The 102658-nt window shown below is 62.4% G+C and overlaps 3 protein-coding genes across 6 annotated transcripts; 1 reads left to right on the forward strand and 2 right to left on the reverse strand.

Annotated features, from left to right (window-relative positions):
* Positions 1-324: 324 nt before the first annotated feature.
* Positions 325-19296, forward strand: RAB17 (RAB17, member RAS oncogene family). 2 transcript variants are annotated; one of them, XM_070069999.1, is made up of 6 exons: positions 325-695; positions 8766-8944; positions 12615-12766; positions 13870-13995; positions 17729-17822; positions 18653-19296. In XM_070069999.1, exons 1-6 carry the CDS (start codon positions 421-423, stop codon positions 18763-18765), a joined length of 939 nt encoding a protein of 312 aa, XP_069926100.1. In that variant the 5' UTR covers positions 325-420; the 3' UTR covers positions 18766-19296. The 2 variants fall into 2 exon arrangements, with proteins under 2 accessions (XP_069926100.1, XP_051694135.2); XM_051838175.2 differs by having other exon boundaries at positions 328-695; positions 8785-8944.
* Positions 19297-25609: 6313 nt separating this feature from the next.
* On the reverse strand, positions 25610-27631 carry PRLH (prolactin releasing hormone). The gene is made up of 3 exons (XM_017338847.3): positions 27609-27631; positions 26174-26342; positions 25610-25796 (listed from the first exon to the last, which is right to left on the reverse strand). The coding sequence occupies exons 2-3, from the start codon at positions 26271-26273 to the stop codon at positions 25633-25635; spliced, it is 264 nt and encodes an 87-aa protein (XP_017194336.3). The 5' UTR covers positions 26274-26342; positions 27609-27631; the 3' UTR covers positions 25610-25632.
* Positions 27632-32570: 4939 nt separating this feature from the next.
* Positions 32571-69653, reverse strand: MLPH (melanophilin). 3 transcript variants are annotated; one of them, XM_070069867.1, is made up of 15 exons: positions 63447-63560; positions 61618-62167; positions 57253-57474; positions 57046-57158; positions 52387-52490; positions 51293-51412; positions 49733-49934; positions 48217-48356; positions 41133-41303; positions 40806-40961; positions 39350-39442; positions 38018-38095; positions 37474-37525; positions 35362-35462; positions 32571-32947 (listed from the first exon to the last, which is right to left on the reverse strand). In XM_070069867.1, exons 2-15 carry the CDS (start codon positions 61680-61682, stop codon positions 32921-32923), a joined length of 1644 nt encoding a protein of 547 aa, XP_069925968.1. In that variant the 5' UTR covers positions 61683-62167; positions 63447-63560; the 3' UTR covers positions 32571-32920.
* Positions 69654-102658: the final 33005 nt, after the last annotated feature.

Below are 102658 nucleotides of genomic sequence, written 5' to 3' on the forward strand. Positions count from 1 at the left end.
AGGTGCCCGTCTGGCATCAAACCCCACACCCCACAGCACAGAGGACGTGGGGACCACTGAGCCTGATCCCCGGTGTCACGAGAACCCGCTGAGACCCAGCTTCCTGTGTCCTGGTTCCTCCTTCATCAGCCTCCATCTCTCTCTGCTGTGGGCCAAACCCCACCACCCAGAGCTGCAGGGAAGAGAGGATTCCTGGGAATTCCAGGACTGGAGGCTGGTGAGGAATTCGGGAGGACCAGGAGGAGGGGCCTTCCCTCTCTTCTGCCTGGCCCCGCCCACTGCAGGGAGGCCACGCCCCTGCCCCGATCCTGCCCAGCTGGTGGGAGCCCCCAGCAAAGCTGGCAAACTGGCTCTGGAGGGGGAGACTGACAGCCAGCGCCTCAGGAGCTGTGACTTCCGGTCTGGCACCCAGGGGACCACATGACCGCAGCGGACTTTGCCTCAGGGCCTTCCAGGAAGGGAAGAGGCCTGACTTTGGGCCGGTTGGAGCTGCCTCTGCCCCAGGCTGCCGCTCTGGTTTGCTCTCTATTGTCCACTGGAGCGGAGCCTTCTCTTGGCCACTGCCCAGCCGCCGGCCGTGGAGGGACGCACCCCCGCCTCCACTCCCCAGGCCAGGAGAAGACAGGCAGGGGCCCTGCAGGACCCGCTGATGAGCCGTTGTCCCACTCCCTGGCAGTGACCAGCCCGGAGAGCAGGTGAGTCACTGTTGAAACCCCTGTGCGCCCTGCAGAGGGCCCGTGCGTGTGCACCTGCTGGTGTGGCTCCGGGTGAGACAGGGCCCCATTTGGGTCCGTGGCTGCTCTCTGGGCCAGCTCCCAGACAAAGGTTTCCATCTGAATTTTACTCTGGGGAAGTTTCAGCCACAGGCCTTGAGCACAAACTGCTGTGGGGACAAGGTGCCCGCCATGGATGCCACTTCAGACGCACTTGAATGCCTGGCTAAGGTGACCAGTGCTGTCTGGCAGGCTAGTCTCGCTGTTTCATGACACGTCCTTTTAGAATCTGCATCTCGTTGCCTTGTTTTCTGTATTCCTGCCACACTGTTCCAGAAAGCCAGGACTCTGCAGGTGTCCTAGGGTCCTCCCGGGGGTGGGAGTGGACGCCCCGCTCCGCCCCACCCCTTGTGGCAGCGCCCCTCCCCCCAGGTGAAGATGTGGCTGGGTTTTCTCTTCTTTCTGTCTTTCTGTTTTCTTTGGATGGGAGAGAGGTGATCCTGGAGGACTGGAGAAGCCCCGGTCAGGGTTAGAAGGGACACCCTCAGACCTCCCATCCCCTCTCCCCATCAAGCCCCCCCAGAAGCCAGGGTCCCCCTGAACAGATGATTCTAACTTGTCATGGTCCAAGGCTTACAACAGAGAACCACGGAAAAATTATGTGCAGAAGTGTTTACTGTGGTTTTGTTTATTAGAGAAAAAAATTGAAACCAAGTAAAACAACCCAGAAACAGGGAATTGGATCAATATTGGGATAGTCGTGGGCGTGGTGTGTGGCCGTGGATCAACATTGGAGCAGTCGTGGGCGTGGTGTGTGGCCGTGGATGTAGTGGTTTTGGAGCGTGACAGCTGCTAGGTTTGTCAAGTTGTGTGGGTGTTTGAGAGAAGACATAGCTTTATGCGAAACTATGGCTCAGGATTTTTTGAAGATTCACAGTAAAAAAAAAAAAAAAGAGAAAAAACTAGGCAAAAATATCATTCATGGTTATAATCATGGTTATATCAAGGGTACAGAATTAGAGGAATTTCTTTTATTATTTTGACAATGAGATGTATTATTCATAGTAAAATCATGTTTAAAAGGTTTATTTATTTTATTTGAAAAGCAGAGAAAGGGAGAGAGAGACAGAGAAAGGCAGAGAGAGAATCTTCTATCCACTGGTTCACTCCCCAAATGGCTACAAGTGGCCAGGGCTTGGCCAAACCACAGCCAGGAACCAGCAGCCTCTGGGTCTCCTGTATGAGTGGCAGGGGCCCAAGCACTTGGGTCATTTCCACTGCTTTCCCAGGCTCATTAGCAGGGAGCTGGATCAGAAGTGGAGCAGCCAGGAATTGAACCGTGCCTATATGGGATGCCGGTGCAGCAGGTGGTGGCTTAACCTGCTGTGCCACAATGCCAGCCCCTAAAATGAGGTTTTTAAACACAGAGAGGTATCCTTACTGAAGGAATAAGATCCTGGCAGCCGACATCTTAGTGCCAGCACGGTGGTTCGTATTCTGTCCATCCAGGGTAATTCGGGGATGCTTCGTGCCCAACACTTTCCCGAAGTGGCAGAGCAAGCTTGAAGGGGAGTCTTTGGACACTGATCTCGCTCTGCTGCAGGCGTGTGCGGACGTTCTAGGTAAAAGCACAGTGCAGATCAATGGGGATGTGTTCTCCCGGGCATGTCCATCAAGACACAGCTTTAACTGTGGAAAGATGAAAACTCCATTCTTCACCGAGGCTTTGGTCATCGGAGGCGCCAGTGGCTCCCCAGTGAAGCTCATTGCGCCGAAAAGCATGTCCTGCCGGCCGGGCAAGTGGCCGGGGCACTGCTAGGCCCCAGGAAATCCTGGCGGGCCTGGAGGCCACTGCCTGGGCTTCGAGTTCCACGTCCGACTTGCAGAGCTGCCTGCGAGGTGTTCAAACCCCCGGCCGGGGGGTCCTGCCCAGCTGCACGAGGAAGCTCTGTGCAGCCCAGGCAGGGCTCAGGGAGCGAGCCCACCTTTCCTCTCCGTGCAGGTGCTGGCCAGCTCCACCTCTCGGCCGTCTGAGCTCCGTGTGCAGGGCGAGGCCCCTCCAATGCCTGCTCAGGGCTTCCGCCTCCCCCCTGCAGCTGCCCCAGGCACTCCCTGGCAGCAGCTGCCCAGGGTGGGACTGGCGTGGGAGCGTGGGATCAGCTCGGCTGCCCAGCACTGGCTGCGTCTGGCTGAGCCGCTTGCTTCCTTGTGCATGCACCCAGCTCATCCTCACCACCAGCACAGTCCCAGCTCTTGTTCTCGGTGACATCTCGGTGACGGCTCAGGGAGAGACAGACGTCCCCAACAAGAGGAGCTTTTGAATTCACCGGGAGTTGGGAGAGGTCATTTCAATCAAGAAGAGGCAGGGGGGAGGCGCAGGCTCCCAGCCGGCAGGACTCCGTCCGCGTGGCTGCCGGCTGTGTGTGGGTGGGGGTGGACACGTGCAGGGCCCTGGCTGGCAGGAGGGGCGTGCACTGGCCTGAGCAGATCCCAAGGGATCCACTGACCGGCGAAATCCTGCTGTGACAGCACAGCTCCTCCTGCGATCTCTCTGGTGCCTCCTCGGATGTCTGGACTCAATGTGGCTCGCGGGGCAGTTCCGACCTCGGGGCCCTGCTCACCCTGCAAGGTGCCTTCCCCTGGGCTCACTGTGCACTTGGACCGTCAAGGTCAATCTGCTGCCGGTGGGCCAGACATCTGGGGCAGGAACTGCTCTGAGTTCTTGCGTTGGTGGGGAAGTGCTGGCCAGGGGGCGGGGCCTCTCCAGAACCTTTGCTGAGCTGTGGGTTGGTGGAAGGCAGGCATTCCAGGGCCCCAGGCGGGGCGGGGCGGGGCGGGCCTGCCACCTGCTGACTGCGCAGAGCCTCAGTTTGAGCCCTTCCCTCTGAGCCGCTTGTTCTGCCTTGGGCCCTTCTCTGCAGTTTGATGCAGGCAGCAGGGAGGCAGGGAGGGACAAAGTCCCCACGTCACGTGTGCCTTCCGAGTCCCCACGTCACGTGTGCCTTCCGAGTCCCCACGTCACGTGTGCCTTCCGAGTCCCCACGTCACGTGTGCCTTCCGAGTCCCCATCCGCGTGGGGCTGGTTCAGCACGTTGAGGACTCGACACCTGCTCCTCCTCGTGCAGCTCGGCCTCCGTCTCGGTGACCACTCCAGACGCCGCGCCGCCTTCCTGGAGACCCCACAGGCACCGCAGCTCCGCCCCCGCTCCCACCAGCCTCGCCTCCTCTGGGCCTTCCAGCAGGCCCTGCCCAGGCACCACCCCCACGCTGTGGAAAGCAGGCCCCGGCCGGCCGGGGTGGGAGGCACGTGTGTCTCTCCTGAGGCTCCCCCGCTCACGTCTGAGTGTGCACGATCCTTTGCCTGCTCTTTAGCTACGGGCTCAGTGCAGCTGGGGGTCTCTCTGGGCCCAGCCTGGGCTCTCCATCCCCGCGACCCCATTTGGGGCTCCCATCCCCCACCACAGTTCAGGCAAATATTTCAAAAAATAGGCGCTGTGGTATAGCAGGTAAAGCCACCGGCTGCAGTGCCAGCATCCCACATGGATGTCCTGGCTGCTGTACTTCTGATCCAGCTCTCTGCTGTGGCCTGGGAAAGCAGCAGAACACGGCCCAAGTCCTTGGCCCTGCACCCATGTGGGAGACCTGGAAGAAGCTCCTGGCTCCTGCCTTTGGATCAGCTCATCTCTGGCTGTTGCAGCCATCTGGGAGGTGAACCAGCGGATGGAAGGAAGACCTCCCTCTGTCTCTCTCTCTGCCTCTGCCGCTGCCTGTCTGTAACTCTGTCTGTCAAATAAATAATCTAAAAAACAACAACAACAACAACAAAAATCTGGCACTGGGTACCCTTCCCATGTTCACGTCCTCCCTCCGGGGGTGACTGAGCGCCTACTGTGTGCTGGGAGCCGGGGGTGACTGAGCGCCTACTGTGTGCTGGGAGCTGTTCCCCTGGCATTGTCTCAGCCTGGGCTGTCGCAGGGGAGCTCGGGAGCTGAACTTGAAGCCGTTTCACGTCCCCCGCCTGACCTGAAGCCAATGCCCCCTGGACGCTGACGCTCAAGGAGAGGACCCTGCCTCGGGCTCTGGCCGTGGCCGTGGCTGCCTCAGGGGCTGGGCACCTGGGCCGCTGCTTCTCGTCTCCTTCACAAATCTCCCCTCTGCCTCCATTCACACCTGGCCCTGGGGGGTGGGGAGATCCTGCTCACAGGACTGCCCCCCCTGCCATGGGTGGGTGTGGCTTTTCCCAGGGTGGCACACACCAGAGCAGAGAGAGCAGCAGATGACACCGTCTGCACCCCTGGGTGACACAGCACCTAGCAACACGCCCCACACAGGAACACGCCCCACACGGGAACACGCCCCACACGGGAACACCCTCCACACAGGAACACCCTCCACACGGGAATATCCTCCACATGAGAACACGCCCCACACGGGAACATGCCCCACATGGGAACACGCCCCACACGGGAACACGCCCCACACGAGAACACACCCCACACGGGAACACGCCCCACAAGGGGACACCCTCCACACAGGAACACCCTCCACACAGGAACACGCCCCACACGGGAACACGCCCCACACGAGAACACGCCCCACATGGGAACACCCTCCACACGGGAACACGCCCCACACGGGAACACCCTCCACACGGGAACACCCTCCACATGGGAACACGCCCCACACGGGAACACCCTCCACACGGGAACATGCCCCACACGGGAACACCCTCCACACGGGAACACCCTCCACACGGGAACACCCTCCACACAGGAACACGCCCCACACGGGAACACCCTCCACAAGGGAACACGCCCCACACGGAAACACGCCCCACACGGGAACACGCCCCACACGGGAACACGCCCCACACGGGGACACGCCCCACACGGGAACACCCTCCACACGGGAACACCCTCCACACGGGAACACGTCCCACACGGGAACACGCCCCACACGGGAACACGCCCCACACGGGAACACCCTCCACAGGGGAACACGCCCCACAGGGGAACACGCCCCACACGGGAACACGCCCCACACGGGAACACGCCCCACACGGGAACACCCTCCACAGGGGAACACGCCCCACAGGGGAACACCCTCCACACGGGAACATGCCCCACAGGGGAACACGCTCCACACGGGAACACCCTCCACACGGGAACACGCCCCACAGGGGAACACGCCCCACGCGGGAACACCCTCCACATGGGAACACGCCCCACACGGGAAACCCTCCACACGGGAACACCCTCCACACGGGGACACGCCCCACACGGGGACACCCTCCACATGGGAACACGCCCCACACGGGAACACAGCCCACACGGGAACACACCCCACACAGGAACACCCTCCATACGGGAACACGCCCCACACGGGAACACGCCCCACATGGGAACACGCCCCACACGGGAATACCCCTCACACGGGAACACAGCCCACACGGGAACACGCCCCACAGGGGAACACGCCCCACACGGGAACACGCCCCACACGGGAACACCCTCCACACGGGGACACGCCCCACACGGGAACACGCCCCACACGGGGACACGCCCCACACGGGAACACCCTCCACACGGGAACACCCTCCACACGGGGACACCCTCCACACGGGAACACGCCCCACACGGGAACACCCTCCACACGGGAACACGCCCCATACGGGAACACGCCCCACACGGGAACACCCCTCACACGGGGACACCCTCCACACGGGAACACGCCCCACACGGGAACACGCCCCACACGGGAACACCCCTCACACGGAACACACCCCACATGGGAACACGCCCCACACGGGAACACACTCCACATGGGAACACGCCCCACACAGGAACACGCCCCACACGGGTACATGCCCCACACGGGAACACCCTCCACACGGGAACATGTCCTACACGGGAACACACCCCACACGGGAACACCCTCCACACGGGAACACGCCCCACACGGGAGCACGCCCCACACGGGAACACCCTCCACATGGGAACACCCTCCACACAGGGACACCCTCCACACAGGAACACGCCCCACACGGGAACACCCTCCACACGGGGACACGCCCCACACGGGAACACGCCCCACACGGGGACACGCCCCACACGGGAACACCCTCCACACGGGAACACCCTCCACACGGGAACACGCCCCACACGGGAACACGCCCCACACGGGGACACCCTCCACACGGGAACACGCCCCACACGGGAACACCGCTCACACGGAACACACCCCACATGGGAACACGCCCCACACAGGAACACGCCCCACACGGGAACACGCCCCACACGGGAACACGCCCCACACGGGAACACCCTCCACACGGGAACACCCTCCACATAGGAATATCCTCCACATGGGAACACGCCCCACACGGGGACACGCCCCACACGGGAACATGCCCCACATGCACACAGTTAGCAATCCCAGACAGCCTGACGTGCTGACACGGTGCTGCACATCTTCGCTGAGGATGAGGGGTCTGTGGGGGCCTGTGAACCTTGCTGATGGCGGGAGGCTTGGGAGGCTGCAGGTGATACAAGACCGGTCTGAGCTGGTTGAAGTGGGGGTGGCGGGGGTGGTGATGGTGGCTCAGGCCCTGGGAGCTGTGTTCCACTGTGTGTGTAGGGACATTTCTGTGTTGAAAAACCTGCAGGCTTCACACACATTGGTTTTTTTAAATTAATTTGTTTGAGAGGCAGGGAGAGGGAGGGGGAGATGGAGAAGGAGAGGAAGTAGGAGAGGGAGAGGAAGTGGGAGAGAGAGGGAGAGGGGAGGGGGAGAGGGGAGGGGGAGAGAGAGGGAGAGGGGAGGGGAAGAGGGGAGGTGGAGAGGGAGAGGGAGAGGGGAGAGGGAGAGGGGAGGTGGAGAGGGAGAGGGAGAGGGGAGAGGGAGAGGGGAGGTGGAGAGGGGAGGTGGAGGGGGAGAGGGAGAGGGGAGAGGGAGATGGGAGAGGGAGAGGGGAGGTGGAGTGGGGAGGTGGAGAGGGGAGGAGAAGAGGGAGAGGGAGAGGGGAGAGGGAGAGGGAGAAGGGAGGAGGAGAGGGAGAGGGAGAGGGAGGAGAGGGAGAGGGAGAGGCAGAGGCGGAGGGGGAGGTGGAGGGGGAGGGGGAGGGAGAGGGGGAGGGGAAGGGGGAGGGGGAGGGAGAGTCAAATGTCTGTGCCTCCAGCAGCTGGGAGCCTGGATCTCAATGCAGGTGTTGCAGGTGGGTGACGGGACCCAATCCCTTAGGGCATCGCTGCGGCCGCCTGGGTGACTTAGCAGGAAGCTGGAGTCTGGAGCCAGAGCGGGGGATCGAACCAGGTGCCCTAGGCCAAACGCCCACTCCACTCACGCTTAATTTGGTCACCGATCCGTCTTTATCCAGGGCGTGGCGCTAAGGCTTTGAGATCCTTGAAACACTGACTTCTGATTTTTTAAAAGTGTTTGGATATATTTTATTTATTGGAAAGGCAGAGAGCCAGACGGACAGCGATTCCCCCTACACTGATCCACACCCCGGCCCCTGCCTTAGAATGCCTGCAGCAGCTGGGGCTGGGCCAGGCTGAGGCCAGCAGGCGGGAGCCCAGTCCAGGTCTCCCACGTGGGTGGCAGGGCCCGAGCACTCGAGCCTTCGCCTGCGGCCTGCACAGTGGCTGGAAGCCGGGTTGGGAGCAGAGCCAGGACCCCAGCAGGCGCTGTGACGTGGGTGCGTGCTCCAAGCACTGCCCTTCACCCCCTTTGAGGTAGGTTTTTTTGAAGCTCTGACTTTAATTCATGAATGACCAAGAGGTCCACGGAGACTGCGCCTGTCGGGTTTTGGGGGAGATGACAGACGCGTGAAGGGGGAGAATAACGGGACGAGGACACGGTGGGGCGGTGGGCGCGGCTGCAGGCTTTACGGGGCTGGCCAAGCGCCCCTCCACAGGGGTGCAGTGGAGGGAACAGTGCCTGCTCACCCCGCTGGGGATGGGTGGAGGGGTCTGGGTGCCCACAGTGGCTCTGATTGGCGCTCTGCTCCAGGCGCCCGGGGCGATCGGGCGACAGGAACACCCCCGGCCTCAGGGCCTGTGCCTCTCCGCAGGGCATGGCGCAGGCGGGGACGACGGCGCCGCCCGGGGAGGCCCCGCGCCCGCCGCCGGTTTTCAAGCTGGTTCTGTGGGGCAGCGGCTCGGTGGGCAAGTCCAGCCTGGCCCTTCGCTACGTGAAGAATGACTTCAGGAGCGTCCTGCCGACCGTGGGCTGTAAGTGACCTCTGCTGACCCTCGCGTGGGAGGGTCCCCCGGGGATCCCCAGCTGGCCCAGCGCACGCTGGTCTGTGGCGGTGGGGCCAGTGGGGGGGAATCCAGAGGACAGGCTGCAGAGGCGCAGGGTCAGGATGGGGGCCCTGCGTGTGACAGGGGTGGGGTCTCCCAGGCTGAGACCCCCAGAGCCAGTGGCGAGAAGGCAGAGGTGGTGGGACCAGCGGGGGCTCCAAGCCCCTCACCAGGACGCTGGAGTCAGCTCCTTTACAAAATACAGCAGGGCACTGGGTCTGGCCTGCGGTGGACTTCGGTGGACAGCAAAGGCCAGCGTGGGCCTGGCCAAGCCCGGGGTGGAGGGCCTCGTGCCCAGGGTGGGGGCTTAGGCTGGGGAGAGGCAGAGTACCAGCCCCAGGAAGGAGCTCCCCCGGGAGACCCCGGGTGCGTCCCAGAGCTGCCAGCGTTTCCTAGTGACATCTCCTGGTGCGACGGTGGCACCTCGTGCTCGTGTGCACATCCGCGGGGAAGCCGGCGGGTCCCCGAGCAGCGGGCTGTGCGCAGGGGAGGGTGGGAGGGGACGCTGAGGCCACGCCCACACGACCAGCGGGCTGTGCGCGCAGGGGAAGGTGGGAGGGGACGCCGAGGCCACGCCCACAGGAGCAGGGGGCTGTGCGCAGGGGAGGGTGGGAGAGGACGCTGGGGCCACGCCCACAGGAGCAGGGGGCTGTGTGCGCAGGGGAAGGTGGGAGAGGACGCCGACGCCACGCCCACAGGAGCAGCGGGCTGTGTGCGCAGAGGGGAAGGTGGGAGGGGACGCTGAGGCCACGCCCACAGGAGCAGGGGGCTGTGCGCAGGGGAAGGTGGGAGAGGACGCTGAGGCCACGCCCACAGGACAGGGGGCTGTGCGCGCAGGGGAAGGTGGGAGGGGACGCTGAGGCCACGCCCACAGGACAGGGGGCTGTGCGCGCAGGGGAAGGTGGGAGAGGACGCTGAGGCCACGCCCACAGGACAGGGGGCTGTGCGCGCAGGGGAAGGTGGGAGGGGACGCCGACGCCACGCCCAGTGCCTTCGGCTGCGCCGCCCGCTCACTCCCCGGCTGAGCGCTCAGCTTTGCGCATGTCCCGAAGCCCCTGGAAACGTGCCCATTTCTGTTCCTTCAACCTGGGCTGTTGCTCAGCTGGGCAGACTCAGCTGGTGGCTGAAATGGAAAGAAGGAACCGAGGCGCTTGGCCGTGGTCTGCAGTGCCGGCAACCCGTGTGGGCGCTGGTTCAAGTCCCGGCTGCTCCACTTCCGATCTAGCTCCCTGCTCATGCACCTGGGAGAGCAGTGGAGGATGGTCCAAGTCCTTGGGCCCCTGCACCCGCGTGGGAGACCCTGATGAAGCTCCTGGCTCCTGGCTTCAGCCTGGCCCAGCCTCAGCCATTGCAGCCATTTGGGGAGTGAAGCAGCAGGTGGAAGACCTCTCTCTCTGTCTCTCTCCCCTTCTCTCTCTAACTTTGCCTTTCAAATAAATAAAATAAATCTTTAAAAAAGGCAAAGCCACTTTGTTATGTTCAGATTTAGTGCAGACACTTTAATGCGGGGAAATGAGATGCTAGTTAGAGACCAATCCCTCATTAATGCACACTCGCTGGGTTTTGTTCTTTGAAGATTTTTAAAATTTATTTGAAAGACATTTACAGAGAGAGGTAGAGACAGAGAGAGATCTTCCATCTGATGGTTTACCCCCCAGACGGTGGCAATGGCCAGGGCTGGGCCAGTTTGAAACCAGGAGCCAGGAGTTTTACCCAGGTCTCCACGTGGGTGCAGGGGCCCGAGGACCTGGGCCATCGTCCTCTGCTTTCCCAGGAGCATTAGCAGGGAGCTGGGTTGGAAGTGGAGCAGTCGGGACTTGAACCAGCGTCCGTATGGGAGCAGCACTGGATCCTTTTCAAAGTGGAACAGGAATAGTGAGAAGTCAGGATCAGCAGGAGTGTGAGGTCTGTCTGCCACCTGCTGGTGACAACTTGAAATACAAGCACATCGGGGCCTAGAGGCTTGGCTGGAAAGGACGGGGGTGGCAGGGGGAGGGGCAGGGCGGCCAGTCCTGGGCAGCGGAGGAAGAAGAGGGCGGGGACGCACGTGCAGGCCTCTGCAGTCCTCTCTTCTCCGGGATCTGAGCATCACCCTGGGAACAGGTGCCGCACAGGGCCGTGTGGGAAAAGAGAAGACGGATTTAGGAAGCTCGGTGTGAGCACTGAGTCCCGGCAGCCGACGGAGCCAGGCCCGAGGCTGGGCAGCCTGGGCAGCCTTCCCCTGCATCCGCCGCGTGTGGTGGCTTAGAACCTGTCCAGCCTCGACCGCCACCCCTCGGAGCTGGGGGCCGTTGGTCCGAGTGTCCAGACCGCCGCTTTGTTGGACCTGGGAGCTTGTCCTCCAGGCCTCGGGGCTGGGCTGGCAGCAGAGCCTGGCCCTGGCCCTGCCGAGAGCCGCCCTGACCTCAGCTCTCACCCTGGCCCTCACAGCGAGTGGAATTGTGTCCCCCAAAGGAGCGGTCAAGCCCCCAGCCTCAGAACCCGTGTGCTTTGGAGGAAGGGGGTTTGCAGGGCGGGAGGAGTTCGGGGACGGAGAGGAGGCGGCCCTGGATTGGGGTGGTCTCTCAGTGCAGTGGCGAGGTCGTTTAGGAAGAGGGGAGGGGAGACCCAGGGGAGGGGAGGCGGAGGCTGGGCGAGGCGAGCACCAGCCAAGCAGTGCCGAGGGTTGCCGGGAACCCGGAAGCCAGAGGGAGACCGGCGGTGGATTCAAAGCCGCCCTGAGCCCTGCCCTCCAGAGCGGAGAGTGCAGCTGCTTCGTGGAGCCGTGCGGCTGTGGTCACGCTCCGTGGCAGCCGCCGGACGCCCATGCGCTGTCCTTGGAGTGAACGTTTCCGTGTCACACACGAGCTCTGACTGTCGGAGTCACCCGGTGGTCTGCAGCCTCCCCCTGGGGTCTGGGCAGGCGCCCCCTTGTCTGTGTGGACTCAGGCCGGGCACTAGGACCTCCTGCAGCCCCTGTCCCCTCTGCTGTGGTGACAACCCCAGACAGGTCACACGGCACTGGCAGAGACCTCGACGCTGTGAAACAAGCGTTGCGAAACCACACGGCCCTGCCCCGGATGTCGTCGAAGGGTTTGGGGGTGCATCTTTGTGTGATGGTTAAGCAGGTGCACAGGTGAGGGGCACCGAGCCCCTGCCCCCCGGGGAGACAGGGAGAGAGCCTGGAGAGTTCCGTGTGCAGGGTCCAGGGAGGCTGTGGTAGACACCCCTTAGTGGAGAGTGAGGAGCCCACAGCCAGCCCGAGAGGAGGGCACACAGCCACCAGCGCAGAGTCGCGGTGGGGATCAGTGGGAGGTGAGGGCGGATGGGGGTGGGTGCTGGGGTGGCCCTGGGGCCTGTTTGCAGGACGGGGCTGATGGCCGAGAGGCCAGCGGTGCCGAGGGTCTGGGGTCCCCGAGTGGTGGGGCTCCTCTGTCCCTGGAGACCTCACCGCCGGCCCTGTGGTCCGGAGTTTCTTGGAGAATCTATCTCTCCCGCCACAGCGCCCTTGACTGCCCATGCCCTGCCCTAGGTGGGGCCCCCAGCTTCCGGAGGGCGTGGGTCTGTCTGTCTGTCCATCCGACACGGTCTGCCTGAGGCTCTCTGGCCCCTGCTCCAGGCGCGTTCTTCACCAAGGTGGTGGACCTGGGGGCGACCTCGGTGAAGCTGGAGATATGGGACACGGCCGGCCAGGAGAAGTACCACAGCGTCTCCCACCTCTACTTCCGGGGTGCCAGCGCCGCCCTGCTGGTGTATGACATCACCTGCAAGGTAGGCCTCGCCTGGGGCGCCCCCCCAGCTCCTGCCAGCCCCCATGTCTTTGCTGTGCGGTGACCACGTGAGTTGGTGCCACTTGCCGCCCCCTGGAAGCCCACCTGACAGCCCCTCCTCCTCCTCTGCTCCTCCCTGGTGCCTCCCAGAATGCACACACACACACACACACACATACTCGCCACTCACAAGCAGGTCCTGGGGGCTCCAGGCCCAGCCTCGGGGCAGGTAGTGGTCGTGGGCACCTGAGGAAGGGGAGAGGGTCCGTCCAGGAACGTGGACAGGCCCCTGTTACTGGGGGCAGAGAGGGGCTCAGGGACCAGGTCTCTGGGTACTCGGGTCAGGTCTCTCCCCTCCTCGTGGTGAAGAGGGCCTCTTGAGCATGTCCAGGGTGCAGGCCTCGGGGCTCAGCGTGACCCCGAACGCCCCCATGCCCCTGGTCTCTAGGGCCCTGTGCCGGGGGTGGTGACAACGTCCCATAGTGCACGCCCTGCTGGGGGCCCTGTGCCGGGGGTGCTGACGTCCCCAGTGCACGCCCTGCTGGGGGCCCTGTGCCGGGGGTGCTGACGTCCCCAGTGCACGCCCTGCGGGGGGCCCTGTGCTGGGGGTGCTGATGTCCCCAGTGCACGCCCTGCGGGGGCCCTGTGCCGGGGGTGCTGACGTCCCCAGTGCACGCCCTGCGGGGGCCCTGTGCTGGGGGTGCTGACGTCCCCAGTGCACGCCCTGCGGGGGCCCTGTGCCGGGGTGCTGACATCCCCAGTGCACGCCCTGAGGGGGCCCTGTGTCGGGGGTGGTGACAACGTCCCATAGTGCACGCCCTGCTGGGGGCCCTGTGTCAGGGGTGGTGCTGAGTCCCTAGTGCACGCCCTGCTGGGGGCCCTGTGCCGGGGGTGGTGACAACGTCCCAGTGCACGCCCTGCTGGGGGCCCTGTGCCGGGGTGCTGACATCCCCAGTGCACGCCCGGCTGCACAAAGCACCCAGAAGGGAACAGGCTGTGGTCCTGTTCAGCACCAGCCACAGTGTCACCGGCTGGTTCCTTCTGGAGTGGCCACAGAAGAGCACCGCGAGGTTCCCCTGACGCCCAGCTGTCTGTCTGTCTCAGGACTCCTTCCACAAGGCCCGGCAGTGGCTGGAGGACCTGGAGCAGGAGGTGCACCTGGGAGAGGTGGTGGTGATGCTGGTGGGTAACAAGACGGACCTCAGCCAGCAGCGGGAGGTGGCCTTCCAGGTACGCTGGCGCCTCGCCCACCCTCACAAGTGTGCGCTCACACCCACAGGCGTGCACACATGCGCGTACACACGGCTGCCACACACACACACACACTCCTGAACACAGATCCACCCACACTCACGTGTGGACCACACTGCACAGTCACACACGTCTGCACACATACACATGACAGACACACACACACTCCTGAACGCAGATCCACCCACACTCACTTGTGGACCACACTGCACACACACACGTGTGCACACATACACATGACACACACACACACTCCTGAACAGAGATCCACCCACACTCACGTGTGGCCCACACTGCACAGTCACACACACGTGTGCACACATACACGTGACAGACACACACACACTCCTGAACGCAGGTCCACCCACACTCACGTGTGGACCACACTGCACAGTCACACACACGTGTGCACACATACACATGACAGACACTCTTACACACACACACACTCCTGAACGCAGATCTACCCACACTCACGTGTGGACCACACTGCACAGTCACACATGTGTGCACACATACACATGACACACACACACACACTCCTGAACGCAGATCCACCCACACTCACATGTGGACCACACTGCACAGTCACACACGTGTGCACACATACACATGACACACACACACACACTCCTGAACGCAGATCCACCCACACTCACGTGTGGACCACACTGCACAGTCACACACGTGTGCACACATACACATGACACACACACACACACTCCTGAACACAGATCCACCCACACTCACGTGTGGACCACACTGCACAGTCACACACGTCTGCACACATACACATGACACACACACACACTCCTGAACGCAGATCCACCCACACTCACGTGTGGACCACACTGCACACACACACGTGTGCACACATACACATGACACACACACACTCTCTTACACACACACACTCCTGAACGCAGATCCACCCACACTCACATGTGGACCACACTGCATAGCCACACACGTGTGCACACATACACATGACAGACACACACTTGCACACACACTCCTGAACACAGATCCACCCACACTCACGTGTGGACCACACTGCACAGTCACACACATGTGCACACATACACATACACATGACACACACACACACACTCCTGAACGCAGATCCACCCACACTCACATGTGGACCACACTGCACAGTCACACACACGTGTGCACACATACACGTGACAGTCACACATACTCTTACACACACACAGACTCCTGAACACAGATTCACCCACACTCACGTGTGGACCACACTGCACACACACACGTGTACACACACACACATGACAGACACACACACTCTTACACACACACACACTCCTGAACACAGGTCCACCCACACTCACGTGTGGCCCACACTTTGCATCACATACATGTGAACATGCAGGCACACAATACTTCTTGGAGAGCTCAGACTCAGAGGGTGACGCTCACGTGTGGGGAGGCCATGACCCCCCCCCGGACCCTCCTGAGAGCCGGCTGCAGGCTTGGGCATGCATGCTGCACGGGGAGCGGGGTCTCTCACTGCCAGCCCCCAAGGGCCCTGCCCCGGCCACCTGGTTTACAAGGAAACCACGGCCCTTCCTTCCCGTCCACTCTCGTGGACTTGTGCGGGCTTTCAGCTCTTTTTCTTCGGCTTCACTCGCTTGTTGAACAACAGGCGCGTGAACTCATCCGGACTTTGCTGGGAGCTGAGTGAGCGAGGGCTAGAAAGTCAGGTGGCCGTGGGTCTGCAGAATCACCCGGCAGCCTCCTGCTGCAGGGGACCACCCTGGAGGGGCTGCGGGACCCTGAGCGGGCAGCAAGGGCCTCTGCGGGCTCTGTCCGGGAGGCGGGTTGGGCAGAGTCGGGGTGGAGATCGGCGGGAGGTGAGGGTGTGTATCTCTATGTGTATCACATGTGTATCTCTGTGTTTGTCACATGTGTATCTCCATGTGTGTCACATGTGTATCTCCATGTGTGTCAGTCTGTGCACATGGATCTGTGAGAGGTGCATGTAAGAGGGCATGCGTGTGTGTGTGTAGGGCACGTGTGTGCACATGTGCCTGAGGGAAGTGTGTGTCTCAGTGTTTATCTGGGTGACGCATGTGTGTGTGCACACCTCTGCATGCTGGAGGCGTGTGTGTCTAGGTGTGTAAGTGTGTGTAGGGGGTGTGCATGTGCAATAGGTGGGGTGTGTGGGTGCATACATGTGCCAAGGGATGCGGGGCTGGGTTTGCAGGACGATGGCTCATGGAGGCCAAGTGGGTGCCCTGGGTGCTGGGCTGAGGGGGGTCACACTGAGGACGCAGGTGGGGCAGAGACCCCTGCAGCTGGCACTGAGTGTGGGGGTCAGGAGCGGGTGTGTGATCTGGGGACAGTTCTTGCAGGCAGTCTGGGATGGTGGAGAGGGCACTGCATGGGTGAGGAGACCCTGGAGGCTGCAGGCCCAGCTTGGCCACGGAGGGGGCTTTGGCGGCACCTGCTGCCTGTCCTGGGCCGGCCGGGCTGGTGCTTGCTGGGAGAGCCTGTGGGTTAGACCCCGCCGGGGTGGCCACCCTGGGGCTTGGGCCACCGACTATCCTGGGGACTTCCCTGGCTGCCGCCCTGCCTCTTGCTCCTCTGAGCACTGACTGAGCTGGGCCAGGCCTGGGAGTAGGGTGCAGAGCGTGGGGGACAGCACGCTCGCCTGCGCCCTCCTCCCGCTTCCCCGTGACAGCGTCTTAGGAAGCACGGGCCAATCAGAGTCAGGAGCTCAGGCTCCTGTGGCCGTAAGCCCGGGCCCCGTCCAGGTTGTACCAGTGTCCCCACGCACGACCTGCTCCCCCCGGGGTCCCCCCGGGCTCCTGAGCCCTTCCGCCTGCCCCGCGGTTCCGTGGGCCGCTCCGCACCTGTTCCCTGCCCCAGCCAGAGTCGGCCATTCCCCCACAGGGTTCTGGGTTCCTTTTGTGGGAGAATGAACTCACTTTTTAGAAAAAGATGTGTTTATTTGGAAGGCAGAGCAGAGAGAGGAGAGATTTATTTGCTTATTTGAAAGGCAGAATGAAAGAGAGAGAGAGGGGAGGGATGGACAGAGGCACACATGGCTGCTGGGAGGGGGTGGGGTGGTGGACTGGCCAATTAAGAGCTGCCTTGGGGGTGGGTGGGGTCAGGGAGAGGGAAGGCCGTGTGGGCACGGCTGAGAAGCCAGGCAGGGCCCAGGCTGGTGTGGACGCAGCGGGCAGGGCTGGCTGGGCCCTGGGCTCCTAGGTCGATGTGGGCAGGACTGGTGGGAGCGGGGCTGGACCCTCCGTGGCCGCCAGGAGCTTCTTGGCCTCGGGAGAGTTGGAGGCTGAGGGAGGCGCTCGTTCCCCCGGGACCCCCAGTCCTGCGCCTGCACCCCTACTCCCGGGCACGGCCTGATTTTCTGTCTGGCTCCTCACAGCGAGGGCCTGGGTGGGCTCCCAGCAGGGCCTCTCCCCCTCCCTTCTCCTGCTCCTGGGTTCTCCCCCCCCCCCCCCCGCCAGACCCTGGGGCAGGGGGAGGGCCTTCCCTGCCATTTCCATGCAGAACCCGCCTGTCCCTCTCTGGTCCTGGCCTGGCCCTCCTGCAGGGCCAGGACCCCGGCTTGCGATGCCGAGAGCTGGTGAGGCAGTGGGGGCAGCCAGGGGCCATCGCCGCTCCTGGGTCCCCCTCCCGGTGTCACGGGGACCCCTCGTCACAGACTGTGTTCCGGCTGTTTCCGCAGGAAGGGAAGGAGTTCGCGGAAAGCAGACGGCTGCTGTTCCTGGAAGCCTCAGCCAAGCTCAACTACCAGGTGTCAGAGATCTTCAGCACCGTGGGTGAGCACGGGCCCCCGCCGGGCAGCGGGGCAGGGGGCAGGGGCTCACCCCCGCCGGGCAGGGGGCAGGGGACAGGGGCTCACCCCTGCTGGGCAGGGGGGCAGGGGGCAGGGGCTCACCCCCGCTGGGCAGGGGGGCAGGGGCTCACCCCTGCTGGGCAGGGGGGCAGGGGGCAGGGGCTCACCCCCTCCAGGCAGGGGGCAGGGGGCAGGGGCTCACCTCCGCTGGGCAGGGGGGCAGGGGGCAGGGGCTCACCTCCGCCGGGCAGGGGGCAGGGGGCAGGGGCTCACCTCCGCTGGGCAGGGGGGCAGGGGGCAGGGGCTCACCTCCGCGCCTCGCCCGCTTCCCTCCCTGTGTGCTGGTGTTAGTGCACATGGCTGCTGCGGGAAGCTTGTCTTTCCCAAGCGAGAGTCCAGACGCGAGGCAGTGCAGTGGGAAGGAGGAAGTGAAGTTGAGTGGAGAGTGCGCCTGGCAGCCCAGGCGGGCGTCCGGGGGAGGTTCAGACCGGGTTGCTGTGCACGTGCGAGCGTGTGCCCCGGATTCTCCTCCGCTCGTTCCTCTGCTGGGCAGTTACTGGGCAGGGGCTTTCTGGACGTGGCCCTTAAAAGTTCCCATTTTCCTCAGCGCCCCTTGCACACACAGGCTAATGTCTACCCGGCTGCCCTCACACCGGGCCCCCTAGCCTGGCTGCAGCAGGGAGACAAGGAGACTGGGGTTTGCAGCTGTGGGCGCATGTCGGGAGGGACATCTGAGGGCTGCCTGGCCTGCGGGGCTGAGTGGGGCTGGGGGCTCCCCTCCCCTTCTCCCCACCCCGCTTCTGTCTCTCACAGCCCGAGAACTATTGCAGAGAGAAGGCTCCAGGCAGGGCCAGGCCCAGCGGGGCCGTGCCACCGTGGTTCTCAACCAGGGGCCCACCAGGCCGGCCAAATGCTGCAGCCACTAGGGCGGCCACCCAGGAGGGCCGTGGGAGGATGCCCCCGCCCAGCCTCGGGGGTCCCTGGCCTGGACCGTGTGCAGAGCGAGCCGCCGCCATCACCATGGATGCCGCATTGCTGCTAAGCCCGGAAATCCTGGAAGTCGGCGTCTTACCCCAGAACCATGGCCAAGAGCTCCCCGAGACCCTGGGCCAGGTGCACCTGCGCCCTCCTGGGCTGCCACCTCTCGGCTGCCTCGCCCCGGACACAGGAAGGAGCTCACACCGGCAGGGCTCCCACAGACGCTCTGCTCACCGTCGTGGGTGGACGCGCACTCACCTGGTTTGGGTGGTGGCCCTGGGGCTGAGCCCACCTGCCTCTGGGAGGTCGGGGGGAGAGGTTCCACTGTGGGGGGTCTCAGTGAAGCTGTCCGGGGAGGCGGGGCCTGGCAGAGGGCAGCCGGGGCTGGGGGCGCCGGCCCCTCCCTCTGTCTTCTCCCACTGGGGTTCTGATGAAGCCTCAGGCCCCTGGGGCGAGACATAAATTGTAGCTTGGGTGCATTTCTTCTCTGAGCCCCGTTTGTGGGGATGCGGGAGGATCATGGCAGATCAGGACACTGGGGGCGTTTCTATGTGGGTTCCGGCGCCCAGGGTGGCACAGGCCATGTTGCCGGACAGGAGTTCCCTGTGGAGGGGTCGCTTCCTGGACACACGGTGAGTGCTCGCCTTGTAGGACCTCTGCCCTGTGGGAGGCATTTCTGTCGGGGCTCCTGGCCCCTGGCCTCGGCGAGTTGAGGGTGTTTGCTGGTTTTCAGCCTGCATCTGGGACCATCGTAAGAAGGGATGGCAGACACGGGGCACGCGGTTACATTGCCTCCGGGGAGACCAAGTGGAGGCACGGGCTGCAGTGCTGGCTCAAGTAGTTGGGTCCCTGCCGTCCACCCGGGAGACCTGGAGGGAGTTCCCTGCTCCTGGCCGTGGCCTGGCCCCGGTCTAGCTGTTGTGAGCATCTGGGGAGTGAACCAGAAGGTCACTCTCTCGCTCTCTGTCTCTCTGCCTTGCAAATAAAAAAAGGCCAACACGCAAGGCAGCACTAGCCAGCCCGTGAGGACCAGCTGTGGTTTTCGTTTCTCCTTGTCCGAAAGGGGCTCTGTGCCGGGAGCCTCCATCTGCATCCTCAGCTCCTCCGCTCGTGTACCTGTGCGTGGAGGACGACAGCCGTGGCCCTGGGGTGGGGGTGCTCTGTCCGGGGAGCCCTGGCCGGGGACTGAGAAGAGGACACTGGCTCTGTCCGGCTCTGGGAGGCCACTTGGGGTGGCTGTGTCGCTGCAGCCCCTCCGGGAGCTGCTCCCTCCTCCGGGCTCCAGCAGGGACTCCCCCCCACCCCAGCCCAGCTGCATTCCTGGGGTCTCTGCCTTCCAGCCGCCCCTGGCGCTGCTCCCCCGTGTGCCCACTGGCAGATCCGGCTTCTCCTGGGAGATGCGAACAGCTCAGGTCTCCTGGGATTCAGGCTTTGTTGGTGCATTAGGACCTAAAAGCAACAGACGGACAACACTGCCTGGGAGAGGGAGGCAAAGACAAAGCAGCAGCTTCCTGTGCCTGCTTCCTCCTCCGCCAGCGATCCCGGTCTCTGCAGATCATTCTCTGCCTTGCGTTCTGCAGACGGTGGCCAGCGACCACTAGGGGGCGCCCCGGACCCACGCAAGGCAGCCCTTCCAGCAGGCCTGGGGGTCTGAGGCCGCTCTTGCCCAGGGCCCAGGGCCCAGTTGACACCCACGGGTCTGACGTCTGTGTCCCTGTCCATGTCCTATGGGGCTCTCCCGTCCCCCCAACTCCAGGCAGATGGGGCCGCGCCTGGGCTCACCCGGAAGGGCACAGCCACATCCCAGCCAGGGCTCTGATGAAGTCAGCCGACTCTGGCAGATTCGGACCCTCCCAGAGGGTGTCCAGGCAGGGTGGAGACCTCGGTCTGTACTTCCATGGGGTCCCCGGGCCCGGGACATCTGACGCAGGCCAGCGGCTGCGCTTCCAGCAGAAAGGTGGAGTCCCCCAGGGTCGCCTCGCCACCCCTGCACCTGCCCTGGGCCCACGACCCCCCCTCCCCTCCCCATCCTCAGCCGCAGGACGCCAGGGGAGAGTAAGTGAGGTCCGTTTCTGCCAGCACAGGGGAGGTGACCCTGGGGGGCTGCTGACCGAGGTGGTGCAGGTCCCAGGCCCCCTGCCCAGGTCCCAAATGCAGCCTAGGGGCTGCACCTGCCCTTCCCAGGTGGGATTTGGCCTGGGGCTGTCCTGAGCTGTTGTGTCAGGGAGTGGGGGGTGACGCTGACGAGCCCTCTGCATCCCGACCTGCGCCTCCAGCCCTCCCCTTCCCCCTCGTCCTCTGACCCTGTTCTCATCTCCTATTCCCAGACAGAGCCACTTTCTCTTACAATTATTCCCCTCCCGGGGCTCCCGTTGGCTGATTCGGGACAATTAGAGCAGCAGCAATCAGGACAAGGTGCTGAACAAGGAGAAAAGAGCAGGAGGAGAAATGCCTTCGTTGGAGGGATCACTGCTGGGTGGGGACGGGGTTACAGTGCGGCCACCGGGTGACGTCAGCAGCGAAGGGGCCAGGACAGGAGGGGCTGTGGGCTGCGGTCAGGCTCAGCGCCTACCCAGTGGGACCCAGGACGCCGGCTCGGGCGGGAGGAGGCACCCAGGACATTTGTGCCGCGGTGAAGAGCTCAGATCGAGGAAGCCCGCAGACCTGCCTCTCGGATGACGGGAAGCAGGTGGGGTGACGTCAGCAAGTCCTCGAAAGTCCTCGTGGGACACAGTGAAGAACCAAGGGACCAAGGGGGGTACCGCACGGCAGCTGCGAGTTTACACCGGAGCCTGCTGCTTCTTTCTTTATAAAAGCTTTATTTTTTACTTATTTGAAGGCAGAGTTGGAGAGATAGGGAAAGACAGAGATCTCCCACTGCTGGTTCACTCTCCAAGTGGCTGCAATGGCCGGAGCCGGGTCAGGCAGAAGCCAGGAGCCAGGAGCTTCTTCCGGGTCTCCCATGTAGGTAGGTGCAGAGACCAAGAACTAGGGCCGTCTTCCACTGCTTCCCCTGGCCATTAGCAGGGAGCTGGATCGGAGTGGAGCAGCCGTTTCCGGACCAGTGGCCGTAGGGGATGCAGACGGAGACTTAAGCCGCTACTCCACAATGCCGGCCCTGGAGCCTGCGTACAAATGAGACCAAGACCTTGGTGCTGTGCTTGGGTGTCTGAGTGGGGACTACATGCCAGATGACGTTACTACTTCTCCATCTTTTGTGATGGCTGCGTGGATATGTGGGGCATTGTCCCTGTTCGTGGGAGAAGCTGAACTACTCAGGGAAATGCTATGATGTCTAAAGCTCGGTTACAAGTGGGAGAGAGAGAGGAGGGTGGGAGGGGACAGAGATAAAGAAAATAGAATCACAATTGTTGCTTTCTGGGGAGAATGGGTTCTACTTTTAAAAAATTTCAGTTCATTTATTTGTGTTCATTTGAAAGGCAGAGAGAGACAGAGAGATGCCTTCCATTCACGGACAACAGCCAGGGCTGGGCCAGGAGCCCAGAACTCCTCTGTACTTCCTACGTGGGCGGCAGGACCCAGGCGCTTGCTGCCTCCCAGGGCGTGCGTCAGCAGGAAGCTGGCTCAGCAGTGGAGCGGGGACGGGAGCCCAGGCTCCGCTGTGGGACGCAGGAGTCCTGTGGCATCTTGGCCTCCGTGCCGCTGTCTGCTCCGGCACAGCAGTGTAGCAGAGGCTCTGAAGCCAGCTGGAGACTGTGGGTGCTGTTTATGATTTTTAAAAAATATTCTAATTATTTATTTAAAAGGCAGAGAGAGAGAGAGAGAGAGAGAGAGGTCTCCATTGATGGTTTTCTCCCAAAATGACCACAATGGCCAGGGCCGGGTCAGGCCAAAGCCAGGAGCCTGGAACTCCAACCGAATCTCCCATGTGGGTGCAGAGGCCAAAGTAGTCGGGCTGTCTCCCTCCACTGCCCTCCTGGCACATTAGCAGGGAGCTGCATTGGAAGTGGAGCAGCCAGACTTGGGCCAGTGCCACATGTGCTGCCGCTGTCGCGGGTCAAGGTGGTGGCTTTACCTGCTCTGCCGCAGTGCCGGTCCCTGCGATAACATGGGAGCTTCGCGGCGCGGTTGGGAACTGTCACAGCAGGAAGTTGTAGGGGACATCAAGTCTCGCCCCCTCTCTCTTTTTATTTTATTTATTTATTTATTTTGACAGGCAGAGTGGACAGTGAGAGAGAGAGACAGAGAGAAAGGTCTTCCTTTTCCGTTGGTTCACCCCCCAATGGCCGCTGCAGCTGGCGTACCTCGCTGATCTGAAGCCAGGAGCCAGGTGTTTCCTCCTGGTCTCCCATGTGGGTGCAGGGCCCAAGCACTTGGGCCATCCTCCACTGCCCTCCTGGGCCACAGCAGAGAGCTGGCCTGGAAGAGGAGCAACCGGGACAGAATCTGGCGCCCCGACCAGGACTAGAACCCGGGGTGCCGGCACTGCAGGCGGAGGATTAGCCTATTGAGCTGCGGTGCTGGCCTCGCCCTCTCTCTCTATGAACCACATGATGCCGCCTGCCGGGTACCCCAGGCAGCAGAGGGGCACGGCCTGGGGCCGGGGCCGGGAGTGGGACGCAGGCCGCTTTGCTAAGGACGCTGGTGTGGAAGGCCAGAGTCTGCCTTCCCCCGGGGGAGCTCAGCCTGACCACTCCCACCTCCGACAGCCTTGCCTCCAGGCTGCAGTAAAGCCACAGATAAGGTCGTGTTCTAGGGTCAGGGCTTCTCCTGGTGAATTCTGGGCTTGGAACAAGGTCATAGTTAGCCAGTGACAGCAGATGAGTGAGGAGCACCTTGGCGATTGCTGGTCTCCAGCCCTCTGGGCCCACTGGGGCTCAGTGCTGCCCCCTCCTGGCTGGCAGGGGCAGAGTCCCTTCCCGAAGGCCCATGGGTGGCAGCCCCCAGGGTCCCCAAAGTCCAATGTGATGGTGCCGGGTGGAGCCTTGGAGAGATTAGGTCACAAAGGTGGAGCCCGTCCAAGGAGAGACATCGGGGAGTTCTCTGTACCACAGGGGACGCCAGGAGAGACGGCCGCCTGCCAGCCATTCTGCCCAGCTCGCAGGAGCCACGACCGTGGGCTTCCAACCTCCAGAAATCAGTGCTCGGTGCTGGCGCAGGCTGGGCAGGCTGGGGCGGCTGCCCCTGCCGGCTGCTGCGAGCACTCGTTTTTAGCCCTCTGGGGCGTGACCCGGGAGTGGCATTGTCTGATCCGGTGTGGAGCAGCCAAGGTGCTTTCCTGGGCTGCTTGGAGGCCTGGCCGGGCCCCTCTTGGCCTGGGAGCAGGTCTGACATCCCTGCGTGGAGGGGCCCAGGGCTGGGAGGTGGCATCACTGTAGCGCAGCCTCAGGTGGGAGGTCCTGGCCAGGGACGGGGGCCCTGGTCCTGCCCCAGACCGATGGAGTGAGTGGCCCTGAGACTGACATCTGCAAACAGGGTCCATGCAGAGCCCTGGGTGGCGGGAGGGGAGGCGGGCCTCGAGCTTGGGGTGGGCCGCAGCTGGTTAAACCTTCACCCGTGCTGGGCTGGGCCTCGAGGGAGGACCCCCGGGTGTTGGCTGGTGTGTGGAGGCTGCACCTGCTGAGCGTGGGAGTGAGGTGGGGGCTGCTGCCCTGTGGGGTCCAGATGTGGAAACTGAGGCCCAGGCCAAGGCGTGAGTCCTCGGGCCCTGGGCAGAGCCACGGCTGCGCGGTGTGGACGGGTCACGAGCCGGGTGGGAGCAGGCTCTGGTGGTTAGAAGCAGACATCCCATGATTCTTTCCCCTGAGCCAAAGGGAGCTGGAGGGGGCGAGAGGGGCAGGCGGAGCACCGAGGACCCTCCTCCCCGTGGCTGCGAGGTTGGGGGGACTCATCCCCACGCACTGTCTACGCCCACAGGACGGGCACCAAGGGGGTGAGCCGTGGCCCTGTCCACCTGGCGGCTGCGATGAACAAGCCCTCTGCCAGGGACGTTAGTCATGGGGAGGCTGGGCCTGGGCGGGGGCTGGGGACACCAGGCGGTCTCTGCACGTCTGCTCCGTCCTGTGGCCCTCCAGCTGCTCTCAAAACTAAGGTCTAGGGGCCGGCGCTGTGGCGTAGCAGGTGAAGCCGCCACCTACAGTGCCGGCAGCCCATATGGGCACCAGTCCCGGCTGCTCCACTTCCCACCCAGCTCTCTGCTGTGGCCTGGGAAAGCAGTAGACGATGGTCAAGTCCTTGGGCCCCTGCACCCACGTGGGAGACCCAGAAGAAGCTCCTGGCTCCTGGCTTTGGACTGGCACAGCTCTAGCCATTATGGCCAACTGGGAAGTGAACCAGCAGATGGAAGACTCTCGCTCTCTCTGCCTCTCCTTCTTTCTCTGTGTAACCCTGCCTTTCAGATAAATAAAGAAATCTTTTAAAATAATAAAGCCTAAAAAAGGGGATAGTGGGGGTGCTGAGAGAGGACAGGGCTCCGGCCAACACTGAGCCGCCTTCCTCAGGGACTTCGTTCTGCTCCATGTGGTGTGGGGCCCTCCCCAGCCTCGTTCAGTGCACAGCCTGGGCAGCCATCCAGGACAGCCCCAGTGGGTGGGGCACTGTGTCCTGCAGGTAACGGAGGAGGATGGATCCAGCTCCCTCTCAGGACCAGCGACCTCTGCGGGTCACAGAGCCCTACTCGACCAATCCTTCCCGGCTGACCTCCTGGGAGGGTGGCGCCTTCTGACTTGTCACCACACAGTCACAGGCGTGCGATCAACAGGGCCGGCATGTTTATTAGGGCTGAAGGGGAATGTGCAGGAGAGGGCGGGGCAGGGCGGGGAAGGCGCCCGGAGTTGGTGTCCTGAGCCGGGCGGTCAGCGGTGCTGGGAGGACTCAGGGCTGCCCTCCCCGGGGAAGTGCACTGGCTGGTGTCGCCGGCCGGCCTTGGCGATGGCCCCCAGGGCAGCCCTCCTCCTGCCGAAGCGGCCCACGGGCCTGATCCCACGGCCGGTGTACCAGGCGGGGTTGATGTCAGGGGCTGGGGAGAAAAGAGAGAGAGAGCAGGGAGTGGGTTGCCCTCAGCTGGCTGCTGCACTGGGACCCTCCCACTCCACCCCCACCCTGTGGGTGCCCCGAGGGTCTGGCGAGGACAGCTCTGGGCAGTGGGTGTGGCTCTCAGGAACTGAGGCACCAGGATCAAGTTCTTCCTCCCAGCGGCCAAGCCGCGCCAGCAGGGAGAAGTGAGCCCCTTTCTGGTGGTGGGTGGGAACCCGGGGCCAGGACTCCAGGCTGCTCTGGGTGGGGAGAGGCCTGGAGACAGATCCCTGGCTGAGGAGGTGGACGGGCCCCACCCAGATGCTGGGCGCTGGGGTGGGGAGGGCAGGGGGAGGCACCGCCCAGGGTCTGGGCACTCACTGCGGATCTCCATGGAGTGCTGGTGGGCTTGGCTTGCAGCCCCCCGCAGGGCAAGGCTCAGCAGCAGCAGGCACAGGAGCCAGGCCCTCAGCGCCTTCATCTCCCTGGCTCCTCCTCCTCCTCCTCCGAGGCTCTGTTGCAGGTGGGATCCCGCAGGGGGAGGCTCAGCCTAGTGGCAGAGGGGCAGGGGTGGCGTCACCCATGGGTGTGTGGGGTGTGTGTAGAGCTGGAGCTCAGGTCGTGTGTGCGTGTGTGTGAGAGACGAATGTGCACGAGGGTGCGGGTGCATGTGTGTGCATGCACACGCGTGTGTGTGAGCGTGTGTGTGAGCGTGCGTCCTCCTTTGCTCCGTGCTGGGGGGGGAGGACCACCTGGGCTCTCTGGACGTTGCTCACCTTCCCTGGGACCCCTCCTCTCCTCTCTCCCATGAAGACTGAGTGAGAGGCTCGGGCGTGTGACGGCCTCTGCTCGGTCCCCAGAGACTGAGAGGGTGCTGGAACTGTGGGGGGGGCCGCTCACGCCTGACCTGGGCAGGGGTGGCCGGGGCCAGCAGGTGCTGAGCTCGGGCCCAGACTCGGGGGCTGAGACCTGCGTGTGTGGTTCTTTCCTGCATTTGGCCCAGGGCCCGCTGACCCCCAGTTCTAGCCTTGCCGGGCAGACGCCCCTCAGCCAACAGTTCTATCCGCTGTCCCTACAGGCTCACATTTCTCCCGCAGGCCCCGGCTGCCGTCTGCTGAGGCTGCCGGAGAAGCCTGCCGTGCCGGTGCCCGGGACCTCTCCTCACACGGCCAGGCCACCCCCTGAGATCACAGGGCAGGGGCCTGAAACCCGCCCTCTGCCTGTGGGAGCCGAGGTGCTGACCCGTGGGCAACCCCTGCCACAGGCGAGCCCTCCTCCCTGCTCCCCCCGTGGCACCTCGGCCACCATCAGAGCCCGGTTGTGGTTGGGGAGGGGTCCCTCTGTCAACCTGGACTCTCCAGACCTCCATCTGAGCCTCACACAGTTTGTTCTTGATCAAGACAATTAAAACACCCACCCCCACTTCCGAGAGACTTATCGGGGTGCCCCCAGCAGAGGAAATGGGGGTGCCACCTTGAAGACGCATCTACGTGGGCTGGCCTGCTTGTGCCCCAGGGCCAGGGCCCCGGCTGGACGCGTGCAGAGCGTCCCAGGAATGCCAGCGTCGCCTGGCTCCTGACCCCCAGGGCCCTGCTGCCCTCAGAGCTGGGGACCTCCTGGCCGCGCCCTGGGGCGGAGTGGGATGGGTCACCCTTGCCTGGGCCTCCGCCACAGATAGCGCTGGAGAGCCGAGGCTCCGAGGAGGGCAGCTGGCCCTGGACGCTGCTCATCCCGCTCGCCGGCAGGGTCCCACGCCCAGAGAGGGCAGAGTCGGGGCAGTGTCCACCCGCACTCTCCAGCCCCACGCGCTACTCACCGTGCTCTGAGCAGCGAGGCGGCCCTGGCTGCACCGGGAGGCCGAGGCTGGCGCCCGCTCCCTCCTTTATAGCCCGGGAGGGAGCGGTGACGCCCCCAGGTGCCCTCCCCTGCTCCAGCTCTGCCCCTCAGGGCGCCCGCCCCCTCCCCGGGCAGCCTCAGGAGTGGGCTTTTTCTTGGCTTTCTTTTTTCTTTTTTTTTTTAAACACTCCTGAGCAACGTGATTTGTTCCTTCCTGCATCACATAATTTCATTTGGGCCCAGTGGTTTTAAAATGCATTAAGCCCCTCTTCACTCTCGTCTCTGGGCAGGCGCTGGGGCTGCACAGAGGAAGCCCTCGCCCCTTCTCCGCGGGGCGGGTTTCGGCGGACGGCGGCAGGGCAGAGCTGCAGAGGGCTGACCCACTGCATCGCCCCCGGGGAGTCCGCGCCCCTGCGAACCGCTCTCCTCCTGGTTCCGAGGGTAAGATACGTTTCCCAGGCTCTCACAGTATCGCTGTTGGACACACACAAGATTATTTTTACTATAAAAGAGGTTATAGAAGTAAACAGGTGCATTTTTACTGGAAGAGCAATGCATATACATTTGGAGAAAATGTAGCATGCACACAAAAAATCTCCAATAAGGTCAAAGAAGTGGCTCATATGGGATGGGTTTCCATACGCGATGGGTTTCCTTCCAGTGAGTTTCCCACGGATTTTTCTGGGCAGATTCACCCTGAGACACATCACATCTCCTTTTCAGCCAACACCCTGACTGTCATGGTGTTAAGAGCTTGCACATTTGTGCCATTTGGAATAACCGTGCAATGTTGCGCCATCCAGCTTAGACCTGAGAACCTCGCTCCTCGCGCTCAGAATCGTTAGAGCTCCCCCGGCAGCCCATGCTGGGAGGGGACCTGCGCCCTGCTCCTGTCTCCCCCGCCCCGGGGGGAAGCCGCAGCACACCTGCGCCCTGCCAGAGCCTTCTCTCTCGCTCTCCGCTGACTACTGCTGCCGGTGGCTGTTCTGTTCTACTGTTTGGAGAAGAGGTTTGGCCAGGCTCAGGGTTGTGGGGTGCAAAGCCCCAGCAGCACGATGCAGGCATTGGTGAGGGTCCCTTCGTGACGCCCATCACGGCAGGAGCACGTGGGTCTCTGTGGAGATGCAGGTTTTCACCGGTGGGCTCCCTGGGGCATTTAGAGTCAGGGGCCTTGGCGGGGAGGGGACGCTGGCTTCCAGCCTGGGCTGCAGATCCACATCTCCAGAGCTAGGAACTGCCCCCGCCTGGGCTCGGCTGAGATGCACACCATGAGTCCTGGGGTGGTGTCGGCGCTGTGACGGTGACAGCTATGCCGGCGGCCCTGACGAGTGGTGGCCGCTGTGGGGTGCATTCCTGTCTTTGTCGCCCTGTGACTTTTGGGGCTCACCCTTGGGAGGCGGCCCAGATGCTCTAGCCTCACCCCATCCCCATGGCGCCTGATGGTGGCCGTTCGAGCACCTGGGACGGTTGAGGCCACTTTGGATGCTGGTGGTGGGGAACGGCGTGAGGTGTGGCTGGCGCTGCTCCTGCTGCAGCCCCATAGACGCAGGACTGTGGCTGGGTGGGTGGGGCATCTCCCTCCGGCTGCACCTGGCTTCCATGTTCTTTGAGAATGGATCCCCCAGGGCTCTTAACCACAACCTCCACACACGCAGTGCTGGCTGCAGTGCCGTGACACCTCAGCTGCTTGTCTGCTACCACGTGGTTCCCCATGGTGGACGTGGTTCCACACGTGCTGGACATGGTTCCCCCATGGTGGACGTGGCTCCACATGTGCTGGACATGGTTCCCCACAGTGGGCGTGGTTCCCCACGTAGTGGGAGTGGCTCCCATGGTTCCCCCATGGTGGACGTGGTTCCCCCATGATGGGCATGGGTCCCACAGTGGACATGGTTCCCCCATGGTGGACGTGGTTCCCCACAGTGGACGTGGTTCCCCATGCAGTGGCAGTGGCTCCCATGGTTTCTTCACGGTGGATGTGGTTACCATGGCTTTCCACACTGTGCACTGGACCACAACAGCAGAGTCTTTAACAGTGAGAGCTGGCACGAGCCAGGATGCATTAGGTTTTAAATACGTTCCTGGGTTGATTTTGACTCAGGTTTGAGTCAGGAGAAGGCACGATGACGCGCACAGCCGTCGCCCTCAGTGTCCCTTCTCCCCTCTCCTTTGTTCCGTTTCCACCTGGACGTCTCCCTGACCTGACCCAGAATCCCAGCGCTTCCTGCTCTCTGAAAACTGGGAGGAAAGCCCAGGATGGCAGAGCCATGAAGGAGACACACAGGGTGACGCCTGGGGGTGAGGAGAGGGGGTGGGGGACTCAGGACTGAGATCCAGGTGGGCTGAGGGGGAGCCTGGGGTGGGGGAACCATGAGTCCTGACATGGTCAGGTGTTGAGAGCCGGAAGCACAGCCACATGGCCACTCTGGGGTGCTGGGGCACAGCCACGTGGCTGCTCTGGGGTGCTGGCGCACAGCCATGTGACCACTCTGGGGTGCTGGGGGGCAGCCAGGTGGCCGCTCTGGGGTGCTGGGGCACAGCCACGTGGCCGCTCTGGGCTGCTGGCGCACAGCCATGTGACCATTCTGGGGTGCTGGCGCACAGCCACGTGGCTGCTCTGGGGTGCTGAGGCACAGTCATGTGACCACTCTGGGGTGCTGGGGGGCAGCCAGGTGGCCACTCTGCGGTGCTGGTGCACAGCCACGTGACCACTGTGGGGTGCTGGGGCATAGCCACATGACCGCTCTGGGGTGCTGGGGCACAGCCACGTGGCTGCTCTGGGGTGCTGGGGCACAGTCACGTGACTGCTCTGGGGTGCTGAGACAGCCACGTGACTGCTCTGTGGGTCTGTAGCTGCTCACTGGAGCCTTGGCCGTGACTCGAACAGAGTCCAGGTGGCTGGGAAGAGCCTGGGAGAAGGGAGAACAGGCGGGCAGGTGGGCAGTGAAGGAACTGGAGACAGAGCAGGGTCTCAGGAATGGGAGTCCGTGGGGGGAGCCCCACGAGGCCAGGAGGGCCCCTGCGGGGAAGCCCAGCACCCCAGGCAGGGGCTGTGCCACAGCGCCCCCTGCAGGCCTTTTTGCCGGTCGGCCTGCGGGCGTCACCTGGCCCCTCCTTGAGCACACTCCGTTTCCCTCTGGACGGGGCTCCCACGCCCAGCTAGGTGGGCCGGAGGGGCCTGGTGCAGCTGGTCAGGGTCAGTCCTGCCCTAGTGGCCCCGAGGCTGTCCCAGCCTGGGCACAGTGAGTGGGAGTGGCGGGGACGCCTGTGGGCTGGTTGTGGCCCACCGACCACCCTTGGCAGCCCCTGGTCTGTCTCCAACAGGCACCTTACTCAGAGCAGGTGCCCGCACGGCTGGTGGAACCCCTGTGAAGGGGCCACTTCCTGCCCCACAGGAGACCTCCCTCTCTTGGGCATCTGCAGGGATGAGCTGGGGCTCCTGGACGGGTCGGTCCCGGGGCCGGGGCTGAGGCTGAGGTCCTGGAGCCTTCACACGGTCGGTGTGGACACCCAGCAGGCTCTGGAGCAGGTGGCGGCTTGCATCTTGGGCCGCGAGCTTGCTCTGCCAGGCGGTGAGCGGCGTCCCTGAGACGCACGCTCTCCGGGAAGCCCAGCAGTTCACGGTGAGGCCAGGGGTCCGCTGGCGACCGGGGCTCTGGATTGCAAGGCCATCCGAGCAGAGCAGGCACACGTGAAGCTCCATCCCCGCCTGGCAGTGTCCTCGGAGCTCTCTGTAAAGCATCTTCTCCCGTCCCTGGTGACGAAGACGGCTGCGGAGTAAAACGCTGGAGAAGCGGTCGTAGCCGCTGCCTCTGAGTGCACCTGCAGTCCTGACGGGCTCATTCCTGTGGATCTCTGGCATGTGCACGGGCTGTGTGGTCCCTGCCTGCCTTCAGCTGCCGGCGCCGCTGTCTGGGGAACAGCCGTCTCCTACGGAAAGGCGCTCTGGGGAATTCTTTCAAAGACGATCATCCCTCTGTATCCACAGGGAACTGGTGTCTGGTCCTTCCCGGATAGCAACATCTGAAGATGTTCGAGCCATTTACATAGAGGGAAGTGATGTCTGCACGTCCTCCCGTGCACTCAGAGCCGTCTCTACATCGCCTGTACCCCTAACACAGGGCACACGCCGTGTGCCTATCAGTACTGCGTTATTCAGGGAATGTGTATGTGCGGCGCAGACTTTTTCTAAATATTTTCGGTCTGTGGGAGGCTGGCTCTGTGCAGGGGGCCAACGGGAATGAGACTGACACATAACGCTGGGGGTCTCCTTTGGTGCCACGGGGAGTTGCTGTGTGCTCTGCCCTCTCCTGGGGGCCTCCCAGCAAAGCCCTCCAGGATGGGACCCTTAGCTCCTCGAACCCCCTGTTCAGAGGGCGCACGAGACACGTAACAGGGTCAGCTCCTGGAGACACGAGGCTGGGCTGTCATCTCTGTCCCCTGCTTGATTTCAGTGGAAGCCACCACCCTGCTCCCGTGTGGCTTTGCCATGGGCAGCACAGCCCTCGGCCCTGGTGAGTGAGAAGCCACTGCCATGGTGATGTCCAAGGGCAGCTCTGTAGAGTCTGAACCAGAGATGAGCCACGTGGCCATCCAGAGACAGCTCTGCAGCCTGCTCTCTCGGGGGCAGACCGGAGGTCATCTGTGGAACCAACGGCAGGTGACAGGTGACTTCTGTCCCCTCATCTTGGGTGGCCACCGCTACCCAGTCCACGGGATTCCACAGTACTGCGTGTCAGGGCTGGGCTCAGCAGGTCCTGACCCCATGCTCCCCACTGCAGGTGCACGGGAGCCTGCAGAATGGGTAGGGGGTGGGCAGTGGGGGCACCTACCCCTCCCTCAATACCCACGCATCCTGGTGCCCAATTTCCAATCACCCCACGCAGAAATGCACGCACATCGGCCCGGCTCCAACAGAGACCGCCAAGAACAGACACACGGCTGGCGCCTCCACTGGGTTGTCTCTTCTCCGATCCATTCAGGAAAGCAACACAGAACAGCCGGGGGAGGGGCGGGGTGAAAGGTCACTTGGGGAAGGGCCACGTGCGTGTCTTCAGTGTCTACACTGTCCAGAGTCTCTTTGGCTCGGCTGATTCTTGGCCCAGAGGGGCTTGCATGGTAGCCTTGGAGGTCGTCAGAGAAGCTGGTGGGCAGCGAGGGGCCTGAGGCTCTGGCAGGCGGGGGCCACACGGGCGGATGCTTCTTACCGGGCCGCCGGCCACGGAGAGCAGACAGTGAGAGCCAGGGGAGGGAAGCCGGCGTGGGGCCAGGTCGCTGCTCTGCCTGCTCCCTTCAGGGCTGCTGGGCCATCACGGGCTTCTACAAGGCACAGACAGCACACGTGTGAGTGTGCATAGATGAGGCTCAGAGACACACGTGCCCCACACGTGCATACCAGCACAGCACACACAGGCACGCAGCATACACACCGGAGCACGCAGGGAGACCCAGACACACAGGTGTGTGCAGGTGTGTGCACATGTGCACCGACCGTGAGCACGCACACACATGGGCAGGTACATGTGTGGGACCTTTAAGAGGCGGGGCCTAGGTGGTGGGGGCACGGCCCTCGGAAGGGAGGAGGTGGCGCTGGCAGGGCCCCTGTTAGTTAGGTGGAGGTGAGCTGCTGGGGGCCCCTCAAGCCCTGTCTGGCGTTGCACTCTCGCCCACCTGAGGCCGCCGGCACCAGGCCCAGCCCCTCTGGCCTGTGCGCTAAATAAGCCCCTCCTGTTTGCAGAGTGGCCTGCCTCGCAGATTCGGGTATGGGAACGAGACAGGAGTGTTTGGGCCCTGACGGAGGTTGCTGGGCACGGAGTCGTCCTGTCCATCCCAGGACCCGACCGGGGCCCTGTGACCTGAGAGGCCACGGCACCTGTCGGGGAGCACTGGGGAGGCCGCCCAGCAATCACGCAGGGCCCCGTGGCCTTCTCCCTGCCAGAGGCCAGCCACATGTGCCCCGTCCGTGTGGCTGGAAACGGGGCCTCCTGTGTTCACTCCCCAAGGGCCTGCCCCAAGTCAGGAGCCGGAAACTCAGTCCGGGACTCCCAGGTGAGTGGCAGGGACGCAGATACTCAGCCATCACTGCTGCCTCTGTGGGTGCGCAGGTGGGAAGAAGCCGGATCAGCACCCACATGGGATGTGGGAAGAAGCCGGATCAGCACCCACGTGGGATGTGGGAAGAAGCCGGATCAGCACCCACATGGGATGCAGGAAGCCGGATCAGCACCCACGTGGGATGTGGGAAGCTGGATCAGCGCCCACGTGGGATGTGGGAAGCCGGATCAGCACCCACGTGGGATGTGGGAAGCCGGATCAGCATCCACATGGGATGCGGGAAGAAGCTGGATCAGCGCCCACGTGAGACGCGGGAAGAAGCCGGATCAGCACCCACGTGGGATGTGGGAAGAAGCTGGATCAGCGCCCACGTGAGACGCGGGAAGAAGCCAGATCAGCACCCACGTGGGATGTGGGAAGAAGCTGGATCAGCGCCCACATGGGATGTGGGAAGAAGCTGGATCAGCGCCCACGTGGGATGCAGGAAGCCGGATCAACACCCACGTGGGATGTGGGAAGAAGCCGGATCAGCACCCACGTGGGATGTGGGAAGAAGCCGGATCAGCACCCACGTGGGATGCAGGAAGAAGCCGGATCAGTACCCACATGGGATGTGGGAAGAAGCTGGATCAGCACCCACGTGGGATGTGGGAAGAAGCAGGATCAGCGCCCACGTGGGATGCGGGAAGAAGCCGGATCAGCACCCACGTGGGATGTGGGAAGAAGCCGGATCAGCACCCACGTGGGATGCGGGAAGAAGCCGGATCAGCACCCACATGGGATGCAGGAAGCCGGATCAGCACCCACGTGGGATGTGGGAAGCTGGATCAGCGCCCACGTGGGATGTGGGAAGAAGCCAGATCAGCGCCCACGTGGGATGTGGGAAGAAGCTGGATCAGCACCCACGTGGGATGTGGGAAGAAGCCAGATCAGCACCCACGTGGGATGTGGGAAGAAGCTGGATCAGCACCCACGTGGGATGCGGGAAGAAGCCAGATCAGCGCCCACGTGGGATGCAGGAAGCCGGATCAGCGCCCACGTGGGATGTGGGAAGCCGGACCAGCACCCACGTGGGATGTGGGAAGCCGGATCAGCACCCACGTGGGATGTGGGAAGCCAGATCAGCGCCCACGTCGGATGCGGGAAGCCGGATCAGCGCCCACGTGGGATGTGGGAAGCCGGATCAGTGCCCACGTGGGATGTGGGAAGCCGGATCAGCACCCACGTGGGATGTGGGAAGAAGCCGGATCAGCACCCACGTGGGATGCGGGAAGAAGCCGGATCAGCACTCACGTGGGATGCGGAAGTCCTCACCGCTGTCTGAACTGCTGAGCCCAACGCCCACCCTGGGGCAGCCTCTGAGCCCTGCACCCTCCCAGCCCAGTGGAGGGATGTCCACTGCTCCGGGTCCGGGGAGAGGTCCTCATTGGCCAGAGAGCCTGTCCTTCTTCCTGGAGCCCCACCCACTTCAGGGAGAGCAAGGCCAGGTCCTGACCGCCCTGATTTTGCTGTCGTCCTCAGTGGAGTCTCCCGGAGCCTTTAAGAAATGCTTTGCTTTCTATGAAGGCGACGCGAGCACGTTTTGCTGTAATTCCCAGGTTTCCTTCCGTATTCCTGAAGACCTGACGCCAGTCGTGAACCCCACTGGTTATGGACTTTTAGAGGGGAGCAAGCATTACCGTGAAGATGGCGCTGGCCGCTCCCCTCCTCCTGCTGGGGTTCCTCTGGGTCAGGGAGCCACGGTACGGGGACTTCCGGTCAAGAGAGACCTCATCTTTGCCTGGGAGAGGCAGGGAGAGGAGGGGCGTCAATCAGAAGCCTCCCCCAGGCAGGGGTGTGGCTGAAAGTAGCATTAAAGGGGACCTGGCCCCAGCCGAGGGGACCAGAGGACTACACGTGCAGATGGACATGTGCTTGCCGGCAGCTGGGTGCACGCTCAGCTCAGTCCCACCCTCCCCCGGCTCCCAGCAACCTCAGCAGCTTGTCCCCTCGGCCGCAGGGCTCCCGACGTGGGCAGAACCCAGAGGTCTGGCGTGCACATGGCCTCCCCTTTCCTTTCACTCTGTGACATGGGCTTGGGACTGACTCTCAGGACAGGTGCCTGTCAGCCTCCGTGGGTGGAGCTGGGGCTGGGCCTCAGGTCTGCATAGACACCAGCCGTTCTCATCTTGCCACAGGTGCCACAGGTGCCACAGGTGCCACAGGTCATGGCTCCCTGGAGCTGACCGTGCACCCCTGTCCTTGACTTGGGTCCAGGGATGCCAGCTGCTGGCCCAAAACCAGGCAGGTGTCAGAAGTGAGCATTCACAGGGCGGGAGCTACCGGACGCCAAGAGCCAAGTCTCTCCCGTCCCCTTCTGCTGTGAGCAGCCCTCTCCATTCTCGGCAGGTGCATCTTACCTAGGTGTCACCCATGTGTCCCTGCCCCTGAACAGCCTCAGGGAAGGGCCTGCCTGGGCCAGGGGACCCTCTGCCAGTGTGGGGCTGGCTCTGGTCGACTGGGGGACAAGCACTGAGGCCTCACCCACCAGGCTGGTGATGGAACGGGAGGGGCCATCCGACCCACTGCCCCTGAACACTGGCCTGAACGTGGGCGGCCTCTCGGCTGGACCAAACGCCCTTCACAAACCTGCCAGCACGAGGCCCACGTTCATGAACCCCCACAGCTCTCGGCCGTGGGGTGTGCTGTAATCGCCCTCGAGGTCAGCACGGGCACCCCAGGAGCCCCCGCTGGGAGCCAGCCCCCACGTGGGCCGTCTCTCTCTCCTGTGGTCCTGAGTCAGGGCCAGCTCTGTCCTGGATCGACCCAAATGTGTGCCGGGAGTTCAGCCAGCGACAGAGAGGCGGCTGGCACAGAGGAGGGGCGGGCAAGGGGACTGCCAAGATGTACTTAGTGCCGTGGGAGCTGGGGAGAAGCCCGGGTGGGCATGGACAGCTGTGCTCTGGAACCCACGTCTGCCGGAGCGTGGGTGTTGTCCCACAAGGCGCACCCAGCGTGTGCACAAGCGGTGCGGGTCCGCCAGCTGTGGCGAGATCCCACTTTCCTTTGCAGGCAGCTGGAAGCCAAGGGGGATGAGGGGCGGCTGCCTGTGAGGCCCACGGCTGTGGTGGAGTCTGACTGGGCTCAGGGGTGGTGCTGAGATCTGGGGGAAGGGGGGCGCCGAGGCGGCACAGCAGTGGAGGGCGGGGGCTGTGGTTGGGTTGCACACAAACGCCCCATGCCGGGCTCATGCCGGGGAGCCTGTGGGCCTCACATCCCACTTGTCCGGGACAAAGCTGCTGTCCCTGTCACCACCAAGACTTCATTCAAGGCTAAAGGACGAGCTGTACCCTCTAAGGACAGGGGCCTGTGCTGCCGCGGGACAACTTAGACTGGAAACCGCAGAGGACACTGTGGCTGCCATCACTGCCACCATCACCACGGCCACCATCACCACGGCCACCACCACGGCCACCATCACCACGGCCACCATCACCACAGCCACCATTACCGTGGCCACCATCACCACGGCCACCATCACCACAGCCACCACCACGGCCACCATCACCACGGCCACCATCACCACCACTGCAGCCGCCATCATTGCCACTGCCGCTACCACTGCCACTAGTAGCGCCCTTTGTGTGTTTATGGCAAAGGCCCATTAATGAGCTGCTCACGCTCACTGCTCTCGGGCCTGGGAGGGTTCTTGGGGGCTGGTGTCACCGTGTCCTTCAGGTGGCAGGGAAAGCCAGCCTTACCGAGTCCCCACCCCCAGGCCTGCATGGGGCCAGGGCGGCAGCTGGGCTCACCTTGACCTCTGGGGGAGTACTTTCTCCGCAGAAGGTAGGGCACGGTCTCGTCCTGGAAGGCAGAACCTGGGGTCACGGCTCAGTCGTGGCACTCATCAGCCCCCCCCCCACTCCGCTCCCCGGCTATTCCACCGCCCACCGTCCTTGCAGACCCAGAGACCCAGGGCAGCGGTGCCCTGTTCTCCGTCAGCAGCTGAATCAAGTCAGACCTCGGAATGTGAGACGCCCAGCATGGGGGAGTGGGGAGCGGGCGCAGGCTCGCCCACGATGGCGGGTGTGCAGGCATGAATGCCCCAGCTTCCTGGGCCCGAGCAGGAAGACCTGGAGACGTGAGCCCTGCTGGCCCCAGAGCTGCCTGGGGAGCGCATCCCAGTCTGCCTGATGTCAGAGGCTCACTCTCCCCACCCCCAACCCCTCCTGGGCTTTCCCAACACGCGCCCGGACACAGCCCTCGTCCCAGCATGTACATTCCAGCCCCGCCCCTCCCCGGCCTCGCCAGTCTGCAAAGCTCGGGCCCATCTTCCTCTCTTGGTCTGGACCACACCTTGGCTTCACCAGGAGGCTCTGTATCCGGGTCCTCTGGACGCTTGCTGGGGGTCCCGAGAAGCCGGGGCACAAAGATCTGGAGGACAAGGGAGAAGGTTCGTGTCGCGGCAGCCTTGTTCACCAGCCAGCTGCCGGCAGAGTCAGGGCACTGGACGTGGGACACACAGCCCTGCACCTCTTAGACGCCTGCTGGAGAGGGGGCTGGCGCGGCTGCCCCTGCTCTCTGCGCCCACACCCTGCCGGGGCTGCCAGAGCTCCAGTAACTCTGGGTCTCAGGTGCACGGTGATGGTTCGTGCGTGTGTCCCAGCCGCCGCACAGGCTGCACTGGGGCTAGAAGGCACTGCTGATGCTCTGAAAGCCAGGTTGGCCGGGCTTCCTGCATCTGCCGCCAGCCCTCTCCAGGCCCCCTCGGGAGGACCTGTGACTGCCCTGCCACGTTCCCCGCCGTGAGAGCTCTGATGGCTCCTCGCAAGGGTGGGAGAAGGGTGCTGGCCTCAGAGCACTGGGGCGGGGCCCTGGGAGGCCTCCTGTGCACGTGCTGTGGTCACGCCCCTCCCCAGGGCTGAGCTGGGAGCCCTCTGACAAGAGGCTGTCATTCAGGCTGCTGCTTTGGGTTTTTAAACCCTGTGAGTGTGTTGAGTGTGTGTGTGTGTCTGTGAGTGTGTACATGTGTGTGCACATAAGCATGTGTATGTTTGTTCATGCATTCGTGTGTCTCTGCATGTACATGTGTTTTGTGTGAATGCATTGTGTGCCGCTGTGTGTACAAACATGCATACACGCACATGTGTGTATTGCTTGCATGTGTATTCATATGTGCACACACATGCATGTATGTGTGCACATGTGTTCATGTGTACGTGTGTTTTGTGTGTGTAGGTATGTGTATGTGTGTATGGGTGTTTGTGTATGTATGAGTGAAGGTGTTTGTGTATGGCTGTTTGTATGTGTAGGTGTTTGTGTGTGTATATAGCTGTGTATGTGTGTAGCTGTATGTGTGTGTAGCTGTTTGTATGTGTGTGTAGGTGTATGTGTGTATAGCTGTTTGTGTGTATGAGTAGCTGTTTGTGTGTGTGTATAGCTGTTTGTGTGTATGTGTATCTGTGTAGGTGTGTGTGTGTATAGCTGTGTGTATATGTACCTGTGTGTATGAGTAGCTGTGTGTGTGTGTGTGTGTGTGTGTGTTTGTGTGCGTGGGCAGGGGCTGAGGGCACCTTCTTGGTGAGAAACACAGGCGGGAGAGATCCCAGCGGGGCAGAGCTCAGGAACAGCCCAGCGGGACCAGGCAGGCAGCTGGGGGCGCGAGGCCCCGGCACCCGCCCCACTCACCGGGAGGTTCGATTTCCTCCGGGGCTTTCCCGAGGGCTTCACCGTGAGCCCCGCAGCCCTCAAGGCAGCAATCCTGGACTCGATAGCGGACACCTGGGACGGACGGAAGGATGGACGGACAGACAGAGAGATGGCTGGAGTCAGCTGCCACCCAGACGTCCCACCCGGAGCCCGTGTACTCCACTCATGAGTCTCCCCGGGGGCATGCGCCCACTGCCCTGGCTCCCACGGCCGTCAGCAAGGGGGTGGGTATTCCTGCTGCCCCCACCCACCCCAGGCAGGAGCGGAGGAGTCCTGTGCACTTCTGGAGGCAGATCAGGGCTGGGGGAGGGGCAGCAGCAGCTCAGGGCTTCCCTGACCCAGCACCGCCCCCAATGCCATTGGCAACAACCTTGCCCTGTCTGTCCCCTCACCCTTAGGCCACGCTTTTCATGGTGGCCAGAGGAAGCTTCTGGAAGCAGAAGGCAAGCCTGTCTCTCCCCGTTCAGGTCTTCCTGTGGCCCCACAAATGTTCCTCGGGGGTCTCTGCCATCGGCCCCCTCCAGGACCGGCCTCCCACACTCTCCCCTCATCCCTGTGTTCCAGCCTTGGGTTGCTGCTGCTGATTCCCGGACACCCCAGGGCCTTGGCACACGCCACCCCTGGCCTCTTCTCATAGCTGCCTCTCATCACGTTCCCTCGGCAGCCCCGCCCCCATCTGCCCGCAGCATCATCTTCCCACGGATGCTGGCCATCCACCCTCTCCCACCGAACCCTCAGCTCCACGGCGGCAGGAGCGGGTCTGAGCTGCTCAGGTCTGCCCTCTGGCCCCCGATGCTGGATGCACCCCAGGGATTCACAGAGGATCTGCAAGCCAGGGAAGAGTAACGGAAAGCGAGGAGCTGAGCCGGAGTCGCCCCCGGGATGTGGGCAGCTCTGGGACTCGTGTTCCGAGTCGCCCCCGTGATGTGGGCAGCTCTGGGACCGTGTTCCGAGTCGCCCCCGTGATGTGGGCAGCTCTGGGACCGTGCTCTTCCTCCCTGGGAACTCAGGCTGCTGAGAACGGCCCGAGGCCGGGCAGGGGTCCTGCTGTCCCAGAAGTCACGGGGCGACCCTGGGAAACCAATGCTTTGGCTCTGACCTTTGACCTGTGCACTGCGGGCGCCCCTCACCCAAACTCAGACCCTGCGTCCACAGCGCAGGCCCATGGGGAGGCCCTGGCCAGAGCCTCCGGCTATCCAGGGTCTAAGCCCACTTCTGGCCTCTCTTTACGGGCTGCAAGCAGCCGTTTCAATCCTGAGAACTCTGCCTGCCTCCCACTCAGTGCAGCAGCGTGGAGACGCAGGGGCCTGGGAGGAGGCAGCCATCCTGGACCCCAGACGCTCTGTGCGAGCCCCACAGGCCGACTGTCACAGCCGGTGCACCCCGCACACCCGGTGGCTGGCACCCGTCTTGGTGACACCCGGGACTGGGCTACCTCGCTCTCTGCCTGCTGAACCTCGGAGGCCGCGGCCGCCACCCTGTCCTCCAGCGCCGACAGCTGCTCGTCTGTGCTCCTGCTGGGCTGGGCGGGGCCCCCGGCGCCCTGAGGGCTCTGTCCCCGGCCGGGCGTTGGGCCGGCGTCTGTGCACACCTGGGAAAGAGAGGGACAGCGGCTGACCCCCGGCGTGAGGGGCTGAGCCCCGGACTCGCCTCTGCTCCTCCCCCGGATGCCCCTCGCTGCCCCTCCAGGGCTGGGCTCCCCGTGAGGCCCCTGTCAAAGCCCCAGTGACCCCCGCAGTGGCTGCCTGCTTAGTGGCAGTACCTGTGCTGGGTCCTGCCGGGACCGCGGGGGGAGAGCCCCGGCGTGGTCCCCGCCGGCCGGCTCTCCCTCTTCCTCCTCCTGGTCGCTGACGTTGCTGGTCAGCTCCTCCAGCCTTCTCCTGAGGGCCTCCTCCTCCGTGTCTGCCGCTGAGTGCGGCCCGGCAGCTGGGGGCTGAGAGAGCGGGAGAACGGTTGTCCACGGAGCTCCGAGGCCGGCTCCGGAGGGGGCCGCCCAGAGGCCCTGCTGGAGCCCCGGCCTCCGCCCCTTTCTGTGTCCCACGTGTCCCAGGCCTGCAGAAAGCAGCTCTGAGGGGAGGGCTCCTGTGAGATGTTGGCTGCACCCACGGCATCCAAGACCCAAAACCGTTTATATTCTGTTTTGCCTTCCCCTGTTTAAGAGCGTTTTTACTGTGCTAAAATGCATGGATGGGGGCCGGTGCTGTGGCGTAGCAGGTGAAGGCGCTGCCTGCTGTGCCGGCATCCCATTTTGCCAGTTGGAGTCCCGGCTTCTCCACTTCCGCACGCTCCAGCTCTCTGCTATGGCCTGGGAAAGCAGCAGAAGGTGCCCAAGTCCTTGGGCCCCTGCACCTGCATGGGAGACCTAGAAGAAGCTCCTGGCTCCTGGCTCTGGGTTGGCACAGCCTTGCCCATTGCAGCCATTTGGGGAGTGAACCGGTGGTTGGAAGACCTCTCTCTCTCTGTCTCACCCTCTCTCTCCGCAACTCTATCAAATAGGCAAAATTAACCTTAAAAAAAAAAAATGCACCACCTCCAGCAGTATCGAGTGCACAGTTTCGCCCGCCCGCACTCACGGCATGGTGTGGCCTCCCCCCGCCAGCATGAAGCCCTCACCCTGCCTGACCCTCTCCCCTGCCCGGCCCCGCCCTCCTACTCCTCTGCAGACCGGCCCGAGCGCCGGGGTGGGGGGGAAGGGGGTAGAGGAAGGGAGCGACACCTGCAGTGTCTACAGGGGACCCGGGCCAGTCTCCAGTGAGAAGCCTGGGGTTCCGGCAGGCCGTGGGGTTCTGGCAGGCCGGGGGGCTCGTCTGGGGACCCCGTGACCCCTGCTCAGGTGACAGCGCTTCCTGGAGGAGGTGTCCTGGGCGAGAAGGCTCCCTTGAGCCCTCTCTGCTCTTGTCCTGGGCTCCCTGGCGAGTGATGGGCGCTAAGACCCCCTCAGGAGAGTGTGGGCCTCAGTTTTCAGATTTGTAACCTGGGGAGAGCAATGTCTATGTGACAGGCTTGGGGTCAGTCTGATCCTAAGACTCCCAGAGCAGAGGAAGGCGGCCTGCGGTCCCTGCTGGCCCTGGGCACGCGGCTGGCCCTCAGGCCTCCCTTGCCTGCCCCATCAGAGGTCTGAGCCCCGAGCAGGGGTGACCCTCACAGTCCAACCTAGGCCTCCTCCCCACGATGGGCCCCACCAACTCCTGCTCAAGTTCGCCAGACCTGCTTCTCCAGAGCCTGACGCCAAGACAGGTGTGCAGCTACAGACTCGGAGCACTCACAAGGCCTCCCAGGGGCCAGGTGTGCTGCTGTGGCTCTGCCGGAGTGGAGGGCTGAGCCCCAGTCTGCCTGCGCGCTCTCAGACAGACAGACAGACAGGTCCCGTCCTGGCATTAGGCCAGGGTCTGCTTCATTCTCTCCCCGCGAGGCTGTCCTGTTGGGCTGCTGTGGTGTGAACGTGTTCCCCAGAGCTCACGGCTTGGGAGCCTGTCTCCGGACCCAGCAGCGTGCAGACGGGAGGTGCTGACCTTCAAATGGGCGAGGCCGTTTGTGACAAAGCCCCTTGGCCCTCCCTCCCCCTTCATGCATGACCTCCTGCACGTCTGCCTTCGGCCACGGGATATTACAGCAAGAAGACCCTCACCAGCTGCGGCCCCTCAGTCTTGGACGTCCAGTTTCCAGAACCCTGGGCCAACCAAATGGCTGCTCACTACAAACTGCCCAGTCTGTCGGAGTCTGTGAAAGCGGCAGAGTATGGGCTACGACACCTGCCGATGACCGTTCTCGAAGCGGTGCAGACGGACCCCGGGGCGGAAGGACCCAGCAAGCCCCCGGGGCGGAAGGACCCAGTGAGCCCCCTCGGGTCCTCCTGCCCTGTGGAGGCTGTTACACCTGCTCCGAGCTCTCTCACACCCACGCTCAGGGCACTGTGGGAGGGTGGCTGGCATCCGGCCTGGGTGGGTGCAGATGACCTCAGGTGGGCTGTGGGGCCGGGGGGCCGCCCAGCTCTTTGGGCATCCCAACGCAGCCAGGCGTCTCCCGGGAGCCGTGCCGACACCGCAGCATCTTTGACAAAGGGGCTGGGGGAGCGTTCTCCTTGCCGGCCCGGCGGGGTTCCCTCGGCGCAGGGAGAGCTGCCGGTGCTCTCCAGGCGGGTGAGCTGGGTTCCACATCGCACATGCGCAGATCCAGCTCAGATCTGCAGCAGAGGGAGCGAGTCGGCGGCCCAAGGACCCCAGCCCTCCCCCCAGCAGGGCTTGGGGGCGCAGGATCCCCAAGAGCGGAAGGCAGGCTCAGGCTCCTCCTCCCGCACAACCTGGGAAGTTAGCTGTGCGACCCGTTTCTGACCTGGAAGGTTCTAGAACAGCAAGCAAAAGCTGAGAGGGGCCGGGAGAGGAGCAGGGGGAGCGGGAGGGAGGCATGAGTCCAGCGGGGGGATGACAGCTTCAGCCTGCCTGGGACGCTCGCTCTGGAGGGCCACGGTGGTGTCACCCCAGGGCCGCACTGCCCAGCACAGGAAGGCGAGACTTCGTCACGCCACGGGGCTCAGACTGAAGCCACCAGGCAGCAAGAGCCTTGGGCGCTCGCGGGCCAGGCGGCTCTGCAGGTGACCCTACAGCGGATCCACTTCCTCAGCCTTGAGTCACCCGACTCTTGAGTCACCGAAGCCTATTAGCTCCCAGACCGAGGAGCAGGAAAATCGATCCTCCCGGCGTCTGCGGCGTCTCTGCGGCCATTATCTCATTTGCGGCTCGCCTGGTGCTGAGAGGGGGAAGTGACGCCCACGTGGTTCTGCTCTGCATGGGAGGTAATTCGTTTGATCTCCAGAGCACCCGGGGTGTTGAGTGGGAGAAGAGCATAGGCTGGGACATTAGGGTTTCCGCTAGAGTCCAGCCCACACCGCGGCTCTGGCCGCACTGGACACCCACAGCGCAGCGATCAATACCCCGGGAAGGGCCAGGCCGGCCTCTGTTTCTGCCAGCTCCGTGCACCGGGTGAGGGCAGAGCCCCGGCCCCGGGAGAACTGGCAGGACTTCATCCCCGATGGAGACGACAGTGGGCAGACACTGCAGGGGCGGCCGGAGCAGGTCGCGGCTGAAAAGCCCACTCAGGGCACCCGGCGCTGCCCTACAGCCAGGCCCCGGCACTCAGCAAGGAGGCGGGGCCGCGGGGCCAGCGGGGACACAGCAAACACCCAGGGTCCTGGCTGCTGAACAGGGCCGCTGCGCCCCCTGCAGGCGGGCACGGGGCGTCTCCTCCCAGGCGCTCCCGGGACACCTCACTGTGGCTGCGGAAACAGCAGAAGAAGAGTGGAAGCAGAAGCAGGGCTAGGGAGAGCGGGAGGTGACCCAGAAGCTCGATGGCTCTGCTCCTGACCAGGCAGGATGCGGGCCGCCTCCACCCGTTCTTTCTGTACTTCCCACGTGTAGATGGTTGCAATGGCTAAAACTCAGGCGCCAACCTGCAGCAAGGCAAACACCACAGGGGACAGCGCCCCGGCCTCCCAGACCAGGGGAGGGCAGGAACTAGCCCTGCTCCAATTCGCAAACTGATCTCCTGTTGCAAAGACAGCAGGAGGCTGTGTTGGGATAGAACTGACATGGGCGGTCTCCCCGGACACATGATGTGTGACCAAAGCCCTTCCTTGGGGACCATCCCCTCTCATTGCGGGAGCATGGGGTGACCAGGCGTGTCTGCCCAGCACCCTCCTTTGTCTGCAGTCTCGTGGCTGTCGGCACTGGGCACATGACATTCTGGCTTATTGCTTATTCAATAATAAAACAGTTTTCTTTCTCTAGTATCTGCCTTTGTGGAGGGTGTTCCTGGGTCAGGAAATGATTTTAGCTTTTAAAAGAGTTCGATTCCCTCGCCGGCAGCACCCGCCGTGGCTGTGGCTGCGTCACGCAGCCCTGGCATCTGACCTGTGTGGGTTGCAGGGTCTGGAGTCCTGTGCTTTCAACCTACGTGCAGCAAAACCACACCTGGCAGCTCCCAAGTCCAGGGGTTCACGGGGACCACCCTGAGTGGTCCCTGCTGGCGCTTCTATGGGGGACTGAGTGAGCACCTGCAACCTGAGCCTGGCCCTGGTGGCCGTGGTGGCCCTGGTGGCCCCGGTGGCCCTGGGCCGGGCTCCTTTCTCCTACCTCTTCCGCCTCAGCCCTTCCCACCACCTGCTTGGCTTTCTCTGGGCGTGAGCGGCTCTCTCTGGAAAGTCTTTCCTGATGGTCCCTCTTCTGGAAGGTTCTACCCATGAACACCCACGCAAAGGCCAGCCGAGAGGGGCTGGGACTGCCCAGGTTATTTGTGATGAGCCGTGGGCATGGGCACGTCCGTGAGCCTGGGCTTGGAGTCTGTGCTGGGGGTGGGCAGGTTGAGAGGCTGGAACTCGGGGTCCAGCCCCGGCCTCCCGGTGAAGACCCCTGCGAGTCTGCCTGGGTTGTCACTGAAGTGCAGGACGCCACTGGGCCTGTGCACGCTGACTGCGGTCCAGCACCCACGGCTGCCTGGTACCATTGGCGTGGGACGGTGGCCGCAAACACAAGGAGACGGCCCACAGACAGGAAGCGCAGAGGCGATGCCAAGGGGCAGCGAGGATGCTGGGACAGCAATGGCGGCTGTGACAGCTTTTCACTGAGCCACTGGAGGTGCCCCATTATGGGCCTGATGCACACAGACGCCGGGATTCTAAACCGCTTCTTTGTAAGAGGCGAGAGACTCGAGCCAGATCCGCAGCCAGAGAGAGCGAGAGAGCAAGCGCCCATCGCTCGTCCTCTTCCCAAATGCCCACAGTGGCTGGGCTGGGCCAGGCCAAAGCTGGGAACTCAGCCCAGGTCTCCTGTGTGGGAGAATCCAGCCACTGCCTCCATGAACAGGAAGCTGGAGCCAGGAGTTGCACCCAGGTGCTCCGATGTGGGGTGCAGGCATCCTAGCCAGAATCTTACCCCTGGGCCAAGTGCCGACCCCTGGATTCCAATCTTTACCCCACTGCTGTCAGATGCGGGACCCGGGAGATTCTCAGCTAGCTGGGGGGCCTCCGCCCTGCCACACCGGCCCCTTGGTGGGCTTGGTTTCCTCTCCCTCTCCTGTAGCTCCCACAACGACTGTAGAATGTGCCCTAAAGGCACTGCCCGGGCCTCGATCCTGCGCTTCCTCGAACAGGAGGTTGGCAGTGCATCAGGCTGGTGACCCCCGTGCCCTGCGGCCGGCCGCTCAGCTCCCCGGGACACTGGGCCCATGCAGACAGGAATCTGTCGCCCTGGGCCACTCTCCTGAGCGACAGCCCGGCTCGCCCTGGCCAACGATGCCAGGATTCTGGGGTCCCTGCTGGAGAAGCGAGGGCCCTGGGGAGTAGCCCCTAGGGGGTGCTGGCCTCCTCGCCTGCCTGCTGGCCACGTCCTCCTACCTGCACCCTGTCTCCCCGGGTCTGTGTCCAGACTTTTCCTGAATGTCACAACCTCTGGTTACTCTTCCCACCTGATAGCCCAGGACCTGGCCTGGGGGCCCCCGAGGGAGGCCCCACAGACGCACCCCCGCCCCTCCTCTCCTTTCCCAGGGGGAGCTCTGCCTTGAGGTTTCTCGGTTACACACATTCGGGTGTTTCCTGCAGCAAAAGGCACTCGCTCAAATGGAACCAGGGTCACGGCTGGGAGGCGGGGGGGGGGGCACTTGTGGCACTGAAGGGAATCTTGTGATGAATTATTTCCCACACCAGTGTCTGCAATGTGACAGACTCTCGTGGATTCCACACGTGCTGAGGGTTCTACGTTGAATTTCCTTAGAGCCTCCGTTAAGCCTGCTTCAAGTCACAGGTCACTTCCTTTTGTCGTAGAAGACACAACCGTGGAAAGAGCATGAAGCATGTGTTTTCGTGAAAAGGGAAGAAGTGCGGGGCGCGCTGCGGGGACCAGCCTCGCAACACTGCCCCGTGAAAGAAGCCAGGCGAAGGCTGTGGTTCTGTTACAGAGATGGCTGTCGGGGAGGGGCTGGGGTGCACCTGCTGGGTGGGCACGGGGCTCTCCTATGGACGCTGCAGATGCCTTGGCGCCGGAGGTGGCGTAGCCAGGCCCTGGGAACACTCCAAGCATCACTGAATTGTGTGCTCCAAAACAGTTATTTTTTTAAACATGAAGGCTATTATATCCGGAATTCTGTAACACTTGCATTACGTTTTGTCTTTGTCCACATTGTTTTGTTGTAAAATGGACAACATAAAACAGCTGTTTCAACCACTGCCCGGTGGTGTCAAGTGCGTCCGTATCCCTGTGCAGCTGCCGGCCGTCTCCCAAACTCATCTCCCAGAACGGAAACTCCCTGGACGCTAATTCCTCACGTCCCCTCCCAGGGCCTGGCTCCCCCATTCTGCCGTCTCCATGGATTTGACTCTTAGAGGAATCACAGTGTTCGTCTTGTCTCTGCCTTACTCCCCAGCTCAGGGCCCTTGGGGTTCATCCACGCTGTAGCGTGGGTGCCAGGCCCTTCCTTTTCAAGGCTGAGCAGTATTCCCGCGTGCAGATGCTGCACCCATCTGTGGGGTGCCCTTGTGTTGCAGGCTGCTGTGAGCGTGGGTGCACCAACCTCTCTAGGTTCCCACTTCCTGTTGGGGTAGAGACGCGGTGTGCACCTGCTGGATTGCATGGTAACTATTTTCAGTTCTTTGCAGAGCCACCACACTAAGGTGGTTCATTTTATGTTACAATGATTCACTTTGGTTAAAAGAGACATATTTGGATGACGTGGTCTCTGTACACTACACAGCAGCAATTTGAGAGCTGAAAATCCCACCAGCTTTGACTTCTCTGTGGTGACTTGGGAGGGGGTGAAGGGGCTCCCCCGGGGGGGAGCAGAGAGGGCGCCAAGGTTACCTGACTGTCAGACGAGGTCCAGCTCCAGCGTCTGGGGTGGGGGCCAGCCGCCGAGGCTACCCCAGTGCCTCCTTCGTCAGAGGTGTCCACGTCGGCCTGGCACTGCGGGGGGAGCTGCCCACTGCTGCCAGAGGCCGTCCCTTTGGAGAAAGAGTGGGTCTGGGTGACTTGGGGACATGAGAACCACGGCTCATGTGCTGTCTGGCGAAGAGGAAGGGGGGCCCAGGAGAGTGGAGGGGGATGTGGGGTCCACTGGCGTCACAGTGAGAGGGGGCGGGGAACCCGGGCTCTGTCTTAGGGAATAAAGTGTCGCAGATTCCAGAAGCTAAAACAGAGCCCGATAAGATCTTCAGGAGAGGCGCATTCCCCCAGTCCCAATCTGTGCTCAGGGCAGGGCCGGGGAGCCAACACTCGGCAAAGCAGACGCCACGCGGTCCCCAAGAACTCCCGACTCCACGTGTGCGGATAGCGGGCAGCCGGGGGCATTTCTGCACGACTGTGAGGCCCTTGTTCCCAGGACACAGCACCGTCACCGCCTCCTCACCAAAAATGACCCCCACCCTCCCTGCAGCTGGCCCAGAAGGCACCACACAGGCCAAGGGCGCCGAGGTGGGGGAGGAGCGTCCTGCAGGCACCTGCTGTGCCCCGGGCCACACCTGCGCAGTGACTTCTACCGACAACCTGGATGGAGAAGCTCGGATCGGCACGGCAGCCCCGGCCACACTCTGGATTAGCCCTGGAGGCCCTGTGAAGCCGGTTAAGTTGTGGCGCTTTGTCTTGTAGCTACAGACAACCACGGGGTGGATTAGGTGTTATCAACCCGTTCCACATTGAGGAAACTGAGGCCAGAGAGGGGGCGGGGCCTGAGCACCAGCATTCCACACTGCAGTCTGTCTCAGACCGCAGCCTGGACGCTGGGCCCCGAGGGAGACAATGCTGACCGTGAGTCGGCACTAGGCAGGGTGAGATTGGCGACATGGGCTGGCCGGGGGTAGGGGTCCTGCCTCTCCTGCCCGTGTGCTGGGGTGACTTGAGATCACTGGACAGGGGCAGTATGCCCGTGTCTTACCCTAAGGTGGGGCAAGAGGTAGTAATTTTCTGATGGTGTGCGGGAAAGTGAAGCCCCCAGGACCCTGGCCAGCGTGAGGATCGCGGTCAGGAGCCTTTGGTCCCTACCGGGCCATGAGAGATGGGGATGGAGGCAGGACACCTCCTCAGCCTGGTTTCCCGCGGGTGCTGCTTCTGTGACCCCAACCGGACAGTCGGTGGGGGGCCTGTGGTCCTGGCCACTTTGGGGACAGCTGCGTGCCTCTGCCCAGCCATGCGGCCGCTCAGCTCCTGTGTGGGCGTCATGATGGAAGCTCCGGGTATCGGCAGCACTGCCCACACCGCAGGACACATTATGAAAGCGGCTTTTTAAAATCAGCCAAATGAGGGTGGTGGGTGGGTTTCTCAGCAGTCCCCCCCGCCCCGCCCCGCAAGGCCCCTCTGGAAGACCGTGGCCAAGGGCACCCACCTGGAGCGGCGGCAAGCCCCAGGCCCGTGCTGCTGGTGGTTCCGGGCTGGCAGGGCTCCTTGGGGGCCTCCCGTCTGGAGGGCGAGAGGCCGCCCAGTGGTTCTGCAGGGGGCTGGCACTCGGAGGCCCCTGGGTCAGCTTCCTCCAGGACGGCCGTCTCCTGGGAGGTGGTCTCCCAGGTGTGGGGCTCACCTGTGAGGGACTGAACACCCGGCGTCAGCTCTGGGGGTGCATCTGCCGCCACCCAGGGGAGCAGCCCCCACACACCCATCCCCTCAGGCTCTTGCACTCGGTTCTCCTCCACTTGAACACCACGCCTGCAGCATTCCTTGTGTACAACTGGGGCTCCCAGTGACAGGCGGGCCAGGGGCACCCCGGGGAGCAGACCCTCTGCAGCAGCCTCACTCGGGGAACAAGGCCTGGGAACTTCCTGCCCATGTATTGACCTGGGCTGGGGGAAGCACTGTCCCTACCATGCACACCGCTATCGCCTGCGGGGTCAGCGGTGTGAGAGTGGGTGGGGGCAGGGATCCCCGAAGCCCCTTGGCTGCCACCCCCACCTCTGGGGAGAGAGATCCTGTGCCATGGTCCCCAAGCAGACAGGGCTCCGAGGCTTCCATGGGCTGCGGGGGTGATGGTGGTGGTGGTGGTGGTGGTGGTTGTGGTGGTGGTGGTATGTGTGTGTGAGTCGGGGGGTGAGGGGGTGAGGGGGGATGCCATTGGTGAGGGAGCCCAGCCCTGAGGCTGCAGCAGGCAGGGTTTCGTCACTGGAAGCCCAGCCCCGCAGCTGACAAGTACCCCGGAGACTGCGGAAAAGGCAGACTCCAGACGGACCTGGGGCCCGGTGTGCCCTCCTCTGCTGGCTCTGGGGGCCTCTGCCCTCGTGTCCCTTCCTCCCCGGGGTCTTCAGGCCAGCCTGGGCAGCACGGCCTGAGCTCAGGGGACACTGGGGCCCACTGGGAGATGGGGCGCTGGTGCTGGTTCTTGGTGCCCCGTAGCTGCCTTTAGTGCCCAGGGTCTCCTGTGTGCCAGGCCCAGCCGCACAGCAGAGACTGGCACCCCTTCTCCAGCACAGGCCCCAGGCACCTGGGCCACACGGGGACCACAAGTCCCGGTGGCCCTGGCAGCCCCCGTGTGTGCCATGTGCCGGGGTCGTCACGCACAGCAGCCCGTCTCTCAGCACTGGCCCAGATGGGCAGCGAAGACTCAGTCCTGGCCAGTGAGGCGGAGGTGCAGGCACCAGGCCAGGCACCCTGCCTGACTCCACAGGGTGCTCTTCTCTCTTACAGGGGCTCTGCACCGACCCCTAAACCCCTGGTCCCTAACTCCCACTTGCCCCCCGCCCCCAGCTGTCTGCTTAGTGCCAGGCCTCACTGGCAGGAGGGTGTGAGGGCTCTGCATCCGGTGCCCCTACTTCCTGCCACCATCACCCCGCGCTGTCCCTGTCCTGAGAGCCGGAGATGACCACGTGCCATCCAGCACCACTCTGCACCCTGGTCTGAACGCCACTGCTGCTCGGGTTCCCGGGTGAGCGGGGCACAGACACGGGAGCCCACTGACCTGCAGGCTGCCCGTGGCCTCAGCCTCCGAGGACAAGTCCAGGAGCTGACCACAGGACCGTGTGGAGTGATCCGAGTCCGCCTCCAAGTCCAGGTCGTGGATGGAGAGGAGCCGCTTTTTCTTCACAGGTACACGATGCGCAAGACTCAGGTCAAGGCCAGCTCAAAGGACAGGACCAGACCCCCCTCCGCTCCCACCCCCGCCCCTGCCCCCAGCCCCCGGGCCAGCGGGCAGGCCCCTCTGTGGGCAAATCCACTCTTGTCTGAGACACAGCAGAGGTGGCACTGAGGGAGGCCCTGGGTGCCCATGCTCCCACCATGAGATCTTGGTCCCCAGAACCTTGGGGGGGTCCCCGAAGAGGGGGCACCAGGTGCCCTGGGGTGGGAGGTGCTTCCTGGGGCAGGTGGCTGCTCCAGTGGGCGGGGCCTCTCACCTCCCAAGGGGAGGCGTCTCTGGGCCTTAGGTAGCCAGGGGCTCGCTGGCTCCAAGGTCGGGGTGGGCAGGCCCTGGGGGCTCCACACTGCCTGCAGGAGCATCTGCTCACTTCTAAGCCCCTGCTGCTCTGATCACTGCCACCAGCTGACACTCCAGGTGCTGGGGCGTGTTCCGCGAGCTCAGGAACTGGCCTGAACCACACGCAAGAAACCGAGACCATGTTCCCCAGAGGACAACGGCACACCCTTCCCCCTCCCTTCCTGCCAGCTCCCACCCAGAGGCCTGGGGGTCACCTGGATGTCTCCACCCCCACGAGTAAGTGGGGAGAATGAGTGAACCCAGGAACAAGCCCCCGTCAAGACAAGGCTGCCAAGGCAGCCTGCAGTGGGACCCCCACATCCCCGGGACCCCATGCTCCTGACAGCTGTGGTTCCCAGGCCCTGGCTGGATGGGCCAGGCTTCTCCCGGTTGAGGTCTCCAATGGTGGTAGCTCTGTTCTGTCTGGGGCTGACTGTGTCAGACATGGTGGAGCCGTGGGAAGGGAGGCGGGTCCCCTGATGGGTAGGAGCTAGTGCAGCCCCCCGGACACTGAGCCATCAGGAAGTCAGAGCCCGGCAGTGGGGCTGGGGCAGGGGTGGGGAGGCTGGGGCAGGACTCACTTTGGTGCCGAGAGGTGGGGCCTGGGCCCCCGCGTCTGGCTCTCCATGCTCATCTGCCAGGTCGCTGTCTCCACTTCTCTCCTCAAGGCCTGGCTCGGGCCCACCTGCGAGAGACACTTGCATGGCTCCACCCAGGCCAGCCTGACAGCGGAGTGTCCATCTGCCCACTCACGCACCCACTGGCCACCTTCTACCTGCCTCCACCCCGCCTTCCATCTCCCATTCTAACTACCATGCACTCAAGTACCCACCCATCCATCCACTCATCCATTCACCCACCCATCCATCCATCCATCCATCATCCATCCATCCATCCACCCACCCATCCACTCATCCACCCACCCATCCATCCATCCATCATCCATCCACTCATCCATTCACCCACCCATCCATCCACCCATCATCCATCCACCCATCCATTCACCCATCCATCCATCCACCCATCCACTCATCCACCCACCCATCCATCCATCCATGCACCCATCCACCCATCCATCCATCCACCCACCAAGAAACAAGGGCAGGCCCTCTGCTGTCCATTTAGAGACCTATCTAAACATCAGTTGGAGTTCTTCTTCCTTCTTCTTTCCTTATTTATTTGAAAGCCAGAGTCAGAGAGAGAGCATGGGAGGGAAGGAGGGAGAGAGAGAGAGAGAGAGAGAGAGGTCTTCCATCTCCTGGTTCACTCCTAAGATGGCGGCCAACAGCTGGGGGTGAGCTAGGCTGAAGCCAGGAGCCAGGAGCTTCTTCTGGGTCTCCCACATGGGTGCAGGGCCCAAGCAGTTGGGCCACCCTCTGATGCTTCCGCAGGAGAATTTGCAGGGAGCTGGATTGGAAGCGGATCAGCTGGGACATGAACCAGCACCCACGTGGGATGCCGATGTTGCAGGTGGCAGCTTAAGCAGCTGGGCCACCGTGGGTCCCACAGGGATCTTAATTGCAGCAGAAACCTGGTGGTCTGCACTGATCTACCTACAGGGCCTGGCCACGTCTGTAGCCACCCACCCGCTATGCACTGTGCTAGGGCTTCTCCACGAGTCTGGGTGTCCCCTAGAGGCCCCCCAGTTAAAGGCTTGGTCCCCAGAGAGTGTGACAGGGAGAGGGTGGAGCCTGTAGGAGGTGGGCCCAGTGCGAGGTCCTTGGGTCACTGGAGGCCGCTCTCAAAAGACGGCTAGTGTTCAAGCCCGAGGTTGCACCAGTCTCTGCTCCCTGGCTTGGCACGTGGTCCTGCCTCTGCACACGGCCCACCCTCTGTACACGGCTCTCCCTCTGCACACGGCCCCCCATTGCCCTCCGCCACTCTCCCCAGACACCAAGCCGATAGGGCTGCCTGGTTTTGAGCTTTGAACCTCCAGCACTGTGAAACCCGTCCTCTCTACGAGGCTGGGTGGCCGCAGGCCTCCCCACGTAGCAAGGGGCAGCTACCCTGTGCCTCCTGCCTCCTGCTGGGTCATCTGAAGACACGGGATCGGTGGTGCAAAATGCCCAGAGCTGGTCGTGTTTCCCCAAACAAACCGCTTCACCCACAGCTCTGGCCTCCGCACAGTTCGGGGTGGAGGCCAGGCCTGGGTCCCCCTCCTCTCTGTTCCCGGGCCCTTGCTCACCCTGAGCCCGCAGGCCTGGCCGCCCCAGCACAGCCCCCATGTCCTCCTCTTTCCTGCATCCACGCTGGCCTGGCCGGTGCTCCGCTTCCCCAGGATTTGGAGGGCAGGGCCTCCCCTGGGACGGAGACGCACGTGGGCTCCCCCTCTGCGCAGCGGCCAGCTCTGTGCCTACGATTGCTGGCTTAGTTGCGTAGTTTTACACCAGTTTCCCGTTCCCAACCCCCTGGGCCTCACAACTGTCTGGTCTCAGGCTGGCTCCTAACTCGGAAGCTGACTTTTACGTGGGGATGGAAAGTCAGCCCCACTGTCCGTTTCCTGCTCATTAGATGGAGACAGAAACACCCAAGCAGGGGACAGCGCCGTGGCCTGTGGGTAGAGCTGCCACCTGTGACACTGGCATCCCTCAGGAATGCAGGTTCCAGTCCCGGCTGCTCCACTTCCGTCCAGCTCCCTGCTAAAATGCCTGGAAGAGCAGCAGATGACAGCCAAGCACTTGGGCCCCTGCACCCACGTGGGGGACCCGGAAGAGACTCCTGGCTCCTGGCTTCAGCCTGGCCCAGCCCTGGCTGTTGCTGCCATCTGGGGAGTGAACCAGCAGATGGAAGGCCTCTCTCTCTCTCTCTCTCTCTCTCTCTCTCAGCCTCTGCCTCTCTGTAACTATGCCTTTCAAATAAATAAGTAAATCTTTAGAAAAAAAGATAGGAGGAAGGAAGGGAGGGAGGGAGACAGAACCAAGCAGCTGAGAAAGGACGCGGGCAGCAGTGGTCAGAGAGGTTTGCAGACAGAAACTCGCCTCCCTCATTGTCCAAAGCTGATTTCCTTTGCCTGTTTAGGACATCTGGGGAGGTATCGGGGCGGGGCGCAGAGGGGAGCCGTCACTCATCCTGCCTCAGTGGGCCTCCTGGGCGCAGGCCTGGAGGCCCTCAGTTTGACCGGCAGGAGAGAGGCGAGGAGGCCCTGCTTATCCGCTACAAATGCCAGGGATTTTCAAGGGGCCCCTACGGGCCGCCTGGGTCTGAGCCCCAGGCGTCCGTGTTAATGAGCTCGGCCATGGCCAGCCCAGCTGGGAGGCAGGGACGTGAACTTCACCCGCATGCGGCCTGGGGCTGGCAGGCAGGGGGGTGTCCCCTGCCCCCCCCCCCGTGAGTGGGAAGAGTGACGCTCCTTTGCCTCCCCTCCCTGGAGACCAGGGTGGGAGTATCCCCCCACCCCGACTCCTGGTCAAGTCACACTAGAAACAAACCCCAGCGCAGAGCAGGCGGCGCCTCCCGAGGGAGAGGGGCTCAGCCTGCCCCCGCCCCGCCCCCACTGAGGCCTGGGGGAAATGCCCCTCACCGGAGGCTCACTCTCGGAAGACCCCCATGGCCGCCCCCAAGATGCACAGACCCTGGTTGGGCAGGTTTCAGACTATTCTTAAACAGCTCCGGTGTTCCCAGGTTTCGTGCTGTCCTTGTCCCCTGTCGGGCTGTGCTGTTGTCCGGTGATGGGCAGGGGAGCCTGCACCTGGGGCGGGCCTGGTTGGGGGGGGGGCATCACTCCCAGCAGGTGGGGGCTGACTCTCCTTCTCCTTGGCTGTGTTCTGCTGCCCCACAGCGCCACCTCCTGGCCTCTGAGGGAATGATTTCCAAACAGACAGGGTCTCTGCAGGTGCCACTCAGGGCCCAGGCTGGGCTTCAGGGACCCAGCATGCTCTTAAATGACAGCTTTCTCACCCACCCCAGCCTCTGGAAGCGGGATCCTCTCAGGGCGACGCCCCGAACCCTTGGGGGTTCTGACACGGCTTGTTGGGAGGGGGCTGCCTTTGGGGCTGATATTCCCAGGTGGGTTGCTGTAGCGTTTCCCACGTTGGTCCATCCTAAGGCCCTGCGGCTGGGGCTGGACCAGACTCCTTTGCTGCAGGAGGACCCCACAGCTGGCTCCAGACTGGACACATGGGTGTGGGGACATGGATTTGCTGATGGGCTCCAGCCTGAAACAGAGATGCCAGCCGCCAAAGGGGCAGCCCCCCGGACAGGACAGCCCCTGCCAGCGGCATCAGAGCTCTCCCGGCCACATCTGCTGTTGGGTGGGGTTATCAGCAGGGCCTCCTTTACTCCTACAAACGTCCTGGCTTGGATGACTTCACCGCCTGCCCCCACCCCTACCCATGAAGCTGAGTCACCCCTCGGTCTGCCACTGCAGGTGCTAGAAGTCGATACAGGTGAGGGTGACTCAGTGGTCTCAGCCCTCAAGCAAACACCGTGCCCTACTCCGGAAACCCTGTGTAGGCCCAGAGCTGCTCGGTGTCCTGTGGGCTGGCCATGTCCAGCTTCTGCTCCTTCTTGTAAACCTGGGGCTTTACACAACAGGTGGGTTGGCGCTGCGGTGTGGCGGGTGGAGCTGCCGCCTGCAGTGCCGGCATCCCATACGGGCGCTGGCTCAAGTCCCGGCTGCTCCAGCTCTCTACTTATGGCCTGCAAAAGCAATGAGAGAGGGCCCAAGTGCTTGAGCCCCTGCATCCACGTGGGAGAACCTGGAGGAAGCTCCTGGCTCCTGGCTTCAGACTGGCCGAGCTCTGGCCGTCGCAGTCATTTGTGGTGGGTGGGGTCAACCAGCAGATGGAAGATCTCTCTGTCTCTCTCTGTCTGTCTCTGTCTCTCTCTCTCTCTAGCTCTGCCTTTCAAATAAATAAATCTTAAAAAACCAAGGATTATTCACAGCAGATTCCTCCAATTCTCAGTAATCGTCAGAATCACGTGGGATTTGTTGATGTGTCTGGGCCCCCAGCCAGACGTCCAGGGAAGCAGGTGCGTGCGTATGACGGACGGTGCCCCGGGGACTCTGCGAGCAGCTGTGTTTGAGAAACTTGGCCCTCACTTCTCAAGCTGCTGTGAAACTCTGGGAAAAACACCATTTCATACCCTGGGGACTCCATGGGCACGGACCAGGCCGGCAGAGGCCAGGGGTCCGCCCCTCACACGCAGAGACAGGCATGCACGCACACCACCACACCCCCCTAGAGGAGCCCGCAGGGTCCTGGACGTCCGAACGCACGGGGACACGGGGCTCCCCTCACCTCCCTGCTGCAGCCGCCCGTACAGGGACCGGATCACCTTGGCGCTGCCGAATCGCTTGAAGCGGGCCCGCACGTGTTCGTAGTACCACTCGAGAGAGCCCATCTTCACCACTCTGCAGAGACAAGAGCGCAGGCCCGTGGCAGCTCCCCGGGGGCCGCTCACGGGCCTGAGCAGAGACACGGGTGCGGCCGCCGGCCCCAGCGCACCTGGCCAGGTGGCAGGGGTCACAGAGCCAGCCCTGCTCCTCGGGGTGGGCGCGGCTGCAGCTCCTGCAGGCGAAGAGGCCGCAGTGCAGGCACTGCCTTCTGCTGTTGACCAGGAGCCAGTAGGGCCGCAGGCAGCGGGCGCAGTGCGTCTCGTTCAGGTGCGCCGTGTCGGCGAGCAGCTCCCTCTTGGAGCTCTCCCTCTGAATCTGGCCCTTCAAGCCCCTGGGGAAGGGGGGAAAGGGAACACACGGCCAGCTTGGCTCCACCAGGCTTGGATGTGCACGCGCTCACACGCGCCTGCGCACGCCTGCTCACTGACACACACGGGCACACACACGCCCGCTCACACCTGCTCACTGACACACACGGGCACACACGCGCCTGCACATGCCCGCTCACTGACATACACGGGCACACACGCACCCCCTCACACCTGCTCACTGACACACACGGGCACACACGCGCCTGCACATGCCTGCTCACTGACACACACGGGCACACACGCGCCCACTCACACCTGCTCACTGACACACACGGGCACACACGCGCCCACTCACACCTGCTCACTGACACACACGGGCACACACGGGACCTGCTGCAGGCGGCTGGGCAAAGGCTTCCCCAGGCACCCTTGCCGCCTGCAGCGCCAGCCGCCCTTCCTCCCCTGTCCCTGGGGGCGGCCAGCAGCTGTGTCCACACAGGGGCACTTTTCATACGTTGGAACTGAAGCCTGTTATTTTCATAGGAATGGCACTGCGTCGAAGCATGTCTGGGGCTTTTACAACTGTCCCGGGGTCTGGATGACAGGCCACTGCCCTCCCCCCACAATCAAGGTGGTCCCAGAGCCTGAGCTAGAAGCCCTCCCCCGGGGACAGGCGGTCTCCCAGCAGGGGCCAGAGCTGAGCTGGCTCCCTGGGTCTGTGTGGGCCGAGAGTGGCTTGGCTTGGAGAGGGCCCAGGGCAGGTTTTAAGCAGCACGGCTTCCTGGTGAAGCCGCCAGGTGCAGCTGACGGGCGGAGGTGACCCCAGGCCAGCGTGGACGCGCCCCTCTGTTCTGGGCTTCCGGGAGTGTCTGCCCAGTGTCATATTTTTAGTTCCAGATGAGATTAGATGGAACCGTGGCTAGTGACGAAATCAGAGAGACACTAGGGGGAAGCCTGGTGGTTTGGGGTTCCCGACAGGACACCCCAAGCTGCAGGCCCGCGAGGCACAGGCAGCTCCGCCAGGCGGGAGGCAGCAGCGGCAGACTTGCACAGCTCTCCCTCCCCCGCTGCCTGCCACGTTGTCTCGGAGATGTCTCTGGGTCAGACGTCGTCATGGCTTCTTAAGCCAAGGAAGAAGACAGCCCAGCTAGCGTGGGCGTCTAAGGGGACACTGATGTAGCCGCGTCCCCAGCACAAGCGCTCGGCCTCAAGCTGGGGCGCAGAGCTCCCGAGCCAGGCGGGGAGGCCCAGGCTGCTCTGTCGCCTCTTCTGCACCACCTGCGACCCGGGGGCGGCCTCCCTCCCAGCCGTCTCTCCCCAGGCAGGTCCCGGCCTGAGGCTCAGCACAGCAGGAAGGAAGTGGAGGACACGTGGAGGCTGTGGCTTCCAGCCACACGAGAGCCTGGGGCAGGCCTGGAGTTCTGGGTCCTGGGTTTTGGGGAAGGGGTGGTTATGGTCTGCTTCAGATTCCGTTTGCACACACGCCCACAGGAAGCGAGGGCAGAGGAGACGCTGTGAGAGGTTAGGAGGCACCTGCCGGCCTCCGGGAGCACCAGCCCGGTTTCAGGCTGGGAGAGCGCGGGTGGGGCCGGGGCAGCCTGCACGCTCTGCCTGTAGCAAACACTGGGTTGACCAGATGTCTCTGTACTGCAGGTGCACCAGCAGGCAAGAGCCCAGCACTGTTACAAGTTAGTCACCTTTAAGAATGACAGACCCCGAACGTGATCTATCAGAAACGGCAGAGCAGTTGAGACAATCAGGCTGGTGTGTTAAGGGGGTAAGAAGGCAGACTCTCAGGAGAGGGGAGTGGGGGGTGCAGGAGGAGACGAGGCTGAGACAGAGACAGCCCAGAATTACAACCGACGCCGGAGAAGCCGACAGCAGACCCTCTGCAGGGGACGCTGAACCCACCGATGTGGAGCAGGGGCTCTGGGTGTGCCCAGGGGCTCTGCAGCTCCCTAAGATCCTGTAAGCGAGTTCACCAGGTCAGAGGTCAGAGGTCGTGTCAGACAATACTAAGACACCCTCTCCCCACACCTTTGCCCTTTGATGCCTGACAATGGTGCAGAAGCGAGGTGGGCCAGGCTGCAGAGGCGCTAGCCGGAGCCCAGGCCGTGGAACCAAACCCTTAGCAGGCTTCATACGAGAGAAGCAACGAGGCTCCAGGTATGCGCCCCGGGGGGAACACGGAAAGCTGTCCTTTGTTTGGGCCTTGACCCCTGAGGGCACGCTCTCTGAGCTGGAGAGCTGTCTGGAGTGTGACCCAGGCTGGGGACGGTCCTCCAGGGATGCCCTGGCCACCTGACTCCGCCCCTGAGGTGAGCTGCTGGGGGGGGGGGGTGGGCTGCAGGGAGTTTCTTAGAAATGAACTGAGTGAGCCCCTCCCGGCAAGGAAGGGAAGTGATGCGATCCATCGCCAGTGCCGAGCCGAGGCTTTCGGGCACAAAGTGGAATTTCGGAAGACACAGCTGTGAACGTGACCTCTCCAACACCTGGAGATGCCTGAGTAGTGTTGGGTTTTCTCTTGTTTTGCATAACGAGGCTGTCAGCATTTGGAAAGCCTGCATAACTCAGTGAGTCGGGAGAGAGGGAGAGGGAGAGGGAGAGACAGGGGGCTTCCAGCACTCCCCAGTGGCGGCAACAGCCAGCGCTGGGCCAGGCGGAAGCCAGGAGCTTCCTCTGGGTCTGTCTCGTGGGTGCAGGGCCCCAGGCACGTGGGCCATCTTCCGCTGCTTCTCCCAGGCCATTAGCAGGGAGCTGGGTTGGAAGTGGAGTGGAAGGGGCACAAACCAGTGCCCATATGGGATGCCGGCACCACTCCCACCACACCACCATGCTGGCCAGATTTCAAATTTTTTTTTGTACCAAAATAAAGTTAACTCTTCACACAGCGATCTCACAGATGATCTTAGACCTGCGTTCATCTCCAGGGTTGCCATGGCGGCTGATTTCCGGTTTTACCCCCCGTGTTTTTCAGCCCCGACCCTGCCAGTCTGCAGTGCCCAGCGGCCGAGCTAAGGGGACTTCGCATTGCTGCTGGTCGGTGCTATTTTAAGAGTCATGGTGTCTCACACGGGCGCTCTGCCCCGGATTATCTCAGGAATTCCTGACTGTTTGCAGACAGCACAACCTGTTTGCCTTTCTGGGCCCAATATTTGAGTTGCAGGCTGTGTCCTTTAAAACAGGGCGTTCCTTTGAGGGTGGCCTCTCCCCCAACCCCACACCCAGGACAGGATGAGTCACCCACGCCTGGCCGGGCACCGGCTCGGTCCTCCCCGGCTGTTAGGCACAGGTGATGCCACAGCTGGGAGGCAGCCCCCTGAACGAGGGGAGCCACGCCCGTGGCCTGGAGTCCAGCGCGCGCTCCCTCTGCCCCGCCCTGCTCTGTGGACTTCCGGAGAGGAGGGAGGCACAGGCCAGAGGCGTCCCGGGCTTTCCCTCAGGGGGGTTTGCTGTGTTGCCACTACGTGTGTGTAGTGTTAAAAAATCTTTTCTCCACGTAACGTCTTTTATTTAAGAGGTGAGGGGAAGGAGAAGAGAGAGAGGGAGAGAGACAGAATCTTCCACGCACGGATTCACTCCTCAAATGACCACCACGGCCACAATGGCCAGGCCAGTTAGGAGCCAGGGACTCCATCCTGGCCCCCACATGAGCCGCTTGGGCCGTCCTCTGCTGCTTTCCCAGGCGCATTAGCAGGGAGCCGCATCAGAAGTGGAGCAGCCGGGACTGGAACCAGCGCTCCCCATATGGGGCGCCGGCGTCACAGGGGCAGCTTAACCTGCAGCGCTACAGCGTCTTTAACCCCCAGGTGACTCCGCAGGCGAGGGGCGGAGCTCAACATCAACCCAGAGGAAAAGCGGACGAGGGGACGCCGACGCCGACGCCGCAGGGACAGCACTGGCAAGCTCCCAGATGTGAGAGAGTCCTAACAGCAAGCCACCAGCTCACGTCTACAGCTACGCGTCAAAGGAGAAAGGGGGCTGGAGCAAGAGCTTCCGGACGAGACTCGGGGCCCCGGCCTGTCGCAGGCAGATACGGAGTCCCTGCTAGTGCTGTCAGTCATCATAGACGCTCCCTGTGCGGACAGCACACAGCACGCTGCCCCCAGCCTGCCACCCCCACGCCACACTGGCGTGGCCGGCCTGGCCCTCCGCATCCTTACTTCACAGGGTCCCCCGTCTGAGCAGAACCTGGGCCTGCGCACCCCAGCCTCACGGCCACGGCCATCAGCCCCCGCTGCCACCTTGCGGTCACACGGTACGTGAAGAAGACTCCTCCCGGTGAGGCAGTCGCGCCTCTTGGGCATAGTTAAGCTAAAAGGCCTCGGACAAGAGACAAAAGCATCAAACCAGAGGCCCGGCAGCCCCTCTGCTAAAGCTGTCCTTGCTCTCCGGCCCTCCCTGCTCTTGTAGGGGAGGACTGACCACGGGTTTGCCTCACGCACGCACCCACGCCACTGCCCCTCTGCCCCCAAGTCCATGCTGTTCACACACAGCACATGGCCTCCACCCATCCTGCAGGCATTTGGGGTCTTCAGTCAGCCCACCTCCCCATCCACGGTGGGACAAGAACTCACAGCAGAAAGGGCCAAATACACGGCCCCCTCCTGGCTCACTGAGCAAGCGGCACAGAGAGGCCAGGGCTCCCCGGACCCGCGTCCATCCAGGAGACTTCCTTTCCCTAGAGGCCTTGGAGGTTACCTGGGTGTCTCCCTGCAAGGTGCAGTGAGACAAGCAGAGTCGGTGTCAGAGGGAGAGGCCGGGTGAGGGAAGCCCCTGGGGACTCCAGCTAGGTCCCCTGCAGGTAAGCCAGGCCCTGTGTGTGTGTGTGTGTGTGTGTGTGTGACAGATGCGGGAGTCGCTGCGAAGACGGCGCTGGCCCAGGGTCCCACCCTCCGCACCCCGGCCAGCTCATCTGCATGCCGTGACAGTGAGTGCTGATGGCAGGGCATGGTCCCCCGGGGACGGTGGGGAGAGAAGGGCACGCGGCCCTCGGAACGGCTGGGAGGCTGGACGGAGGTGGAGAGCACCGCATAGAGCCGGGTGCTGGACACTGGTGTTCCTGTGGGCAGCGTGGGGAAGGGAGGCTGAGCGGCTGCCCAACACGCTAGGGCGGGTGGCAGAGGCTGGAGAGAGAGGGGCAGGGCAGGGCTGAAGAAGGAACGGCCACGGACCAGGGCACGCGGGTGGCCCCTCCAGCCCCAAGGACACCTGACGTTGGGACTGCTGAGCCCCAGAGCTGCAGACGGATACGAGGGTTTTAAGCCACTGAGTTTGCAGTCTGCAAACTGCATCTGCAGCATCCCAGGGAAACTGACACAAACCCATCCCTGCCGCGACCACTCTCGTCATGGTCTCTGTACTGGGCACGTCCGACACCACTTCCCGGTGCTCCTCCCTGCCCCCCAGCTGAGCTGACCTCAACCCTGTCTTCTCCGCTACACAGGCCACGACCTTGGGCTTGCCCTTGGCCCCTCTCCTACGTGGATGAGCTTCCTGTGGGGGGCCCGAGGACAGAGGTGGAGGGAGGAGCAACAGGGATATGTTGGCTCCATCTGTGGGCTTGGGGCCCCCACGGGTGGGGGAGCGGCTGCCACTCACAGCGCCGTGAGGGCAGGCAGGCCAGCCTCTGTCCTCAACCCTTTGACTCCCACGTTCTGGGTGTCTCGGAGTGGCAGTGAGATACACCCTACTGATGGCATTTCACTCTGACGCTTCCAATCTTGTCGGCCAAGGATCACCCGGCTTAGGAGATGTCCCCCTGGAAGCTGGATCACGGCTTACGGATAAAGGCTCAAAGAAGTCCCATGCACTGATCTGGGAGGCTGGACCCCTCACTCCAACCCCGAGGAAGGCGGGGCTACGAGTTGGAGCTGTCCCCTGGCTTCTGCTCCACGCCCTGCACTCTGCCCTCAGCACACCCCCACGGTGACGGCCACCCCGCAGGACGTCGGAGGACCGGTGCCCTGTGGCTCGGCCACCGCACACTCACTGCAGTCTCTCTTCCTCTTTCCTCCTGAGGTCGAAGTCTCGCTGCACGACCTCCCAGATGTGCCTGGCCTCGTCGTCCGTGAGCTTGGAAAGGTCCAGTTTTCTCCCCATCTCTGCTTCCAGGCAGGGTCACACCTGAAACAGCAGGGCCAGGGCGGTCAGGGCGTGGACGCCGCTTGGCTCACAGAGGAAGAGGCAGACCAGGGGGCCCCTGGGCGCCTGGCTCCCGTGCTTTCCAAACAGGCCACCGCTGGCTGGAAGCCTGCAGGAGCAGCTTAATGAATTTAAGTAAATCTACCCATAAAGTCCCCACACTTGAATTCCCACTGTGTCCACTGTGAGATCGAGGCCAAGGGTTCGCCACCGAGTGGCACAGCCCTTCCTTGGCCTGAGGTGTGCCCTGGAACGAAGGCTCCCCCTCCCTGAGTCTGCTCCCCTTATCCTAGGAGAGGGGGCAGCACAGATCCTCCTCTGCTTCCCCTTGACCACCAGGAGTGAACACGCAGGCCCCATGGGCAGGGGGGCCGGGGAAAGTCCACCTCTCTGTCCTCCAGGCTCCGGGGCTGGTCAGCTTTGCCATGCAACAGGGCGGCTCTCCCGGGGGGCAGCGTGACACCCGTGGGGGCGACAGCCTGCACCTGCCACGGGGTGGCACCAGTGGTGCAGGGTACAGGAGAGCGAAGCCGGGTGGTGGTTCCCTCCGTAGCCGGGGTCACCTGATAGGACTGACAGCCAGGCCCGCTGCCGCCGGGGGGTTCTGGCCGATCCAGCCGCCCCACAGAGCAGCAGCGCCACTGAACCGTCTCTACGCTGTCGGCTGCCCGGGAAGCCAACCTTCAGACGATTTCACACCCTTTTTGAAGTTCGCCAGAGAAATCCAGATGTGAAAATACATGAGAAGCAGAACCTTAGCGCCTTGCTCACCAGCTGCTCGGGGTGTGGTCCCTGGGATCTGTTAGGAATGCAGACCCCCAGGCCCTGCTTCAGCCCTACTGACTCGGAATCTGCATTTGAACAAGACCCCTAAGCAGGACCCTGGGCACACCCAGCTGGCCAGGCTGCCTCAGAGCCCTGTGAGCCACCGAGTCCCAAGGAGGCATTCACTTGGGCGGCGGCGGCGGTGGGGGGCAGGTCACAGAGGGCCTCGTCCGTGTGTCCTGCGGGGGTGGTATTGGGCCAAGCACACCGGGACAGGCTCCTGGATCTGTGCAGATTTGTAGGGGTTCACCGTGCACATAGACATGCACAACACCACTGGGTATAAACCAGGGGGCGTCACCATACCTGGGGGGGCATGCCCTATGTGTGCACACTGGGGACCCCATAGGGCTCTACCCGGGCCTCACAGGGGACTTCCTTGACCACCCAGAGGACTCCGCCCCTTCAGGTGTCACGTTAGCCGGTGCTGAGCTCCACAAGGACGAAGCTCCCAGCACACAGTGGGCGCCTTCCTGGGCCCCACTCAAAGGCTGCGCGGGAGAGAGCCCTGGGCCCGAGGGCGCTGCTCCTGGCACCGGGGCTCTGGCCCAGTGCTCTGCAGCTGTGGGCTCCGAGAGCCGGGAAGACCCCGCGGGAGCACAGCCGGGCAGACGTGCCCTGAGCGCTCACACCCCTTTCTCAGGAGCCCAGGGAAGGGTCTGGTCAGCCCCACGAGCACCGGAAGGCTCGGCTTCGCTTCCAAAGCCTGAGAGGACGCGATCCCGGTGCCAGCACCAGCGAAATTTGCCCTGCACGGGGAGGGGGGCTTCAGACTGGCTGCCGCGGAGGTGAATTCTGAGAAGTGGTGGCTTCTGGGCAGACACGGTGCTGGGGCCGTCTCCACGGAGTCCCACAGTGGCCAAGCTAAAGACCCCCGGCTTGCGCCCGAGGTTGGCGACAATGGACGCTCGGATCGCCCGCAGGCCCCTGACCCCTGCACCCCGGGGGCGCACCCAGGATGCAGGGTCTGGGCGAAGTGGACTCAAGGCAGCACCGGGTTTCTGGTTTCTCAAATACTGGAACAAAACGTTCCTCTTTGCTGATGACCGGAGTTGATTCATTTGGACTTTTCATCATGTTTGAAAAAAATCGGTCACGAGGGGAGCGTTCACCGCAGTTCTGTTTCCAGAGGGCGGACAGCGTGACCATCAGCTGAGGGCCGCCGGCCTCTCGCTTCTCCCAGGGCGCCGGCACGATTCCAGGCGGCCTCGCGGCCCAAGTCTTGAGCCACGGAGGAGAAAAGCAAACAAGAGGAGAAAGCGCTCTTTTCTTATCAGTGAGCCCAGTGAGCAGGAAGCGGGGGCACTTCAGAAGCGAGGCCATCGTCCCTCCCGTGGGGACAGTCACGTGGCAAAGACAATCGCAGCGGGGGGGGGGGGCAGAGAACGAGGGGCCAGGGAGCAGACTGGGTCTGAGCGGGGTCTGGACCCTGGGACAAGAGGGTGCCTGTCAGGATGGGGGAGGTGAGGGCCCCCGGGGCTGCTCTGGGGACCTGAGCAGCCAGGCTGGGGACAGAGGGGCACCGAGATGACCCAGCTCACAGGGAGGGGGGCGAACAGCCCCACCACGACCCTGGCTTAGCTCAGCCTTGGAGGCTCCCACAACACAGCACCCCAAGTTCAGGAAAACCTACTCCCAGCTTTGCAGTCTGCCACAGAAGGCCCGGGGTGACGCAATTCAGATCCTGAGGACGTGTGCACCCCACACAGCCCAAACCAGGTGGAGAGCTGGCGCCTGGCGGGTTAGAAGGCACCTGAGCACTTCGGTTCTGTTGATTTTCTGCTCTGGCCCGACTTCCTGTGAGCGGGAGGTGGGGAGAGGGGGGAGGGTCTCCAGATTTCCAGCATGGCCCCGGGGCAGGCGGTGCCCCACTGCAGGGAGGTGGGGAGCTGGTGTGCCAGCCACGAGTCCTCCTCGTCACCCAACGTCCCATTTAGTGCATGGCGAGGCCGACAGCTCTTAAAAGTCTACCTCTGGAAAATCATTTTAAGCCAGATGGAGGACATACAGAGTCTTCACAAATGTTTGCGGAAAATGAGTATTAAGAAGACACCACACGGCGGACTGTGCTGTGGAGTAGCAGGTAAAGCTGCCGCCTGCGGAGCCAGCATCCCATATGGGCGCCAGTTCGAGTTCTGGCTGCTCCACTTCCGATCCAGCTCTCTGCTGTGGCCTGGGAAGGCAGTGGAAGATGGCCCAAGTGCTTGGGCCCCTGCCACGTGGGAGACCAGGAAGAAGCTCCTGGCTCCTGATTGGCACAGCTCCAGCAGTTGCGGCCAACTGGGGAGTGAACCACTGGATGGAAGACCTCTCTCTCTCTCTCTCTCTCTCTCTGCCTCTCCTTCTCTCTCTGTGTAACTCTGACTTTCAAATAAATAAATAAATCTTAAAAAAGAAATAAAGAAAACACCGTGTGGACAGTACCCTCTTTGCACCCAATAAACTCACTTTTCAGTTCCACAAGCTTTTGGAAGCCCTCTCATGAGCTCAACCTCAGCATGTCGGTGCGTGAACCAAAAACCGCTGGGGGACTGGGGACGCGGTGCTCAGCCGGCCGGCTCGCCTCGGGCCAGCACGGTGGTGGGGACACTCGTGGGCCGTGGAGTGGCCACCACAGCCTTCCCCTGGGGTCAGCTCCTCCCCCAACACCCTGTTGTGTTTTCTCCCCAAGACCCTGGTCCCCACTTGCTGCTCCCCCACCCCCAGCAGAGGAGGACAGGGGCCAGAGGCCATGGGAGACCCACAGAGGGGGCGGGGCTGCCCTGGCAGGAGGGGGCACCTCCGGGGGGGCACAGACTCTATCTGCTCCTCGTCCTGCTTCTGTGCAGATAACTCCAAGTCACGCGTTTCCTGAACAAAACACTTTCAATTTGCGCCTGTCGCCCTGCTCAGATTAACTGCATTTCTATTTGTGGAGACTGTCAATCATCCCCGGTTGTTTGATGGGCATAACCGACAGGGATTAGGAGCGGGAGGGAGAGCATGGGCACCCCAGACCCAGGCCTCTGGGTCTCAACAGTGCATCTGCCGTCTGTACTCACTAAAGAGTCGAGTTCGTGTTCTCCCCAAACTGCTGCAGACTGGTTGTGGTGGCTCCCAGGTGAACCCCTGGTCTAACCCTGTCTCAGGCCGGCGGCCCCCAGGGCACCTGGCAACAATGGTGACTGTGTGTGGCCACCTGCCTGAGCAAACGGAAGCTGGAAGCCAAGTCCAAGTTCCTGGTGAAATGCCCCTCCAACAATGGCAGGGACCCGCTCTCTGACTCAGCGGCGCCTGCTGATAAAGCTGTGGGCAGAGGGGCGGTGCCCTCTGCCGTAACCCTTTGTGGCTTCCCTCAAGGCCACCCTCAGAGCCCCCCGGTGGCTGTCCCTGTGGGCAGGACACGACACCCTCCAGTCTCCAGCAGCAGCAACATGGCATGCACATTTCCAGCCGGAGCTGCTGGCCTCCCTGCGCAGGCACCAGGCGCAGCTGTGGGCTCCCCCGAGCTCCTGCTGGCTCCGGCAGGTGGTCTGCCTCTGGATCACCCCCAGCCCACCCGCCCACCCCCGCTACCAGCAAGCTGTCAGGCAGGCCCCCCAGACGGGGACATGGACACTGGCAGGGGCTCTGCACTCAGCCCGAAGCCTCGCTCTGGTCTCACAGCAAGGACCCGCCCAGGGCGCGGCTGCAGAGAGAGGTGGGGCCGAGAGTCGGCAGCTGGGACCCAGGCCCGCTCCAGACTGCACCACCTGGGGCAGGAGCCGCCTCTTCTCAGCCTCTCGGTTTGCCCGTCTGTACCATGGCCCCCCCTGGCCCTCTCCAGCCCTGGATGCCAGGATTAAGAGAGAGGCTGTGGGGAAGGGGTGCAAAGACAAAGCCACCGGGCCTGGGGCAGCCAGGGTACCAAAGCCTCTTCCCACTAGCTGGAACCTCTTCCACACACCTTATCTACTCGCTGCTTCTGATTTCCAGGCCACTAACGTCTTCATCGATAAGACCCACTGACTCCGCGTCCGTGCCTGGCATTGTGCAGGGCCTCAGTCTGTCTGTGGCTGGGATGCCACGGTGAGGGGACAGGGCTCTCGCCCAGGGAGGCCATGGCCTTGCCCGAGAGCCAACAGGTGGACAGGTGGGCCCAACAGGACACTTGCGCCTGGCCGCGGCGAGACAGCCCTGCCCCAAACGCGAAGGTCGCTGCTCTGCTGCCCACAGCCTGCAGCCCTGGCTGGGCTCCTGAGACGCGCAGCCCTGGGCAGCGCTGGCCCGTGGCCCTGGTGTACAGGGCCGGCTGCCTCCCCATTGTTGTCCCAACCCCACAGAAAGAAATTCGTGAATGAGACACGCACACCCTGGGACACAGCGACATGCTAAAGTCCCCACCCAAGTTTCCTGTGGCTGGTTAAGGTCAGTGCGAGACGAGTGCAGCCCACAAGATCTTTGGGGATTTACTGGGGACGCTCAGCTCCCACGAGGACCTGCACGCCCCCAGACCCACCGCCTGGGACCCTTCCCACATCTCGGCAGCCAGGGGGCCTGGCACCAAACAGGAGGCAACTCCAGCCGAACCGGGGCTCTGAGGGGCCCTGAGGAAGGCTGAGATCCTCCCCGTGCCAAGATCCGGTTGCACACAGGCACAGCCCGGGGTGGGGGGAATCTTTCCCCAGACAACCCCCGGGGGCCCCTAGGCTGGCAGCCCAGGGGCCTGGGACATCACAGCCTGGCTGCAGCTGTGTGTTCTGAGGCTGAAACCCACCGCCTGGCCCCAAACGCGCTTCCCCAGGAGGGGGGGGGCGCTGGGGCAGACTGGTTCCTCCAAGGTGTGGTGATCCGCGTCTGTGGCCTGAACTCGCCTTTCTCACCACCTGGACCAAGGTGTTAGGGTCAGGGTCAGGCGTCCCCACCCCACCCCCAGGCCCCGCCGCGCCCCCTCTGCGCATACTCACCGGGTCTCCCTGTGGAGGTCGCTAAGCGCTGGTCCCAGGCCCTGCAAGGGAGAGACCGCGGCCAGTCAGAGCGCGAGTCAGGGCGCTCTGGGGCGAGGCGGGGTGATCCGGGCCAGGCAGGGCGCGCGGCGCAAGGCTGAGGGCGCGCTCCGGACCTGCTGGAGCCGGTGGGCAGCTGGCGAGGTGCTGGAGCCGCCTGCCCGGGGTCACGTGGGCCGCGCCCCGCCCCGCCTAGCCGGGGTGCGCCCGGGCACTTCGGGGTGCCCAGCCAGGATGAGGGCGGAGCCAACGCCTGGGGCGCCAGCGAAGGAGAGGCCGGCGCCAGGGAGTGCACCCAGCACCTCGGCCCCAGGCCACTCCAGGTGAGTTTGCACAGACACCTGCGAGCACCCCGCCTCACGAGGCGGGGCACGGCCGCCCACGAAAGACCCCTGGTTGAGTGCGCCCGGGGATGTCTCTCTCCGCAGGGAGAACGCAGCCGAGGCCGGGAAGAGCGCCTTCGCGGCCCCCCCCCCCCCGCCCCGTTCGCCAGTAGGACTTGGAGTCCAGGGCTTTTCCTCGGGGACTGGGCGCCCCCACCGCCTCCGATGCTGCCCCGCTCAGGGGCCCAAGCCCAAGCCCCGCGTCCGCCGGTCTCCGCCTCCCAGCCGGCGTCCACGCGCAGATGGGACAGACGCCGAAGGGGGTGAGTGCTGCGGGGCCCTCGGGGGTCGCGGTGCCGGGAACCGCCTCCGAGCTTCAGCGCCGCCGCGCTGTCCTCCTGGCCTTGTCGGGGCGCCCTAAACCCATCCGGTGCCCTGGAATCCGGGGGACCCCACCTTCTCCTTCATGCTGGTCTGGGCGCCTGGAGGGACCCTTCCCCATTCACCGTCTGCAAGCGATCAAAACTCCAGGCTCCTTTTCCCACGGACTCCTTCTGCAACCCAGTTTCTTAGCGGTCGGGAGCGCGACCGAAGCTCTTACGTGGTGATGCGCAGGGCTGTGGTTCTGACACACGGGCAAGGGGCTTCCAGAGGCCCCCGGGCTGCTCAGGTGCTGGCCGCATCTCGGGGCACCGGGCAGGAGGACGCGGGGCGAGGCGAGGATATCCGCTCTCACAACACCCAGGTCCTGCTGTGTGGACCCGGGGGTGGGAGAGCTACACTGAAACCAGGGCTCTCGCCGCCCATGCGGTGCCCCCTCCCCCACAATCTGTATGGGAACTGTGCAGTCCTTGGGGGCACTAAAAAAAAGCATTGTATACTTGGGTGCCCGTTTACTTAAGCTCTTGGTTTTAAAAATGTATGAAAGGGGTCCGATGTGATGTATGGTAAAGAACAGAAAAAGCAGTCAGATGGTTTTACATCCCTGGTCCCAAATCCAGTTGCCAGAAGTCATTGCTTGTGAGGACCTGAGTAGTTGTTTGGAGGTTGTGTGAGTGTGTGTGTGTGAGTGTGAGTGTGTGTGAGTGTGTGTGTGTGAGAGTGAGTGTGAGTGTGTGTGTGAGTGTGTGTTTGTGTGAGTATGAGTGTGTGTGACTGTGTGAGTGTGTGTGAGTGTATGTGTGTGTGTGACTGTGAGTGTGAGTGTGTGTGTGAGAGTGAGTGTGTGTTGAGTGTGTGAGTGTGTGAATGTGTTGAGTGTACAAGTGTGTGAATGAGTGTGTGAGTGTGTGTGTGAGTGTGTGTGAGTGTGCGAGTGTGTGTGTGAGTGTATGTGTGTGTGAATGTGTGTGTGTGAGTGTGTGTGACTGTGTGAGTGTGAGTGTGTGTGTGCGGGAGTGAGGCTACCAGGCAGGTGCATTATCCGCTCGACCTTTCATCCCTGGCCCCTTACCTAACCCCACCCCAGGCTCCCCCTCCCTCCCACTTGATGGCAGCAGTCGGTGTGTGTGGAGTCAGGGGGTTAATGGGCAGTGAGGGTGGCCCCAGTGGCATTTGCGGTGTAGAATGCTTGCTTCCTCCCTAAAGGTTACCTTTAGCAAGAACAAACTGACCGGCCCAGACCTTAGGAATCTCCCAGTTCACCACGAGGCCAGCAAGGGAGCGCTTCCTGAGTGACCTCTCCCACCCTGCTGATGGCTTTTTGTTTTTATCCTGAGCATCCAGACAGCAAACAGGATTGTAAATCAGGTCTTGTCCCTGCCTGGTAACCGAATGCCAATCTCATTGTCAAGTTTGTTTTTTTCTTGGAAATGGTACATAAAAACCCCGGTGCCAGGGGGCCAGGGGGCTTCTGCTTCTCTCGCAGCCCCCTCCATGCCCCTGTGTCTGGAGGTCTTCGGCTCTGATAAATTCTGTTTCTAAACCTTTAAATCTCGCTTTTCTCTTTGCCTCGTCCACTTGGGGATTCTTCCATGTGAGTCAAAGAACCGAGGTAGTAATAATAACAGGGGCCGCGCTGTGGCGCAGCGGGTTAACGCCCTGGCCTGAAGTGCTGGCATCCCATATGGGCGCCGGTTTGAGACCTGGCTGCTCCACTTCTGATCCAGCTCTCTGCTGTGGCCTGGGAGAGCAGTGGAAGATGGCCCAAGTCCTTGGGCCCCTGCACCCATGTGGGAGACCCGGAAGAAGCTCCTGGCTCCTGGCTTCTGGCTTTGGATCAGCACAGCTCTGGCCGTTGCGGCCAATTAGAGAGTGAACCATCGGATGGAAGACCTCTCTCTCTCTCTCCCTCTTTCTCTCTCTCTCTGCCACTCCTCTGAGGTGTAACTATGACTTTCAAATAAATAAATAAATCTTAAAAATAATAATAATGATTTCCCGTAACAGTAGGATCTACACTGCAGGGCATCCACACAGCACTGGCAGCACTGGTTGGTGGCGAGTGCTTGGTGCCCTCTGAGCACTGTGTGGGCCCACAGCGTCCTTTGAAAACCTTCACAGAATATCCAGTGTGTGAGCTACTGCGACTCCTCACTGGTCTTCTGTGGATGCACAGGTGTTTTTTTTAAAGATTGTATTTATTTATTTATGTGAGAGATGGAGTTACAGATAGAGAGAGGGACAGAGAAATGTCTTCCATCCCTTGTTCACTCTCCAAATGGCAGCAGTGGCCGGAGCTGGGCTGATCTGAAACCAGGATCCTGGAGCTTCCTCTGGGTCCCCTACGTGGGTGCAGGGGCCCAAGCACTTGGGCCATCCTCCACTGCTTTCCCAGGCCATCAGCAGGGAGCTGGATTAGAAGTGGAGCAGCCGGGACTCGCACTGGCACCCATAAGGGATGCTGGTGCAGCAGGCGGAGGCTTAGCCTACTGTGCCACAGCGCCGGCCTCTAGCAGTTAAGTCTTGGTTTCTGCTCTTTGTAATCATGCTGCTGTAAAAACCACTGTAGATGGTTCCCTCTCTTTACCATGCACGTCTCTGGGATGCATCTGGTTTGTGCGGATGGGCGGACACAAGTGTCATTGCACGAATACTGACCCCAACACAGCTGGAGGATAAAACCCTCACATTGGAACTGCTGGCTGCACGGATGACACGGCAGTGGGAGAACATTCTAAAACAAAAAACCAGTTTACATTGTTGAGACCATCTCAGAGTTACAGGAAGCTGCAAACCTGACCGAGCGCCGCGCCCCCAGCCCATTACGTGGTGGCCCTGATGCCTCGGTGTGGAGTTGAGATAAACAAGGGCAGAAATGAAACCGCACTGGAGCCATCAAAGCCGGCGAGTGGCAGGTGCTCACAGCCGAGCCACCGACCTCGTTCAGGTTTTGCCGGGCGCTTGGGTAACTGCATCGCCAAGGGACGGGTGCGGAAGCTTGCCTTGTTCTCTCGCGGCTCAGTTCCTCCATCTGCTGTGACAGCGGAATGTCGGGGCCATCGGGTTGGCAGCGTGTCCCTGAATGTGGGTGCGTATGAAGTTTCCCATGGTCCTCTTGGACAGAAGTCTCCAGGGTTCTGCCTGCTGTGTGCTGCCTGGGTGCGTGGGCCTCCTTTGCCTCGTCCTGCTCTCCAGACCGTGACCCTGCTCTCCGGGCCGTGACCCTGCTGTCCGGGCCGTGACCCTGCTGTCCGGGCCGTGACCCCCGCATGAAGGAGCGTGGTAAGGAATACGCGTTTTGTGGGGAGGGCTGAAAGCATCGGAATTTTTCACAAACCAGGACAAACGACAAAGGCAGGGGGTGCACTTTTCCTGTTGCGTTCCTACCTCCCCAGCTACTTGGAGCTCTGCAGGGTGGTCCCCCCGGGGGGTCCCCTCTGGGTGGCCCCCTCTGCTGTCTGAACTTCTGGCCCTGCCCTTCCTGGCTCCACGCCTGGGCTGCTTTCTCTTCAAGACTGTGTGGTCCAACTCCGTATCTTACAGAAAGGGGCGGGGTTTCTCCAAGGCCATGGCCATCTGGGGGCAGCTGATGGCTTCAGCCTGGAGCCTCCAGCAAAGCCTAGGTGGGCGGTGGACAGCAGAGGGCAGTAGAGGGCCCTCCTTGCTTCCCTGTCTCCCCAGGGGCTTCCTGGGACCCTGGCCTTGGCTGGGGCTTAGGGGCAGGTGTGACACGGAGGAGAGACCTTATGTGTGACCACGTAGCAGGGAGCTCACCCGGAATACGGGCCTCAGCCCGGCCCTGTCTGGGGTCCTCGTCTCCTGGACGACTGGGCAAGTCCCACGGAGGGTTCGATGCACACAGAATTTCAGTCCCGGCCAGGAAGGGACGTGTGCAACGTGCGGCGGCCAAGGCTTCAGTATTTTCTTTCATAAATCTGCAAAGTGAGAGGGAAAACACCCCACTGTTCTGTGTTCTGGGTTTATGGTTGTTGGGCCAGGCCGGGGGCCACGGCTTACAGAGAATGCGCTAGGTCTTTAAGGGGTGTCACTTGGGCCTGGGCCCCGTTCTTCAGTGCACAGGCTCCTCTGGCTGACCCCAGGCACCTGGGGCACCTGAGCTGTCGTTTGGTGGTGGTGGTGCCAGGATGGCTGCGAATGCTCCTGCAGCTGCCTCCCCGCCCCTCCCCCGTCTGTCTGGCTTCAGCCATTTCCTGGGTGGCACCCCCACCCCACCCCACCCCACGCCCATCTGGATCTCACTCAGCTCCCCCCGCCCAGAGCAGCTTTTCCTGACCTGGCCACTGCGGGGGGCCCAGCTCCCCTGCGTCCTACCCAGCCGGGTGCACAGTGTGTCTCCCCAGTCCCCGTGGTGCTCCGGCTGCTGTCGTCTGTTCCCGCTCCGAGCTCTGGGAGGCCGGGGGCTGCGCTGCCCACCTGGGCGTCCTGCTGTCTTCCACAGCGCTGGCTGCAGAGTGGGCCCTCAGTAGAGAGCTTTCGAGTAGATGTTGCTCATGCTTAAAACGTTTGTCTGTTTATCTGCATGAGAGCAAGAACACACACACGCACACGCACGCACACGCACGCACACACATGTACACGTATGCCCACACATGCACACACACACACACAGAAATTCCATCTGTTGGCTCATCCCCCCAGAAGTCCACAGTGTCTGGGGCTGGGCCAGGTCAAAGCCAGGAGCTGGGCACTTGATGTAGGTCTCCCATGTGAGTGGCGGGGACCCCACCATTTGAGCCATTCCCTGCTGCCCCCCAGGGGCCCCGTTAGCAGGAAGCTGGAACTGGGGGTGGGACTTGAATCCAGCTATGGGAGGGGCTTCCTGGCCAGCGTCCTTGCCAGCAAACACCTGCCCTTGCCCTTGATTTTAATTTCAGCCTCTGGGCATTTTCCTAACAGATCTCTGCCCTCTACTGGCCAGGGGCACTGAGCAGCCTCCACCGGCCTGCGGCAGAAGGCGCCCTTGGGAAAATGAGGCTTGGGGAGGCGGGGCCTGGGGCTCAGAGGGGGGCTCTGCCTGTCCAGGGTCACCCTGCTCTCTCACACCACTCTCAGCTGCTGTCCCCGGAGCCAGCGGCCCCAGGCAGCTCAGGGCCTGAGTCCGTCCCAGGTGTTGGGAGCGTGCAGAGGCCACACGCAGGACCCCCTGGGCGGGAAGGGCAGCAGGGTTCCCCCTGCAGGCCCCAGTGCTTGGAGGCAGCACGCACCCGCACGGCGGCATGTGCTTCCCCTTCTCTGGACGCTGACAACGAGTGACACGTGGACACATGACTGACAGGAGCGCTGATTGACCAGGGAGGCCCGCCCAGGGCAGGGAAACCTCTCCTGGAGAAGGAGCCCCCGAGCCTACCACTGTCGTGGTCTGGAGGCCTCGGCTTGTGTGAGATGCAGGCTGGCGAGCAGTGCTCCTGCCTTCGAGACGGAGACCCCACGGAGGCGAGAGAGCCCGGGCGACAAAGCTCCAGCCTCCACTCGCGGGCGTCTCCACTCGCGGGAGTCTCGGCTGGGTGCCTGCGAAGAACAGCTGGCAGGGGACCGGTGCTCACGCAGACCCACTGCGTGCCGAGCCGCGTCCATCCTGTCAGGTGCCTGACCTCGCACGGTCTATCCTGCTGAAACTGGTCGGATTCGGATGGAACTGAACACCTCGTGTTTCACCCAGGACCCTGACGGGCAAATTCTCAGCCGGGCTTTCGGCACAGGCCACCCTAAGGCAGCTGGAGACGTAGACGGACGGCGGCGTCAGTCATTACACGGTCTGCCTGTGGTTTGCATTGTCTCCCCCAAAGGCTCAGGGGCTGCTGGCTGGGGCCTCAGCGTGGCGGTGCTGAGATGGTGGGACCTGGAGGAGCCGGGCTAAGCCAGGCCTCCTGGGGACCGGGCCCTCCACGTCTTCACCTCCATAGCTCACAGGAAGAACCCCAGCTTTGCTGTCAACAGTGTTCATTGCACTCTGCACTTCACAGTAAACCCTTGTCCAAACGTTCTGGAATGTTTGCAGCATTACTAACGGCCCCCCCACAGAGAAACCTGTCACAAGCTCTCCCTGGAGCTGCGCCGCCCTCACCCCCTGAGGGCTGTGTGGAGCCGGGACGGGGTGAGGTGCTCACCGTCAGCTGGGTCCTGGCCCGGCGCCGGCAAAAAGACGCCAACAGAACCTCGTCCGCCCTCCCAGCTTCGCCCACAGTCATTCCCGGCCAGTAAGGGCACCCCAGCACAGCCCGACTGCACCGGCCCCCTCACCCCATCCCGCCCTTCACGCTGCCAGCCCAGCTGCCCCCCAGCACCACCTGAGCCCCCGCCCAATTCCCTCCCAGCCCCACCCCTGCGTGTTTCCTGGAGCGCCCGGATGCCTCAGCCCCGGTGGATGCGCCACATTGTGGCAAACGGTGCTTTGTGCCTTCGCTTTTCCTCTCCCAAGGTTAACTTCGCACGCAGCAGGGGCCTGGGCTGGACCGCGGGCCTTGCAGTTGGCTCAGAGTTCTGGAAACACCTGACGGGACTTTTTGGGTATTTACTTTTTTAAACTAAATTAAAAACCTAACGCCTGGGAAATGCAAAGGCAGGCTCAGGCCCGCGTGCTCAGGGCGTTCTGTGGGGGCAGGCGGCCCTGGGCGGGGGCTCGCGGCGTCTCCTCCACCTGAGGGCGGCGCCTGCTAGAGCCCAGGCTGAGAGTAGGCTGTGAGGTTTCTGGATGCAACGCAAGGTGTTTGGTTCAACTTGAATTTCCCATAACGAACGCATTTCCAGAGTCTGTTCTGAATAGCGCTCAAGGCACCCTTACTTATGCCAAAGTATTATTTGCTGTTTCTCTGCAATTCAGGTTTAACTGGACATCCTGTAGTTCAGATCCTGCAGACCTGGGCCAGAGCTACAAGTGAGGACCTTGGACTCAGGGCCTTGGCCGGGAAGCGGTGGAATCCGGTGACCCGGATGGGCGGGTCTGAGCTTGACCAGCAGGTCCCCCGGGACCCCCGGGCACAGACGCAGGTGCTGGCCCGTGCAGTGCTCACAACGCGTGTCCCCTCAAGACCTGGCCCCTTCTCCTCTGACATCACTGGGCCAACGCCAAGGGCCAGTGGCAGCACAGCCCCAGTGGGAAAACAGGGTCCCTGCTCGGGGAGTACATCAGGGACCAGCACGCCCCAGGGCCGTGTGCGGGGTGGACCCTGGCCACATTACGTGGCCTTGAGGGACCCTGGAGAACTGTCCTGTGTCTCAGGCGCTGACCTCCTGGGCAGGACACGTGGAGATCAGGCTGCGGGGGCTCCGCACAGCTCGGCTCTGATGCACAGGACGTGCAGGTGCTGCCCTTCCCCCCAGGATGCTGGTAGGAGCTTGGACAGCTCAGGGAGTCAGGCTGGGGGTGCACACTGTCTGGGACTGAAGCCCGACCACTGGGTTCCCTGGGAGGCCACGAGGAATGGCGGGGCGGGGCGTGCCTGTGTCTGCGGCCGACTCGGCACTGGCTATTCTCTCTACTCAGCCTTTTTTTTTTTTTAATATTTATTTATTTGAGAGGTAGAGTTACACACACACACATACACACACACACACAGAGAGAGAGAGAGAGAGAGAGAGAGAGAGATCTTCCATCTGCTGGTTCACTTGCCAATGGCCACAACTAGCAGAGCTGAGCCAATCTGAAGCCAGGAGCCAGGAGCTTCTTCTGGGTCTCCCACATGGGTGCAGGGGCCCAAGCACTTGGGCCATCTTCTACTGCCTTCCCAGGCCATCAGCAGGGAGCTGGATCGGAAGAGGAGCAGCTGAGACTCGAGCCAGCGCCTGTGCGTATGGGATGCCGGCACGGCAGGTGGAGGCTTAGCCCACTGCGCCACAGCGCCGCAGCGCCGCCTCTGTACCCAGCGGACAGCAGGAGATCTCACTGCAGAACTGCTCTCCCTGTCAGAGAGGATGCTGGGGTCAAGTGCAGGTGGCCACGGCCAGAGGCAAGGTGGACAAGATTGCCACAACGGCAGAACCCCCAGGAAGACGGCAGGGTCCCTTACCCAACGGAAACTTTGGGGAAGATTCTGCTGACAGAGCATGGTGTTCCTGGGGCCCACAGGGCTGGCGGCCAGCAGCGGTCCTCGGTCCACACGGGCAGAATTCAAGGGCTGGTGAACAGAAGGCTGATCCCAGCCGCTCAATGGAAAGGCGCGGTCTCTTCCTGCTTCCAGACCTACGTCGGTTCTCAGACCCGCCCCGAGCTCCCTGCTGAGAAAGAAGCCAAGTCCCCTAAAAGAAGGATCTAATAACACAGCCACAGGCATGTCATAAATGTTCATGCGCTTGTTTACGTATTTTCACTTGGTTTGCAAGGCAGAGGGATAGATCTAGAGATGGATAGATAGATCGATAGGTCGTCGATCGATTGATCTTCCATCTACTAGCTCACTCCCCAAATGCCCACAACAGCCAGGGCTGGGTCAGCCTGAAGCCAGGAGCCTGCGACTCCATCCCAGGCTCCCATGAGGATGGCAGGGACCCACGTACTTGCGCCAGTATCTGCTGCCTCCCAGGGTGCACATTAACAGGAGCTGGATTGGAAGCGGAAGCAGGACTGAAACCTGGGCATCTAGTACGGGATGGGGCGTCCTACACGGCACCCCAAGTGCTGTGCCCAGCGCCCACTCCAAATGGCCCACATTTCTGCCACAAAGGGAACTGTGGGAAACACAGGCTGTGGGGTGACTGGCCGCACTCGGAGCTCACACTGGGTATACTGAGATGGCAGTGGCTCAGCGCTTGTCACTGCGCGAGAAAAACTTCCGACATGAGCCCGAGAGGAGCGGTGTGCAGGGGAGAGGGTCAGGACGGGTGGGCACCTCTCCAGGTGGGGCTGAGAGAGCCGGCCATTCAGACTGGGGAAAGCAAGGGGAGAAAGTTGAATGGCGAGAACACCCAACAGGCCAGGCGGGCGTCTCAGCAGAGAGCGGAGCGCTGAGCTGGGCGGGACAAGTGCTCTCAGACTGGGGCTTATCTGCAGACGGGTCCAGGTCTCCCCCCGCCCCCCCTTCTCCTCCCCCTCACTGCTCTCCTGGACAGAGGTCTGCTGGGTGTGACACAGGTGAATGCCGCCCAGTGTTATCAGCCTGGGTCGCCTGCCTGGTGCTAGGCACAGGGAAGGCGGGACCACCTAGAAAGTCATGGGGGCGTGGGCTGCTGCTTTGTTGTCCTGGGCCCCCCAGGACATTTCTGTCTCCTTCCCGAGCAGGGCTGGGAGCCATCACGCGGTGGGCAGCAGAGGGTCTGAGCCGCTGCCACGTGGGAAGCAGAGCCGGCACCTGCTCACTGTGGTCCCACCTTCTCCGGGGCTGTCAGCTGTCACCTCTGTCACAGGGGAACCCTCTGCACCCTAAGCTGCTCCTCCTACATACCGACCCCGACGCTACTTCCCTACCCAGGCCTTCTGAACAGGAAACGGCGAGGCTGTTGGGTGCCCTGGCCGGTAGGGACCTAGTAGACAGTGCCCACAAAGATGCAGGGACATGAAACTGTGGGGGACACCCGATCTTCACAGCCACCAACGAGGCAGGCACGGAACCCAGAGACAGGGGTGTAGCAGGGATGAAGGCAGAGATGCAGGTGGGCACCCGCCGTGGGCCCGACCTCATCACAGCGGGTGTGAGAACCTCCCGGACAGCGCTCGCTGCGCCGAGGCCTCCTTCCCGGGGTGTCCGCTTCCCCCTAGACGCCAGGGATGCTCGGGAGGGCTCAAAGGGGCCCGACCCTCCCTGCAGGGCACCGCAGGCGCCGGCCTCCTGCCATGACTCCGCCGCGCCGACAGGGGGCGCAAGGGCGCCGGCGGCGCGGTCCCACGGGGTGGGCCGGGCCGGGCCGGGCGGTCAGCCACTGGACCTGAGCTGGCCTCCTGCCCTGAGCGGCCTCAGCTTCTCCGCGCGCTGGCTGTCCCGCCCGGCCCAGGGCCGCTCCCCCGCGCGCTGGCTGTCCCGCCCGGCCCAGGGCCGCTGTGCCGAGTGACAGCTGCTGCCCCCCCCCCCCCCCCCCCGGGTCTCCCCGCCGCTGCCCCCGCGCCACCTCCTGGGCCTGCCGGAAACGCGTGGTTGGGGCGGGGAGGGGGCGGCAGGCGATTTCCAAGGGATGGCGCCCCGGCATCCATGCCCAGGCGCGGGCCCCCAGGGTGCAGGCAGGGCGGCCCCCAATACCCGAGAGCCCTGGCTGACCTTGGGGACCTGGGACCCTGGCCCCTGAGGAGCAGCGGTGTGAGGACTGCTGGCCGCAGGCACGCTGTCCAGCTGCGCTGGGCCGTCCAGTGCAGGCCCTCTGCAGGGAAAGGGGGCCCGGGGGAGCCCCCAAAGAGGAAACCGCCCTCGGGCCCTCTGTCCCCCACACCAGCAGGCCACCTGTCCACCCCCAGGACAATCTGCATGAGGTTCCCGGGACCCCATCGTGGAGGCCCCGCCCTGCCCTCTGCCTAGGCCCAGCCAGCAGCTACCCGCCCTTCTGCATTAGAGCTGCAGCTGGGATTCCAGAAGCCGCTGGCTCCCCCGTGGTGACCCCTGCTCCCAGCCTCAACTTCCTCCCGTGGGGTGGGCGCTGTGGCCAGCCGGCCCATTCTACAGACAAGGAACTGAGGCCCAGGGCAGGAAGGTGGATGTCAGCTCGGACTCTCAGTGATGGCTTGGCAGGGTGGGGTGGGGTTGGGGTCCCACTCAGGCTGGCTGGAGAGCAGGGGTGGCCTCCGGCCTTGTGGCTTCTCCTGGAAGCCCACCGTGGCTCCTGGTGTGTCTGCCGGCCCCTGATCGGAGTGTTCCTGGGCTCCCTCAGGCACCTCTGTCATACCCCCCCATCTTCTGTCTAAGCCACGTTCCTGGGCTTCTGTCCCTCCCCTGTGGGTAGGCGCACACCCTCCCCAGACCCCTGCTCAGGCCCAGCTCTGCCTGCCGAGCCCCCCACTGCATCCCTCGGGGGCTGTTTGGCTGGGAGTGTCCTTGCCCCTCCAGGGGCAGCCTGCATTTTCCAGCGGCCACCCGTCTCTCCCAAGCTTCCCCAGCCAGCGGCAATGGCCCAGCAGGTGGATCTGAGCTATGGGCAGAGCCCCGTGTCCAGGCCTCCCTCCCGTGGCTCCTCTGGGAAGGGAGGCAGGAACCACTGACCCAAAGGGTGTCCTGAGCCCCGGGGCCTTAAATGACAGGACTTGACCTGTCCCTCTGCCCTCTGATGCCCTCTACTGGCCAGTACACCAGTGGAGGGAGGCACGGGGGGCCCTGGCTCTCCCTGGTTGGCCTTGGCCTGCCTTGGCTGCAGCGAGCCTGGCTCCTCGGGCACAGTGCAGGGTCCTGCTCAGCGGCCAGCAGCCGCCGTTCGGGCATTCTCTGCAGGCAGTGAGGGAGGGGGAAGGGGACCCAGATCCCCATCGGAAGAGCAGCAGCACCGGCCAGACTGGACACCAGCTCAGCAGCAGGGGGCGGTCTCCACGCTGACCTTTATCTGCCTGGCTCTGACCTGCAGGCACCCCCTGCCCCCCACCGGGAGCTGTGGGGATGCACGGCTGGCCCGGCTGACTTCCGGAGGTGTCCGTGGCATGGGCAGTCAGAGCCCTCTGGGACGGCAGGGTTTTGTGCTATAACCGTTGCATGCCCTGGGGTTAGGTTTCCTCGATGGTCTCTGGTTCATCTCTCAGGTAGGGTGACTTCAGGCATCCGGACGCCGGGCCAGCAATGGCTCTGCCAGAACATTCCAGAATGTGCTGGAGGATGGTTTGTGGGGAGGCCCTCCTCCCCAGGGAACCCCGCCTCCTACACGCCTGGGCTCCCCAGCCAGGTGGCAGTAGGCCAACAGGTACATCCGAGCTGATGTCCCCAGCACTGCTCAGCTGTGGGCGGTCACGCCTTGCCCACTCTCGCACAGGGCTGGGAAGGAAGGGGTGGGTGTTCGGAGGCTGAGCTGTAGCTTAGCTGTCAGAAGAGTCCCCTGCAATGGAGGAGATGATAAACTCCACAGCCCCACCTCTCCCTCGGGCCGGCTGGTGCGGGAGTGACCGCAGTATTGTGCGTGTGCTGCTAACCTGGCCCTTGGAGGCTCCCCAAGCTGAATTTCCCCGTGTCCTTTCTGGGAGTTCAGCACCGTCCCAGCCGTGTCACGGAGACTCATCGCCAGCGGGGGCTCTCGTCCTCCCCTCCCCCACTGCCCCTCCCTTGCTTCTCTCTCCTCTTTCTCCCCCCTCCCTGTCTCTCCCCACTCCTCGCCTCTCCCCACTCCATCCCCTCTTAGTTTCCATCTTCTACTTCGGTGTTCACGTCCCTCCCCCTCCCTCACTGCCTGCAGAGAATGCCCGACCGGCAGCTGCTGGCCGCTGAGCAGGACCCTGCACTGTGTGCCCGAGGAGCCAGGCTCGCTGCAGCCAAGGCAGGCCAAGGCCAACCAGGGAGAGCCAGGGCCCCCCGTGCCTCCCTCCACGCACAGAGAGCTTTGGCGAGCTCGGTCAGGAGGTCAGTCTTGCTGGGGTCCAGGTCGGTGGGGCTTAGCAGGTCTGGGAGTTGGCCTGGCTGGACTGGGGAGTGGGGTCTGCCTTTGATGGAGCCCGGGTGAGCTGGGGCTCAGACCCCAGATGGTAGCACAGAGCAGCCCCTGGCGGCAGTGACGCAGAGGGATCCACGTGTCCTGGGCCCCTGGGGTGGGTCCTGGGGTTGGTGGAAGCTGAACGAGCCCAGGGACTGCATCACAGTGGACTTCCTGGTGGGGGTGATGGGCGGAGTCTGGAGTATGCGGGGTCTCGCTGTTGTATTTCTCACCACTGCCTGTCAATCTGCAATCATCTCAAAGTGCAAAGTTAAAAAAAGAAAGGCCAGGGTTACCAGGGGAATGCAAACTTGTACACACCTGTTCATGGCATGGCTGCCCATGGCTGGACATCACGCGGACGTCCACGGGGGACAGGCCACAAACAGAGGAAGAGGGGTAGGGTGGTGTCTCTTAGAGATGTCATCCTTCGTGGACAAAGCCAGACACAAGCGAGGCCTCGCCTGCAGGTCCCTGTACGTGGTGCTGCAGAGAGGGCAAGACAGACAGCTGGGATGGTGGCGAGTGGGCACCGAGGGGCCCTGTCTGGGTGGGGGGAAGCGCCTGTGTCCTCCAGGGTGGGAGCGAGGCCACGTTTGCATGCATTGTTGACACTCCTCAGATTATCTCCTGGGCGTGTTTGTCGACACCACCCCTTGCAAGGACCACCCCGGGTAGGGGGGTGTGGAGTGCACCTGCACCTGCTGTGTGCACACCTGATGAGGAGCTCCAACCAGCGTCTGGATCCCAGTGGGAAGCCGGGGCCCTGCCACCGGACCAGGTCTCGGGTGTCATTCTGAGCCAGTTTCCCAGGTTCCATGGAAAACGGGGTGAGACTGGTCTCTTCGAGGGGTCCCCCACACTTCGTGGATGCCTGGACCCTGCCCAGCTGGGCCCTGCCCTCCCACGCACTGCGACTCATGTGGACTGCGCTGCCCTCACACGTGTCCTGGGCCGAGGCTTGGCCCAGGCTTAGCGAGCTCCGGTTCTCACTCAGGCGGAACCCCTCCGGATGTGGGGGAGCCCTCTGCTCCCTTCCCCGAGTGCTGGGGGCACCGCCCCTGTGGGAGGTGACATGACTGTAGATTCCAGCCCGGCCACGTGTGCTCAGGGCCAATCTCGGGCTCAGCAGTGTGGCGGGTCCTGCACAACCTCCTTCTCCCCCCCCCCCCCCCGTCACCCTCCTCCTGCTCCTCCTCCTCCCCCCCACCTCTGTGTGAGGCCTGGTGCGGTCTGGGACGTCCCCTCCTGTGCCGGCTCTCTGGTGCTCTCACAGCGCTGCCCGTGGCAAATCCCTGCCAGTCCACCTACCTCACGGCCTGTGTGTCCCTGGACACCAGCGTCACCGGCTCCCTAACCGCTTCTCTCAGCGGGGGCCCAGCCCGGTGCCCTGGAGAGCGGCTGTGGCAGATGCAGGGGAGTTTCCACGGCAGCTGCGGGCAGGGGAGAAGCCAAATGCAGGACGGCCAGCCAGGCGGTCCGCCGAGGCCCAGGAAGTGGCTGTCCCCCAGGCCCAGGGGGCTCTGGGCGGGAGAAGGTGCCGCAGGATGCCAGGCCCCTGATGGAGCTGGAGCCACCGCAGGCACCGCAGGAAAGCTGATTTTCATTCCAGTGTCCGTGAACTTCTTGAAGTGCCCTGTAGGAATGCTCATAAAACCAGTTTTTGGCGCACTCGGTGGCCTTTTCTCTCAGCACAAAATGAAATGTGCTGGTGGCTCAAACCTCAGAGCCCCCCTCTGGCACCCTGAGGGGAGAAGTCCCCCTGGCGACACGGATCTGATCGCGGTAATGAGCTCACCAGAGAGGCCGATGCCGCCTCCGTGCGTCAAAGTTCCACCTACTCCAGGCCGTTCATCCTCCTGATGGACCACACTGCCTTTCTGGGAATCAGAGAACCCACGAGAAGGTGGACTGGCCCCGGAATTCCCAGCTCCATGGCTGCCTGGCTCTGTCCCTTCCTCAGCCTTGCTTCTCTAGTGCTGTCCTGGAATCGGAATGCTCAAGTTCGCTCAAGTTCACTTCTGTTCCTTGTACACTGAAGAGGCAGCCAATGGGAACCACATGCAAGTCACGCGTTGTGAGCGGGGTGTGTGGCGTGAGGTAGGAACCTGGCTGGGCAGTGAGAGACCTGAGCCTGGATCAAGGTGCAACTATTTTAAATTAGGCCTCCATCTTGTAACTCGGGCCTGACCAGGCCCTGAACCCCGAGCCAGAAGCTCCTAAAAATAAATAAATGAACTCCCCTTGTGATAAACTCTCCTAGCAACAGCCGATTAGCAGATAACAGAGAAATGCCTAGAGTTCCTGGTGTCTTCTCAGGGCAAATAAGGTGATTGATAGCTTCCCGAGACCCTGCAGTTCGGCACCTACACCCCCGCAGCTCAGACCCTACGCTTCGGCCAATCAATTCAAAAGGCATCAACCCCAAAGCATCCAACCACCTTTACTAGGTCTGTTCCCGCCACTGGATGCACTAATCAATTCTAGGAGATGGCCTTTGAGTTTCCCGCGGCATGAGATGGTTTGCTAAATGGAACCATGATGTATAGAATGTCTCTGAAAACCCTATAAAAACCCTGTTCACTGAAGGGTCGGGGCTCTCGATTCACACCCGCTGCGTTGGTGATAGTTGAGCACCCAGGCCCAGACCTGTAATAAAACTCTCATTTTTTTTTTTTGACAGGCAGAGTGGACAGTGAGAGAGAGAGACAGAGAGAAAGGTCTTCCTTTGCCGTTGGTTCACCCTCCAATGGCCGCCGCGGCTGGCGCACTGCAGCTGGCGCACCACACTGATCTGAAGCCAGGAGCCAGGTGCTTCTCCTGGTCTCCCATGGGGTGCAGGGCCCAAGCACTTGGGCCATCCTCCACTGCACTCCCGGGTCACAGCAGAGAGCTGGCCTGGAAGAGGAGCAACTGGGACAGAATCCGGCGCCCCAACCAGGGACTAGAACCCGGTGTGCTAGTGCCGCAGGTAGAGGATTAGCCTAGTGAGCCGCGGCGCCGGCCTCTCATGTGTTTTACAGCGGTATCAGCTCCTTGGTGGTCTTTGGGGACAATCGAACTGGGCATAACAGGCAGATGGACAGGGGCCAGGGAGAAAGGGGTCCTTTATGCACACGGAGGATTTGACCGTCAGTGAGGTGGGCTGATGTCCATGGCCTCGCCTCTCAGCCTGATAGCCTGCAGGGTTCCCCATGTTACTCCAAACAGACGGGAGTGGGAGCAGCAACCCGGCCGGCACCCACGCTGGCCGAGCACTTGCCACGAGCCAGGCACACACGTTGCCCGATTTCAGAAGGACACTGTGAGGGAGCTGCCATGACTCTGGCTGAGTGGATGAGAAAGGTGGCACCCAGAGAGGTTACGTACATGACGGAGGCGCGGCGTTGGTCAGGGCCCAAACTCAGGCCCAGCTTTGCCCATGTCCGTGCTCTTGGAGACGCACCGCTTGGAAGCATTTGGTGCTGAGTCACTTCCTGTCCCCTGGGTGTGCTAATCCCAGTCCCTTCCACCTTCACTTATAGGTCAAGTGTTTTGTTGTTCTTGGATTTGCCGCTGGTCACGGCGCCCTGAATCAGGCACAGTGCTGTGAGCAGGGTACACAAGTCGACCTGCCCAGTGTGGCCAATTTTGCCTGCCACAATGACGCTGTGTGTTCTCCTCCCTAACTAGGTGGGGACAGCCGTCATATGAGCACCCTCCACCCCCTGGAGGAATGAATCCTCCACTCAGGCCAGTGCCACGGAATACTTTGGAAAGAAGATGGGTGGCTGATGTTCTGATGCCACTAAGCCCTGACTTTCTCTGGCTCGGGAACACTCTGGGCTCTTACAGCCGGAAGGGCCTGTGCCTGCCCTGGTCTCCACACCCAGCCTGAGCAGGCGAGAAGCTGGGGAGGCCACACTCTCCTCCACTCCCACCCCTGCGTGCAGGGTGTGTGCCCTCTGCCGAGTTCCCCACCACTGGGGATCCTCCTTTGCAGGAAGTGGATGGCAGAGCAGAGGCGGCAAAGGCTGTGATGGCCCATCAAGCTGAAGTCAAGTTGTCCGGTTTCCAAGCCTTCCTGTGGTCCAGCCGGGGCCCCACGGTTCATTCTGGCCCACGGAAGGTGAGCGGAAGTGATATGCCACTTCTGAGCCAAGGCATTTGCAGGGCACTTGCTGCCTCCTGTTCTCTCCCTCTGCCTTTACCACGCCCCAGAGAGCACACGTTGCAGCTGATGTTAGCTAGAGGCGGAGCGGCACACCAGCCGGGACAGGACTGCGACTTGAAAGAGTGGTGCAGCCACTTGAAGATGGTGCCCAGAGAACCACATCTCCTTGCGACTACAGCTGTGCTGGATCGGGGCTGCCCCACTGATCCCCCAGAACCAACAGAATGTGGCGGAAGTGACACTGAGCCATCTATGGGTCCAGCCTCAAGAAGGCCCATGGCTGATGCTCTTTCATTTTGGTGAGCCGTGAAAGGACGCTTAGGATGTCCGGCTACCTTGCTGGACTTAGCAAGCAGAGAGGGCGAAGCCTGGAGATTGCAAGGAAAGAAGGATTTTCAGCTCTCTGTGTTCCAGCCGAGCCCAGTGTCCTGCCGGATGTGAGTGAGCGTGATGGATGTCCCAGCCCAGTCAGGCCCAAGGTGCCTACGACAGGTGACAGTGACCAAAAGAAGACAGCACGCCTTTGATTTTCATCCACCCATCATCCCCCACCCATCCATCCACCCACCTCTATCCATCCACCTGTCAACCCTTCCATCCATCCATTCATCCATCTATCTACTCATCCATCCACCCAGTCACGTCCACCAATCCACTACCTACCCACCCACACACTCATCCAACCACTCACCCACCCACCGATTCATCCATCCATCCACCCGCATCCACAACCCATCCACAACCCATCCACCTACTCATCCATCCACCTACTCATCCATCCATTCCCCATCTAACCATGTATCCATCCGACAAATTCTCATGAGAGCCCGCCATGGGCCAGGGCCAGGGCCAGGGCCAGGGGTCCTATAGAGTACAGCATAGATGTGGTCTTGCCTGTGTTGGGAACACTCAGTGGCTTCCCTCAAGCCCTGAGATGCTCGGATTTCATGGTAAGTTCTCTCCTGCACACGCAAAGGCACAGTTGCTGCTTGTCAAGCACTTATCTGGGGCCAGGACAGACTTTCCGCCACTACTCTCTACCATAGGGAAGGTGGTGGAGGGGAGGTGACGTGTGGCTTTGGGGTTCACACTCAGACTGGTTGTCCCCAAAGCCGATGGCCATCGCCCATATTCCTGAGAGCATAACCCGTTAGTGGGCCCTCCCTGTCACCACCCCCTGCCAGCAAAGAGGGGCTCCCGGTCCTGACGTGGGCATGGCAACGCTCTAGACACTAAGTATAAATAAGGGAAAACGATAATGTGTCTCAGATGTACTCCTGAGAAAGACACAGCTGTGGGCTAACACTCTGACCCACATAGTTTCTATGGGAAAATGCATTCCCAACTCTGAACAATTGCACGGGGGACAGAGCCCTGGACCTCAGCCTGCGTGTAAGCCAGGGACCTCTGCAGCTGTGAACACGGCTTGCCTCCAACGGGGACCCTGGCCTCGACTCTCCTCGCCCTTCTCTCTCCTCTCACCCGCTTTTTTCATTTCCTTGTGCAGTGCAGAGACGCCCGGCTTCCCACCCTGGTTGAACGGCAGCAACTCCGCCGTGCCGGAGCCGAGTACACGTTTAGCGAATCTCCCTAGAAGTGTGTTTGCTCACTATGGAAAATGTCATTCTGTTTCCCTAAGTGACGGGATGTGTTTATCCAGGGGCTCCAGTGGGTTCAAGCGCCTCGGCCAGATGGTTCCCGATGTGCTCAGCGCAACATGAGGAGCTGGGCCCGCAGCCCCGCGGAGCCGTGTGCCTCACAGAGGGGCGATGCCGAGGGCGTGCGGCTGTGAGTTCCGCACACGCGGGGCCGCCCGTCCGTGCCCACGGCTCAGCTCCCAGGACGCCTTCGGTGGCATTGGAGGTGTGGGAGGGCTCTCTCTTGCTGGAACTGTGGCTGGGCCCGCCCAGATGTGAGTCATGCCTATTTTTAGCACACAGCTCACCCAGGTGGGCCAGGTTCCACGCTGGTTGGGATCACAATTCTGCGTCTCTCTTTCCTAGGCCGAATGGCTAGACCAGCTGGAGACTCGCTGGCATTTTCCGGCCAATACTTCTGCACATGTGATTCTTAGCGAGGCTGGCCACGGAAGGCAGGGTTGTGAGCCATGTCAGGGACCGGTGACGGGACGTGCTTGTGGGGTGGCTGCGTGGACTGCACAGCAATAGGCTGGCGTTGCCACCACCGCAGCTTCTGTCGCACAGGACCGGCAGGCCGGGACACACCCTCTCTGTGCCCAGACACAGCTGCAGAGGGGGCCACGGTCAGTTAGCTGCGTCCGTGCCCGAGGCTGCAGGAGGGGCCCCGGCTGCTGGGCACCGGCGCGTGGCGTCCTTTGTGCAGAATGGACTCTGGCTGCCCTGGTAGCAGCCGCTTATGGTGTGCACAGAGAGCTCTTAACTTGGGCCCCCCAGAAGGAGAGCTGAGGCCAGGATGGAGTTGTTGGTTGGGCCAGGGGGACAGGGCGAGTGCACCCGCGGTGGCCTCTGTCTCACTGGGGCCCTGCCCCCACCCGCAGCTGTCCCTCCCAAGGGTGCACACTTCCCTCTCCAGCCTGTTATCGCTGGGGGCTGCCCACAGGGGCTGGCATGTCAGTTCTGCCCCGGGAGCTGCGCCTGCTCTTGTGTCCAGACACAGCCCCTGGCCGGGGGCTGCAGGAGGCTGGGGGGTGAGGGTGGGCCACCAGGGTGCCTGGCTCGTTCTTGACAGTGCCACAGAGCGGAGGGAGCCCGGCTGGGAGCCGGAAGGCCTGGGCTCCCGGCCCCGCTTTCCAGCCGACGTCTCTGGAGTCTTCAACTCCTGCTACCTGGAGGGGCTGCCGTGAGAACCGAATGAGGTAACGTCTGTGAGATGCCCTGTGAATTCCAGAGATCACTGGGACGGCCGGGCTGGCTGGCGCCGGCCTTGGCTGCCGGCCGACTCCGCACTCCTATCCCCGCGTGACTCGGGGGAAACACTCACCGTGATCCCTGGCAGCTCCCCTCCCCAGCCCCGGCCAACGGAGTGCTCCCGCCTTCCGGCTGTAGGGATTGGCTCAAGAGGGGCACATGACCCAAGCGGGGCCAATTGGAGTCTTCTTTGGGATTTATATGTGGGCGCTGGAAGGCAGGGACCTCTGGTGCCTGCAGTAGGAGGCTGTGGGGCTGCCGGAGGTCACTGAGCTGCGAGAGCCAGGTGGAGAGAGAGAGAGAGAGAGAGAGATGCTGATGCCCACTGGATTCCTGGATTCAGCTCTCACGAAAACTAGTACCATTCTTGACCTTTCCCAATAGGGGAATCTTTTAGCTTCCTCCATTGCAACTGGGGTTTCTGGGGTTTGCAGTGGGAACCCGACTCACTTAGGGAGGCGTGTTGAAGTGATGTGGTTGCATTCGCTGGATCTCAAAGCAGCCCTGGCGGGCGTGGGGGTGCGGTGAGCCTTCCTTAGCCTGCATGGGGCAGTGTGGCCCGTCTGCCAGGATTCTCCTCTGCCCCCTCCTCCCCCGTAGCCCTGCCCCGAAGCACGTCCTGCAGGGCCTCCCCTCTCCCTTCTGCTCTGGGCTCAGGCTTGCCGGCATCTGCAGCTCACCCCAGGTGGCCTCTCCTGGGGGACGTGTTGGCAGCTCTGCAGTAAAATCTGAGGTTTCTCAAGTGAGCATGGCTGGTGTGGGCGAGGAAGGGGCAGTGTGGCTGTCGGGCTGGGAGGGACCTCTCTGACGTCTCTCACGTCCTCCTGTTGCGCAGGCAACGTTGGCCCATACTGCAGAATCTAGCGCCGTTGCTTCCTCCCTGGCCATGTCCCAGGGACTTCAGTCCACCCATGGCCCCCCATCTTTGGGTTCCCTGCACACAGCCCCACCCACCTTATCCCTCTGCCACAAGCAGAGCCAACATCAAGCCTTGGGAATGCCGCTGGGGCTTGGGCTCCCCAAATCCCACGGAAGCACCTCAGCCAGACTACCCCATGCCTCTTTCTCTTCTCCTTCCCTGTCCCATCAGAGGGTCTGCTCCCCCAGAGCTGCTGCACCCCAGTTCCTCCACGGGGCCTTCCTGATTCTCCCAGGTCCTCTTGAGCCCTCTCAGTGTGGGCGGTGGCCTCCTCTGGAGCTGCCCAAAGGTGATTCTGTCGCCAGGGGCGGGCATGGCAGGTGCTGGCTGAGTGTGGCCCAGCACACCCTCCTCCCTGTCTCTAGGCAGGGCTGGTTCTCCTGGGTGACCCTAGATGAGGCGTGGGGAGGGGGCTGAGCCCACTTGGGCAGCCCAGCGGCACAAGAACCTGCCCCCGCTCGGCTTCCTGGTGCGGTAGAAGGGGAGGCGCTGGCGCTGGCGCTGGCCAGGAGTCTCAAGTGGCGGCGGCTGAGATGTTTCCCAGCTGTTTCTCGTTTCGCTGGGCGGGGGAGGAAGTGGGCCTGGGCTGCTGGGGGAGGGGTCTAGTGTGGGAGGGGGCAGATGCAGGAGGGGCCGTGGGGCAGGCTCTGGAGCCATCAGGAGCGCAAGGGACAGTGACGTCAGGGCTCCTGCGGGCGGGAAGCCGAGTGCCTTACCTGCTGGGAGGTCCCATCCACTGCCCCCCCATCCTGACCCAGCAGAGGGAGCCTGCACGGGGCAGGGGTGAGGATGCCAGGGCTGGCTGGGTGGGCAGCATTGGCAGATCCCATTGAGGTTATCGAAGCCTCGAGGGCACCGCGTCTGAACTGCAGTGGCCACCACGGAGCTCAAAGGCAGGATCGGAAACGGCCTTTGGGCTGCTAAGGGTTAACCCCGGCCTAATGGGGCCTTGGGGCTTCTCTTGGGTCCTGAGAGCCTTGGCCGGCAGAGCTGAGTGCTCACAAGGTCCTCATTAAGCCTCACAGCTGGAGAGCTAAGGAGGAACAGGAGAACACACCCGCGGATTCCCAAGCAGCATGCTGGGCGGGGATGGATGAGGCGCCACCCCACGGCCAGGCAGCCACGGCCCCAAAGTGAATCTCGACCTTAACCTTGCACTTTAGCACGATTTAACTCTGCACAGACAGTGAGCTTCAGTGCAGAACAGCAAACCCCGGGCCTCAGGAGAAAACAGGAGGAAGTCTGAGGGGCGCGGGGCTCCACGCCCGTCGTCCCTACTGGGAGAGGGTGACACACGGGGCCTCATCAGAACCAACAGCTTTTGTCCTGAGAACGAGCTGGTTAAGAAGACAAAAAAGGGCCAACGTGTGGCACAGTGGGTAACGCCACCGCCTGCAGCCTTGGCGGCTCATGTGGGCATCGGTTCGAGTCCTGGCTGCTCCACTTCCTATCCAGCTCCCTGCTAATGCACCTGGGAAAGCAGTAGAAGATGGCCCAAGTGCTTGGGCCCCTGCACCCGTGTGGGAGACCCAGAAGAAGCTCCTGGCTTTGGCTCTCAACTCTGGCCCTTGTGGCCATTTAGGGACTGAACCAGTGGATGGAAGACCTCTCTCTGTCTCCTTCTCTCTGTAAACTCTGCTTTTCAAATAAGTAAATAAGCCTTAAAAAAAAAAAAAGACAAAAAGACAAGCTTTTGAGTGGGAGGGATCCTCTGCAAAAGACAGACCCGAGGAAGGAGGTGAGCACTTGAAGACCTTCCCTGGGGACATAGCAGCGGTCACCCCCAAGGCTGCTCCGCGGCGGGCACCGTGCTGTCCCGCGAGCCTTCCGCCATGAAGGACACGTTTGTTGGTGCTGTGCACTGTGATGGCCACCAGCCTTGCATGTGCTGCCCCTCCCTGGTCCCTAGGAGTGAGCTAAGGTTGAGCACAGGCCCAGGCTGGCCCCCTCACCAGGCCTCTTCTCCTGGCCCTGAGGCCTTGGCCTGAGACCCAAACTGGCCACCAGAGCCCACCCAGGCCCCATGGACTTTGAACTGCAGCTAAGGGACACTCCGTCCTCAGTGATGCTGGGGAAGGGGGAGCAGGCGCAGGGGAACCCGGCCACAGCTGTGTTGGCAGGGGCATTGGAGGGCGGGGGCGGGGGAGTCATGCCCTTGGCGCTCTCACTGCTGGGCTGTCAGCGGGGTGACTGAGGCTGAGTGAGGAAGCGGACAGGGCCGTGTGTGGGTACTAAGCGGTAAGCGGCTCCCGCTTCGTTTCACCATTGTCAGCTCCAGCACCCCTCTGCAAAGACGGGCCCCCGGGGCTCCCCGGCCGGGCGGCTCCTCGCCCTAGGCACCTCCTTGGGCCCGGTCAGGGTCAGGGTCATGCTGTTTCCCGGCACTGCGGCTGGGTGGGGTATGAAGCCGGCCTGTGCTGTGGGCTTTAGAGAGAAGAGTGCAGAAGGCCGCCGTCATCCCACACTGTGCGGCAGTCTCCCCCTGCCTCCTCCCGCCCCTCCCCCACTGTCACGCCCCACTCGTGCCAGGCCTGCCTGTCCTTTCTGACCGCACCTTCTGGAACTTTCTGGACAGGCCTCTCTGTCCTTAGCCGCTGCCTCTGATATGCCCACCGCCCTCCGCCCCTCCTGATGTGGGCAGGCAGATGGGATAAGACTGATTAGGTTTGTGAGCTGGAAGACCACGCCTCACCACACCCCTGTGTGATCTCACGCCCTACCTGACCCCACCTGTGCGCCCACCTGCCATTCAGGCTGACATAACCCCTCCCCTTTGGGAGTAAATAACAGGCCTGGAGCATGGTGGGCTCCTCCCTTGTTGCCCTGCGCCTTTGGGGTACGTGGCCTTTAGGGTGCGTGGCCTTCGGGGTATGTGGCCTTTGGGGTGAGTGGCCTTCAGGGTACATGGCCTTCGGGGTGTGTGGCCTTTGGGGCGCGTGGCCTTCGGGGTGTGTGGCCTTCAGGGTGCGTGGCCTTCGGGGTGTGTGGCCTTTGGGGCGCGTGGCCTTTGGGGTGAGTGGCCTTCAGGATACGTGGCCTTCGGGGCGCGTGGCCTTCGGGGTGTGTGGCCTTTGGGGTGTGTGGCCTTTGGGGTGTGTGGCCTTCAGGGTGTGTGGCCTTCAGGGTGCGTGGCCTTTGGGGTGTGTGGCCTTTGGGGCGTGTGGCCTTTGGGGCACGTGGCCTTTGGGGTGAGTGGCCTTCTGGGTGAGTGGCCTTCAGGATACGTGGCCTTCGGGGTGTGTGGCCTTTGGGTCGCGTGGCCTTCGGGGTGTGTGGCCTTCAGGGTGCGTGGCCTTCGGGGTGTGTGGCCTTTGGGGCGTGTGGCCTTTGGGGCGTGTGGCCTTTGGGGTACGTGGCCTTTGGGGCATGTGGCCTTTGGGGCATGTGGCCTTTGGGCTGCCCACTCCTTCTGCCTTTGCTTCGCTGCCCGTGTGCTAAGCTGCTTGTGTTGCTCATAACCAAACGAGGGCTGCACGTGGCTCCTGGCCCACTCTCTGCTTGGTATGGATCCCAACTTAAGTTCTAGACTTTTCTTTTTCCCTTAGATAGAGCTCTCCTCCTCCTGCGCATTTCTCTCACTGAATAAAATCCTTAAGACTTGCCCTGTAGTCTGGTCTATTTGAGCCCGTATTCAGAATTCTTCTCTGATGACAGGGCAAGAGCCCACAGCTCATTAATTTCGGAAATATTAATAAGCAAAAGTGGTTTCACTCCCAGCTCCTGTCTCTCTAACGCAGGAGTCTTCTTTCCCTCAAGGAGCCGGCTCCTCTCAGAGCAGCATCTCCCGCCGCCCGGGATGTGTTTGGTGGTCAGCTGTAAGCAAGTGCCGGGCCCGTGACCCCACGGCCACGGTCAGCAGGAGAAGAGAAGGTGGGACTGGGTGTTCCTGGGCTGGGGGCTCAGGGAGCGGCAGACCCTCAGGGCGTCAGGGGCAGACCCAGTCGGGGAGCAGGAGCCCCTGCTGTGTGTGGGTCTCTTCTGAGCCCCCCTCCAGGGGAGGCTCCAGGGCGGGTTTCCTGAGAAGCTTTGAAGCCTGCGGACAGTGGCCGGCCGCAGTGGGCTAGGCCGCTGCCTCCCACGCTGGCGTAAGTGAGCCTGTTCCAGTCCCAGCCTCTCTGCTTCCTCTCTGGCTCCCTGCGATGCACCTGGGAAGGCAGCGGAGGACGGGTCAAGTGCTTGTGTCCCTGCCCCCACGTGGGAGACCTGGAAGGAGCTCCTGGCTTCGGCCTGGCCCAGCCCCTGCCACTGTGGCCATCTGGGGTGTGAACCCACAAATGGAAGATTTCCCTCGTCTCCCTCTCCATCTCTGTGACTCTGCCTTTCGGACAAATACATAAATGATCTTAGAGAAAAATAGGGGGTCTGGAGGTGGACGCTGGAACCTGGGTGAGAGGTCAAGGGTCGAGGGCGGCCTGGCACAGGAAGCAGGCAGAGGCTCTTAGCTGGGGTCTGGGACGGGGACAGGGTGGGGCCCACCTGCAAAGCCACTGCAGGGGAGGAGGAGGGGAGGGAGGGAAGGGGGAGGCGCTCTGAGGCCTGGAGAGGACACGCAATGGCCTTGACCTGCCCCGCCCCCCTCCCGGGCCCCCCGCCCCCACTCTCCCCCACCACCTCCCAGGGCCCCAGACCAGAATTCTCCCTGCTGTGGTGGGAAAGGAAATAACGAGGAACAGTTGAATAAATAAAGCTCCCACTCGGATCGTGTTCCCCCTCTTATCCCAGTCTCAGGGATAAATCTCCCGTCCTGGCTTCCTGGGGAGGCGGCTTCCCCGCTGCTCGGAGCATCTCTGTAGCCTGGCCAGAATCCACTGCTGTCAGGACGTCTGCTGGGATGAGGAGGAGCCCAGGTGCCTGGAGCCTTCCAGATGTGGGGGACGGAGGGCCGCCCTCCCTGGCCCCTACTCTGCCTCTGCTGTTGGGAGCTGGCCCGGCCTTGTTGTCCTTGTCCCTGGTACGAGCCCTGGACGGTGACCTGAGCCTGTGGTGCTCACCTCATGGGTCCCAGCCTCAAGGCTGAGCAGGCCCCAGTGTGGGGCGGGGTGGGGTCCCCGAGCCTCCCCCTCTCAAATCCCAGTGTTTGGGGGTGAGGCTTGAGGAGGGGGAGGGGGATTGGGAGCCGCAGGCTCCCTGGGGTTGCCATCACAGGACAGGCCTGCAGGAACACGCACAGCCCTCCACCAGCCCTGAGACACCCCCGCTGCACCTGCCTCGGGACCCCAAGTCGCTGGGCCCAGCCCCTCGCCCAGCAGAGCCTTGTGGCTCCTGCCCATGAGCTCCTGGGCCCCACCCACCTCGGCCAGGGCTTTCCAGGGCCCAGGCAAACAGACATTGAGGCCCCGCATGCCAGGAAGGGGCAGCTGGAGCCTGGGGGAGCGGGAGAGTGTGCGTCTCCGGAAGCCGGGTGTGGGGCAGGACGGGGGCAGGAAGGCCCGGCGGGGGGCTGGAAGGGCAGGGTGCAGCCCCGCCGTGTCCCTGCAGGTCCTCAGGAGCAACAAGTGACCCCGCTCCCCGGGCTCCTCCACGTGGATTAAGGAGGCTCTCCTGGGGCCTCTGGATGTGGGTGTGGCTTTGGGCCCTGCCTCCTGGCGTCCCTGGATTCCAGCCCCGGATTCCAGCCCCATCACAGACCTCTCGGCCCCCACAGAGCAGGTGATGGCCGAGCAATGGGGGAGGAGTGAGGGGAAGCGGCCAGGGGCCGTGGTCCTGGGTTGGGCTGGGGAAGCCCTCCGGCTGGGTGTTTCTCCAGGACAGGCAACTCCCACGTCTCTGGTCACTCAGGGAGGCCGGACTGGCACACTGCCAACCTGGGGGAGCCCGGGAATGTCTCCGAGGAGTAAGCTGGGAGGCTGCAGAGCTGACTGGGTCAGAGGGAGGGGAGAGGCTGGGGCGCTCGGGGCAGCCAGAGAGGGTCCCCGGGGGGCTGCCCCCGCTGCCCCCCTGTCCCCTGGCTCCACTGCCCCTGCTGCTCTGCCTCCCACGCACACAGCCACGGAGCCCAAGCTCACCCCTTCTCACTGGCTCCTGAACAGGTGTGTGCCATCCTCATTTCAAAGGCCCCGTCCCCTGGGCAACAGCTGGTACATTGCAGGGTCAGGAACCTTTGAAGACTTGTTTTGTTCCAGTTAGTAACAAACGCTCTTGAAGCTTTTTCATAGTTGAAAAACATAGTTACTCCTAAAAACCATAACGTAATGAAAATAACATTGCTTTGTAATCTTGCAATCTGGGGCTGGTTCTTGTGGTGTAGTGGGTTAAGCCACAGGCCAGGACTCTGGCATCGCGTGTGAGTGCTGGGTTGAGTCCTGTCGGCTCCACTTCTGATCCAGTTCCCTGCTAGTGTGCCTGGGACAGCGGTAGAGGATGTCCCAAATGCTGGACCCCGTCCACTCCCATGGGAGACCCTGATGGAGTTCCAGGCTCCTGGCTTCAGCTGGCCCAGCGCTAGCCATTGTGGCCACCAGGGAGTGAACCAGCAGATGGAAGCTCTCTGTCTCTCCCTCTTGCTGTCACTCTGACTTTCAAATAAAATAAAGTAAATCTTAAAAAAAAAATCACGCGTTCTCACGGGTGGCTCCTGACGATGGTTTTGGTTTTCCTAATTCATCTGCTCCAAGTATTTATCTTTTTCTTCTGCCCAATTGTGAAGAGGGTGCTATGGTGTGAAAGTCTGTGCCCCCACAACTCGTCTGTTGGAATCCTGGCTCCAAGGCGACTGTCGAGGGTGGGGCTGTGGGGAGGTCATTAGCTCTTGCGGGGAGGTCGTTAGCTCCTATGTGCTTGGCCACATGCTAGGGGCAGAAGTCAAGCCAAAGTCGCTCACTCAGGGAGCCAGGGTCCCTGTAAGATGAGCCCCAGGGAGCTGGTGTGTTCACCCCGTTCACCAAGCGAGAGTCCCAGAAGCAGGCACCGCCTGTGGTTAGAAAGTGCGCCCTCGCCAGCCGGGGAGTGCGCTGCTGCCTTGCCCTGGGACTTCCCAGCCCCGGAACGGTGAGAAGCACCTGCCCGCTCTCTCAGCTGCCTGCCTCCCGACTGACTCTGTAACAGCTGAGGCTCCAGCAACTTCAGAGCTAGCTCTGTCCACTCCTTGGTGCCTTCGGCAATCAACGTGCGTTGAAGTTAAACTTTCCTCTACCAAAGCTGAATTCTGTATTTTAGCCAGAAACATGGTTGCATGGCTTGATATCAAATGTCTTTTCCTCTCTCCATGATTAAGGGGTGCTTTTATTTGGAAAGCCTCATGGGGGCATACAGATAATTGCACATATACGCTTGCACGTATGCTGACAAACTCGGCTGCAGAGAACGAAAGCCAGAATGCCCACATCACAGCCTCAGAACGGGGGCACGCCGTGACTTCGTTTTGTGATACCAATAAATGAGTTTTGTGATGCCAATGAAGCAAACAGTTGAACATTCACCCTTGTGATTTGATGAGCTCAGCTTTGACCTAGTTTCAAAATCCCTGATGCAATGGAATAATTTGTCAGGGCAAGATCTCCCTCCACTCACCCTCTCCTTCCCCAGGACCCGAGAACCTGCTATGTGCTTGGCCACATGCTAGGGGCAGAAGTTGAGCCGCAGTCGCTCACTCGGGGACTTTGTAGAGGGCTGCCGGTGAGGAAGCAGACCGCACTGGTTTCTGAGAGCGAGAAGCCACAGGGCACCGGGCTGCCTCCAAGGGGGGGTTCTGCAGGGGGCAGGGGGATCACAGCCAGGGTTGGGGGAGGCAGACAAAAAGGTGCAGGTGCAGAGGAAGGCAGCAGAGCAGGCCTGGGGGCTGCGGCTGTGGGGCGTCCATTGCTCACAGGGCCACTGCTCCTCTGGGTGTAGGGCAGGGGCTGCTCTTGTGAGCCTGGGACCCCTGCAGGGGGGACTGCCTGGGGCAGCTTCTTGGAGCTCAACTCCCTGAAAGGGCCTGGCCCAGGAGCCTGTGACAATAAACACATGTATCTTTAGGTGTCTGCGGCAGGAGCACACAGACAGCACTTGCGTGGAGAACACCTGGCCTGTGTCTGCGTCCAGGTCCCGGTCCGGGCTGACTGCTGGAGCTTGCTCACCTCCCCTTCCGTCTGAGTCTCATTGTCAGGCTGGCGCCACCCGCCACCCCCTCACAAAGGAATTCTGCCTTTCTTAGCTCCCTGCCTCCCTCTCCCCACCTCCTCCCTCTCTTTCTCTCTCTCTGTTCTGGAAGAGAACTCTGTTCTGAGCTTCTCTCCCTGTGGCTCCTGCTTTGGTTCTGCCCAGGTATTTTCTGGAGGGACTCCCAGCCGGGGTGGGAGGGAGGTAGGGGGATACATCTGCTCCATTTCTGCTGCCCTTGCAACATTGTAACAGCCAAGCCCAAAGGAACACGTGTGGAAATTTCAGCCTGCGAGCAGGACTGGGTATTGCTCAACATGTAGAAAAAATGCAGTGTTTTCTTCTCCCAAGAATGCCATCCGGTCAGCATTGGCTGAACCTGCCGTGGACAGGCGCTGGGGTGGGTGCTGGGCCCACCAGGCTCTCCCGGTCCCAGCCCCGATCCTCCCCCTCTAGGTTACCCCACAAAGACACCGTTTTCCCGCTGCCTTCGGGATTTTGACTCTGTGGGGACCCCCCATTTTGCCATCCAAGGCAGGGGTGGTGGCACTGCAGGGCTGTGCAGAGGAGTCAGACAAGGTCACGGTCAGTAAGAAGCCTTGTGGTCAGGGAGCTGCCCCGCAACTGAGGGGCCGGAAGGGGCGGCTGCACTGGGTAGGACCAGAATCCGAGTCCAGGTCCCGCATGGCCACACCTGCTGGCTCCTGAAGCTTCCAGCCCTGCCTTTCATCCGGCACTGGGGCTGTGCCGCCCACGGCGACTCCTGGGGAGGACCCAGAAGTGGCAGTCGGGCTTTTGCTGCCTGGAGTTTCACCAACAGCCACCTTGAAGGCCCTGCGTCTGGCCCCTGAGGGGCTGCCCAGGGAAGAGCACCAGGCGAGCCGGAGCGTGTCTGGGGCAGGGCGTCTGTCTTCGAGTTGCTCGTGGGTCGCAGCGAGCTACCTGACGTCCAGTCGCATGCGCATGTGGGGACTTGAAGATCCAGGACGCAGCCCCCACATGCCCTGGGTGGGAGCCTCTCCGTGTGGATGGGTCTGACTCTCATCTCGCCCCGGGCTGACAGTGAGCCTCGAGCCGCGGGCATTACGTCTCCATACCCTGCCTGACCCAGTAGGCGCTTAATAAGTGTTGACCGAGCGATTAATTCAGGCTCCATCTTCAGTGATCCAGCAGTGTTGGGTGGGGGAGCCTGACCGTGCCCCCAGAAAGTGACCTGTGGATGGGGCAAACGGCCGCGCTCCTCCTCGCGAAACACTCCCATGTTCCCTGAGCGATGGCCTGGCCCCGGGGCCATGGTTTCCTTTCCTCACTACCAGCCCTGGCTCCTCCGCACCCCACCTGCTGGGCCTGTCTCCTCAGGGCTGACCCCCATGCTGAGGTGAGTGGGGTGGAGAGGGAGCTGGTGAGTAGGTGCTCCCTGGCCCCTTGATCCGTCCCCTTCCTGGATATGCAGGCTGAGCCACGTCCTAGGACATTTTCTGGACTGTCGGACTGTTTTCCCCTGGGAAACTTGGGGCACACAGAAACGGGCGCCTGTGTCATTTCCTATTGTGTCTTGACAGCTGGCCCATTTCCCGGTGAGGGGCTGGGGGTGGGCTGGTGCACACGAAGCTCTCAGGGCCCTTGAAGACAGGAGACTCCAGGGGCTGCATCTCAGGGTGCAGCTGGGACCGGGGTCTACAGGAGAGCGAGAGAGAGGCAGGAAGCCATGAGGAACCTGTCAAGATCTATAAGTGGTAGGACTTGTGTGTTTCCAAAGCATGTTTTGAGATGCCCGAGGACAGCATGCCCAGGGCATGCTCCAGGCGTCCAGGCCGGTGTGGTGGCTGAGCCTCCTGCCTTCGCCTTGTCTCAGTCTGCAGCCCCCTTAAAAGACAGTGAAGAATTTCCAAAGGCTGTAAATCCCCAGGGGAAAAGCCAGCTGGAGGGGATTCTTCGGCCGGCAAGGGGTTTCGGTGCGTTTGGGGAAGGTGGAGAGGATGGAGGGGTTTTTGGAGGAGGAGCCTCCTACGGGCACTTGTATGGGGGCTGAGCCGAAGAGGGGGTGACAGCCTGTGGAGCCCCAAGGACCACGGTGCTGGCTGTGGCCCTCCCCTATGGGAGTACTGGCACTCACCTGCCCTTGTCCCCCGGGAGACACAGCCAACAGAGCCACGAGCCCAGAACTCTGCCCTAAGTGAATGTGATATTTTGGGGGGCTTAGATGGGCACCCCGGGCCTGAGCCTCATTCTGCCCTTCACTGAGCCGCTGCCTGGACTGGCCCGGGGTCTTGCATTCCAGTGTTCTCAGCTCTGCCCGCCTCCCGGCGAGGCCTGCCTGCTGCCAGCGCCCCGGCCAGTCAGCTCCTGTGCCCGGCTTCCGTGACTGAGCTCCGGGCCAGGGATCACTGGACACTTAAGGGCAGCTGACGACGTGAAGGAGAACCACTGAAAGCCCTCAGAGAGAAAGCATCGAGATGGATGTGGGAGCCACAGAGGCGGCCACACGGCCTCCCCGGGAGGAAGACGGCAGCTGCCGACAGCCCGCGCTCTGCCCTGCCTCCAGGCTCATGGATAGGGAGCAGCTGTGGAACCAGGGCCACTATTCCTGGGTGGTGAGTGGCTCCCCCGGCTCCCTGTGGCCTGGCCGGCCTCACTCAGGGTTCATTATGAACCGAGGCTCCGCCCACTGAGCCCTCCTGCCTGCCTGTCCTACACAGGTGTGGCGCCCAGTGCATCTCCTACACATCTGTCTTTGCTTCTACCTTGTAGGGGTCCCAAAAATTGAGTTTAGGGGTGGATTGCTTGTCCAGGCAGGCAGGGGGTCCCCTGTGCCGAGTGGTCCGTGGGCTACAGATAGTCTCTGGCACAAGGCTGTGGCCTGGAGGCTAGCAGGTGGATGGTGGTGGCTTGGCAGTGGGTCCCAGTGAAGGGGAAGGCCCTGACCAGTGCGATGCCTGAGTGGATTGGAAAATCTAGAGGCAGTGGACGGGGCTGGTGCTGACTGCATTGTACTCAATGCCACGCCCGGCTCCCCATAGATCTGGGATCATGTCTCTTTGGCAGTTGGCTTAGCATCCACACTGGATCCTTGGGGCATGGGGTAAGAGCTCCTGTAGTGGGACCATCTAGTGGACGCCTCTGAGTCTCCACTCCCCACCGCCGTGACAATGAACCAAAGCAGAGTCACATACAGAAGAGAGGGACAGGACCCGGCCAGCGCTGCCCTTGAAGATTTAAGGGGCACAGGGTGGTCCCTCTCGCATCTGCTTCTCCATCCCATGGGAAATCCGGGTGTGCCTGGGCAGGGCATTCTGACGCAGAAGTGGCACATCCAGGCCAGGGGAGGGCAGGCCCCAGGCCACCCGTGCCCTCCCAGCGCTCACATCAACGGCCCTGTGTGTGTACGGGGTGATCTGACGCTGTCCACTGATGGAGGAGCAAAAGGCCCTGAGACTTGGCTTGCAGAGGGGTCAGCTGAGAATCCGGAGGCCAGCTGGACAGGCCCCTTCCGTTGACTTAATCCCCAGGGCTGCACTGCCAACTCATCTCGCTCACTTCTAGCTCCGTCCGCACGCCTGCTCTGCAGATGTGTCTCCTCTCCCCCACCTCCTCTGTCTGTCTCTCACCGCCCCCTGCCTTTTTTATGTCTCTTTCTCTCTCTCACACACACAGCAGAAAATGACAAAGAAAATAAAAAGGAAACAAATCAGAAACTCAGCCCCCGATCACCAGTCTCTTAGGTGAACTGGATCAGAAGAAAGTGTGTGTGCAGCATGGACACAGAGCCGTGTGACTACAGCAGGCAAGGGGGGTGCGGGGGCAGCAAAAACATGAGAACAGTCCATGGAGCAGCTGGAAGGCAGCAGAAGAACCCCCCCCCCCCCCCCCCCAGGAAACAGGACAGAAAGACGAAGAAAAGCCACAGAGGATCAGTCCAGGAGCTCCCATGTCTGACTAGCAGCTCCAGAAAGTTCTTTTGGTGGGCCCTGCAGGGTGCAATCCT

This window comes from Oryctolagus cuniculus, chromosome 3, assembly GCF_964237555.1.
Source record: "Oryctolagus cuniculus chromosome 3, mOryCun1.1, whole genome shotgun sequence".
Classification (NCBI taxonomy): domain Eukaryota; kingdom Metazoa; phylum Chordata; class Mammalia; order Lagomorpha; family Leporidae; genus Oryctolagus; species Oryctolagus cuniculus.

Coding starts and splice junctions, on each gene's coding strand:
- MLPH (XM_070069867.1), bottom strand. CDS start 61,682: ATGGCCGTGGCCGTGAGGCTGGGGTGCGCAGGCCCAGGTTCTGCTCAG. Junction 52,491..57,045: donor CGGGCGGCTGCAGCAGGGAG/GTGAGGGGAGCC, acceptor TGTCTCTCGCAG/GTGGGCCCGAGCCAGGCCTT. Junction 38,096..39,349: donor GGAGGAAATCGAACCTCCCG/GTGAGTGGGGCG, acceptor CTTGTCCTCCAG/ATCTTTGTGCCCCGGCTTCT.
- RAB17 (XM_070069999.1), top strand. CDS start 421: ATGACCGCAGCGGACTTTGCCTCAGGGCCTTCCAGGAAGGGAAGAGGC. Junction 8,945..12,614: donor CGTCCTGCCGACCGTGGGCT/GTAAGTGACCTC, acceptor CCCCTGCTCCAG/GCGCGTTCTTCACCAAGGTG. Junction 12,767..13,869: donor TGTATGACATCACCTGCAAG/GTAGGCCTCGCC, acceptor TGTCTGTCTCAG/GACTCCTTCCACAAGGCCCG.
- PRLH (XM_017338847.3), bottom strand. CDS start 26,273: ATGAAGGCGCTGAGGGCCTGGCTCCTGTGCCTGCTGCTGCTGAGCCTT. Junction 25,797..26,173: donor GCACTCCATGGAGATCCGCA/GTGAGTGCCCAG, acceptor TTTTCTCCCCAG/CCCCTGACATCAACCCCGCC.